At 41.8% G+C, this 141,239-nt stretch overlaps 10 protein-coding genes across 17 annotated transcripts in view; 4 read left to right on the forward strand and 6 right to left on the reverse strand.

Annotated features, from left to right (window-relative positions):
- Positions 1-24,212: 24,212 nt before the first annotated feature.
- On the reverse strand, positions 24,213-26,320 carry LOC130536660 (cyclin-dependent kinase inhibitor 1B-like). The gene is made up of 3 exons (XM_057052763.1): positions 25,596-26,320; positions 25,329-25,446; positions 24,213-24,889 (listed from the first exon to the last, which is right to left on the reverse strand). Exons 1-2 carry the CDS (start codon positions 26,122-26,124, stop codon positions 25,331-25,333), a joined length of 645 nt encoding a protein of 214 aa, XP_056908743.1. The 5' UTR covers positions 26,125-26,320; the 3' UTR covers positions 24,213-24,889; positions 25,329-25,330.
- Positions 26,321-29,402: 3,082 nt separating this feature from the next.
- On the forward strand, positions 29,403-38,941 carry ptdss2 (phosphatidylserine synthase 2). Its single transcript, XM_057052896.1, has 13 exons — positions 29,403-29,670; positions 30,155-30,494; positions 32,398-32,499; positions 33,106-33,188; positions 33,843-33,910; positions 34,049-34,183; positions 34,670-34,720; positions 34,992-35,105; positions 35,453-35,571; positions 35,750-35,864; positions 35,954-36,099; positions 36,223-36,408; positions 36,658-38,941. Exons 2-13 carry the CDS (start codon positions 30,259-30,261, stop codon positions 36,803-36,805), a joined length of 1,503 nt encoding a protein of 500 aa, XP_056908876.1. The 5' UTR covers positions 29,403-29,670; positions 30,155-30,258; the 3' UTR covers positions 36,806-38,941.
- Positions 38,942-39,329: 388 nt separating this feature from the next.
- On the reverse strand, positions 39,330-43,067 carry tmem168b (transmembrane protein 168b). Its single transcript, XM_057052891.1, has 4 exons — positions 41,552-43,067; positions 41,200-41,342; positions 40,843-41,117; positions 39,330-40,752 (listed from the first exon to the last, which is right to left on the reverse strand). Exons 1-4 carry the CDS (start codon positions 42,689-42,691, stop codon positions 40,205-40,207), a joined length of 2,106 nt encoding a protein of 701 aa, XP_056908871.1. The 5' UTR covers positions 42,692-43,067; the 3' UTR covers positions 39,330-40,204.
- A 356-nt stretch (positions 43,068-43,423) lies between these two features.
- Positions 43,424-50,810, reverse strand: bmt2 (base methyltransferase of 25S rRNA 2 homolog). Of its 2 annotated transcripts, XM_057052897.1 has the most exons (6): positions 50,612-50,784; positions 49,584-49,787; positions 46,690-46,831; positions 46,449-46,577; positions 46,189-46,303; positions 43,424-45,903 (listed from the first exon to the last, which is right to left on the reverse strand). In XM_057052897.1, exons 1-6 carry the CDS (start codon positions 50,691-50,693, stop codon positions 45,277-45,279), a joined length of 1,299 nt encoding a protein of 432 aa, XP_056908877.1. In that variant the 5' UTR covers positions 50,694-50,784; the 3' UTR covers positions 43,424-45,276. The 2 variants fall into 2 exon arrangements, with proteins under 2 accessions (XP_056908877.1, XP_056908878.1); XM_057052898.1 differs by lacking the exon at positions 49,584-49,787 and having other exon boundaries at positions 50,612-50,810.
- A 1,622-nt stretch (positions 50,811-52,432) lies between these two features.
- On the reverse strand, positions 52,433-62,631 carry ppp1r3ab (protein phosphatase 1, regulatory subunit 3Ab). 4 transcript variants are annotated; one of them, XM_057052888.1, is made up of 7 exons: positions 62,092-62,631; positions 61,752-61,875; positions 58,341-58,427; positions 56,231-58,234; positions 55,951-56,015; positions 55,757-55,854; positions 52,433-55,484 (listed from the first exon to the last, which is right to left on the reverse strand). In XM_057052888.1, exons 4-7 carry the CDS (start codon positions 57,016-57,018, stop codon positions 52,821-52,823), a joined length of 3,615 nt encoding a protein of 1,204 aa, XP_056908868.1. In that variant the 5' UTR covers positions 57,019-58,234; positions 58,341-58,427; positions 61,752-61,875; positions 62,092-62,631; the 3' UTR covers positions 52,433-52,820. The 4 variants fall into 4 exon arrangements, with proteins under 4 accessions (XP_056908868.1, XP_056908869.1, XP_056908867.1 ...); XM_057052889.1 differs by lacking the exon at positions 58,341-58,427 and having other exon boundaries at positions 56,231-57,032; XM_057052887.1 differs by having other exon boundaries at positions 56,231-58,427.
- Positions 59,909-68,103, forward strand: LOC130536748 (forkhead box protein P2-like). Of its 3 annotated transcripts, XM_057052893.1 has the most exons (16): positions 59,909-60,016; positions 60,401-60,568; positions 61,762-61,866; positions 62,134-62,226; positions 62,627-62,735; positions 63,106-63,277; positions 63,667-63,771; positions 64,336-64,423; positions 64,919-65,029; positions 65,475-65,685; positions 65,751-65,821; positions 66,229-66,330; positions 66,420-66,541; positions 66,943-67,012; positions 67,250-67,335; positions 67,423-68,103. In XM_057052893.1, exons 2-16 carry the CDS (start codon positions 60,413-60,415, stop codon positions 67,544-67,546), a joined length of 1,725 nt encoding a protein of 574 aa, XP_056908873.1. In that variant the 5' UTR covers positions 59,909-60,016; positions 60,401-60,412; the 3' UTR covers positions 67,547-68,103. The 3 variants fall into 3 exon arrangements, with proteins under 3 accessions (XP_056908873.1, XP_056908872.1, XP_056908874.1); XM_057052892.1 differs by having other exon boundaries at positions 59,911-60,568; XM_057052894.1 differs by having other exon boundaries at positions 59,913-60,568; positions 65,505-65,685.
- Positions 68,104-69,629: 1,526 nt separating this feature from the next.
- Positions 69,630-73,314, forward strand: LOC130536752 (uncharacterized). 2 transcript variants are annotated; one of them, XM_057052900.1, is made up of 4 exons: positions 69,630-69,769; positions 70,230-70,319; positions 70,508-70,759; positions 72,014-73,314. In XM_057052900.1, exons 1-4 carry the CDS (start codon positions 69,709-69,711, stop codon positions 72,283-72,285), a joined length of 675 nt encoding a protein of 224 aa, XP_056908880.1. In that variant the 5' UTR covers positions 69,630-69,708; the 3' UTR covers positions 72,286-73,314. The 2 variants fall into 2 exon arrangements, with proteins under 2 accessions (XP_056908880.1, XP_056908881.1); XM_057052901.1 differs by having other exon boundaries at positions 70,514-70,759.
- Positions 73,315-74,817: 1,503 nt separating this feature from the next.
- Positions 74,818-91,569, reverse strand: si:ch211-272n13.3 (ankyrin repeat domain-containing protein 26). Its single transcript, XM_057052885.1, is given in 43 exon segments — positions 74,818-75,962; positions 76,048-76,093; positions 76,184-76,394; positions 76,506-76,720; positions 76,844-76,927; positions 77,056-77,211; positions 77,402-77,495; positions 77,761-77,873; positions 77,965-78,099; positions 78,264-78,326; positions 78,634-78,660; positions 79,299-79,392; positions 79,484-79,659; positions 79,796-79,948; positions 80,030-80,535; positions 80,768-81,230; positions 81,350-81,496; positions 81,624-81,789; positions 81,906-82,119; positions 82,286-82,418; positions 82,502-82,532; positions 82,667-82,831; positions 83,014-83,168; positions 83,789-84,586; positions 84,843-84,913; positions 85,093-85,350; positions 85,718-85,762; positions 85,858-85,995; positions 86,408-86,512; positions 86,753-86,837; positions 87,040-87,113; positions 88,425-88,664; positions 88,991-89,042; positions 89,119-89,182; positions 89,286-89,322; positions 89,802-89,828; positions 89,916-90,076; positions 90,313-90,450; positions 90,540-90,646; positions 90,726-90,899; positions 91,022-91,136; positions 91,301-91,460; positions 91,463-91,569. Coding segments are annotated over 43 exon segments (6,564 nt in total). The 5' UTR covers positions 91,500-91,569; the 3' UTR covers positions 74,818-75,831.
- A 13,903-nt stretch (positions 91,570-105,472) lies between these two features.
- avpr1aa (arginine vasopressin receptor 1Aa) lies at positions 105,473-108,028 on the reverse strand. Its single transcript, XM_057052899.1, has 2 exons — positions 106,912-108,028; positions 105,473-106,613 (listed from the first exon to the last, which is right to left on the reverse strand). The coding sequence occupies exons 1-2, from the start codon at positions 107,861-107,863 to the stop codon at positions 106,330-106,332; spliced, it is 1,236 nt and encodes a 411-aa protein (XP_056908879.1). The 5' UTR covers positions 107,864-108,028; the 3' UTR covers positions 105,473-106,329.
- Positions 108,029-129,000: 20,972 nt separating this feature from the next.
- Positions 129,001-141,239, forward strand: part of ppm1h (protein phosphatase, Mg2+/Mn2+ dependent, 1H) — a 16,580-nt gene continuing 4,341 nt past the window's right edge. Inside the window, exons 1-6 of the mRNA XM_057053122.1 lie at positions 129,001-129,589; positions 133,775-133,940; positions 134,861-135,217; positions 138,504-138,616; positions 138,706-138,790; positions 138,945-139,063. Of these exons, the coding sequence (XP_056909102.1) occupies positions 129,357-129,589; positions 133,775-133,940; positions 134,861-135,217; positions 138,504-138,616; positions 138,706-138,790; positions 138,945-139,063 (1,073 nt within the window). The 5' untranslated portion in view covers positions 129,001-129,356. The remainder of the gene's footprint in view (positions 129,590-133,774; positions 133,941-134,860; positions 135,218-138,503; positions 138,617-138,705; positions 138,791-138,944; positions 139,064-141,239) is intronic.

Genomic DNA, 141,239 nt, shown 5'->3' on the forward strand with positions numbered 1-141,239 from the left:
AAGAATAACCTCAAGACAGCTTTCAGGGAAAGAATAACATCACTTTTAAGGAATTAGACCCCAGGAATACCAGGAAATTGATACAGAAACAAATATTTTTTATCTATTTGTATATTTTTTTAGTTTCTATCTGAGTCTGTTATTTGATATGAATTAGTACCGACTAGTAGACGCAGTGTCTCAATGTTACAGCGCAGGTTACTATATAAAAAAAACATTACAAAATACAAAATACAAAACCTGCTTAAAATGCTTTATAACTGGTTATGAATTTGAATTTTTGAGTACGTTAGTAGAAGCTTAGTTACCATGTTAGTTACACATGTAACTAGCAACCTTCCCATTTGTAATTTTTTCCTATATTTCTCCATAAAACAATTAAAAGATAAAGAAAAGATAATTTACCGATACTCTGCCATTTATGAAGGACACAACAGATAAGCACCAGTGTGTGACAAGTCAGGCCTTCAAACACACACACACCCAGACATATCCCCATGTAGTGACGCCACCCCCCCACCCACCCTAAAGTCGTAACTCTAATTGGAGCCTCATGCCTGTGATTGCTGCATTTACTTTTACAGCCTAAATTCAGTAAATGATTTTTAATGAAAGGGTTAAAAAGGCTGGACCAGTTTAAAACTGACACTTAAGTGGCCTCTTTAAACTAGAACCTCAGTTTACCTGACGCCTGGTCTAAAATCCGTCCCACCAAAACATAATTTAAATTAAAATTCAAAGCCGTTAAAGTATTTATTACCAATGCATTACTCTTTTATTACTGTGGCTGAACCGTGCACTGTTTCTCTGTCACGAAATAATGCTGAGCAACACAAAATCTCCCCCCCGATGCTTCGATATTCCGACTTGAAAGACGTTTGCCACAAACTCGCCTGAAAGAAACAGACTCACTGTTGTGGGGAGGGTGGAACATGAAGCGGACTTGCCCCCGGGGCTGCTCTGTCTGAGGTCAGCTCCACTCAGGCTCCAGTGGTTTACGCTGCGGACAGATGTGGCGTGCTTCATGTGATCGGTGCGACTTTAATTCATAGCTTAGGCATCATGCGGTGGCTAACCATCCTGACTGATGCCAGTCTGGAAGAGGCTCCAAAAGGCCAAATCTCCCTGTTTCATGTGTATGAAAATTACATTCCGGGACACCCCTTGCTGAGCAAACTGGAGATCTAAAGTTAACATACAATAAAATGATTGTGTTTGTCCATACAGCTCTTGTCTAATCCTAAAAGTGCTCCTTTCATTCACTCTTCAACCACTTTCATGCTATCACACGTTTGATGAGTGTCACACGATTGAGTGTGCATGCTTTCCACCCTGAGCGATATTTACTTATGTAATGATCGTGATGATTCATGTACAGGGTGTGAGTGTGTGTGTGTGTGTGGGGGGGGGGGAGTGAGGGGTGAGCTGGGCTGCTGAGGTCATCCTATAATTAGCACCTCCTGACAGGTCAAAGTGGAGGAAGACGGAAGTGTGCAGCCCTATAATCAGCCTGACGCTGGTCAGTAGGTGGATTGGACATATGGAAATGGAAGCTTAGTTACCATGTTAGTTACACATGTAACTACCAACCTTCCCGTTTGTTGCATTAAAGACAGAAAATGTTCATCTACACAGAACTGTGTTCAACTTATTCATTACATATTCAGCATGTATATGACATAGTAACCATATAATAACTTCTTTATGATGCAATCCTGATTTTCCTCTTATTTATTTGAACATTATATTGTCATATATGAAAAAGCATGCATGTTTTTTATTAACAAATGCATGATTTGTTTAGAATGATTTCTGCCATTTGTGGAGCTCTGTCTATACTTTTTCTAACACTCTCTGTGAAACACCAGCACCCACTTCTCCCTGTTCAGTAGAGATGTTATCAGCGCATGTGCAGCTAAAGTGTGTGTGCTGTGACCGCGATTGCTCTCACTCTGTGTGCATGTCTTCGCCCCGGAGGTGCGTGGCAGGCGTTTAATCTACCATTGCATGATATAAATCAGGAGGATGTGTATACAAGGCTAATAGGATTACAAATATAAACTATACTCACATGCAGCTTTATGACCACATATTCAGCAGAAACGACTGTTCTGCATGTAGACAGAGAAGCACAGAGAGCAACATGTGTCAATATTGTGAAGATCAAATAAAGGTCACATGTCTGTTTTTCTACCCGACGTGAAACTTGGAAAACTATATTTCAGCCTTGAGGCACCAAAGTTAACCCATGACAATGTGTCCAGTTTGTGTCCCAAAATAAAGTTTCATTTAATGCAGCAAATCCAAATGATAGGATAATAAAATGTTTTTGTTTGTTTGTTTGTTTTCATTGAAATGCTGTAAACACAGGATGGAATCCCTCACCAACATCAATAGAGGTGAAACTGTGGCAGAATTTATTTTTAAAGCATCTGTAAGCATCTGGTCGTTTTATAGCCATACTCTCGCTCTGAACACACACACATGCACACGCATACACAAGCCTCAATACACACATACACTCACACTTATATGTGCATGCTCACACTTAATACTTCAAATTAAGTGGTAGGAAGTTATATTTTCTCCTATCAAGATGGCTGTATGACTAAGTGCTAACTTACACAAGTGGGACACACACACACACACACACAAACACACAGAGTGAGAATGCTGACACATCCTCTCTCCCACTGTACCAGCTACTGACCGACACAGAAGCCATTTCCTCAACCCTCCCTACACACACCTGCAGAATGACTCCCATTTTCACACACACACAAATATTCGCACACACGCCATTCTCAGCCAGCCAGCCCCACCTCTTCATCAGCAGAGCGACCTTTACCCTCGAGCGCTTGGATACAGACAGACAGAGCCATGTCTGGATGTCTGGATGCTGTGTGATTCACTTGTGAGGCAACAGAAGGAGGAAACAGTGAGCTGATTGTCCTCAGACTTCAGCCATAGTTTGCTTGTGCAGGCTTTGGGCTGAGGGGGATTATAAAGCTGCAGGTGAATGAATTACAGACTTAAGACCAAGAGCACTTTCTGTGAAGTAGCTGATTGTTTGGGCTGAAGAACAGCAAATGTAGACTGGATGGCACACTGCATATATGTGAAATAAGAATATCTTGTTTTTGTCATTTCTGGGGGCTGAATATTTTAATTTGGGAAACTAAAAGAATTTAATCCACTAAATATTTACTCTTGTGCTTCATTTTAAAGTGATACTTTACATGTGCTGTCATGTTTGGGACACACTTACAAAACACACTCACACCCAACAAGTCTGACAGTCATCCTTTATTTTATTAACAGTTACAGATGCTTGACATTTTAATTTGAATGACTTAACAAATTAATGGACAAATGTCTTTTGCTAGTGCAGGATATTAACACAACACCTAAAATGAACAATGAGCTGTGGACACATTAGCATCAAATATAACCAAATGGCCAGACTATTTGCATATCTAAGCATGTCAAAGGCTGCATTCAGCCCCCGTGCTGCACCGAAACATGTTCCGGCAGGCTGCTTCCCAGAGATGAGACAACCCTGCGTATTTGGCATCTGCAGAGGAGGAGGATTTTATATTCCCAGAAATCGGGGAGTAGTAAAAGTGTGCCGCACAAAGTGTATTAACTCTTTCATCTGGGAGGGAAGGAACAGAAGGGATTTGAGACACATACACCCCGAGTTATAACATATACTAATCTCAGTATAATGCACCATAATCTGGGATTTGATGATTTCTAAAGCCGCGGGAGAAAAGCAAACGCGAATCCACAAAACTCAAAGAAACACTTAAGACCGCGATCCTTGCAGAGATATGCAAAAATAATAGGATGGAATGGAACCTGTCATTTACAGGAGGCAAATAAAATCCTGACTCATTTTCCAAGAAAGTTTCTCCTTGGTATAAGAAACCAGCAGCTCCTTGGTTTCATTATCCTTCCAGCACTTTTCAAATGGTTCCTTTTCCAGAACAAGTGGTGCAGTCTACTGTGTGTCTATATACCTGCAGCATCAACACATCACAGGTTGAAGGCTGTGACTATTTTCCTGTGTTGTAGGCTGAACAATCTTTGCCCTACAGATTAGTACTACAGCCACTCTGATACCACCTGGTTCACATATGACTCCATTAAACTCTGCTAACTCTGATACCGGCCATGTGGAACACTAATCTTATTGTGTTTGAAGACAAGCAGTTATTTTGGGGGCATGTCAGATTTGTCTATTTTTCTTTCATGACCTCTGAACTTTTCTGAGAGGAGTGAGTCTAAGCTGTCCTGGCGATAAGGCTGGGCAGGACCGCAGCAGAGGGGGAGTGACAATATAATCTTCTTGGGCTGAAATATCTGGGGATTTTATGGTAAAATATTTGCCTCAGTCTTTATCATTTTCATTTATTTTTTTTTCAATAGGTGGGGGAGACCTTAGGGGACAGGAAGGAATGGTTAGGCACACACGGGAGTCTGCAGGAGCTACTGGTTTACTGAAAGCTACTCATTAGCCCAGTCTTAATCACTTGGCTGGGTTTTCTTGAGAATAAGGCCTTTATGTGTGTATGAATCGGCAAGCTATGGAACAGACTTATGGCTCGATGTCTACCCACCCGTGGTCACCTAAGTGCTGCTATTTAGGGGTCTCCTGTCTGCTTGGGGAGGTTATTACTGTTGGGTTGTGTTCAGAGCTCGGGGGTGCATTGCCGGATAATTGAGGTTCTTGTTGGGCTGGTCACGTTTTACTATGTAGGCTCTAAATTGCAGACCATGATATGTATTTTTTAAATCCAGGACAGGAGATTGTGATTGCATTTATTTGATAGTCCTGTAATTAAGCTGAATTACAGTCCTTAACGGAGTTATAAACCTCTGATCCAGCTGTGCTGGAGCACAGTGCCTCACTTGTTTCCACTGTTTTCTGGGGTCACGACATTATTAATGATCCCTGTCAGTCTCAAAGTGACAGAATTGTTTGATGGATTTACACCTTTTACTAGAAAAAACAGCTCTACTGTGCGTAGAAGCTGCATTTCAAATCCGTCACACATTAATTGTGCCACATTTTAAGTGAAGGGTGCAGTCAGAAGTGGCACCCCCTAAGTTATTGTTGCAGGACATAACAGCCCGAAATGAAAACGTTAACACAGGCTGCAACATTGGATTATTCCATCCAAGTTACTACTACCGGTACTCACTAAATAAACACTTTGGATCACACAAAAACTAGTACAGATAAGGCTTTATTCATTGATTTGACTTTTTTTCCAGTAAATTGCCTGAAATATATATTTATTAAGTCATATTTAATGAAGTATAAGCCTCATTGGCTGTTCTTTAAATATGGAGACTCTCATTTGGATAAATAAGGATCTGAATGCACCATTGAGGCCATGTTAAAAAGGCTCGGACGGTGGTTATTCCGGGCCTTCATGTGTTTATCGAGTGTCAATATGTGTTTGTGTATTCAATGTGTATCTCTGCACACATAGACTGCTTTGGCTCCTGTGTGTGTGTGTCTATTCATGCATCATCACAGAAAGCTTGTGCACTTTACTGGCTTTCTCAAAATAGTTCTGGCCCAGGTGTGATTGTGTGTTTATGCGTGACAGACACTTCTAGAAACAGAGAGAAAACTGGCCTGGCGGCACCGGCTGTCTCAGAGCCAAACCTCCCGCTCAGTGTGTGGTTAGCATCTATTCTTAGTGCATTGGCTTACCGTGTGTGTGTGTGCGTGCGCGGTCGGCTGATGTGTGAAGGGGGTTCTGCTTGTTGATACAAGGGGATGTCTGTCCACCCCAACGTATTAGTCCACTAGTTAAAGTGGGGGCTATAGCAGTGAAAGCTAACCACAGCTAAACTGAGATGTTTACAAATCCAGGCCTAGGGCACATTAGTAAAATATATTTATGGAAAACTGTAGTCATTGTTCAAAACTATGAACGCAACTTACAGAAAGTCTGTGTGTTTGCAGTGTGTGTATCCTCAACTCAAGCAGAAGAAGAGGAAGACAGTGAAGGAAAGCAGACAGCAACTCAGGGCAAATGGCACCAACCGTCACCGCCGCCTTCGTCAAGACGCTGCAATGGTTATGCTCGTCTGTGCTCTTTCTTTTTGCGCCAGTTTTGTCTCAAAATGGGCTTAAGTGGAGTGTTGAGATGCTGCTGTCTTGTAGCAGAGGAAAGAAAATGCACCACTGAAGGAATAAAAAGTGGCTCAAAGTCTCCATGACTATTTTGCAAATGTTGTGAAATCCAACATTGATGCTTCGGCTCTATGTCAGGTACCGCACCGCACAAATGAGACAAATTAATCAGTTCAAGCTGGGCTCATGCGCCCTTTATGCACGTAAATAGACGCATGTCTGATTGAGGTTGTTCTGGATGTTTGAGAAAGTGTTGCAGGCCGCTCGACCCACCATTTCTCCTTTTATGGACCATGTTTGAACTAGAAATTGCACAAGTCTGTGTGTATTCATGTGGGAATAATGGCTGTTGCCTGCAGGGCTTCCCTCCGGTACAAAATGTTCTGGGTCAGGAGAGCTGACACGGCACCATGTCTCTGGACTGTAGTAACCTCAGAACCGCTCCTCTGTGACTCTTTCAGTTTAACTCACACTAGCAGAGGCCTAACCCCTGCAGAGTTAAATAAACACACACACACTCACACTCTCACACATGTAGCAAACTTTCAGCTTTGCCAGCAATTCTGTTATCTTCCTACAACTTTTGCTTACAGACTTTCTTTCCTGTGCAGTCTCTCGGGATATGGAGATACTCTGACCTTTCACCACATTATTATAGCTCCCTATAATGCCTCTGATGGAGGAAGGGAAACACAGTGCTAAGTCTCACTTATTGTACGCTTTGTTTTTAAGAAAAACAGCAGCGTCAATCTCCTTTATCATTATTATACAAAGGCTAAAAGGTTTTGTCGGGGTTGAGCTAAGGTCACCTTTTTGTCCTGAATTTCTTGATTTTTTTCAAATGTAATTTATAGGTTTTAAAATATATGAAAATGAAATATTTATGAGTCCTATCTTAGCACCAACATTACCCTTTTGTGGTTTCAGGTTTCAGCACACATTATTTTTGTAGTCTATCCTGTCTCCAACTGGGCAGAGAGACAAATCCACCCTGATGAAGAAGCTTTAGCTCCACTTTTATAGAATTTTAATGGCTAAACAGCCATGACGCAAACCCCTCCCAATGGCAGGCCATGCACACCTACAAAAAACTGTTGTCATTAAATCTTAATACTATACCAGAAGTTTTCATTTAGCAGAAACAGCGGATGCCTCGTGGGGCTGCAGGGGGGTACAGTAATGACATTATGACAGTAGGAGCTGTTGGAATGTTGAAGGTTGCTCTCATTTCACACATAAAATAATAACAGACTGATGCCAAAGGCCCCTGGGCCGAGCAATAACCTTGCCTCTTCCTCCACTGCCATTTCATTTCAGAATTAATAGCAACTCCTGCGCATTCTTTGGGCTGAGCAACTTTTGTCTAAAGGAAATCAGAAAGCCTCGTGTTCCTTCTTATTGTCTAAACCAGCAGGAAAGCGCTCACTTTCACCACTGGTATGTTTTCAATTCATCTGCAGCTTTCGTACTGGGTGAGAGTGAATGCTGCGTGTAGATGACTTGATAATCATCTGCATTTTTGTAGGGTTGTATGAGAAGGAAAAGAAAAGGGGTTGATTGTTGCGAGAGAGCTGCTGTAAACTTTAAAACTTTGACATATTCCAGACATTTCACATGTGACTTGTCAGCACATGTTGAATTTTGCTGTTTTCAAGACTCGAGAATGCTTCAAAGAGTAAACCCAATCTACTGAAACAATAAATTTACATGATTTTTTTTGTTGTTGTTGTTAATCGGCATCACATATGCAGGTGCAGCTGACAGTCACATGCTTGTTCCATTTGAGTATCATTGGAACAATAGGAACTTAAGTCCCACAGGAATGTTAACATTTAATCAATTCTGTCACTCCTCAGTCAGAACCAAACAGGCTTTATAGCTTCGGGCAGGAGTGCATTGACCTGGCAGTTAATAAAGCAATACAAGCAAATCTGTTAAAGGATACATCATGGTAAATATAACATCCACACATTTATTTATGCTGTGTGAACCTTCCTTCACCACTTCAAATGCCCCCAGTTACCTGCCTAGCTGGCCTGTTTATCGACTTTGTAAAGTAATCCATCATCCGGAAAAAGTCCAATAACAGCAAGCCAGAAGGGGTATTGTGACACCTGCCTCAGCCAATAAATCAATACCCCTCATTTGCTCAAATGGAAAAGTGGTAATCTAGTCAAATAACCTGGTGGAGCTAATCAATAGTTGGGATGAACGGTCTGTGTCAATGTGCGGATTAGGATCTCTCTGTTTTTCGATGGAAAAAGAAACATTTTTTTTCCATAACACTAATTTCTGGGTCATGTTCTCAACATTGACGTTAGCAAACTGCAGCATCATCAGGCGGGGCGCAGGCGTGTACACGTGGTGCTGCCTCGGCCTGCTGTGCAACACCAAACTGCAGTGGAATTTTCATTATTTTTTAAAGACGCTGCTCCTTCTTGGGTGGTCCGTGCCATGTGTTGGCCCACAGTATGCGTAAATATGTGTCTTTCTGAGCGAGCATGTGTTAGGGAGGCCGTGCCTTGTTGCTTGTGCGTTTTGTGAATACGCTTTGCCCATGTGGCAGGGCAGGAGCGGCTTTTCGCCCAAAACTGCACAAGTCATGGATTCCCTTTCCACATAATTAACCATGACTGCAATTTACAAGGGTGATAATCTAAACTGGGCTACAGCCAAGTGGTTAGAGCAGAGCTAAATACAGCTGCTGTGCTGGATGAACAACAGTTGCATGGTCGCAGATATGGAGATTTTCAAGACATTGTCTCAAACATTCAGTTCATCCAGTTAGACTTACAATCATTCAGATTTATTAAGCCTCTTCAATACCTAAATGTGGAGGCTTGGGATTCTTTTGTTAAAAAATGAAGGAATCTGAACAGCAATCTGGCACTCACATGTATATTTTATGATCCATGGTGTGAAATAGCTGAGTGGAATTTCATGAATCCTGCATGTCAGGATATGGCAGGTGGTCAGTGGCTGCGGCACATCTGACAACATCAGGTGATGTTGATAGTTGAAGTGCCTGAAACAGTTCAAAGAAAAAAGTCAAACACAGAATTTACATTATGGAGCTTTATTCATTATATTTTAACAGCTTTGCACGTTTCCGAAGATATAACCCTAAGTATTCTCCAGTTGTAATAGTCTTCTTACAAGGTCTGGTAACTGAATGACTGGAGCTATTGGATGTAAAAGATTCCTGTCCAATTGTTAATTATTATGGTATTAAAATACACCAGCTGACATAATACTGACATAACGACAGGGCTGGTACTGCACCAGGCAAGAAATGTGAGTAAAGGGGTTAATTCTATAAAATTAAAATGTCTTCTTTCTAGGATTTTCTTTAATTGTACATGCACAACACATATATCAGCCTCAGGACTTTTCTTTTGCTTGAATGTGCCTTTTTTTCGGTCCCCCGCTGACATGGACAATAGACTGTACTGAACTCCTGAGCAGCAGCAAAAGCTGGAAACAATGCTCGAGGCGTCGCGTGCCTCAGAAGGAGATTCATGTCTGGACCCTTGCCGAGTGGGAGGTGTCTGGAGTTGCCAATGGAACCAGGTGAAATGCCGGGCATGCCACAGCCTCATCTGGCTTCCTGCAATTGAAAGCCAGCAGGACAATTCCACTTCAAACATCCCAGAATTGTAGAACATATTACAAAGTCAGAAGACAGAATGTACAATAAGATACAAACACATGGTCAATGCAATAAAATGAATAAAATGGGAAAAGGGGGAATCTGGGGGTTGGCATTCTCTGGCCAGCGAGGTGGAATGTTAGACTGGACAGAGAAAAGCCTGCAGTGCCGATTGGAACTGGGCCAGCAGCAGCAGCAGCAGGAGGTGGAGGCACAGACGGTCAAAGTCAAACTGTGTAGGACCTCCAAACAGCAGCAAACTGTGTCGACATCGACAAATAAATTATTCCAAACTGATCTTTTCCCTTGTGTTGCCACATACAATAAAGGGAAAATCAGTCTAACTGGTGTTCTAGTAATGATAATACAACTCAAAAATGAGCCTCTCTCATTTAATTATTTCTTGTTAATGCAGCGATTATGTTGCCAAACAGATGCTGATGTGGACAGCTGCATGTGTGGACACCACACATGCACAGTAAATTCCAGTCCCAGAAATTGGAGGTCTGTGTCTGTCAAAAATCAAATGCTTGGTTTGTTTTACTCAGATGGATATTTGTTTATTTTCCAATCTGTTTATTGACTGAATCTAAACCCACAGGGAAGGCCAGTGGGGTCAGAGGTCAGCTAGCAGCTCTCAAGCTGATATCTGCAGAAAGGTGAAAAGAAAGAGAGAGAGACAGTATGAGAGAAAAAAAACAAGGCCATAGGAGAGGAGACGCAGTTAAAACTTTGTTATCTTTATTGGGATGAGGTGAAAACTGACCCAAAGGTTGTAAAACAGATGTGAGTTAGATAGATGTCCACAAGCACACCCATTAGCTTCAATGCTAAAGAAACTAAAATACAGAAGAAAAATAACACATACAGTAGCTAGAGCCCAGACATCAGCGTGTGTTGACTCCACTCCACCTGCCTAATGGTCTTATGTTTATTCTATTATGTAAATTACTAAAGAAAAAGAAAACAGAAGCCCCACATTTTTCTGACTTGTGGCAAAAACAAATCAATGCTGTCATTAAAACAGTCCAACTCATTTGCACGATGTCCCGAGTTTCATTTCCAGCCAGTGTCAACTTGAGCTCTGCCCACATCATAATAGGTGCTTTGGGACATGTTCAAACCTTCTGTCTCTGCGTCCAGGCGTCCTGTCCTTTGTGTCAAATCTCATTTAATCACTGCTATTGATTGTTCTTAATCACCGCTTTTCTGGTTTCATCTCAATCAGTGAACACTTTTGCAGTTAAAGTGATACGCCCGGCGCCATCTGTTCGCAGTATTAGGCAGATCTAGTTATCAGCCATGTGGCGTCTATTCCCTCAAGATGTGCCGGTACAATGCTGAGATAACGCTGCTTATCCAGTATGAAGATCCTCATCTGCTGCTCTCCTAATGACTTTCTTTCTGAACACTTTAATTACTTGTGTGCATCAGCCTTGCAAATTGGATTTTAAATCTAAATTAGAATTTGCAGATTTTTTTTAAAGAAATAATTTGAAATTTCTCTGCCATAGATAAAAATGCGTTTAGGTTTGGGTTTTTTTTTCTTTGTTTTGTTTTATTCCATTGAACTAGATTAGCCATTTGTGGCGTTTCGTAAGAATTGTTATTTAGATTTTGTTCTTTCGTAGTTGGTGCGTAGTGATAAAACACAAGCATAAGGCACTGGTCAGGAGAGGATCCATACTTATCCCCCAGCATTTAACAACCAGGACAAAACAAACAAACAAATACAGGCTGTTCTGAATCGTCGTCGAGGTTTGGCGCTTAAAGCAAGGACACAGTGCTGATAATGGACGGCCTGTGTCGGACTCAGTGTCCCACCGTTTTACAGCCTTTTACTGTCTGGTAACTCAGTGCCAACAGATGTGTTTACACAACCTTTATTGCTTGTCATTAACGAGCTGTCAGCATGTGTGTGGAAACAATTGAAGGCTTAAGTTGAAGACATGTGCAGGGCTTTGGACCAAATTGTGTTCGTAATCTGATGATTGGACATGGAAAAAGAAAGAGATTGAAAGAATAACGTCAAGTTAAAAGTCTTAGTTTACTTTGAAAATGATGGCATTTGGAGCAATGGTATGAGTTATGGGACATGAGGGAACTTTTACCTGGATTTTATTGCAAACTAATTTTGATATGTAAAATGATATATGTAACAACTCCAAAACATAGTTTTCTGAGTATGTCATCTGAGGCTTTTGTTTTGTTCTTTTTAAAACTCAGACTTTCCCACTATCTCCTGTGTGTTGACCTTCAGGTCAATGACACCAAGGAGCTGTAAAGGTCCCCTCAGCAGTGATGGATATTAAAACTAACTGTATAATCAATTAAGGAAGGTGAAGAAAACACAAGAGATGGAAATAAAGAGTAGTGGAATAGGGCTGACCACACTCAGTTCTCCCTTGAGCTGAGAGTTTTATGGAGTTACATTTTTCCTGAAAGCTTTTGACACAAAAAAAGGAGAACTTGAGAAAAGTGGGTGGTGTAACATAAACTGACCATACAAAGTCACAAGGAACTAAATGTTGACTTAGAAGAAACAGAACCCCAAATGAAGGAAGTGAAAGTTCTTAAAGAAAGGACTTTATGGTGTTGCTGCGATGGCCATCATCTGGTCTTTGTGCATACGATGATTCATTGTGACTAAATCATTCCATCTCCTATAAGGAAGGGTTCCCATCTGACTAACGCTTTCTGTTGCATGACAACTTCATGGCACGCTGAGATGACTCAAGACACGAAAGAGACTCCAAATCTCTGTTTATTTTGTTTTCCCTGCCCAGAGTTTGTTGCTATTTCTGGTTGAGCACAGCCAAAGCTTTACAAAGCTCCACAGCTGCAGGCTGTATTGTGGCGCTGCATTATATTAGAGCATGTCAGTGTGTGTGTGTGTGTGTGTGTGTGTGTGTGTGTGTGTGTGCGTGTGTGTGTGTGTGTGTGTGTGTGTTATGGACAGCTGCCAGTGGATGGACAGAGAGGTGTAGTTGGATATGAATGTTTGCATTGGATCTGTTCCAAAAGTCTCCTTGTTTTTTTTTTCTCAAATGGTGATTAAAATGGAGCAATGTGAGGTAAAGAGAAATAAGTTCAATAAAATAGGCATAGTGTGTTGACGGAGCAAGGAGAATTACAATTACACAATACAAAGGTGGAGTGATACAAGGTGGTTAAGGGTGGTTTGTAGGTGCCTGCCTGCTTGTAAAGGCACAAAAACAGGGATGGTGTTAAAGTAAGCAAGGTGAAGGGGAGAGAGGACAATAGAGACAAAGTGTGGGACATGAAAGATGAAGAAACAGGAAGAGGGAAAGAAAGGAACAATGAAAGGAAGGAAAGAGAGGATGAGAAGGAGAAGAAAGAGGGCCCCCGCAGATAATCCTGGAAATCCATTCAAGTGTAAAGGGAAAAAAAAAAACAATGTAAAATGTAAAGTCACCTGACTCTTGACTCCAAAGGGGACAGCGCTGAAGGTTGGCACACAAGTCAGGATGTGTGTGGTACACTGAGTCCATTCAGAACCCACTTGAACTGTTGTACACTTGGAATCAAATCATCTAACGCATTTACGTCTTTATGTAAGTATTCAGATGTACATGTCTCGCCCCTGTAGCAAGGTGAGAATTCAGACAATGTTTCTTCACACACTCACAACACCTGGCTGACATATGAACGACCTCCTACTCGGTTTACATCCCTCTGTCTCTAAGAACTCCAAAAATGCTGTTGAGTTTGTTGTCTCACTTGTTTATCATTTCTTTTTTCGAAAATGCCCCTCCTCCAAAACCTTCAAATGAACTACAACTTACTGTCACCACAAGAACCTTCCTGTTATGATCGCAGGGGTTTCTTAATGACAGCGGTGAGAAGGAAGGACGTCTTCTGTCAAGTCAAATTAAAAGACAATCAGCATCCCAGCGAATTAAACAGCTCAGAACCCCCTTGGGGGAGGGGTTTACAGTAATGAGAGACAGTTGATGTGGTCGTCTCCCTGAACGAGGAGAAAACTTTCAGTAGGGTCGATTGAATAATCTGTTGTAGGTCTTATAAAGGTTCTGAATTGGATCTAAGTGTATAACAGTGATACATTTGTCCAGGGATAGATTTTAGTGTGTGTATCTGCTATAGGCTGTCAGATCTGTAAAAGAACAATTTTACACCCCTGGTAGAACAAGTTGCATATAGCAGGCAGGGTAAATTGAATCAAAATGAATGTGCTTCCATGCTCCATGAAATCTTTTTGAATGTTTGCTGTTCTTTTTCCCAAGTCCTTTTTTTTGTTATAAATAAGCTAATTTAATCTTTTATCTGGAAATACAAGACCTCTCAGATAAGGAGAGAGTTTTTACAAAGGCATAAGTTTGTAGGTGGATTATCACTTCCTAGCTTTAGTCTCTACTATTGGACAGCTAACATATAAAAACGGACTCTGTGGAACTAAGAACCTGAACTGAACCGCCGTGTACTGGAATGTACACCCTGGTCTACTTCACTTATAGAACTGCTTACATCAAAATTGCCCTTCTTGACCATTCCATTTTATAAACACTTTCAAAAATCAATAGCTGACCCGAGTATCTTTCATTGGTGGTTCTTCATATTCTGCTTCATGTCAGCCCACCCTCAGTGCCAGCGGGCCGACTGTGGTTAAAAGACATCCCTTGTGGCGTCAGAGAGTGGCACATTAACTCCGCATTCACCCATCAAGCTGCACAACGCTGCAATCATAAAGAATTACGATGACAGATGCCGCACATAACCTTGTCTCATACACAAATACACACATGTAGTACCAGACCTGTCACCCCCACTGGAAGCTTTGATGGTGGTGACCACAAAGCAGTGTTTATAGTGTGTAGTTGTCGCCTCTGTGCAAGCAGCTTTAGAGCGGATGGGGTGGGTGTGGTGCCCAGCAACATGACTTCAAACTTTATAAAAGCCAGCCAAGAGCAATTAGTACTGTTTTTTTGCACACGGGCCCTGGTACCCAGCAGTTCCAGGCCTCTTCATGCAGGGTTCTCCTTCTGTCTCTGCTGAAAATGTGGGAAACAAAAAAAGTGTGGGAGGCAGGGAAGCAGCCTTGCTGGCTAATTGGAAGCCACATCTGACTGATGTCGTGCCGTCTGATGTCATCTCCATCCAGATGTTATGTTGTGGGCGGATGAAAGAACCTAATAGACATGATATTTTTTTCCCTCATTTTCAGACACAAGGAGTTTAATTTATGACAGATGGCTTGATGCGGCAACAGAGATATGACTCAGGGCATATCAGTGTCGATTCACAATCTCGGCTCCCTAAACTGTTTATTGTTGTTATTTTTGAAGTTTTCTGTCGGAGATAAACATATCCTCTCATCATGAGCCCCCTATTATTGAACCACTCTGAAGTTCAGGCAGCTCATTTAGCCCATCTGATAAAAAAAAATGGACAAACAAAACTCTGATTTGCTTCAGTCCCTTGCAGTGGCCTTGTTTGCTTACTTTGCCTCCCCCCACCCCACTGTCCCGCATTGCAAGTGTCTCTTGAGGGTGACAGGATCTCGTTTTGAAGGCCGTCCAATCTTAACACTACCCTTCTTTGTCAGAATCAAGGAGGTGAAAATCCTCTCGGGTGCATTAAGAGCAGGGATTTGACCAGTAACTGGGAGTGTCAAAAAAGCCATTCAGCCACCTAAGAGTCCCTCCACAGGACAGCATGTTATCCATTAGTTTACAGGGGCGAATACACAACTCAGCACTACATGTATAACAATGTAGCTGTGTGTGTGTATGTGTGTGTGAGAGAGTGAGTGTGTGTTGAATGGAATCTGAAATACAGACAGATGGATAGAGTTAAACTTTAAATCAAGCAAACAATTGTAATTGTGCATCATTGCACACTAAAGAAGAAGGTATGCCCTCCACGGAGGGTCTTTTTTTTCTATGTGGTCGCACAAATACTCACAAATTGGTGGAAAACATCGAATCCATATGTCAAAAACAGCAAATGCAGATGTTTCCATTGGTGCCACTTGTGAGTAGCGTGACTCAGCGGGTCAGACCTTCACACAGCTCAGTGACCGTCTGTCCGCCATCCGGCCTCCATCCTCGAAACACCACAAGAGAGCAGATCTTCAGGGAGAACGCCGTTTGCCAGCGTGTCAGAGACCCTCTGGATCATGGGCTTTGCCCTTTAATTTGTCGCGCAGCTGAGTCTGACTGCGCAAAGATATTTTTGGAAGCGATGGACACAAAAAGGAAATTACAAAGAAGATGCGGTCCCAGAATTCTGTCATCCCCCGTCTCGACCTACTTCTCGCAGCGGTCACATGGGGGCATACTTGAACTGACAGACTGCTGTTTTGGGCTGCTGTGTTCAACGTGTACGTCTGCTCTCTCTCACAGGCACACGCACACACACTCGCCTTTGAACGCTCAAAATTCATTCACTCTACAAAATCCACACAGCGCACACACACCGCGTCCTGTCTGTTTGGGTACACTTCATCACCACACACACTCACTCCTGCCCATGCACTCACTCAGACGCACACTTCAGAGAGGGCCCCCTTCGCCTTATTGCCCCTCCATTTGGCTGGTGCCATTTGTTCCACACATTTTGTTAGCGGCTGATGGAAAGCTGCTCCAGGCTGGGGGGTGCTGAGGAGGCTTGTCCTGACTTGCTGAAGACTTATAACATAACTTGAGACTCGACGTTTTAACTTTCGTTTCGAGGGATGCTCCTCCGACAAATGACACATTGATGATTCTTCTGTTAGCGGAGGGACATTAAACATATAAAAGTGCTGGCATTAGGACTGTGGGGAATTATGGGCTTAACTAACAGCAGCACAGGACTCAAATTAATGTTGACAACAGTTTTAAAATGTTTGAGTTCACTGTCCTTTTTAAGGCATGGGCATAGAAAACAGGAAAAGGAAGGTTCTTTTTTTATTGTTTGTGAATGCGTATGTGTCTGTCATCTCAACTATAACTCAAACCCAGGGTCCACAGGCTTTCTATTTGTCTTGAGGGATCCTTAGTATTTAAAGACTGAATTGCAGAATTAGTGGGAGCTGAGGATTTTTGTTTTTGAAGTAAAATGAAAAAATAATTTGTATCAAACTCTTTGTGACAAACAAGACCATGCTTAGAAATTGTGGTCTTTGCAACCTCCTCACATGCCCTTAATAAACTGGGTCAATGTGCTTTTATTAATTACTTCCTTAAACTTAAACTCCCACCAAGTACTGTTTGCCTAAGAGGAAACTGTCAATGTTCTGAGAAGTGAGAAAAGCTCTGTGGCTTCTACTGAACTGAAGAAAACAACGAAACTAACGACAAAGGTTTCAGCCTTCCCTTGTCATCTTTCGTGCTTGTCGCTTAAATTAAAGTTTTGTAATTGTGCACGTGGAGGCGCACTCACGACCAAAAAAGCCAACTGATTATACTCACAGTCTGGGTGGACCACACACTATCATGAGCAGATTTGATCTCTTAAAGCTGCATTATAGCTGTCACCTTGCTTGTTTCACCACCCTCTCTGACGTGTTTTTAGATTTATTTGACACGTTAAGGTAATGTAGCTTATATTTATTTCCATGCTGAGGCTCTCTACTCCTGGAACGGCTGACAGTCACCTCAATAACAACTGTCAAACAGCGCTACAGAAGTAGCCAAAAACATACCCACCTTATTATTTATTTCTTCGTCCTATTAAGCGGGGATGAATGTAGCTTGAGAAAGAATATAGAAAGAAAATTTTTTTTTTAAAAACTTTGTCTTTGTAAAGAATGAATTCTGTAATTTTAATTGTCAAAATGGCTTTTTTTTGCTTTCTAATATTTCAGAACAGAGCAACAAACTTTACATTATTTAATGCTGAGAAGAGTCACAAACAAAAAAGTGCCAATAGCTCAATTCCCAAACATTAACCAAATAATTTAAGACGTACTTCTTGCTCATCCTCAGTGACTCGGAGTGGGAATGACACAGCGACCATGAGAATGGCTAAAAAAAATGGGGTGGGGGGTTGAATTTGAGGACGGACAGGAAAGGGGATTGCCCCTGGTGCCTGGAGCAGATGGTGTGCCTCTGTCTCTGTGCATTTTGGTGACATCCACTGGGAATTGGAGAAGTCTTTAAGCATTCCTTTAGAGGTCCGAGACAGATAAGTGAGCTCCGCAGTTTGTCACCATCTGGGCCTGGCCTGCAGCTGACAAGTGTGTGCATGTATGTGTATACTATACAAATTGTCGTTGGGAGGAGCATGCGTGTGTTTCCGTAGCAATAGTTTCTAATTGTGGAGAGAGGTCTTCCCTCGTCCTGACGCTCAGGCCCAGGTGTTCATTCCTCATTGTGGCTTCAGATGCTGGTTTTGGGATTGTTTTTTTGTTTATTTTCTTCTTTTTGTGCTCCATTCACAACTATCATTGTCAACTAATTTGGGCCTTGCAGCTGATTGAACTTAATGATAAATAGCATTTATTGAGAAGGGTATGATGGTATGATGCAAGTTTTTATCTGCACTTGTGGCTGCTCCTTCTGACACGGCTGTGTTTCTTTTGTATGTATTTCATATGTCACTTGTTTTATTTCTTTGTCTTTATTTTTGATACAAGGTCTTTATTTTTGATACAACACATAATCAACAATTCCTTTTCTAAATTTAAATGCTTTTGAATATGCATCCTATGATGAATATGGGCAGGAAATGTTTTACATTTGTTATTGTGATGCACAAAGGGAGTGTGGCCATTTCCCCCTGATCATAAGCTGCCGCCCGGCCACTCGATACACTGATTTCCATATGCACAATGTAGGATGAATGCCCACTGTGTAAGTACAAAACACCAAAACACACAGTGAGACACTTTCCCTTTTCCTTTAGTCCCTTTTACAAAGCCTAGCACCTCATCACCTGCTTCTCTCTCCAGCCCCAATGTACCATTCATGTTTTCATCTATCCATTAACGTCAACGTGTGTATGAGCTGTGTGTACACACACGTGTGTGTCTGTGCAGGACTTCCCTGCTGAGGAGGTTGCACACTGCATATCAGCCCATTGGTTTTGCCCTGTGTGAAGGCTAAAAGATGTTGCTAATCTGCCAACAGAATGCAGCAGGTCAAGCAGCCAGCAGCAGTTGAATTCAACCCCAGGACGACAGCCACAAATTAGAGAGGGCTGACAAGGCCCCACGGCATTTTGGGTATTGTTGTGTGCTGCCAGCAAGACCCCGTCTGAAGGGGCAGCCAAGTAAAGGTGAAGATTAATAGTGGCTCCGTGACCTGGGAGCACAGCTATGTATTTATATCTGCAGCAGATGCAAAGTGCATTTCTGTCAGCTAAACATATACAAGCACATGCACACACACACACATAAACACACACAGACACTCATTCATGTGTCACCAGCATGTGAATGTTTAACTTTAGGACAACCAGAGTTTTGAAAAAGATGTGTTGTATTCTGATATTTCCCTTCTTCTCATCTTTGTTTAAATATCCAAGGATTTAAAAAATAAAAATAAAGCCAGTGTGTTAACGTGGCGCTAGTAAACCAGCACCTGAAAGCACCAAGGATGAGTCTCAAACTTTGACACTCCTCAGTGCTCTTGCTGTCTGATGAATGACGGCCCATTGTTGCATGTTCCATAAAAGATGCCATGGCCGTCCCTTTTCATAGGGCCTGGTGAGCAAATGTGGGGTGTGAATAGCATTAGTCCGAGTCAGTGCCCCCATAGCGGTGTAGCCAGCCCTGAAAACTCAGCCTGCTCGCCCTCCTCCCGAAGTTTTATGGGCCAAGATGATGGAAGGAGAAGAAAACGGCCCTGCCAGTGGAAATGATGGAAAGGAAGCTGTTGGTGTTAGAGATGGATGGATGGATGGATGGTCAGATAAAACACAGACAACAGCCGCTGAACAGAGGGCTCACATCCCCAGCAAGAAGGGACGTGATGGAGAACAGGCTTGGTTCAGAGGGGCTGAAAAGCGTTTAAACAATGGGGGACAGCAGAAGAATGGAGGTGGAGGACTCTGGCTGTCAGGACTGCTGCTGGGATGGAGTTAGATCTCATTTCTCAAGTGTCATCACGCTATCTCTCTCTCCTCCTCTCTCCTCTCTGTCCAATTACTGTCACAATGAGGCAGACCCGATCCTGCGGAGCTACATATGGCCGTCTGGTTGTAAAGTCATTCACTGACCAGTGAAGCTATGCAGTTATTGATAGATACAGCGCGTGAAAAACTCAACGGGCTCCAGAACCAGTCTGTTTTGGATGGAGCTTCTCTCAACATGATTTCCTGCAAATGCTGGCAGGACACCAACTCGATTCCCTCCTCATGCAAACAATTGATTTATCTACTGTCAGAGGATGGGTGTCGCTTTTATTTCACAGGTAATTTAGATGAATCCAAATAAAGATGCTGCACTCGGTCCAGCATCAGCACCAAGTGACTCGCGATGCGTTTTAGGGTCTGCTGAGCATGGTTGCACTAATTTTGAGGCCAGCCAGTGCATCTCTGACTGGCTGTACACAATGAATCAACTGTGGGAATGCAACACATGTATGAGCTTACCAGTGGAGACGTATTGATCATGCACGCTTGGGACCAGCTGCAAGATCAATCAAACTGGAATCATGCAGGAACTGGCAGCTTTGACACTCTACGTGATTGATCAGGTGGATTGTTTGGTGCTGTTTAGCCCAAATGTCACCTGCTGTGTCCTGAAGTGCACTCACATGCAGAAGCTGTTGGCCTTTACTTTGAATGCAATAAACGTGAAAACTGTAAACATTTTAATTTGGAATAAGATATTATAATGATATGCCTGTAATATAGAATTTTTAAAGAAAACGTTTTATTTGATTTTCCTAATTTGGACCTTTCTGTGATGGAATCAGTTAGTTCAAGGGCAGGATCGTGCAAATCTATTGTATTCCTTTGCACTAAAAAGTCAACTTTGCAACATTTAATTGTAAAATGCTCTTCGTTTTGGCTACCTTCCATTTCCTGTGAAGTAAGTCCGTGTTTTCGGGGAGCAGAAGCAGCCGAGGCAGGCCATTAAGCCACTCGCTCCATCACGTTATGAAACATTGTAAAGGATCCGCTTTTCTTCGGGGCAGCGTTAAATCCGATCCCCTTGATGCGTGGGGAGAGGAAAGTGAATTAGAAATCGAGGGTGGGAGGCTGATTAACCCCCCCTCCTCTCTGTTTCAACCGAGACCAAAGTCGAGATGTAAAGAAAAGGAGGAGACAGAGAAAGAAGATATTTGAAAAGCTGCCACGAGTTCGCTGCCACACCGCCTCCTGCGTGGATTGAGCCGCGCTCTTTGTTATCCGCGGGCATGAATACTGAGTGGATGTAAAAGGGAGGAAAAAACCCAGGGAAGAAAAAAGAAAATAGTGGCACATGTCTGCATCTAACAGAAATACATAAACTGGACCTACAAATTGTCTATATGTAATGAACTTTAGGACAGTTTTGTGGGGAGGGGGTGTGTCAGAGCTATGATTTCTTTTTTTTATAGCTGATTCTGTGTTTGAGCTCTATATGTTTTTTTTTCTTTAATATTTGGTAAAAACTTTGACTATGTTGTATCACTGACAGGCACAATGGCACAAATAAAACTACATAACATGGAGTGACAAACAAGACGCCCCCTCCCCCACTACAAGCGCCTTTCAAACACGCACGCCTCTGCCTGCGCAGTTGGAGTGTTGGGGGTGCGGTCGGGTGGCACAGGTGTCCAGCCATCAACACACCCACACACACTGCAAACCCCTCTTTCAATGCGCACTCGGTTTCAATTATGACCACACTGAGGAGGCAAAGACGCACGGACACACGAAGAGAGTTTAAACAAAAAACAACCCAAAAAACAATCAAACTCCGTTTGGTATCATGTCAAATTTGCATGCATGCCTTATTATGTGGAAATCTGATTAAAAGTAACGATAGAATCATTATTTCGTTGATTGATGACGGAATTGTAAATTTAAAAACGCTATCTTTCAATGATATCAATCATTTTGTTTGGAGCTCCTCTTGTCATACACAGACCTGAATTCGGGCCTTCTTTCGTCACACTATAGGTAAAAAGAAGTCTCCTTTAGGGAGGGGGTAAAGGGGGTCAGGGAACTTTAACTCGGTGACAAAGCTTCATTTGCAGGTCAATGCGATGGCACACTCGCCTCTCCTCTCCATCCAGCTCGCCTTTGTTCCCTGTCGCCTGCGCCGGTGCCAGATGGTCATGGAAAATGCTAATTCTTCTTGGCCGATTTTCCTCTTTTCTATATTTAATTGCAGTCTTGGCGAGGCGTCCCGTTAATTGTGTGTGTTGTGAGATGAAAATGTGATTTACGTTTTTTTTCAACGCCAACATTTTATCTCAGTTGCTATTTGCCTGAAGTCTCAAAGCCAGACGCGTCAGACGGCTGCAGCCAAACTATTTGCCAGATCAGGCCCGGAAAGGAACAGCATTTAGAAGGATTAGTGACGCATTTTATCGAGGACAGACAGCATTTTATAGTTGATTCAAGAATTAAGAGACAGAAAAGCTACGCGCAGATGCCATCGTTTTAAGATGGATTTTAGATAGTCCTTTAAATCGATTAAACACTATTTTATTCGGTATGTGACACCTTAAACATTTTGGTTGTTTTTTTTAACGAATAGTCAGAAGATTTAGAAATATAAACGTTGTTTTGTTAAATGAAATTTCATTATCTGCCATTTTAAGAACTCAGTGATGTGTCTGAGTGCTCTGACAACAGCAAAAACAGATTACATGTTTCTGACTATACTGAGACAAATTAAACAGGAGTTAAAGGTCACATGGTGCACCAAAGGGCTCATGTGGCTGTTTCTGTCCATCCTCAGCAGCTGCATGCTTGGTTATATTCCTGGCCTGTTAATGAGGGCTGCATGTTAGCTGTCATCTCTTTCCTTTAAGTCCATCACACATGCAGCATGGCTAAATTAAGCAGTAACTGCAGGGATTTTAACCGCAAGGTCTTTGGACGGTGTGTTTATCCGAAGATTTAATATTTCAAACAGCAGTGCACCAGTTAAATTTAAGGCCTCATCTATGAGCTTTCCAGCAATGGCTCACAGCCAAAACCATTTTGAGTGAACGAATGTAATTTGAAGTTCTATTTATTGGAACAAATTTTATATAGTTGCACAGCTGTGGAGACAAATAAAGGAAGATGACCCCTTTAACTCGAAAGGAAGACTTGAGCCCTTGAATGTGTCCAGTCTCCATCAGAGAAAGGACTTCATTAAAGTAACACATGAACAGCTGTTGTCTTTAACATGTAAACTATTGTGAATTTAAAACTACACTGAATGGCTCCACAGCTCCCCGTGGGCATATGGGCCTTAATTAGCTGGATATAGCCATAGATTAATTATAATATTTTTTTCGCCCATGCGTATCAATAGAGAAGCCAGACAAAGTGTCTTTTGTTCCACGATGCAGGGCATTCTGTGGCTGACTGAATGGGTCTTGGCTATGTCTACATGGATTTGCCATATGGCAACAAAAAGGAAAGAATAGAGCCGGAGAGCGCTTTGTGTTGGAAATCAGAACAAGCCCGTCAGAGATTATAGCTGTATAGAGCTGACAAAGTCACTCTGGCCATCAAAAGTCTCCATTTTCATCAAAACAGTAATGTCAGACAGTCAGAGGAGCTCGGAAGGGTTGGAAAAAAAGCCTGATAGAGACATTATGAAATGCGCATTTGTTTTTTGCGCACTGACGCACAGAGCAGCCGCTTTGACGCAGGCCGCTGCTGCATTTGGCTTCTTTCAATTAAGGGTAAACTTACAACTATGACCTCCTCAATGGATTGTTTCAATGGACGACAATTACAAAGAGTAGTAGTTTTCTTTTTCCAGGTCTGGCAGGTGGCCTCCACGCCCGGTGTATCCACGGTGGAGTAAACAGTGTGTGAGTGGGTCTTTAGAGGGCTTGTTGAGTGCGTGTGAATGTGGGGGTGTCTTCGTGGCTCACAAAGCGGGGATCCAAAGGCAGCTGCTGCTTCTTTAGAGGAGCGAAAGGGCCTTTAAATCCAAGCCTATATCCCGCAGCTGCCATGCTATCCATGGCTGCGGCTGCGCGTCTAAATGCGTCTTTCCCTCCCACCAGGTAAATAAACTGACAAAAAGCTTCAGGAAAATTGCCCTAATGGACATTACCTTCGTCTCCTGTTGAGAGCTTGTAAATAGCAGTGGTTAACAAAGCACTTCTGTTAAATTTAATCTTGTCTTGTCGTATAAAAATAACGTCCATCTTTCGATTCCGCTGACCTCAGAATGCAGAAAAGGCAAACACACACCAACAGACGAGTTTCACGTCTCAGTTTCAAGTTCAGTTTCAGTATCAACGGGGAAAAACGACATAAGGAAAACAAGCACAAAGGCAATTTGAAGGTAATAATTTTATTCCCATCTTTCGCAAGACATAATTATAGGGCACTTGTATAACACACAAAACGGCTCAGAAACACAAAGAAACCTATTTTATTTACGTGTGGGCTACTATGGGGAAGCTACATGATTGCAAAAATATCACAAAACAAAACGGAAACAATAAAATAAAATAAAAAAATATGCCGTCTGGCTAAATTAACAAATACGAAGCAACATAAATAAATTATAAGTTAAAATAGTCTTAAAAATATACATTAAGAGAAAAACAGAACAGAAATAAACATTTATAAGCTATTGTCTCTATAAAGCTGTACACTTTTGGCCAGTGTAGAATTTTATTTTATAAAGTAATTTAGGATTGCACAGATGTTAAAACATTTAACACTGTCGAGTGGCTGGATGCAAAAGCAACAATGAATGCTACATTTGTACTGGTTAGAAGTCATTCGCCGATATTTTTTTCGTTTCTTTCACTCCCCCACCCCCAAACCGTTCAGTCCTGAGAGTCTGCTCCGGTGTTCAGGCTGCGCTCCGCCAAGGCGCACCGAGCCGGCCGGTCGGTCGGGAACCTTCCTCTCCTTTTTACCTCCTCTCCGACATTCAAATATCGGGAGAAACGTCCGCCACGTTGATCTTTAAAACAATGCGCGGGGAAATAGTGCAAATCCACCTAAGAGAGCGAAAAAAAAAGAGCAGGGTGAGTCATCTGAGGCAGGTCCGAAGAAAGACGCGAGTCGGCTTTCTGAGGAAACAGGAGACGGAGCTCCAGCAGCAGGCGTCACCCTTGGCCAGCGCCTTTTCCCGCCACATCGTGACGCACATCCCCCTCCCCCAAACCACTGGAGTTACTACAGCTCGTACTATCACTACGACTACGATTTCACCACCACCATCTCTCCCCACCCCCTCCCAGATAAGGCTGTCTGCGCTCTTTGACTCAGCCTTAATCCTCACAACCGATGTCGTGAAAATAAAAACAGGCACACAAATGGCTATGAATAAACCCTCCTGGCCAAAGCAAAACGTGTAAGGTCTAAGAAGTCGCGATTTATACGAGCCATCAGTCATTAATCAAAGCGTTTTACGCGTTCAAAAATACATTTCAATACCTTCAACGAATCCTCTTCCGCGGTGTTTGTTCCACGGGGATTGAAGACTTGGTGTGATGGCAGGGGCTCATGTCACCGAATTTTCTATCAACGACCTTCTTTCGTTTCACGAAGAAGTCTGTGAAGGGGAAAAATAGTCAGGATACAGACATTCTGGTAAAGGAAGATTACGCACGGATGAGCGTGAGCGCAGGGGCCAGCCTCAGGGCCCCAAACGTCGACAGATTACGCTAAATATTGGACACATTGAAATGAGATTTTATTTACCGGTGATGTGCGCGTTGTCAGTAGATGCTGCCCGTTTGCGTCTGACACACGGAACCAGTTTGTGAGTCGATTTCCCTGAGTTGACTTTGTCCGAGCGGTTCTCCTGATTGACCTGGGTCGGGGAGACAGGGTTGCTGCTCTCGGGCATTGCCAGCCGCTCCTGTACATCCATAAGAGGTGTCTCTGGAGTCTCAGAGTCCGGAGATGGCATTTGTTTGACTGGAGTCGCCGGCACTCTGGTCCTGTCGACCTGTACGGAGTCCATATAAAACACCGGGGTGTTATCCACGGGGACCTCTTCCCATTTGTAATCCCCATCCAGTGGTGTGTTGCTCTCGAAATCAAAGTTCCATCTCTGCTGGTCCCGCTCGGAAATCTCCCGCAGCTTTGACTTCACCTCCCGGCTCAGCTCGTCATGATCAACCGGTCCGAAGAGGTTGCGACAGACACTTGTGCGTTTGTGGAGGGGAAAGGTCCTCCGGGCCACCAGCCTCTCCAGTGCGCTGTTGGATAACTGTACGTTGGACATCTCCAGATTCTTTCCAGTAACCCTCTGCAATGGCCAAATAAGATACTTTGTGGCTCCCTGATGAGCGACCTGATTGCCTTGTTGTTGTTTTGTTGCTGCCTCCGAAGTGTTGCTTCTCTTTCCCTCCTCTCGTCCGTCTCTCTCCTCCCCACTGCTCCGTTTAAATGTACCTTCGCATTGAGTTGTGGAGCATATAACCCACTAACGACTCATCAGTCAGAGAAGCCACTTCGGTCGTCCTTCTCATTGGTTGATCTAAGCCCGACCCTCTACAAAAACACGCACAACCCCCACCCTGATATCCCGCCGGCCCCTTGCGCCCATTTGGCTGTGCGCCGAGCAAAGCGCAGCGTTTTGATTTTTCTCCTGGTGTCAGCCCCTCTGGCAACACCGAACGGGTTCTCCTCACGTCAGAGTCAAACTATCGGATCGCTGTTTACGTTCATGAGCCGCTGGAGGCTCTGCAGCTTTGTTTTACCGGGTTCATAAGCGCCCTTTACGCAGTGTTGTGAGTTCTTCTTTCCGGGACTGTTTGCGTTCTGTTGCACTCACTGTGAGCAATTAAATCACCAAATCGAAACAGATTTTTTTCTAATTATAATATTAAGATGGGTGATGTTGATTTAATCCAATCCTCTTGTTGGACAACTTTCCCTCTAAATACAGATCAGCAGCTCATATCTTGTTTTTCTCCTGGGTTTTACGCTCGCGGAGCACCTTGGATTTACGCACAACGTGTGATCAAACTAAGCATCGGTAAATTATCATTATCATTCGCCCATGAAAAAGGATATACAGTAACGCAATTTCTCTGAGGATAAGAGCAAAGCACTGTTTTGTCAAAAGATGATCCTGCTGTAATCCAGATTAGCCAATCACAACCTTTACTTTTCATACAAAGACTGCCGTGGAGGGGTTTATCTTCAATTCAGACCTCTAAAAAACAAAGTATCAGTGTTTCACTCCATTTACGAAGTGTTTGGTTTCAAGAGTACTAGGGTGATAAATCACAGCAACCATGACACAGATTTGCTCGTGGGGGTTGGAGGGACATCAAACGTGACTGGTGGTTCTGCGTGATCAGACACGCATGTTTATGTGTACATTTCTAAATTTGTGTCGTGAAAGAATAGTATATTTAATAAAAAAAAGATTGATATATTTAATTTAAGTGTGTCTGTAGTCTGTTGCGCTTCTATCAAAACGTATCTATTTTGGAATTATGCATACACAACGACACCCAGTGTTTAAATATTGATACTACAGCAATAACTTTTAAACGACCAGCCGTTGATACTTCATATACGATACTTTTAATAATTCCTATATATCTGTGTATATATTCTTGCTGCTTTTATAAATAGAATTTAGATCATTGCGAATTAAACAGTGAAGCAGTGGGTGGGTCTGGACCACAAGACGCCTCGAACAGCCAGATGCGGGCCAAGGTAGATGCTCTTGCCTTTACACGTTCATTTCACCCCCCGGTCATTTCAGTGTCAAATGTTATATCATATCGTACCATGCGTTTAATACTAAAATCCAATATAGCTGAGGCCAGCTGTCAACTTAATAGTTTTCTGATTTTAAAGTTAGTTGCTGTTAATCTTGACAAGTAAAAACGCTGGCAAAATTAATGTGTGTCCAACGTAATGGTAATTGTATTTTTTTTACAATAAGCGTGTTGTACTGTGGTGGCCCCCTCTAGTGGACAACGATTATACAGTTTATTTTGAATATTAAATGTTAAATCAAAATAAGACAACAGAATTAATTACGTTTATTTAAGGTCACAATGACATTCACTTTAACATCATTACTTTCATTTGTAATCGATGAACATTACATTGGTGAATGGATTAGATTAGGATTAAATGATTCTGAACAGACAAATGTTCAGGGATAAAATGAAGCATTCAAATACCTCGAGGGCAAAATGCATGTTTAAAAAGGGGCTAAGCATAAACAGATCTGATGTTTGACATATCCTTAGTATGCTAGGGTCAAAGATGTCATAACATATATAAATATATGGATAGATAGATCATTTAGCATGAAGCCTGATTTTTCCCATGTGTTTGGAGGGGGACACTCATCCAAACATGGCCACTCACCTGGAAAACAACAATAGAAGCTTTATGATGTTATAGACCTGCTGCAGGCATCACCACATGGTGCCTTAAACAACAGAATAATGGTGTCATTTGATGAAACACACAGGTTGTGACACCTATAAAACTGTTTTGCTTCCTTTGAGATTGAAGGTCTGTCTTTTGACACACCCAGAGCGATTTCCTACATCTGTTATTTGTCAATTCTTCGTCTTTTCCCAGGATTGTTCTTGTTTATCTGCAGGATCACCACACCTTTTGTAATGTTTTTTTTCTTTTTCAATGAGCTCAACAATCCAATTACATTTGCTTTTATTGGAAAACAATTATTTGCAGATAAACCTGAACTGAAAATTACATTTTTTTTCTTCATCTCTGATCTCACAATTGCCGTATGCTGTTGATTTTTAGGACAACCTCATATAAAACTCAGGAATCAAAAGAGTGGTCTTTTTTTAACTGAAGTTTTATGCAGCAAAGCACTGTGTCAGAAACTTTTGCCATGGTTATAATCCTTCCCTTCATAAACAATTTGAGAACAAAGTAAACATGTAGTACATGAAGTGTGCCTATCAGGTTTGTAAAGGAAAGAGATCATGTGAATGCCATGTCAGATTTATGACATTAACGTTTGTTTCAGCTTGATGCCAAATAACTTAAAATAATGCAAGCGAGTTTTTCTTTCCCGTCGCACTACTTTAGATTTTACTTTGAGGGAATAACTTCTGAAAGATCAGTCTTTTAAGGGTTAATAGAGTTATATTGTGAGATATTGGATGCCATTTTTAAAAGACTAAAAGGAAGATATACGTTTCTCTGTTTCTTTAAAAAATATATTAGTTTGTACTGAACGGAAGTGACGACATATCAGCGCGTGTTGTTTTGTTTAATAGAAGAATGAGCAAGCTTTTGAAACTTTTAAATATAACGTTAAAGCATAAAGTGCATTTATGTTGTATGTGCGAGAATTTTAAATTTTGATCAGTTTATCACCTATGAAGGCACAAACAGGAGGTATTCACCAAAACTAGACGTTGCTGTACAAGATCGCCGCTGTATTACTTCCGATAAAAGATTCTTGTTTCAAAATAAAGGTTTCTGGTAGGAAAACCTTAAAAAAAGAGTTTTATTATGAAAGGGTTTAGTAGGATACAGTGATGTTGCTACTGTCAAATGACACTGAACACATTCCGCCGCTACTATGTCTGACGCATGATTGTTCGCTCTGGAGCTGAAACAGAATTACATTATCGATGGCGTGGACTGTTTTTGTGTTGTAACTGTGTTTGTGTCAACCTGCTGATGCTATGTGACCCATGTTGGCGCTAAATTGATTATTGCTAGGACAAGCCTGCTTTTCAGTGGTTGCACTAGTGATGTAGCGTTAGCATGTGCTTGCCTCATCCTTCAGACTTTAATCCTATCAAATTACCTGGTAAGTGTCGTTTTAAATGTAAGGAAACTTTCTCCTGTGCGCGTAAGGACTATTTCAAAGAGATTCCTCAGTGCGGAAAAAACGCTGCCTTGTGTCACGGAGCGATGGTTTGGATAAATGGGAACGTTTTATGTTAAATGTTAATGTTAAGACAAGGTCAAATTGTCAGAAGTAGCCTGCTGCAATTAGCTAACGCATTTAGTCAAAATGTTCGCTCCTCTTATAGATGAGCTAGCGTTAGCATCGCTTTAATTCCTTATTCCATAACCTGACAGAGTGGAATGGAAACAGTTAAAACACCCCTGTGACCACGCGTGTTGAGCAACAACCACGCTGTGTCGTTTTAGAAACCAGGTTTATACTCTTCTACATGTTTTTTTTTTTTTTTAATCGGACTCCACCAACATCAACAGTCCGTGTTTGTCAGGGTTTGTCTCCTTTCTATCGGGGCCACGTTAACGTAAGTTTCCTTCGACCACCGCAGGATGCTGACGGTCACTTGGGTGGGGCTGACGCGGATGACGGTAGACGGGAGCCGAGATAGATAAATCCAGCCGCACAGCACCGACTGACAGCACTCAGGGGTGGATGGCTGGGAAAGCCATGACCAAGCCCGAGTCGAAAAGAAGCAGCGTGGCCGCGATTAACGTCACCGGTAAATGCGCCACCGCCTTTTCCGCCGCCGAGCACGTCAACGACGGCCCAGTCGAGTCCGCGAGTAGCAACATGAGAGCCGGGGTGCTGAAGCAGAGCTCCAGGGAGAACCTGCACAGGAAAAACACGGAGTGCGAGGTCTACGACGACGGAACCAACACTTTCTTCTGGTGAGTGCCTCCCACTTGTGCAGGTACTGATATGTGAGGTGAGATCTACAGCTTTTATCAGAGTGTAAAAAATCTAGTCTGTGTTTTGGATGAGAGACTGGTAATAGATTGCATAATGGGTTTCAAGGACGTCTGAACACAAGCTGATGTGATCTACAAATACTGTAAAATTGTTTGAAATATCCGATTAATTCTACTATATTGTGTAAGATGAATCAAAGTCTTTCTCAACAAAATGCCATTGACTAAACACGTGCTTTTCATTGCATAGTCTATTCATGTGCAGAGTTTGTGCAATGGCATGTTCAATGTAAAGATATCTAAACAGTGCAGGTGACCTTTGTATACCGGTGTGCTAACATGCACATGTTGTAATGCAAGGGCATGAGGTCAGGCTTGAAAAGTGGCATTCTTCTGTGTGATCTGGCTCTGTCGTGACTCTTCAGCCCATTGCTCCAGGAATTGTGGCAGACCTGGCATCAATGGACACCTAAATATACTTGTTTCATTGTACCTCCCAAGTTTCCTGCAGTTTTGTGGGAGTTTCTACAGAACGTCTGCAACTAGTGTTGAGACCAGTTTGTGCTGTGTCTCAAAAAGGGTTAATGGGTAGAAATGTAACTAGGTTGTTGACTGGTAGGGTGATGTGTTGCTAGTATAGCCTTTTGTTTCTGTGAGAATAGAAGAGGATCCACGTTATTAAATGCAAAAATGTGATGGGGTAGCTCATATATTAAGCTAAAGCAGATGATGTAATGATAAATTGGTGTTATCAGGGAAGGATCATGGGATCTAGAACAAATAAAGGTTACTGCCGCCGACTGGACTATGTTACTGTCGGGATTGTTTTTTTCCTAAATTGTCCTGGTCTGAGCTGCTTTAGCCTCACTGTCAACAGTCTATTTCTGTTTGATCTAATTGTTCCTTGGATTGCCTTTAAGTGGGATCTGCCTTACCAGGCCGCTCAGCCCATCTGAGACTCAATGGCGTTCTAAGCTTTCCCTCAGGTGCACCAGGCTGATATTTCCGGTGTGTCATTTCATTCCCACTGGTGTCTTGTTGTTGTCAAGACAGGGAGTTGTGAAACTCTCCTCTAGATCTCCTGCCAAACAGGTTAGAGGAGCTGGAACTGGAAATTCTGTGACTGAGCCGTCAGGTTGGTTCCCGGGCAAGCTGATGCTGATTCAGCTGAGAATGCAATTAGCATACAATGCCAATTATTCCCTAACTTTAATGTTTCAAATGTCCTTACCAGATCCTTAAAAGGCTGTTGTTTTAGCAAATGGAGTAGTGTCACATCTAAAACTTCATTAGAAAAGCTTTGATTTAATGTTGCTATCCCAGTCTCTCACACTAGTGGTGGATCTTTTGGGTCAGGTTTGCCCGTTTTCCTCATTACTTAAAAATGAGTTGTGTGTGTACTGATCCTGCTCTGTTGGGGGGAAGGTTTCAGATTAAATTCAGTAGCTGAATTAGTTATGTTGAAGTAATTCCTTGTGTTTTATATTCAATTCCGGGGACTTTAGAAGACACTCGGTATTATATGCTGGTGAAATTGAAGATTTTTACCACATCTTTGCCTTTTGAAGCAAGATAAAATTCTCTGATATGATCAAGGGTCGCTACAAACTTAGAGCGTGGGCATATCAAAAAGAAGATAACCAAACAGAATCTTTGAGTAATTGATTTTATCCTGCATTTCTGTTTTTGTAATAAAAGCCGCCTTTCAAATGTCTTCCTTCTGTGCGATTTTGTTCATGTGGGATGTCGTACCAACCCATCCTTGGATTAAATCATGGTGTGTTATTGCACTTTCAGATGTTCAAAACTCCAGTGGCTTTTACTACATTTTGGGGTTTTATTAGGTGAATGCTACGATCTTTATGTTGTTCATTCTCTGCAGGCGGGCACACACGTTGACGGTGTTGTTCATTCTGACCTGTGCTCTGGTCTACGTCACGCTGTTGGAAGAGACCCCGCAGGACACAACATATAACACCAAAAGGTCAGTAAGCACTCGTAGGCTGCAGAACTGCAATTGCAAATTTGTTGAATCTCTTCAGGCTCCTAGCTCCATTTTCATTGATCTTATTACACGCAGAACAACGGCATGCCTTTATTTTTTTAGTTTTAGTTCTTACTACTACTTATTACTTCACTTGTCTAGTAAAATGTTGTATAAATGAGGCCAGGGAGTGCTGTGTGCTCATGTTGGTGTTTGTGAGGTACAGTTGGGCAGGTCTTAGCAGGATTTGCTGAAGCTGGCAAAGTCTTCTTCGTCCTGGCGCCAAGTAGAAAGCTTTTAACCTAGCCAGAGGCTTTCTCCACATTACATAGTATCACTATCTGCATCCACAGTGTCTTTACATCACTTACACTGCTGTTCTGAACACTTTTGAATTAGGTGGGAGGGGGGGGGTCTTACTAATTCCTAGTGTCTGAAAATATAGAAATGAAAGCAAAGTAACGTAAATGTTATTGTCGCTGATGTGTTTCCATTGTTTTGATCCATGTTTACTTGCACAGAGATGACAGAAAACACATGGATTTGGACTTTTTTGATGGGTCAACTGAGCTAAAATGACTTCTGTTGATATTTGTGGTTGTGTAGGGGGATTGTGGCAAGCATCCTAGTGTTCCTCTGTTTTGGAGTAACCCAGGCCAAAGATGGACCCTTCACAAGACCACATCCAGGTAAGATCATCAGATTAGGATTTTTAGGTTTCCAAAAGAAAACTAAGAGTACATTACATTACTAATCCTTTAATATGAATTGAAAAGGAAACCTGACAGCATTAATTCTTGTTGAATCGCAACATCAGTTAAACGTTACACGGATAGGAAGTGATTCAAACCTGCTATTGAGGTCACACTGAATGCTGTGGCTCTGTCAGGTGGGGAGGCAAGAATTTGGGCAGTTGTTGCTTTTTCTTCCGACAATTGTGGCTGGGAAACAAGGGGCATTTGTTAGCGTTTGTGTACTGAGTGTGTGTCAACCTCCCTGACCTGCTCAACCAGACAGGTCGGTTGAGTTGCCAGGCACCTTGATGCAGTTCTGTTGGACTGTTTGTTTGAGCAAAAGACCCTGGACTGTGATTCAGCATTATCATCCACGTATCACTTCACGATTGCGTTAACAAGAAGAAGTAAATATAGTTGTAAGCCACTGCGCTAAATAAATGCATGTGACTGAAGTTACACTCTGTTCTGAGCGCCAACACAGCCGTTACTGTGGCACAAGAAAGCGTTCATTTTCTTTGCTGATTGTAGAAATAAATGTTTAACGTGTTTATTTTAAGACATTTTATTTTGACAGTGTCACTAATGCTGACTTTTCTCTCTCGGTAGCTTACTGGAGGTTTTGGCTTTGTGTCAGCGTCGTGTACGAGCTGTTCCTCATCTTTATCCTGTTCCAGGTTAGTGTGCTGATAAAGTCCTTCAATGGCCTGAAGTGCACGATCATGCACGATTCATGAAGACATTGTTTCTGTTCTGTCAAAGTCTCAGTATGTGTGAAGAAGTAAACAAGTGTTGTACACTCTGATCCAATCCAGACGGTGCACGATGGACGACAGTTCATGAAATACATTGACCCCAAGCTCGGGGTCGCCCTCCCAGAGCGTGACTATGGAGGAAACTGCCTCATATACGACCCAGGAAATGCCACCGACCCCTTCCACAATATCTGGGTGGGACAGTTGATCTTTTCCTTTCAGCTGGTTTGATGCTTCTAAGTCAACATATCTGAACTTGCCTTTTTGTCCATTCTTCCCTCTTTCACCCTTCATGCTCTCAGTCTTTATCACTCTTTTCTTTGGATTCCTCACTGCTTCAATGCACACGCTCACATTTTGGAGATTAATTAGGTCTTTAATCAAGTCCTGACATTTTTATTGGACCATTTTTTTTAAAACCTCTGGAACATTTTCTCAAAGTAGTTCACGCGAGAGCACAAATTTAATAAGTTACGGAAACTGTAGAATCGAGGAGCAACAGTGAAGGGACAAGTAGGTCAAGGGTCAGAGCCAGTCATGAGACTGGACTGATTTATTTGAACACATGACTTTTGACTGCAGGAAAAGCAACTGTTGCGTTTTTCCTGGTGAATGTCCAAATCTTTGTAATGAGTTTTTTTGTTTGTTTTTTTGAGTGCAACTTTGTTTTTTCGTCTACAGGATAAGATGGATGGTTTTGTTCCAGCTCATTTCCTCGGGTGGTATATCAAGGTTGGTCTCATTTAAGTATCATTCAAATATGGTTCAACACATCAGTACATATTAACCTGTTTGTAGGTGATTTCTTCACATGTCTCTCTCTCACACACACACACGCACACACACACACACACACACACACACACACACACACACACACACACACACCGAACTGAAACATCTTGAATTGCCTTCACTGGTATTTCGCTGACCTCCACCCTCTGCACTCCCTCTCCACCCACTCACTGTATTTGTTCCATTTTTCTCCTTTTCCCCCTCTCAGACACTGATGATCCGGGATTGGTGGATGTGCATGATAATCAGTGTCATGTTTGAGTTCCTGGAATACAGCCTTGAACACCAGTTACCCAACTTCTCAGAGTGCTGGTGGGATCATGTACGTCCAAAAGTTACTCTTGTGAATAAAGTTATTATGTTCAAATAATCACGTTTCCTCAAAACCAGCAGACTTATTTTAGTGCCATTGCAGCATAGTTGATGTGACGACAGGAGGGTTGGTCAAGGGTGCCCAGTCATGGCCCAGAATAGTTGTGGAAATAGTGAACAATGCTGCACAGCTACTGATAAAGAACAGTGTTGAGCAATGTCTTCCATTTGAGGAAGTCCTGCAATTTTGTCACATCCTGATACTGAGGGTCTATAAGTGCAGGAAGCTGTTTGATTTACGTTGGCAGTTTAGTTTGAGATGTTGGTAAACATGAAAAACCACTCCTCTCCCTCCAGTGGATCATGGATGTGTTGGTATGTAACGGCCTGGGCATCTACTGCGGTATGAAGACCCTGGCCTGGTTGTCAATGAAGCCCTACCAATGGCAGGGACTGTGGAACATTCCTACATACAAGTATGACTAAAACATCTACATAGATTCACCATATACAGTAAAAACAACTATAAAATCTCATTTCTATTTAAAAAGTTAGGCCTGTGTGGTTTTTAATGACATACGTAGGAACCAACATTAGCGTGTAAGATAAACGTCTATTTTCAGTATGACCCGAATCTCTGACGTCTTCCCTCAGGGGGAAGATTAAACGTATAGCATTCCAGTTCACTCCATACAGCTGGGTGAAGTTTGAGTGGAAGCCAGCATCAACTGTCCGCCGCTGGCTCGCCGTCTTAGGGATCATCTTTATGGTAAGAATGAGTGATCACGCTAACCATCCTAATGTGTTTAAAAGGATGCCCAAATAGGAATAGCATTTATTTATTTCCTCTCTTCGCAGTTCCTTCTGGCAGAGCTCAACACCTTCTACCTGAAGTTTGTGCTGTGGATGCCTCCAGAACACTACCTGGTGCTCCTACGGCTCGTCTTTTTCGTGAACGTCGGAGGCGTCGCCATGAGGGAAATCTACGACTTCATGGATGACCCGTGAGTTGTTGTTTGGGATATAAGTTGAACACATCTGCTGGTGGTGGTGGGGGGGCGGGTCACAGAATCAGCATGAGCAGCAGCTGTAGCAAACACAATCACCATTTTTCATCTGTCGCGCAGGAAGTTTTACAAGAAGTTTGGACAACAGGCGTGGCTGGTGGCTGCAATCACAGTGACTGAATTCCTCATCGTGGTCAAGTATGACCCCCACACCATCACGCTGCCAATCCCCTTCTTCATCATGCAGTGCTGGTTTTTAGGACTCATCCTCATCGTCTTCTGGACTGTGTGGCGGTTCTTTTTTCGGTAAGTGTTGATTTGAGGGAGCAGGGTGGGTCAGGGATCAGGACAGCAGAGTTAAGCGTAGGCATGCTACAGCATGTCATTAAGCTTTCATATTTCCCTTCTTGGGGCCTCCACCATCATCCCTCCCTCACCGGAGCGCAACAGTCTTTTTCGTTCTGTGATGGGGTGTTTTAATGGAGGGTTTTTGGTTTTGATTAGCACGTATCATCATATTTTCTTTTGTCAGTAGCGTCTCTGTCTTGTTTTCAGGGACATTACACTACGCTACAAAGAAACCCGCCGGCGTAAACAGGAAGTCCCTGGAGACCGTCCTCTGGGCAACGGCAACACAGTCACCCCTTCTGGGCGGAGCAAGCTGAACGGCAGCTCGGAGACAGTACGTCAGAGGAAGTCCTGAGAGAAGACTGAGTCCTAACTGGTTTGTTGGCAGCAGAGTGTAAGGGTTAATGGGGAAAATAGAAAGACTGAAGAATAATTGTGAGGGTCAGGACACACGTGTACATGGATCTGTGCCTACATGAATGGAATGAGTCATGAAAGAGGATTTTCACATGTGTTGTCTTAGGACTGCTGCAGGGAGTTAACGGGAGTTATAAGACTGGTGTTTAAAAAAAGAATAGAAGCTCAAACCATTGAGATGTATTCTGGTGGGGAAAATAAGTGGCCAGGGTTCAAAACATGACAATTGATTGACAGCTTGTGACAAAGCGAAATGAGAATCAGACGTTGTGGCTATCATAATGCTCGGGCCTTCATCCTTCAGTCACTCACACCGTTATGAAGCAGTGATACATTTTCAGCAGAATCTTGGGATTTTGGCCACATTATTGCCATGCAGCAGTTTAAAACGGATCTTAAGTTATTGGACACATCGGTGCTGGGTTAGTTGAAATGTCCACATCTTTGGCCATTCAGCGCTATGCATGTTTGAGGTTTTAGGGGCTACTGGTCAGGATGGTCTAAAGGTCCTCATCCATCCTTTTCATGCTGTATGAGAGATATTATCTGATTTTTGTGTGTACTTCAGGCTTCTTACAAGAACTTTGAGGATTCTTTGTCAGTCTGACAGATCCTTCTAGGTTTGTTCTTGAAAGAACTGAATCTATGTTCAACATATAAAAGATGTACTATATTCTAGGTATTGAACTACTGATAATGGAGATGAGATAATGAGAGCAGAGTATTGTTTTCAAGGGTGTATAAAAAGGTTCTTTTTGTAAAATGGGGAAAATTTGCAGCTTTGAGGTGAACACATCCATGACAATCACTGTTCCAGGAAGCTGTGCTCCCTGTATGAAGACATACATACTCACATACCACAGTGATCATGACCATGTTTCTGTCAGAGGAGTTCAATGTAAATACATCTGGGCTCAAGTGGCGTTTCATCAGGTAACAGCGACTACATCAAGTTAGGATTCCTTTCTTTGCCAAAATTTTTTTGTATTTAATTTCTTTTGCATTTAAACTGATTGGCTTAAAGTGGAAACACTGGCTCTTGAGGGGAAACTGTACTGGAAGTTCAGTGTTTCATTTGGGGGAAAAAGCACCAAACTTCTTCTGCACATGCAACAAACCAAAGCTTGATTCTGATTAAAGCCAGAGACGCCACCTAAAGTCTTCTGAGCTTCAAACACAGCCTTTTTTGTCTCATGGAAATTCCATTTCATTTCAATTTAAGTATGTATCCAAAGCCATGGGGACTGTTGCTCCATTGAAACCAAATAAGTTTGGAAATTAAGGAAAACTGTTATTAAGGAGGAATTAAATGAGGGAAACCTGTCTTTGGTCATTGTTGGGTAGAAGGTTGTATTTTCATTGTTTTGTTGTCAACACAAACCACTAATTAGATAATCAAGTCATTATTTTGGCAGGAAAAAAAGGTTCTGGACGTCAAGTGTCCATTAGTATTAGGTTTTGATCTATTAGGTCGTCAGAGAAGCAAGTGTGAATCATTTTTTTAAATATTTTGGTGGTTAATGTTGCAGGTTAGAAGGTATCTGTGGCTCTGTCTCCAGAATTTTCTGTTGCAGTCTTGGCCGATGTGTCTGTCGTGAATCTCTTGTGAATGTATAATCTGCCGCTCAGGAGGACGGCTGCTCAGAAACTGAGCTCAGTTCATGTCTCTGCTAACACTAAATGTTACTCACTGATAGACCGATGCCTTCAAGGGCATCTTTGAAATTGAAATCCCCAAAAATTAAATGGAAATGTCAAAGTCGGCACACTGCTTAAGTAATTAAAGAAACAAACTGTTCCTTTAAATATTTTGAGCGTTGTGTACCTATGCAATTACTTTAAATTAAAATTTAGTGGGTCTTGTATGTTTCTCCATGAATGTCTTAAGATGTGGGACAGGGATCCATTCAGGAACTAAACTATTTTTGGGGGGGGGAGAGGATTAGTCTGTGAATCCCCTTTTTCGATGTAATGTCAATTGTTGCCACATGAGGGCGACAATGTTCTCAGTGTCTTAAAACGATTTACATCTTGCTATAAAAGCCATTTTCCACCTGGATGGTGTAAATGTGAACGTGTGAAAAATCATTCAAAATGAAATGCTGCTGTACCATACAATTTTATAAATATTTCATTAAAATAAAGAGAAAGCCTGAATAAAATAAGATTTTCATATCCTAAAGAAAGAAGTAGCAAAAAGGGAATGCAGTCATAAAGCATCCCATCTTGCACCAACAAAAGGGTTTCATTGTGTTCATTACATAAGACCAATATAGAAATAAAGATTCCAGTGTTCAGGCCAACTGTATCCAATTTACTAAGTCAATTAAATTTTAGTGTAGCAGAAACACATTTCTGTCCTTTCATACTTTTGCTATTTAGTTTAAAAAACAACTATAAGTTGTTATATTAAAACTAGGAAACATGTGAGGCAGATTGTTTGTTAGATGAGGCACAACAGATTGATGATTAAAGTCTCCCTTTATTGCATAGTTTCACCAGTCATCACAGAGCCCTCTGGACTGCCATCCAGTTCCAGGAGGACATGTTCAATTTGATTGTTGGGGTTTATTAAAAAGGTGAATATGACATTTATAAAACCTCTGCCGGTGCATTTTCAGTTTAGGTTAATGACAAAGTTTCTGGACTTGTTGAAGCAGCAGGAGTGAATAAAATAATATAAAAAACAGGTTCAAGCGATATGTTCTGGAGTGTAAACATTTTAGAAAAGTAAAGGGTGGTGGGTAGTTGTAGCTCAGTCTGTTGGGGACAGGGCTCAGAAGCAAAAGCTCCTGGTTCAAGCCCCAGTGTGGACAAACCATGGAATGTGCCCTGGCCCAACCAGAACATGCCCCATCCACAACCAAGCCCAGAGAAGGTGCCCCAGAGCACCACACCCAGCCCCCACCAACACATCCCCAAAAGGGACAGAACAGTCAGGAAAACAGTTGCATAAAGCTCCTGATGCCCAAGATCCTTGTGTGAATGTATCTTATGGTCTCTTTGGTCTAAAACCTTAGTAATTTGCAGTGAATAAAAGGCACAAGTTGATTATTCAACTCAATGTGATCATGTGCAAAACTTTGTTTTTGTGCTCATTTTTTATCAATATAGATGTCTAAAGAGGACACCAAACTCTTTAAATCAAAGCTTTTACAAATATTGAAAAATCCTCCATTCATATAAAACATTAGAAAACCAACTTTCAGTAACTCATTGATCACATTTCCCCCCCAGTAACTAACGATATCAATCTGAGGCCTTACAATCCAACAGCTGCCTATTTTCAGAGTCGAAAGATGAGTTTCTGAAATGAAAACAGCCCTTATCCCCGTTTCTACGATCTAACCAGTTTGAAGCCTTGGCCGGTGTCCAGTACTGCTGGTGGAAACCAGTTGAGTTTGACTCTTCTAAAGAATCGCAGGCACGCATTGCAGAGCCACAGCTCGTCCGAACTGCCGCACTCCAGCGCCAACTGTATCACCGGGTAGGTGATCCGAGGGAAGTACATCCTCCAGTGGTCAGTGAGATCACTTCCTGTTGGAAGGTGCAGCGTGTAGTCGCTCCAGTGCTTGGAGACGCCGTAGACTGCAGAAACCGCCCTGCCCCTCTCACACCACTGGATGGCACTGTTGGGGTTGCAGTTGTACTCCACCCACTGAGCAGTGAAGTCTCCGAGCTGTGGGGGGTCCTGATTCTCCATGTCCGTCACTTTGGCAAATGTCGCTCCCTGCACAGCTACATACAGGCCTCCTGCCTTCTTTACACCGTTCACCCACGGCAACGAGTTTTCACAGTCGAGCACCACGATCAGGCGCGAGCAGATGCTGCTGTTCTTTTCCTTCCACCACCCCAAGATTTGGTCAAGACGAAGAGTGTCGCCTCCTGATGATGAAGAGCCAAACAGGTGTGATTTCTGTCATCACCATTAGTTACAATATTTAGGTTTTATCCAAGGTCGGATACTCGTCTTACCTGCGAGCGCCCATTCACCGGAACGGTGAGTGTGGCCGCTGAAGAAGATCACGTAGGTGTCGTGGCGAGGCCCGTCTTTTGTCCGAAACTCCAGGAATGATTTGATCTTGGCCTGCAGAGCCTCCAGGGTCACCCCACTGGTGGAGTAGTCGCAGCCAAAAGCCTCGATAATGTGGTAGGCGAAGAAGCGCTGCACATTGTTCAGCATTCCCGTAGAGCGTCTGTTCAGCTCCTGCACCTGGTCCGGAGGCAGCAGCATGGGTTGTCCATCAGGGCTAAAAGTCAGAGAGGACAGGTTAATCTATGTAAGGTGTCCCTCGCGTCCTTTAGTTTAATATCAGATGTGGTGGACACTACCTGCAGTAGTTGGTGGGAATAACAACTGCATAACCCACACTGGTTCCTCCCAGAGTGCTCCCGAGCTCATAGAATAGTCCGTGGAATAAAGACTCCAGAGGCAGGATGAGTAGAAAGACACTCATAAAGACGCTGCTGGAGGACTGAAGAATACGCATGTGAGAGGTGACAATCACACGTGTACGTGGGAGTGATTCTCTAACGTGTTATTTGTTCAAACTTAAATATTTATTTAATTGAGCCCTACTTGGATTTCAGGCACATATGGTTGTCATCTTTAACTTCATTAAAATCTATCGTGGTGGCCTGTGACCTTCAGTGGATGTATTCAAGGTGAACGGTGTGTTCTTACCTGCCAACAGAGAGCAGCTACAGCAACGGTTGACAGCAGTGTGAATTTTACCAGGCGTTCAGAGATGAGGCAGAAATGCCGCATCCCCTTTGAGGCCATTATCTTGTCCAGTCTGCTGTGCACGGACAGCTGCAAGGAGCACACTCTCTGGCACTCGCTAAGTTTGGAGTGAAAGCCCCACACCGAGATGACAAACACCATATGGCAGATGGCCCAGAAGAGCGTGCACACCACAAAACCTGGAACCATTATGAGCAACTGCTGCTCCTTGTCCGTGAGCTTGTGGGCAGCTAGTACGACGAAGGTCACCTGCACCGCAAGCAGGGGCAGAAGGGACAGGCGGCGCCAGAGACCCCGCCACAGGAGAAATGGCTGCCAGCGCTCGGTTACGGAGAGTCCACTGAAGTAGACATCCAACAGGGGGTCGCAGATGAGCTGGCTGAAAAAGCAGGCCAGGGCAAACGGGTTGGTGATGATGTTCAGGGATGGGAAGAACAGCACCGCCGTGATGACAGCGAAGCAGACCAGGTTGTGGAGAGCCAGGAAAGCCTTCATCCGGAGGGCAACGATGAGGGTGGCCAGCGCCACCACCAACACCATCACGCTCAGGGATTTCTGGATCGGCAGGACTGTGCTGGCGGTGGCAAAACCCACCAGTTCCAGACGCTCGGCCGTGGTGAGGAAAGCCGGGCGGTACCTGGTGCATCCAAACAGGCGGTCGAGCAGAGCCCAGAGCGTCCTCAGGACCACACTGGACAACAGCAGATAGTTCGATGCACGCTCCTTTACGTCGCCCTCCAGCGCAGGACTGTTGAGGAAACACAGAAGCCCGAGCATAAATCCGAACCACGGGTGTAGAAGTCTGAGGCTGAGCCTCTCCATGTTGAAGTAGTAATACACCAGACATGCTACTCCAAAGAAAATCAGGGCCAGAACGAAAATGACCAGAAGGACCGTCTCCGCTGTCTTCTCCCAACGAACATAAAGCCCCAAACAGAGAGCGACCAGCAAGTTGAGACCGGACAGGTAGCCCAACCACCGGACAGAAGACCACCCGCTCACTTCGTCATTGACCTCCTCCAGTCGGGTCATTGCCGCATGCAGGCAGTGGCTGACACAGTAGCGTAGAAAACGACACATGTTGTACGGATGACTTGGTCGATACTCAAAATTTAGAAAAAAACGGAAAACTTTAACCAGTTACAGTCTGCTTGTCCCCCGTTTAGATGATAAAAATTCTAATAACAAAACTTCTGAAAGTTTAGCTAGCTAACCTGTTGAAAGCGGTTAGCTTTAGCTACTAGCGATGCCTAACTGCTACGGATCACCGAGATTAACCTATACATCCTTACGACGATGGTGTTTAGTTCATTAGAAGTCCCGTTGGATTAAAAAAAACAACGGCCGCGCCATGACGTTGTCAGTCCAATGTCGCACGGAGACATTTCCCCTTTATAAAACTTAAGAAATGTGTTTGCTGTCTGTTGACAGAAGCCATGTTTAGCGATTGAAACTACGGAAACCGCAGCAGGACAAACTTGATTTTACTGGCGTTCCATTGACTCAAAATAGCAAACATTTAGCAACTGAAACAAACCAATGTATTATTATCATTTTAATATAATAAACGTACGTGTCAGCAACTTTTTAATGTTGTACTTGATTTAAAAAGGTGCGACAAATGTCACCCATACGTCCTATAAGTGTTCTTTTATACTGACTGTTATTCCTGTTAATGGCCATGAAAAGCTCTTTTACCAAACATCATTCGTGTAATCAAATCTGTGTTATGCATAACGTGTGGTGTATGTTTCAGATAAATTATGCCCATTCTGGTGGTTTTCAAGCACTCAAAAAAGAGACACAGACACCTTTGGCTTACATTCATTTATAAAAGAGAAATACAACCATACTAGAAGCACACATTGTTCTGCATTGTTGATAATGACAATGAACCGTCTCATGCAAATGAATCAAAAGAAACACTGGAAGACAGACAAATAAATCAGAAAACACTCTTCTTGTCAGTATGAATATGTAGAGCACTGTGAAAGGTTGTTTTACTTTGTTGAAATTTAGGGTAAAATCAGCAGAGGAACGTGTATTAGGTGGGACATGATATCAGAAGAGTAACACCACATTGCATTACGTTAACACTGGAGAAGCTCATCGATCAGCCATCACTGTGGCTCGAGGAGACCCGGACAGTTGGATGTGAAAATGTTTGGTATCTTTTTGTTAAATTGAGGATGAGAACTAAATTTATTCCAGGTGAATGATAGTACATTTGAAAAGAAAGGCACCTAAGACTCACTGGTACCTTAAACAGGCCCATCGTATCAGTTGTAAACCTGTCGTCATACTAAAATATTGTGTGACACCCTTTGGGTGCCACTGATTTTCAAAAAAATAAAAAATAAACACAAAAAAAACCAGCACTCATTCCTTCATGCACACAAACAGTCCCAAACACACATTTAGCCTATTCACAGACAGGCAAAAACAACACAAACACTTTATCTTTTAGTGTTTTAGGTTCAAATCTCCCCCTTAGAACACATCTTCTGATCTGGTCTCTTCTGCTATTGCTAAACTATATGGTTTTTTTCCCCACCGTTTCAGAAGCTCATTATGACGAAACAGTAAATTAGTGCAAATTTCTTCTGTTGAGGTGCTTATTATTTTTTTGTTTTGTTGGAAATGTGAGAAACATGGATCTGAAGGCAGGTCACTTGTGTTGTTTTCCACATATCAAAGTTGAAAAAATGCCGTACCATTAATTTACTGTGGATTACTGATGAGCAGTGTTGTACTTTTTCTCAGGTTGAGGACGCAAGTGTAATCTCAGATAATCCTATTGTAATATGTAAGAACAGGAAAAAGAGGGGGGGATCAAACCTTGTTTACTTGTACCTTGTTAAAAAAAAAAAATCAACAGTGAAAGTTTCACATTAGTAAACTGAGCAATCCTACTGTATGGTTCAGAAATAGTCTAAAATGCCACAAATACCACTTTCTCGTAAAAAGATACACATCATTCAGGGGTTGCCAAGCTAAAATGGCAGTGCCACAATGAATGCTGGACAACACCAATGTCTCGACTGTTGAGAATACATATCGCAAAACTTTTTTTTTTGTTTTTGTCTTGGAATACTTAATGCACATCAAGAATTTTCAGAAAAACCTAGCTGCATGACTGTTAGGAGCAAGCATATCCAGTCCGCTCCTTCCATCCAAGTCCCTCCAGTGCAATCAAATGCCTCCATCACACTGCTTGTTTTACTGTCTAAGTATTTTTTAAACTAAGCAGCCTGTAATACTAGCTTATTTAAACAGAGAGTGAGTACAGAATGTAAAGCTGGCTTTTGCTGTTAAGAGCTGATTGGAAGATTGGCAGGGAGGGGGGTCAAGGGAGTTCAGATTTCTTACAGGCATTCACTTTCCAACTCTTAAAAAACCCATATATTTATGAAAATATATCAATCTTTGTCTGTGCTGCATGTCTCCTCATTTGTATACATGTGTATGTGTATGTATGTGCGTGTGTGTGTGTGTGCGCACTCTCAGAGGGGCATGGTTGTATGGAGAAAATAATCTGTAAACTTCTCTTTCACACTGTGCAAACTGCATTTTGAGGACAGGGAGGACAAGAGAGAAGAATGCAGCAGGTTAAATTTGGCAGCACAGCAGTTGAGGGGGAGGTGACAGTTAGGCAGAGAGAAGCTCTAGCTCTGAAGCAGGATCGGGTCTTCCAGCTCATGGAAGCCAGGCACCGAGCTGCCCTGGCTCTCCCCAGAATCAGAATCATTGTCAGGCAGCTCCGTGAAGCCCCAAGCCAACTGGTCATCCTCAAACTCAGAACGAACCTGCAAGGGCACATCAGCGCACTCTTCCTCCTCATTGGAGTTGAAGTCCTGTGGGATATAGAGCATCTCAGGGTAGTTGCGTGACACCAGGTCACTGGTGGTGGCCAGACACACCTTGCGGAAGGCGATGAGATGCATGTGAGAATACTTGACGTATTTGTAGCGCTTAAAGCCCAGCGACTCCACTGCCACCCTCCAGCTACGCATCATTAAGGCGTGGCGGTTCTGGTGGGAAGAGTCGGGCGTGATGATGAGCAGCAGGCCGTGCAGCTCCAGCAGCTCATGGGCCTTCTTACAACAGATCCAGCGCTGGTATGGTGAGGGAAAGTAGGACAGGAGCAGGGAGAAGACCACCACATGGAAAAGCTGGGCGGGCAGGGAGTCGATGGGGTTGTGCAGCTGGCGCAGGAAGGCCTCCACTGCATCGCCTGCAAGCTGAAGCGGCTGCTGAAGCTGAAGGTTGAGGAAGTCACACTTGTAAACACTCTGAAAATTAAAAGAAAAGAAAATAGCCAAACACTTAGCTGTTTTCACACATTGGGGCACTCTGTTCATTCCTAAGTCCAAGACTGCGGTGTTCTAGTTGCAGATTACAAAGTATGTTTCACTTTGCTTTCTGCTGAATTTGTTTAACCACAAAACAGACACTTCCGTGTGAGTCGTTTCGTTTCACGTTCTCTGCTCTGCTCTGTAACGGCAGCATCGAGCCGACAGACAGGAAAAGCCTGTAAATTTTAATCACGTCAACAAGGACTTGACTCGCACTCATACCTCAACTGCAGGCACAATGTCAATGCCAACTGTAAGGAACTCGTCAAACTTCAGGAAAGGGTTGAAGCAGCTCCCCACATCGAGAAGGCGAATTTTGCCCAGCTGCGAGAGCGAGCTACAACAGAAACATGAAGGAAGGACACATGTCAGTGGCTTACTCACCAAACTACATCTCTCTGTCTTACAACATCCACCATGTTTTAGTTAATACATCCACTGTCCTTGGCAATCGATAACAGCTGGAAACAGCTCAGGCTTACCTGCGGATGGCGCTGTATGGCAGTGGAGTCGCAGGTAGCGCTGTCACACCCATTGCCAGATTGGCACTTTTCTCATCCTTTTCTAACATTCTCTTCATCCCACCATCCAAAAAGTATTCCTGGCACACGCTGTATATAAAAACATGACTGTGAAACTGACATTCAAATGCTATAAAAGCAGTTTTAGGTGAGTCATATTATACCATCAGGTGAGAGCACTAAAAGACAGGACGATTTGTACCTGCGGCACCATTCGATGCGGCCTTCTCCTTCATATTTTTTTGTCCAATGGTTGTCAGCAAGGTTCTTCATGGCCAGGGCATATTCACTCAGTGTCTGTTCATCCTCGCAGTGCTCACGCCAGATCTTGTCAAAGTCACCCACTATATGGGGAGGAAACCAACATTAAAATGATCATTTTGAAGAGTTTAGTGCTTATTCCACTATAATCATGTTTTACTCTTGATTTTCACAGGTCTCTGTTGGCACAAAAGTAGAACTGTCTCTATAATTCCTCCTCTCACAGTTCATTTTGCCAGAAAAAAATCCTTTTGCCACATTTGTCAGACATTTACAGCCTGTAGCGTGGGCCAACACAGCAATGTTCGATCCCATGACCGCAAGAGGAAAACATCCGTTTTTTTCTTTAAAAAAACACAACAAATGGCAGCAGTACACATGACCACATCTTAAATGCCAAACCTACAAGATCATACTTTACTTATTAGCTCCTCATGAGATGCTGCTCCAGCCACCACAAAGGGCTCGCTGTCCTTTTTGGTATGGTTTCTGACTTCAGCGTGATCCAACATTGTTTAAAATGTAACAAGATATTGTTTAAAGTAGAACATCTATAAATGTTTTACACTTTTACATGAAGCAGACCTAGATTTGAGTCCAGATATTATAAAACATCACAATATTAAATATTCTACTTCCAAAAATCACATTAATCTACAGGTTTTAACTCGTTCAACTCACTGTTGAGCTTTTGCCTATTTGTTCAAGCCAGTAAAGCAAATGTGAGAATGTTGCATATTTTTTAATTCCAGTTTTGTCAAAATTTCCCAGTCAGCAATTTTAACCTCACCCTTCCTGTTTTATATTTTCAGAACTTCAATCCCTCCATTACTGCTGTGAAATGAAATGTTTTTGTTTTTACTGTTCTGACAGTTAAGATGTTGAAAGGCCTGAAAGTCTGACATTTAGACATCAGATGTCAGTGAGTCTTGTGGAAGGGTTTTTCCAAACTTCCCATTTCATATAATGCAAATACCCACATTGACACAGCAGAGAGCATCTGAATAAGTCTTGTATGCATCAATAGTCTACCAAATAGTCTTCAGGGTTTTAAGTTTTATTAAGTGCTTTTGTTTGTGTTTGTTTAAACATGAAAAAATAAGTGGAGCATTGAGAGCATAAAATGTGGAGAGTTTAAATGCGGTCTTGATATTTTTGCTTGGAGCCACGCGCTGACCTTTAACTGAGGGAGATAAACCTTTAACTTGTTTTAAACTTTTTTTTTAAAACTTACTGTGTCCTTGAGCACCTCTTCATCCACCTCACATGTGTGGCATTTGAAGAAGCTGATTAAAGAGCACCATTAAGATGCAACAGACAACTTGCCTACAAATTGAATGTTCATCTCTCTGTCTAAGCCATCTCCAAAGGGGTTTCAGAGAATTTGGCAGTACATCCACCCAGCTTCAGAAGCCCAGACAACATGTAACCACATTCCAGGACCTCCCCATCCAGTGGCTTCACCTCCAAGACCATCTGAGACCAGCCACCCAGACAGCTGCTGCAACAATCGGTTTACATATCCACAGAATTTCTGCACAATCTGTCAGAAACCATCTCAGGGAATCTACTATGCTTGCTGGTGTCGGCTTGACGCACTTTCACATGACACATCACATTTGATGGCTTCTGGGACTATGCAGGTGTTCTCTTCATGGAGGAATCCCGGTCTTCACTTTACTAGGCAGATAGCAGTTGCGTGGGTGAGCAGTTTGCTGATGTCAGCATTGTGGATCAAGTGGCCCGTGGTGACCGTGGGGTTATGGTATGGGCAGGCACATGTTAAGGCCAATGAAAACAAGTGTATTTTATTGATGGCCTTTTGAACTCACAACGATACCATGGCGAGACGCTGAGACCCACTGTTGTGCTGTTCATCACCTCATGTTGCAGCATAATAATGCTGCAAGGGAGTTGAAAATGTCCCAGTTCTTGCGTGGCCAGCATGCTCACCAGACATGTCACCCGCTGGGCATGTTTGAGATGCTCTCTTTCGACAGCGTGTTCCAGTTCTTCCCATTTGTACCAATACACAGCAAATTTGCACAGCCATCCAAAAGGAGTGGACCATGGCTCCAAAGGCCACAACTGGATCAAGGAACTCTATAGGAAAGACCTGTGTTGCACTGTGTGAGGCAAATGGTGGCCAGACTTCCCCACCCCCACAGCATATAGGAAAACTGCACATTTTAAAGTGGCCATTAATTGGGGGCAGCTTAAGGATCACCTGTGCAATAATCATGCTGTCTGATCAGCGTCTTGATATGCTATTCCACTTAGATGGATGAATCATCTCTGCAAAGGAGAAGTGCTCACTATCTGAATCTCGAAAGATTTCTGAACAATATTTAAGAGAAAGAGGCTTAATGTGCACATAGAACAGTCTTAGATCTTCGAGTTCTGCTCGTGAAAAATGGAAGCAAAAACAAAAGTTGCGTTTATATTTTTGTTCATCGTAGCAACAAAGAGATGACTGCATTCCAAGAGATCCACTGTTGTCTTTGCTGTGAGGTCACGCTCGTTTTAGTAATCGATACTAAGTTTGTACACTAGCGTTTTATAAATACCCTTATTATTTTAAGTATGTTATGTGATTCATAGGTCGCTTTATGGCCCTGCTTGCCAAAACAAATTAGCGGATAACTGTTTCAGTCTACCTCAAAAGCTAGTTCGTCAACACGAACAATGTTATTGCCAACACGGATAATGTCATCTCCTCTGGAGACACTCGAAATGCAAAAACAGCAATTCTTGATTTGGAATTTTACAGCTATTAAGTGTTAGCCACAAGGCTGCAGGTTCAGCAGATCGCAGGGGCCCAATGAAGCCGCTTACCCTCTTTATATTTCCTGCGCAGTTTTCTGTGAAGGTTTTTGACGACTCCTGACAGTTTCTCCTGCTCCCTCTTACACGGTGCTTCATCCGGGATCGGGAGGTAAAAAAACTCCGGGTGGCTTTCCGCTTCTCCTGTCTCGACATTGTCCCTGAGGTCCATAGTACCACCGATGCTACCTTCGCCAGTAGCTTCCCTGAACCCAGCTGCAAACAGACCGGCGAACCGGTGCACCGGACAACAACGAGGAATCTGATTGGTTCACCTTTACACACGTGCTGTAGAACTGACAATCCCTTGTCCAATCACGAGTCTCAGATGCCTACCTTATGGCTGCGTACGTGCCGTGGTGCGTTTGGGGACACTTTGTAAATCCCAAACATCGGTAACGAAAACACACGTCGTTAAAAAAATAAAAAAGTACTTCCAGATATCCCAATACTGTTGTTTAACGAAATAAGCTTTCCTGGACAAAGTAATTATATTCAAAATCTTTAAAAGACTTAATAAATGTGTACCCAGATCACGTATTTGAGTTTATTATTTGCGATTTTATGGTGTGCCTGTACTTGTCTAGCTTGCAAACAATTGTTTACAAACTTTATACGTATCTTCATTGCTTATCAGTCATATCTTCCATGATGCAGTTTTTCAGTTTATTAAGACAGAAGTAATTTTTGATAAGTAAGTCAGTATTGAAATAACCCACAATCATCTACAAAAACCTATGTCCACAATTATTCTACAAGCATTAGGCACAGATACTTTATTATCTAGTCTGCAGGAAAGATAAAATAAGGAACACGGACCAAAACAAAACAGATTAGCTAGTTAAAGTATCCCTATCCCATTAACTTTTATTTTAGTATCATTTTCAACTTGGGTACTTGATGCAAAATAATTTCTTAATGGCCCACCTTGATGTATAAAACTGATCATGCAGTTATTCAACAAGCAAAGAAAAGTGCATACTAGTTTCCCATTCCACCATCATAGTATGACCTGTTTGTAAGCCCTGTGGCAGACGTACCTGTGATGGGCATGTCAGTGGATCCCCTGGGTTCAGTGTGGCAGAGGGATGGGCCTCCGTTCTGTTCATGTTTCCGTTGCATCCCATGTATGTACAGTTAGGAGTTTCAAGGCCACATCAGATCCGTTCATAGCATGCCATGTTCATCGAGACACTTCTGAACAGTGTTTGTGGTGTTGTGGATCACATTATACTGCTAGGGGAGGGGCAGTGACATTGGGAGTGGCTTTAGTACACAGGAGTAGACTCTTGTTTGGGAGGGTGCTGTGTCAAAGTAACGTCCACGTGAATTCCAGGAGGCAAAGTTTCCCAGCATAACACCGTAGTTAACAAGCTGATCATTGTTATTTACTTCACATATCGGTAAACAATAAAGCTGCTGCTTATATAATCATCAAAGTTATTTTGGACAACACTGTCTTTTACCATGTTCCATTCAAATGAACTTTGCAGGTGTTTATGTTCAAAGTAGCAGATTAGTAAATTTCCTCAAACTGCCTTCTATGTATAAAGACTGCTGGGTTAAAAACATACAAATAGACGGCCTCTTTATATGGACTTAAAATAACTTGATCTTCACAGTTTTAGTAATATATTTATATTGAACTGCTGAATGTTATTAACTTCACAGTTGTAGTAATCAGAGGTGCTCTTGAACATTATAGTTTTCTACATGTGACTATTTGCACAAAATGTTTCTGTTCCACTGTAAATGTGGAATGTGTGTTTTAAGTTAGTGTTTATTAAATAAACCTGGAGACGTGTCTGTACTCTTTTCATGTAGAAAGCCATTACTGCTGTGAAATATGACCTTTTTTAAACCTTTGTTCATATGCCCTGATTATGTTGTAATTTCAAGAACCAAAATGCTCTCAACAAAACTCTCTCCTCCTTGCAGCTTACATAAGGAAAGATTTTTAGCTATTTCCTGTCTTATTGTCTTTAATACTTGTGATTTAATGAAACTCAATGCATTGTTCAATGTTAAGAAACAGGGATGTGTGTAGCTTTAGATGGGTTGTCAAAATATTGTGTTCATGTGGTTGCAGAAATCCCCAGACACATACGCACGACTGCAGCTGCTTTCCTTCCAAACACTGCAGCTAAAAAGTCAAAGGTCAGAGGGAGGACTGCGCTGGATTACATGAAAGGCAGCATGCTGAAACGCATGTGAGCTTAACTCAAGATTTTCCCATCGGGCTAAACTCATCTTAGAAAGAAGTGTGAAGCTATAAAAGATTACTGTTGGAGATTTTGACTCTTACTTCTAAAAAGCTCTTCTCAGAGTGAAACAACTCTGCTCTAAAAGCTCTTGGTCACTTTAAACCCAAATGTTTTTTTAGACTGAAAATTTGTGATAACAAGATACTGGATTTGATCAGAATGCAGACTGAGGCTTAGAAAAAAACATTTCAACACACCAGAAACCCAAATAAAAGCCTAAGATATCAGGTCAGATTCCATTTTGGTTTTCTTTTTGCATTCTTGAGGAGTTTGAGGTTCCGACCACAAATGTGTAACTCCGATGGCATTCTTGTTCTCTTCTACACAATAGTGAATATTATTATCTATCAATCTATTTAACTCTATTAACACAGCCAGAGCATACCATTAAGATTTGAGCCAAGCCTCACATGACATGTTACTCAAAAATCCCGATCCAAATTAAAGGAGCATTTACACTGTGGCTTTATTCAATTATAAAAGCAATTATTTTTGGGGTACCATTAATATATAATAGCAAATTAGATGATATGATAAATCTAGTCTCACTCTAAATCATCTATTGTAAGTTAGAATAATAAGAACAAAACACTGCAATTTTTGGGGGGGAGGGGCATGCTCAAGTCATTAAGTATGATTTATTAATTCCAGAAAAATGTACCTTACAGGGACAGAATTATCTGTAGAGGACGTCCATATGCATAGCAAACTGGTTTACATCTAAAGCACATACAGTATAAACTTTCTGTAGATGTGAATGGTGGTGGTCCACAACTGAAGGAATTTGTCCATACATTCAATCAACATCGTCCCAAGGGGATTATACAAAAGTATCTCAATATGCTGTTAGATATTTTGAATCGATACCCTTTCTCACTTTTTATTGTAATGTATATTAATAGTGAAGACCCTATTGAATTATCTTTGCATGAAGCAAACTGTCAGAATCTTATTTGCTCTATGTTAAAGACCACAATAATTTAATTCACCCTAATCTGTTGTTTTTCGCCGGCTGCCTGTCACTTTGACAACACAGCCATATTATAGATAGTATATAGAGGCCAAAACAGGCAAGAAAATCATAATAGAAGGCCAGAAATACAAATGAAACTAACATGGTGGCATATAGCAAAGTTTTTGAAAGATTTTCACAGTTTAAAGTGTCCCACCTTGCAACATTTGTGCTGACAAGGCTTTGTTCACTCGTTTCTGGCAGAGCAGCAGGTTTGGTTTGGATTTCTGCCGTCCCTTCACCACTGTCCTGATGCCAACCCAGCGGCGGTTCTTCATCCGCAGACTCACTGATGGACGGCATCGGCGTGGACAGCAGTTTCCCTCTGTTCGGGCTTTTGGCCACATTAGAACCTGCATCCCTGTTCTTGTCTTTCTGGACCTGTGCTCCACTGTGTACGGCCCTCAGACAGTGCATGTACAGCTCCACCTCATCGCCAGAGTCCGACTCAGACGAAGTGTCGTCCGGGCTGAGTCGGTCGCCCTCGGGCCATTGGCACGGCCATTCCTCTGCAGCAGCGTGCTCGGGCTCGTCTCCCTCGGCCTTTGATAGGTCATGCGTGATATTCGTGTTGTTATGAAAAGCTTCCTCTTTGTCGAGTAGCGTCTCATTTGCCATGTTTGCACTTTGCTCCTCTTCAGTATTTTCTTTGTCACATTCTTGCTTGTGCTGCACATCGCTCTCTGGAGCATAAGAACAATCCTCGCCCTTGTTGTCTGTTATGTTTAACCTTGCGTCTGAGCACCTCTCTCCATTTTCCTGTTCATTTACTGCCATGCTCTCTGGTTCCGATGTTAAATCCAGCAGAACTTCCCCCCTGCCACCTGGATTCGTCTCATGTACATTTTCATCCATTTCTTGGGCTTTATGGTCATCACTATTGTTCCACTGTATCATAAACTCCTCCTCTATGACTGCATCTTCTTCTTGTTCCAAAACATTTTTTCTTTCAATATTGACCTGAAATGTTTCTGCAGTGTGATTTTCTTTCTCCGACCCCATCTCATCTTGTTCATCTTTTGTCTTTTTTGCAGATTCTATGGTTCTTTTTTCCTCCTGTGATGTGTTCGGGCTTTCGAGGGATCCTTTCTCAACTCCCCCCCCCTGTTTATTTGCCCATGCTTCTCCCAATTTCCCATCTCCCGTCTCTTGTATCTCCTGTAAAGTATCTTGTATAATCTTGTCTTTGCCTTCCTCCTCTGCAGCTGTGATCACCTCAATCAAATTATTGTCCATTGTCTCCATTTCCAACTCTGTTGAATCTTTATTTTCTGATAGCAACACGGTCTCTGAATCCTCTATCTGTTCCCTACGGTCTTCATCTGATACTTCAGTATCTCCTATTGTAAAACTCAGCTCCTCATCTGTTGATACAATGTTCTCATTAGTGTCTTCAGAGTTTACGATGTCATTATCCTGCTTAACTAATGCGTCACCAGGCATTGGCCTACATACCCACATCGTCTCTGCCTTTTCTTCCTGAGCTTTTCCATGAAAGGTCAGACTTTTATGCCCACCTGAACCGCTATCTCGCTCTAAACACTCCGGCGCTCTCTCTGGAGTTTGCAGGGATATTTCTAAACTGTGTAAGAGTTGTTCTTCACTTTGTCCTTGTGTTTCACATGTGCTACTTTTCACTTGGCAGGGACGCTCTAGCCGTGGATCCTGCGCTGTCCCAGCTGTACTTTGCTCTTGAAGGTCATTGGTTACATCTCGTTCCTGGGCTTCTCCCCAGAGATTCAAACCCTCAGCGAATAATTCTGGAGCGGAGAAATTGGGGTTTAAACTGTTTGGAGTCGGTGGGTGGACTACTTTGTCTCCCAGAACTGTTTTTAGAACGTCAAATTTATTGCTGCCCTGGTCTGAAAGTATTTCTGGAACCTTCAGAGATTCAACATTTTGTACAACACGACTTTCTTCCACCATGGCGCGCTTTTCTCCCTCTTCATTCGTGGAACTCTTCAGTGATTTGTGTGAGCTGTCTTCAGTTTTTGTCACCATAATTTTGTCCTTGTTATCCCCATCATGTGCTGGCTTGGTGCTGCGAGTGTTTTTCCCATCAGCGAGAGGGAAGATTTGAATTAAATTAGTTGTAGTCGGGGAGGGATTTCCCCAATCGCGCACAGTCGGTCTTTCACTTCCCGCTGTGCAAAAGACCTGCTGATACAGGGGAGCCACCACTGTCCCAAATCTGGAACCGTTTTCACTGCTCGATGCAGGAATAATACGGTCAGCTGGTTTGGCTCCAATGTCGTTCTGGCACTCTGCAGGAGTATAATCATTTGGCGGTGAGGGGTTGTCTCTGATATCTGCATCACCCTCACCTCCTCTGGCCACGTGGTCGAAGCTCTCAGACTTCTGTGGCTCAGTGTTGCATGTTTCATGTGGCTGTGAGACATCATTGATAACAAGAGCGGGCATTTTGCACATTTTAAGAGAAGCTTGTGATTTACTGCTACCGGTAATCTCAGGCACCTCTGATGGTGTTTCCTCTCCGGGCATTTGGGTCTGTGGTGTTGGTTCATCCCTTTGCAGCTCATTTGCTCCACCGTCCCTTTGAGTAAAGATTCGTTTCACACGGGCCATCCGTGCAGCCTGTCTTTGAGTTCTTTGGATGCGGTTGTGTTGATTTTCCCTCTGTTCATTGGAAGACAAAGAACTTTACTAACATTGTATCAAAGCACAGAATGGAATATTCCACTGAAAGTGCAAAGAAGGGGCCGAGTTTCCTTCAGCTGTCGTTATAATGTTATGGGGTTGCTGTAAGCATTGGTCACGTGGGCGCTGCGATTTGATCCTCTTGTCACACATGGGTACTTTGTGTTCCCTTTCAGTATATAAAATTCACAAATCTTAAAAACCTAGTGGTAAACACTATATAAAAATAAATAAATTAAAAAAACCCTCACCAATAGTTCCTGTTCTTTTTCATGTGTTGTTCCTGGCTGATCATCGGAGCCTTTCTTTGTTTTGACAGCAGATTTTCTCCCTTCGACTCTTAACACATCTGAAGAAAAGGGACATTTATAGGTAGTATTCACACTTACAGATGTTTGTGACCATCAGATGGATTTTGCAATAAGCAAAAAGAGAAAGAAATCACCCTGTGACATGTTTTCTTTACAAGAATCTTCAGCTGAAACGATTTCCGCAGCCGAAAAGGTTTGACTGTGAATGAAGTTGGATTTAATAAATATATTAGCAATTACAGACCGATTTTATTTATCATTAAAATTCTAACAATGGGTTGGGTTAACTTTTTGAAAACTTCTGATCATATTCAGCCTAACACCTTGACTGATATGATGTGACAACTTAAGACAACCTTAATCTTTAAAGTGCCTTTTATAAAAACTGTGGAACACTTTACTGTATAATCTCACCCAGCAGTCTTCAGGCAGCTCTTCTTGTTAGCATTTTCCCACTGTGGTTTGTCCAAACTCCTCACCCTCTTCTGACAGACCAGCACGTAGTTCTTGCTGTTATTGTTAGCCCAGAAAGTCCCCGCAGGAGTTTCATAGCGCAGACAAAAGTCAACTCTGGCTCCTTGCTCTCCAAACGGAGGCACTAAAGTGAGCTTGAATGAGAAACAGTCTGTGAGATTGTCGCTCGAACCTGGAATGTGCTCTGCTAGAAGGTCAAAGTGGCTAGACCAGGAGTCCAAAGTGGTTCGGATATAGACTGCTTTGCTGAAACAGATGTTGAGGACACGGATAACTCCTTTTAGTATTGTGGTTCCTGGGATTAATTCAATGGTCTCCAGGTCCACTTTCTGTGCCTGAACCTTATTAGACAACTCCTCTGCAGATAAGGGAAGACAGAAATTAAGAGGAAATAGGAAATAGTCATCTTCATCTGTCCCACTGCTCTCAGAACAATCGCACCCTGGTAATTTAGGTACATCCCAAGAGTCAAACTCCTTCACCTGCACCAAACTCTGACCCTTGGCATCTGCAAAGGACACTCTCCTGGAGCCACATGGAGGTGGTTCGGGTTCCGAGTCTTCGTCGCACACCGAGCTTCTTCTTCGTGGCAGTGGAGATGATTTGGGCCTTATTCCGATCACAAACTCGCCGTCATCGTCGTCTACGTCCAGGTCCAGCGTGCTGAGTCCTGGCACTCCAAGGAGGCTGTAGGCCCCGGAGGATCCTGACTGTCCCACAAACTCCATCGGGTCCCTCTAGTCTGTGGGAAATGAGCTGCAGTGCTTGTGGAGTCTGACATTCAATGTGCTCTGACTTAACAGACGGGGTCGAGTTACAGATGACTTTGTTGCTAGGGCCAACACTATAAATAGGCCAGATGGGACTCAAACTATGTACAGTAGTCTAAACTCAGGGGGAGAAAATATCACCAAGTCGTCACTTTGAGGCAGTTAATTATACCCATTTTATTCATGACGATATTTCAGTGCAAATCTACATCAGACTTGAGGATACTGATAGTATGGTGCCCACTTTTATATAGATTTGATCAATATCAATGAACATGATGCTTCTTTCGCCACTTCATCTTAAAAAACACCGGAAGTCTTATCAGTCTGTGACTGTGTTAACAAAGGAAATGCCATCCAAAATGACTTCCTTGGCAGCAAGTGAAAAACCCAAAAAGGCAAAACCCAGGACAAACATCTTATTTTATAACTTATCTTAATAAAATGACTGGCTAGTTTCCGGTGACCTTTGACCTCCAGCGGTGGCAGTGTGCTGTTAAAAATATGTATTTTATCTGTGTCATATTTATCCAGATTTATTTCCAGATATCAGTCTTATATAGTTTTAAGTCATGCTTTGTGTTTGTATGGTTTTGTTTGCTTTTTATCTGAGTGCTGTGACGGGGAGGCATGTCCGGCCTGAGCTGCAACCAAAGCAGGCTGTTATCTTAGCAAATAAAGTATTTTACCGGTGAGTAAAGGTGCTGTGTGTTAACCGAAGAATGATGCCCCCACCCTTCTGAAGTAGGATTGCTTTGAGATATATAAAAGCATGTCATGGTTGTCTGGATTTGTGGCACGTCCCGATCGAGGAGAGAATCCTGGATACATCTCAGTGTAATGCAAATGATTGGATGTTACGGTAACAAATAGATAGACAGCATATCTTTAGTATACTTACACCATAAAAGAAGAAAAAAAGGAAAACTGCAGAAAAAGGGAGCAGAGGTGCAACAATGGAAGGAGCTGTAGGTACCACCGACGGCGTCCTGGCTGACCCAGATAACAGGATGTTCTCCTCAGAGGACCCCCAGCTCCTATCAAGGCGCTCACTCACCTACATTGCCCTGATTGCCAAAGTCATCCTGTCCTCTCCCTCCAAGAAACTCAACCTGGCGTCCATCTACAGCGCGATGGAGGAGCGGTTCCCCTACCTCAGGGCCAGGGGTCCGGGCTGGAAGAACAGTGTTAGGCACAATCTGTCTGTCAATGACTGCTTCGTGAAGGTGGACCGCTGTGAGGACGGTCGAGGACACTACTGGGGCGTCCACCAGGCTCACCTGAAGGAGTTCCAGCAGGGCAACTTCAGGCATTACAGGAGGATCAGGGACAGGAGGGAAAGATATCCTGGGAATACTGGTCGGGATCTGGTGTGGATGAAGAGTCATTGTTTACATTTAAGACGGTTCTATGAGAGCAGATCCTTCCCGTGTGTGGGATCACATTGCCCTCTGCAGGAACCACAAGGACACCAGCTGAGTCCTTCTTGGACACAGCCGTGCTGTCAGCCTCAGTGGGTCAGTGTGTGCTGGATGCCGTCCCCCGGCTGGATGAACCAATCAGAGAATCTGCCGGCATCATATTGCAGCACTGCAGGTGGAAGTCAGCACTCAAGTCAACCCGTGACCTCCGGGCCGCACTGCTGGGATGTTAATGATGTCATACTCACAACTGGGAGAGAGTCATATGACAGCAGGGTCATAATACCAGAAATATATTCTGGACTTCCTGTCTGCTGGTGCGTGCCCCAGATTCAGAAGAACTGACATTTTCTGCCTCACTTTTAATCAGTTAAATTCTAATGATAGGGGTTCTATAAATTACTCCCCAATGTGTACAAAAGAAATCTAAATTGATACCTGTCTTGCAATTTAATCTGAAGGGCAGGTAAATACTAATCCAGTAGGTGGCAGAAAGTTACCTCAGTATCAATCTCTACAATTCAGTTATGAATTTAATCTGTCTTGCTTCATATTTGTCTGAAGTGAACGTAATTGTGTCTTTTGTAAGCTTCATTCATGTTTTCCTTCCTTTTATCCCATATCCCTTTTTCCTATGTGTAATAAATCAATCACAAAAAATATCACACCGTCATTGCATTGAATTTTTACATATATTACTGTCTTGTTATTATTTGTGTTGTCATGTCAAATGATGACTGAGCAACCAGGCTTTTGGTCACATACAGCACTGAAAAACCAAGATTTGACTAAATAAATGATGACAAAAAGTCTGTGATAAGGTGTATGATAAAGGTTCTATAAGGTGAAGTAAAACAGCAGAAGAGAATAAAGATCCTAAAGCAGTGAAATAAAGTTTGGTGTCTCTTCACTGCTCTGTCAACCTTTAACACTCTCTCTTCACTTATCAGCCAAAATTAAAACACTTATTTGTTTTCAGCAGATGTGCTGATTTAGTGTTCAAATAAAAGCGCAGACATTACTGTAAATAGCTCTTTGATAACAGTTTGACAGTTGTGTGGCTGCAGAGTTCTTTTTGTTGTTGGAGCAGTTGCAAATCTAAATAAAGTCGAGGACATTTATCAAAGGCAGACCTTTATTTTAGTCATGAAAGTAAATAGATTATGCTTATTTTTGAATCACCATGTCTGGGCATGTTTTTATTTTCTTTTTTAAACATCTTTATCATCGAAAACACAGGACCTTGCTGTTTCAAAATGCTAAAAAACAAACAAACAACAATTGCGTGTTTACATCAATGTAGAAGGGAAATGTACTAAATTAAATGCTCGTTAAAAGGTGTAATTACAGAGCAGTTCCTGTTTTTGACATCAATCCATTGCTGTCACTGGCTAATTTATGGAGTGATGCTTTGACTCCTCCCTCTCAGGTAGACTCACAACTCTTCTCACTTCTCTCCCTTCACTACAAACTGCACAGGCTTGGTGACAACAACTGCCTGGCTGCTCTGAATCCAGCCATTCACCATCTTAAAGGTAGGTTGCTTTTAATCTGACCGCAAAAGAAATCAAAGTAAAACACTAAAAGTTAGATACTGGCTAGTTGTCTGGATCTGATATGCTCTCGGCACTATTTATGTTGTTATGCTACCAGGTGTGCTGATTTACAGCAAGTTAAATATTGACTCTGCAGCTTTGATAGCACCAGATGTGTGCTCGCTAACTTAAGGTTTATGTGTTGTAAAATAATCATGTTGAAATACTTTGCTGTTGTCACAGGTTTAGTTGGATTCCTTTGAAGGAAAATACATTTTTCATTTTATTTCTGCAAACATATTCATGAGAACTGACAATTTTTGCTACAGCCATGAGCAGTGTCTCCATTTTTAAAGCCTTACAGCTTTTTTACTGTATTTTAAGTCTTGATCTAGGATGCCAGAATCTCCTCTCAGTCCCACAACAGCCCGTCAAACCCCAGCCCGCAGCCTCCTCACTCACACAGACGGCGGTACCGGAGAGAAAGCAGCTAATGGGGACTCCTGCAGTGGAGTGACTGGCGAAACCTGGCAAAGTTGCCACCAAAAGCAGGTATTTTTATCCTCCTAACTTCATTTCGCACTGTTCAGCCTTCTCCACGTCATATGTGGGAAACAAACAGAACAGATCCAGTGAGCTCCACACTGGGCATCTGCCAGGGCACCAGACCCTAAAGCCTGCAGCTCTGTTGACAGTGGCAGGAATTTATTACGAGACACGTTGGGAGTTGACACGTAGAACTCTGTTTGTCCTTCATTATTAGTTTGCGAGTCAGAGCCAGGGAGGAATAATTGTCTACAGACCGAGGCCAAACACATGCAAGTGGAAGGCAAATAAGCATGGAACAACATAATTACATGCTTGTCTGTTCTGATTCCATCCTTGGGAATCTTAATCTGGGGGATCATTGAAAGAGCGGAGATAATGAACATCTCAGCCACGTTTCCTTCAGCACATTCCCTCATCTTGTCAGTTTGCCTTTCTTTAAATCCTCAACTACTTCTTCAAGGTGTTCAAATGTGATTGGGCAGAATTTTAATCATATTACAGCCAATAGTGAGACAATCACATGTAAAAGGGTTTGATAGCAATAGATAATATAGTTTTAAAAATGTGTATATGTGTCAAAGCCAAAAAAAGTCGATGTACCCTAGTAAAGATACAAAAAGTTATGTGTGTTTTATTGTCCATTCTTTTTAAAAAGAAAATATGAGCATATAATCTCTTAAATTTGCTTTAGGCAAACAATGAACAGTTTTCTGTTGAAATACTGAGCACTGATCCACACCAAAAGAAATGAATATGCAGAAGTGCTCTTAGTAGTAAAAGTTAAACTGATGGATTTACACATAAAATTTTAATCCTAGCATATTTCCATGTTCTAACTGGTGGTTTTGACAGGGCAGCTGCAGCTCTAAAAGCAGGCATCTGCTCCACACAAGCATGAATGCAGATCAGTTATTATTCTGTGAGTGTTTGGCTTTATTAACATGCATACACTTCCATTCAGGATCACAACAAGCATGTAATTGTGTTGCTAATTAATTGCTCTGCCATCTCATTTAGGGTCAGTGACACGATCCAGCGTGCTGATGTTCACAAAGGGTTGACGCCGCTGTTTTGTAATTGGATTGGAAAGATTCTCCATTGGATGTTATTACTATTTCACCTCTGACACATTGCGGCACAGAGCCCGCTGGACCGGGCGGCGGCGCTTTCATATTTTATCTCTCACGTTTCCGAAGGTGTTCCAGGCGATGATGTCCACCCAGCAGATGCAGCACCTTCTCTTCCCCAACCAGCTGCAGGTGCTGATCCAGCAGAAGCAGCAAGCCCTCCTGCTGCAGCAGGTACGTAAACTATAACGAGTAATAAACCAAATAATTAGACAATTACGGCTGTGCCAAAAATGAAAAGGGAGAGGATCGCATCCAATATAGCAATCATATTTTGTTTGATACTTTCTACATTAATTTTTGTAGTCAAATTCAATTTGATGGACAATTACAGACAAAAGGACATATTGATGTGAGAGCGAGAGCACTGTGGGACAGTCTGTGGCTTAATTTACTTACATTAAATATGTGGCATCAAGAGGGTGATTTATCCTTTTCCAGCAACATCTGAAGGAGTTTTACAAGAAGCAACAACAACAGATTCACAACAACATACGACTGCTTCAGCAACAGTCCAACAAGAGAACGGAGGAGGTAAGAACTTCTCTCTCTATGTTGTGTTTCATTTATTTAACATTTGGTCATTAGTGTTTAAAATCGATGATTTGCAACATGGTCATGTTGCCGTTGTCGCTTTTAATACCAGAAACTGATTTCTGGTATCAGGATATTTGCTGATGTTGGCAAGGAGTCTGAGAATAGAGTCAAAAATAAAGGAAATATATTTAAATTTAAATCCTGATCAAACAGGAATGTCTGAAGCAGAGAGAACAGGTTTATGTACATGTATCCGGCATCTGGGATCAACATTTTCAAGCACGTGTCAGAGATGTTTTTTGTTGAAAACATGCTGGGAGGATTACATTAATTTCAGCTCATTGATCAATTCCATTCAATTCATGGTTTATGTTTGACTTTTTTTCGTATCTGTTAGTCGTCTTCGCAGCAGCTGATTTTCCAGCAGCTCCTCCAGCTCCATCAGCAGCAACAGCAGCTCCTCCGGGTGCAGAGACCCGTCCTGCCGCCTCTGGCTCTCTCTCCAGGTCACTTCTCCTCACCTCTGACACCAAGTGGCACATTTCCAGACAGCATTTGAAAGCAGCACAACACACATGCGCGATCATCCTGATTTCACCTGAAATTAAATGATTTCGCTTTTTTTAAACAATAGGATTAATAACATCACAATGATACAATGCAGAGAAACAACGATAATGAATGGAAATAGTTGGGGTTTTGGTGAATTTAGGTTCCGGACTAAAAAAAAAAAGATGATGAAAGAAGCTAAGTAATAGAAGCACTTCTCTTTAATGTGAAGAGAACAGACTAACAATTATTTCATGTGAAATCAAACATTTACTCTTAGAAATGTATAATTAACTCTGCGTGTGCTTGTGTGTGTTTAACATCCAGGTGGCCTCAGCCCTTTAAAGGTGCAACAGCTTTGGAAAGAGCTCACAAGTGGGTCAACACAGGCCAAAACCTGCACGGACGACCAGGCCTCTGGCGCCAACGATGCAGAGTCAGCAGAGGTGACGGGGGGACAAAGCGGTGGGCAGCTGACACCTTCACACGGGGCAGAATGGTACGATCTGTCTGATCGGGCTGGAAACACGCCACTGTTGTGTGTGTGTGTGTGTGTAAACATCAAAGAGGTGTCATTTGTTCTTCCTCCTCTCAAGATGCTGTGAGAAACTGTTTGTTTTGCAGATGAGACTTCACTTTTAATTCCCCTCGGGTGTGTTATATTGTGTTTTGTTTGTCTGGAAAGGAAAAAAAAAAGAAGTTTATACAGCTACATGTCCCAAATCAGAAGTAAACGGTTTGCCATTTATTTTCCAGCTCTCTTTCCCACCTTTCTGTCACATTCTGCCACTCGAGAAGATGCTCACGTTTCTGTGGCTGTTCTGTTCTCCCGTCATCCTCCTGCAGCTTCAAAATCACCCCCGTCTCCCTCTTTTCCTGCTCATTTAGTGTCGTCAAACCAGAACATACCGCCGCTCACGCTCTCTACAGCCACGGCACGTGTAACTGGCCAGGATGTGAGATGATATGTGAAACTTTCAACCACTTCATCAAGTAGGTTGTTTTTGTTTTTTCTAATTTATTATCTTTTGCTCTGGAATAAAGGACATTTTCTGTAGAATAATTGGCTAATCCGGACTGGAAAGATATGGAATGTTGCAGTATTTGGAAATATGAGTTAAAATTTATGCGCTTAACTTGGTTAACTTGGTCAAATGGTTACTCAAACAGGACCAAATTACTGTTTATGATGCTGCATCGGTATTTAAGGAATTCATGTTTTCATTTTGTCTTTAAAAAACACTTGGGAATTAGAAGTGAGGAGACCAGAGATGTTCACACAAGGACTAAACCACCATCTGAGCAAAATGTTTTAAATTTAAGAAACTCTTTAAAAAGAGTGTAATCTATTATATTAATGTGCACGTTCTGTAGGAGTTCGTTAAAATAGCTTCTGGGTGATTTAAAGCCTTTGTCAACGTTTTTGAGAATTTTTACTCTGATTCTTGGCTCTCGTGTAAATAAACTACTGCAAAGTTGAGTTGATGTGTTGTGTGTGTGTGTGTGTGGTGTGTGTGTGTGTGTGTGTGTGTGTGTGTGTGTGTGTGTGTGTTTCAGGCACATCATCACTGATCACACTCTGGATGACAAAAGTACAGCTCAGTGCAGAGTACAGATGCAGGTGGTTCAGCAGCTTGAGCTTCAGGTGAAACTACATTTGACGTTTCTTCTTCTACACACTTGTGTTGTGGGCTAATGTAGCTATTATAGTTTTAATAATCACAGGAGAATCAAGTTGTAATGCAGCTTCAAATAAATCAAGAAATCAGCCATTTGTGGTAGGATAATAAATGATAAAACGATACAAAGCTTCTAATGGAGGCACAGAAAGTATAATAATAGATTCGCTCTGCATGAGAATGCCTCAAAAACATAATATCTGTATCTGATTGGTGCGTCTTTAATTTAAATTGCAGCTCGAAAGTGTAAACTGCTGATTGGATTTTTTTGAGCGGCATCCTTCCAGATTTATTTTAAATCAATTCATATAAAAGACCAAAAAAAGAAACCCGGTGGCCGTTGTCAGTGGTTGCTTTGCTCTGTACAGGTGATCTTTTTTTGAGTCTTCTAACCAGAAACAGTTTCCAGTTTCAGCGATTTGACTCTGATCACCAGTGCTTCATCCTCTTTCCTGTTACAGCTCTGCAAAGAACGCGAGCGTCTGCGGGCGATGACAACTCACCTGCGTCTGCCGTCCTCGGAAGCTCAGTCACCCGGACCTGATCCGTCAGCCGACCCCGGAGCTCCTCAGGTAGAGCCTGCGGAGGAGCATCATTGATGAGAAATGAGCCGTAAACGCATGCTTGTGGTAGAGGATGAAGCTATCACGTCTGGCTGCACTTTATCCGGATGAAATCACTGTATCCTAGTCAGAAAGCCGAAAAATATGTTTTTGTGAGATGAAGGTGACGGCAGAAAAGTTGAGCACAGCTCTTAAATGTCTTTTCTTTGCCTCCTGCTGCAGCATCCGGCTACTATTGTCTCATACAGATGCGCTGATGCAGAGGGGAAGATAATCATTTGTTAATCTTCCAAATATCACAGCCTAATCACAACACTCACCCAACAATTTCACCCTATAATTAACAATAATTGGCTCCTTCTTCTTGAGATATTAGTGGAATCACCTCATAAGAGCCGAGTCAAATTGCTTTGTTCCACTGTGTTAAAAAACATCATCTCCATTTTCCTCCCAGTCCCACTTGTTTCTTTGTTCACTCCGTCAGCTTCATTTAGGCGCCGCCATCGACCTGTCCTCGATGAGCCCATCGGACCTGCCGACCCCTCAGAGTCCCGTGTGCGTCACATCTTGCTCTCAGAGTAGCGGTGAAAGCTCACCTTCCCAGACATCGTGCAGCGGCGCCATAAGACGTTGCCATAACCCTCTGATCTACTCGCTGTCATCAGGTACGAAGACACAGTGAACTGGACTCCAGGACCAAACGTATCTAATGGATCATGTTTTGTTTCAGAGAATGAGTACGAGCTGTACAAGAACAATGACATCAGACCACCTTTCACATACGCAACCTTGATAAGACAGGTAGTTTTACTTTCTGAACAGCTACACTTTCCATTTTTACATGTTTTTGGTCTTTCTTGGTGTTGAAAAGCTCCGAGAATGCGTACAACACTTTATATGTCCAAAAAATACGGCAAAAAAATGCAAAAATTATTCAGATTTGCCAGAATTATTGTCTCATGTAAAGAACATTTACTATTTTGAATCAGCAGGTCAAACATGTTAAATATATAGACAACTTGATCATTGAATCATCAATTATCAAACTGTGGGATGTCACAATGTCCAAAACCAAATTCTTATTGGACAAAAATCCAGTTAGAGAACTGAGATATCTATTATTTTTAAATGTCACCCTATCCAATAATAATAATAATAATAATAATAATAATAATAATAATAATAATTGCTTTGATCCCTGCATTAAGGCCATTATGGAAACATCTGACAGGCAGCTGACGCTCAATGAGATCTACAACTGGTTCACGCGGACGTTCGCTTACTTCAGACGGAACGCTGCCACTTGGAAGGTATCAAACATCTGTATGATTAACTCTGTGATCCCAGTCTGTGTTGTGAGGGATCCATTCAGCCCCCACTCTGATTGTCTCTGCATCAGAACGCGGTCCGTCACAACCTGAGCCTGCACAAGTGTTTCGTGCGCGTGGAGAACGTGAAAGGCGCGGTGTGGACGGTGGACGAGGTGGAGTACCAGAGGAGGAGATCCCAGAGGATCACAGGGTACAGAGCGTGAGCTTTTACTGGGATCTGCATCGGTGTTTCTGGGTATTTCCGAAATAGTTCATGACTGATAATTAAGGGTCAAGCTGACCAGAGACTAAAAAAGGATCAAATCCAAAGATTAATCCCAAACATCCCTCGTTTCCTGTCGCAGAAACACGGCAGTTTGTTGTTTTTAGGTCTCAGATCATGAAGTTCAGATATGATCCGATCAATAACGTGTGATCACCTTCGGTTCTTTCCGTGTCTCTCAGTGAAATGAATTATTCGTGGTCATAACTGACCTTGCCTCAGACTATTGTTTCAACCTTGCTGTTCTGAAATTTAGCCTGAAATATTTAAGTTGATGGCTATGAAACCAGCTGCGCCTCTTTTGATATTCTTCGTTTTTGCTCCTGCAGGAGCGCAACTATCATGAAAACCGTGTCCTCCAGTCTGGATTTTGGAAGCATTCTGCACGCCAGCCTTCAGGTGAGGCCTGGAGCGTTGCGGTTTGAACTGGTGCACGCTCGGTGATTTTAGAGGATGATTCCCTGTGGTTTTTTGCTTTGATATTCTTGACTGTAACAGACGCGATATAAATAAAGCAGAATAGAATTTTACTGACCTGTTGTGAGGTTGGTCAGGCATCATCTGTTATTTGACCGGATTTTACGGAGGATGCAACCAGATTCCGATTATGGTCCGTTTTTCTTCCCGATGGTTCAGATGGACGCATCCGTGCCAGGATACAAGGACAACATCAGCAGGATGCCGATAAAAGAGACTAAAGAAGCAAGCAGATACATTCAGCAGTAAGTGGTTTCAACTCCACAATTCAGTTAAAAAAAAATCCTGATGGATTGTGATTAAAAATCTGGCTTCTGTGTCACCTCTCATAGGTCGTTGTTCCCTAAAGAAGCATCGCAGAATGACCAAGAAGCCCTGATGTCCGCCGTTAAACCAGCTGCTCTGCAGGGAGCCATGCTGGAAAATGAAGAACAGAATTTGTTTGATCTTGACTAAAAAGAAAAATAGATGCAGAACAAAAGTCTGCAGGACAAACAGTGTCTGCAGACCTTGGGATAAGGCTCCTCAGAGGTGGAACCACTGCTTTAATTTAGTTAGAGCCACATAAAGACTCCAGATTAGTGAAAATACATAAATGTTATGATGTGACGTAGCGTATAAAGAGACATAAACTTATAAAACACATTTGCGTAAATGGAAAAGCTGCTTTTTTGTATATCGGTAATAGTCAGGAGATGTATCATTTGTCCTCTATATACATCAATATTCTAGTGTTTAACACTCATCAGTCTCATATTCTCACTTTTACAAGTACAGTTGTATCATCAGTGGGAGGATTTGTGGTTCCCAGAGTGGAATTTATGTGTTTATACAGTCTTTGTGCTGCAGTAATGATTGGTGATGGTTCAACATTTCACTTTGCAAGTATTTACAGTGGTTGTTGTGTATACTGTATACAATAAAATTAAAATCTTCACTCTGAAGTTGCTTTCAATGATTGTCCAACATGTTTGATGGCGGTGAAATAAAAATCAAATATTTGTCAAACAGTACAGCTTTTTTTTTTATTGCCAATTCAAAAAACTAAAAAAAAAGTACTTTTGTATTAAATGTACATTAGATGCCAAAGAAGAGATCTGGAGTACAACACAACGAATCTACTGCGTTTTTTGTTGGTGACTTTGTTTCGATGGTGATGCACTTCAGGTCTCATCTGATCTTATTTATGAAGCATATTAAAGCAGCCGGGTTGAACAAAGGCCGCACAATTAAAAAGTAAAACTGCATAAATTCTTCAGTGATTGAAAGGAAAAAGACACCCATGAGTCCAGTTTGACTCCGCCGTGATGCATTTTATTTATATGTGTGCTTAATTTAAAAGAAAGCCACTTCGTCATGGTGCCACCCGCCTGATGGAGACTTCACAGCCAAACCCACAACAAAGGCCTCTCATCTCTCAGCTCCCTGATTTGACTAATGTCAGTAATTGTCTCAGCTGATAACATGTTAGCTTGACGCATGCTGTTGCCTCTCAGGTCTTCCTTTGATTCGCTGTCAGCCAATTAGATGACACCTTCTTCTGATTGCCACGCCGCTCGGCACGTTTACCGACTGAAAGTTTGCGCGACGCCCCCGCAACTTCAACAATTTCATTTATACACCGCTTTGATGTGGCATACACTGCGCTGGCTGCGAGGCAGACGAGTCAACATGTTTTTCCACGCCACACTTTTGACAACACTTAGTCAACAGCCCCCCCAGTAGGGTCTGGGCTGCGTGCATCTCTAGATTAACACGTAATCATAAAGCTGTCACCTAGACGTCCCTCTCCATGACATCTTGGTCTCCAGCGTACAACAATGAAGTGCATTTTTTTATATATAGTTCTGTCAAACTCTAATGAACTTGGGAAAAAAAAATAAAATGGGTAACTGGTTTGGGGGTGAAAAAAAGATGAGTTGGGACTACACAAATGTACGTTACCCTGGTCATTACACATGATGGGCTTGGTGGGAGATTTGGACCCAAGGAAAAAGCCTTTTCCCCAACTTCCTCTAGCCCATTACTGAGACAGGAAGTAGGCGGGCTGTGGCGATATCTCGCAGTTCACTCAAGGCTGGTTGCAGCAGGGTGCTACGGAGGCTCAACCCCCTGTCCTCAATGAGTGAATTTGAGGATAGCGTCTGTGCGACGTTGATAAAAATCCCATTTTAACTCAGAAGCGAAGCTCGTCACCTTCAGACTCGGGCAGTGAAGGAATGTGTGGTAAAGGCTCGAGCTGAAGGCCCAGGTGGGAATTATTGTTAAGTGTAGAGAATGAAAACCAGAATAGAAGTCAGTGTGCAGGTCCAGACTGAAGGAGAGGGAGAGAAGGGAGAGGGTTCACCTGACACTCTCGTGGGACATGTGTCTCTATTGTGTTAGGGGGCTAAAATCAGCACAGAAGGAAATCTAGAGCCAAATTCCGATGTGTTCCGAGGCGCTGCAGAGGGATCTGTTAGAGAAATTAGTGAACAACAACACCCACACGGAACAGAGCTCACCTCCTCCTGTTTGGTGAGTCGGGGTAGACTGTTTGTCAGGCTCAGAGAGGACAGAAGCAGGAACAGAGGGTCATGGCTGATCATGGGGACTTCGGGAAGTCGTGAGCATCGGACATGTTACCTGAAGAAGATTTACCTCCTGAGAGGAGAGAGGAGCAAAGACAAGTGAGCACAGGCAAGTAATGGGGTTAACCTCTAGCTTTGGTCAAGGCTCTTTAACAAATGTGCTAAAATCACATTTAGGGTGGGCAATGTTAACCTGTTTGTTATAAATGAAATAGTTGCGGGCTGAACAGTTAAAAGTCAAACACACACACGCGCGCACATGGATTTGTATCTTTGAAAGGACTTGCATGCACCTAATTTATTCCCCGGCCTCTTACCCCAACACTAACTCTAACTCAGCCCATGAACACAATTTTAATCTAAACCCTAAAACAAACCTCTGTAGTTGTAAAAAGCAAGAAAATGTCCTCAATTTTTGAGTAAACTCTGTATATCGCTCCTAATTCAGCAGAACACAGGGGCACACCTGTGCACACATGAATGCACAATATGTATGCCTTTTTGGAAGGAATGTACATTACGATTTGATGGATATCAGCTAAGAGGACTATGTTTGGATGCCTCTCAAGGCGGTGCGCCTCTAAAATCAACACAGGAAGCCCCTCCATCACACGACCACGTTAGTGGAGGAAATGCCCTCCCTGATGACTCCATTAACAGTAAGTGGAAATTTTGAGACCACTCGCAGTGAACAATACACCTCTGATGACTTGCTGAGCCCATAATTGTGTCGCAAACATTTCAGGCTTATGTAGAAAAAAAAATGTATTGATGGGTTGGCTGAGCCCAAGAGTCCCTAATCTCAGACTTCCATCTAAACTGGAATCTTCACTGTGTTCGTTTCTTGGTCCAGCCCAGCCTCTGCCTGCTGCAGCTCCTGCAGGAGGGGAGGCTTCACCAGATGCCGTAACATTTAAGAAACCTCTACAGGAGCAGCAAAAGTCCACCTGCGGCCTCACAGCACCCGACAATGAAGTCCCTCCTCCGTATCCAGGCCTGGAACAACAGCAGGGGTCACGCCCGGTGGTCCACAGCAGGAAGAGCAGGAGCAGCAGGAGCAAAGTGGCAGCATCACAGCAACCTGCTGCCTCAGCTGCCGGTGGGAACAGCAATGTCACTCCTGAAATCATTTAAGTCATTTATAAATGCATTTTTGCATTTTAGCTGTAAAATGCTGCATGGAGACAAAGTGCATCCACCTGAACAGATAAAGGTCCTGCTCATGGTTTCATCCTGTTAAAGGGGACGTTTTCCTGCCGCTCTAGCATTCAGAAAAGTGCATTTCGTCCAATTGTTGGCGAGAAAACGACCTGAACCGTAATGAACACATTTCAATTAACTTTTCAGGAAATGTGGCGAATGGAATGAAGAACAGAGGAAGAGATTTTGCTGATGTTCTGGATTCTAGAGGGACTTAGACCTTTGATCTTCCAAAGCCAAGAAGCGTTGATCAGAAAGCTACCTACATATACTCTGGGTGTCGAATCTGGGGGGAAATGACCTGCTTTGCAGAGATCTGCGCTCTCCTGGTGCTTTGGTTTCTACTCAACGAGGAAATTCAAATATTTAGAGGATAATTCTTACCATGAAAGACATTTTTTTTAATTAGGAACTGAGCTGTAAAGTTTTCCCCTGACAACTTTCAAACGGCTGCACTTTCTTCCACTTTTATCAAAGCAATGAGACCAGCTCCTTGTTTACCATTGTGTTCATGTGGTGATCTCTACGAGGGTCCACATTAAATCAATAGGGTTCCCCTTTTTCCATCTATGCAGACATATATATTTCTATAGATATTAGCATAAGTTGTGCGGGGGGTGTATAATTGGAACGACTAAGCAGGGAAATGCAGAACCCCTCTCCCCGGGGAATTCTGCCATCTTCTTTTCATTTACCTCCATGAGTAAACAGGATAAAAGCTCCATTTGCATGAGCTGGCACAGGATCCGGTCCTCGCCAGGATGAAAACCGTCGCGAGCCTGAACACAACGGTTGGGATCACCAGAGATGCACGGGAACACACTGGCGGGGTTAACGTATGCAATTTCATCCTCACCTAATTTGAGCAGTGCAGCAATTATCGTGTGACAGCGTCTCCCTGGTTGTTGTTCATCACCGCCAGCCTCTGTCCTTCTTTATTTTCCCCGGAGGCCTGAGCGAATCTCTGTGATTAAGTAAACACAATCACACTTGATCACTGCAGCAGATTTGCTTCTCTTTCATGTGGCGCCTGGCATAACAAACAAACATGCAAGAGATTAATTTAGGGTTAATAGAGTCGTTAATCTCGGTGGCTGATGGAATGTGACAGGCTTGTTTGTTGCTAAATCTTTTTTTTTTTTCCCCTCCTCAGACTGTTGCTTACAGCTGCTGTTGGCGTGTCTCTCCTGTCAGGGCTCTGTGCTCCTCCTGGGGCTGGGGGAGGCCTGCTCCTCCTGTCTCCATGCTCTCTGCTCGCCCTGCTGTCACGCCTGCGCCGTGTGCTGCTCAGCCCTGCAGGAGGCGCCTGTGGAGGAGCTCAGCTGCCACGCCCACTGCCACAGGGTGCTGTTTGGGTCGTGCTGTGAGCCCATTGAATGCCTGGAGTTTTGTCTGGAGTGCTGCGAGATCTGCCATCGCGGTTAGGAGCAGTTTGAGAAACAGTGAGATTTGCCGCCCCCTGGTGGTCAAACCCAATGCCAAAAAACTCTGAAATCTAAGTCTTAAGTGGTGTATACTTGGGAGAAATCTGAACACAGCTGCCTCTGTCAAGTCTTTTTTTCTTTGTTTGACCACTTTAGCGTCAGAGGACAGCATTCCTTGGTTTGCTCCTCCTCGGGCTTTCATGCAGCGCTCCGTTAAACGTTCTCTCACAGCGTTCGGAGACATTTCTTTAAAATGTGTATTTGTTCAATTTGTGTTTTAAATAGGCAAAGGATACTTTACTTTATCAGTCAACCAATATCAAATCAGTTCCAACAGTCATGTCGTCTGATAATAGTTAAATATAAATTATATATAAGCTAATGATGCATTTATCTCCTGCTTAAGAATAATGGAAAATATATTCAGGGCCTTTAGAAATATACAGAAACAAGCTGATTTCAATCTCTTTGGGTCCACTAACAGCCAAATCAGACTCTGCTGTGTAGATGTTGGTGTGTATTTAATGACAGCGGCCCAGACGACCCTGAACAAGAAGGTCCTGCTTCTTCACTCTGATTTCTACGGCTTCTCATGTTACCAGACTGGAGGTTTGACTTCTGCCTGTTCGGCTCTTTGCCGCTGAGAAACAGGTCGACAAAAACCTTGTCAACTCTCTCTTGAATCTTTTTTTTTTTTTTTTTTTAACATTTGTTGTATAAAGCACTTAGAACATGAAAGGAGGCTGATTTTCTCCTGATCTTGAAAAGATGGAAGCGGGTCCTTTCAAAGCCGTCCTGTGAGATGACAGCGGTGAGGCAGAGTAAACAGCCAAAAATAAAACAAAGCGGCTGTAAAGACGATGCTGTCAATCTGTCCACGCAAGCCGAGAGGCTCATTTAAATCACGCCGCCACCGGTACAATGAATTTAGGTTCCTTATTTGTCCGTGACGCTCACGTTCTGTCAGTGGCAAGAGATGTCGGTGTCTCGTTTAGACAAACACACACCAATAAATAAACACTCAAGGTTGTTCCACTTGTCCCCCTCAATTTGTTCTAGCCTTTAACCATAGCCGGTGTTTACCTGCACCAACGAACATCTGATAGAGTGCGAGAGAATTCAGATACATACAAACACACACACCCCCATTATTTATGGCCAATAAACACATGTAAAGAGAAGAAAAATGCAGATTTTCCTTTATTTGGCGAACAATTAAACACAAATGAATCTCTAAGCGCTGCCAAAAAAGTAATTTCTCTTCAACTAGACAGGTTTTAATCCCTACACAAGAATTCTGTAAGCAATTTTGACTTTGGTCTTTAACTTCCACTTCCAGCACGTGACTGCTGATTTTGTTAAAAAAATCTACAGATGTGATTCCAAACTGGTCTATTGATGGCGTTTTCAGAATGGAGCCGTCCTCGACAAGGATTGGGAAGGCAGACACAGATGGATTCAAAGACATTTAGGTTGTGACACAAATATGTCATAAAATGTGTAAATTGATATTTTTCTGACTGATAGGGCTGTGTTGTTGTTCGGTTTTATTGAGGCAAAGGTCCAAGTTTTGGAGAAATGATTGAAGTTTGGAGACCTTGTTTTTTATTGTTATTATTTTACAGTTGTGGCGCCAGCAGCCTGAGATAAAAAAGACCGGCCAAGGAGAACGAACTGGTGTGGACTGGATTGTTTTACACCGAGCTGCTTTTCAAAAACAACCATTTCTACACTCTCTTTTCCCGCGACGTGTCTATTTGTATTCTTGCCCGCCTCCAATGCTTTATGACAATGCTGGTAACCTCCTCAATCAAACCCAGGTCTACTTGTAGCGTTATGAAGTGCCGTCAATTGAAGAAAAGGGGGAATAATAACACTTAATAGTCAGACTGTCAGATGTGCCCATCAGCTGTACAGGAAACAAAAATAAATGTAACTGGATTTGAATATCTAACATTTGAGGCTGACGCAGAGAGGACGGATCAAAGAGAAGAGAGACACACCAGAGGGGGGCAATCATAAACACATCGTCTCATTTTAATACGCGAGGGGAAGGCTTGGAAAGCAGCGCGCGCCATCAAGTTTCACGGGTTTGGAAGTGTGTGTGTGTGTGTGTGTGTGTGTGTGTGTGTGTGTGTGTGTGTGTGTGTGTGTGTGTGTGTGTGTGTGTGTGGTGGGTTAAAGCGAACTACATCAAAACACAGTTAATGAGCATTGGGTTAAAAATGGCTGTGGATGAAATGTTTAATGAAAGGTGCAGTTTTATAGTTGGAAGTGAGATGCCAGGGAGATTTCTTCCAAGGCGTCCACCAATTCCACCATTTCAGCGTGAAAATGGCTCAGTAATCTCAAAATTACCGTTACAGGTATAAAAAGATCCTTAATTAAATTGAAGTAACATCATATTTCCAGGGGGATTCTCTGTGAATTGTAATTATCGCCACAGGTCAAAGGTCACCGGGTTTGAGAAGAATTACCGCAAACAATCTCGACAGCGGATTACGTCGCTGTTAAAATTTGAAAAAGACAAAACTTGTGTAAACTACAAAGGGATTTTATTTCAAAGGACACATCATATTTCACAAAAATAACACCGTCAGTCTCTAGACATCGCGTCAGTCCGCTCACTAAAAACTGGACCACGATTGCCATACTGGATTTGATTGGAGTGTAAACATATATGTGTATATACACACACACACACACACATATATATATATATTACCATTAATGTGTTTAGCTCCTGAAACTCAGGTTTCAGTGGTCAGATTACAGCTTGCTTCATTTTATGTTGCGTTAGTGTTTGATATTGTTTAACACTTTTTTAGACAGGCTATAGATTAAAAGCATGTATAAATAATAATTTACCATTTCATCTACGAAGCAGCTCATAAAACCTTGAATTTTGTTTCTCATGACACATAATTATTAAGTCATGTTGTTGCTTTTTTTAAAAAAAAATTCATTATTGTCTCTTAAATTGTACTCATGGAATACATTTTTCTTGCATTGATTGTCTTACAGTACTTAAATATATACATTAGCTGTGAACTAAACACCAGCCGAAGCAAAGGTGAAAACGAAAACCATAATCCCCATTATTTTTTAAATGGCCAGAGAAGAATCCAGCTCGTCTTATTCAAGTATATTCTGATGGTAGAAAATAGCAAAAATCCTCCACGAAGATGCCGGACGTAAAGAGACAAGTACAGCTATTGCACCACCTGACTGCAAGTACCTCAATGTAATACCTGCTTGGAATTAAAATTAAATACTTGTAGATTTAAATTCCTCAGCAATGAGGAGAAACATAATATCGTGTCAATAAAGAAATAAACCTTTAGCTCATCCCTTCTGCTCCTGAGTGCTTAAGTGTATCCTGTACACTTTGTTTCATAAGCAAGTCAGTTTAAAGTACAAATTTAAAATGTAATTTTTTTTCCTGGTACAAACCTTTTACCCCTCTTTCTTGTGATTGTCAGCATATTTTGATTTGATGACTTGTTTATGGCTGAAATACAATGTTTGACTTGAAGTTGCTGCGTCTTCAGATCATATTATTCTTCTTCAGTACCTCCAAATACTGCTGTGTTGCCATGCTGACGGGGTGGAGGTCTGTCCTCGAGACGGAGCCCACCGGGGACAGCCGGGTTGAGGCGCTCTCCAGCTCTGCTGTGGCTGAGGACCAAAGACCGACGACCACCGTCACCTCATACACATTCTGTAATCTTAAATATTACTACTGTGGCTTCAGTGCACTCACCATTTTTTATTTCATTTGATATACTCCTTTCCAGCTCATTCTGCATCTGGAAAAAAACAGAACGGCTGAGACATTTTTCTGGGAATTAATTGGGAGCAGCTGGAGAGGTCCTGTTGATGGTGGACCCCGTACGAACCTTAGAGATATAATCGCCAACCCTGCTGCTCTGGCGCTCCGTTACAGGGCTGAGGAGGGGAAGGCCCAGGGAAACGCCTCTGCCGAGTTGCCCCTTTGTGTCTCCGTAACGTAAAGATCCCAAAGAATCCAGGTCCAGGATACCAGAGGCGAAGCTCTTGTTGCGCTCATTCAGCAGTGTAGCATTGGATTCTTTGAGCTGATAAGTGGCTCTGCGGGGGAAAAGAGGCAGCTCTTATCATCGTTATATGTGGTAATGATCATAATCACACTGAGAACATCCTGACTATTGATCAGTCGACAGCAGAAAATTCTGATCTCACCTCTCTAGTTTGTCAGTCAGAGATTTGTGGAGCTGCAGCTCATCTGTGTACAGCTTTTGGTATCTCTCTAGCTCCGTGCGCGTGGAGCGATGGGAGTCACGGGCCCGCCTCAGCTCACCCTCCAACTCATCAATCCTCTGCTCCAGCTGGAAGCGCAGGTTGGCCTCTTTGTTGGCTTTCTTCTGTTCCAGGACTTCTTGTGATGCAGCCTGGGACTGACAACCAAGCAGGATTTCCTCCACATGTGCCTAACTCGCCATTTCATTCTGTTTTAAATTATCTTAAAACATGTACAGTTTCCCCCCCCGACCAAACAAACTCTAAGGTAAAGCTCCTACCTGCAGGAAGAGGTTGACCTGATCTAGTTTCTCCTGTAACTCCTGGCGGGCCCTCTCCTCAGCATCACGGCAGAACAGCTCCACCTTCATTCATTAATGCAGCAGAACGTCAGTTAGTAAGTAAATAAGTTAAGTTGTTCTAAACATCGCAACTGTCAATTCAATTCAATTTGTTTAAAAATAAGTTCAGAAAACACTTAAATGTTCTGTACCTCCTCATCTAACTGCTTCTTTCTCATCTCCAGCTGGTCTTTTTTGGAGCTTGTGCTTTTCACAGATGCCAGTTGATCTTTAAGCTCCTCGTTAACTTTTTCCAACTGTCTGCGAAGGGACACTTCCTGTTCCAGCTGAAGCTGCATCCTGTCCACCTGGGAAGATCAGAATCATAGAGGAAACATCTTTGAAATGAATCTTTGCCCTGCTGTCCTCCTTCCAACCTGGAGGTCTGAAAGCGACTTAAGAGGCTGCTACATTCTAAAAACAAACATAAATTAAAAATAAATTGTAGAAAGTGCAGGTTTACTTCAAAGCAGAGATTCTAACGGATCTAACAGAAACCTTATTGCTGACTGGTCCAGAAGAGCCAAATCCAATCCCACTTCTGTCCTGATCCTTCAGTTTCTTCTTTGCAGTTTTTAATAAAGTACGCAATCTGGAACAAAATGCATGATTCAGGAAAATACATTGTTTAAATAAAAAACAAAACAACAACAACAACACACTCAGCGCATCACACTCTTAAACAAATGTATTTTCAATTATACAAACACACAAAAAGATACCTTTACGCCAAATACAAACCAAGCAGCACTACAGGGCTGTGAGCTAGGAAGCGCTGGCCTCTACTGGAATCTACCCGTGTCTAAATGGAAGCACTGGCAGCTGTGAGGAAGCCTGAGGTGGAATTTACAAGTCACCTGTACATTTCTTTTTGAAGCTCTGTGTTCCTCTTCAGCTCGAGATCCAGCCGGATGTCAATGGCTTTTCTCTGCTCTTCTAACTGGATGGCTTTATTCTTTTCCGCTTCCATCTAAAACATGGAGGAATTTCAAAGAACAGTTCAGGAAAAATGGCTGGTTAAGTCCTCGAGACAAATGTCTGCTCATTCTGTAATAAATCACCTGGTTGCTCAACTCTCCTTTTTGCTTTTCCAGCTCTGCCAGTCGCAGTCCCAACTGAGTGCGGCTCTTCAGCTCCTGCTCCCACAACACCTGAGTGTCCTTGGCTGTGTGAGACTGTGTGCTTTGCTTCTGGACCTATGAAAGACAAACAAGCACATTAAAATGCCCGTGGCCGGCATCAGACTGGCAGAATACCAAATGAGAAGCATCAGTCAAGACACACGAATGATGATGAATTAAAGACTTTCATGAACAAAAAGACAAAAAAAAGAAGAGAATACCAGTTCAAATACTAGTACCTCTTTACTGAGCTGGTCTTCGAAAGTCAGCTTTGCAACCAGGTCCTCTAGATGATTTCTGACCTTCAAAAATAAATACACCGTGTCAATCAGCGAAATGTGTATTTGTTATCGTTGCATTTTGGCAAAAAGTGAATTTTATGCCAGAGGGAGTAGCATGCATCATGCAGCTTGAGCTGAAAGTAGGCAGAGTCCTTTTCACCAAAAAACTATTTCACCCATTGAAAAAAAAAGCCCAAACCAACACAAAGCTCTAGAATATTTCATATACTATTAGTAGAGGACCGGAAATTATCGATGGAGATCAAAGATTGGATTTATGTTCTGTTTAAAGAACTGAACAGAAAATAGACAAACAGCCAATACCAACCCCTTCTTCACTCGAGCCATCAGACAGCTGGAAAAATATTGGATAACTTAAGATATGACAGTGATTTCATGATGTAAAACGGATGTGATAACGCTTTCAAGTGTAATGCTGTGAAGACATGTTCCCCATATTCAGTGTGTAGATATTTGATGAGATCGTGTGACAAAACAATTTGAAACAACAAGAGGACCGCGAATAATAAAAAGAATATGCAAGCACTATAGAAAACTAGTGCCTAACACCACCACTACGCTTCATTGCACTCCAACTTCCACAGACACTTGTTTTTTCTTTGTTCTATATAATGTTGTAATGTGACACGTTGCTGCCCCACAGTGGCCGAAGTTACAAACTGCAGATGAAATTGAATTTGTGGCCAGTAATCAGCGAAATGTCTGTTTAGTTCATATGTTTGAATGAATTGTTTTTTGAGGGACTATGACATAGTGGGTTGAAAGGGTAATAAACTATAAAATAACATTATAATCCCATATTTCATTATAAAACACCTTGGTGTGTGCTTTAGAGATGAATGAATGAATGAATGAAAAAGTAGTGAATTTAATTTGGTGAATGGAGATAACTGCAACTACCATTAAATTGGTGCCCTACAAAAACCGAAAACCTTTGATATATTGTGACCCACCTCAGAATATAATACATACCAGAGCAGCTTCATGGGTTCCTTTCTGTAGTGTATTGATTTCTTTGGACTGCTTATTTGCAGTAGCTTCCAGCCTAGCGTTCTCTATTTCCAGCCTAATGATACATACATTTAAATTCATTATCACAGGGCATGGTCCAACATGTGACATCTTTGAATGTGTGTACAATGTGTGTTTGAGCAGACCGCTGCATATCTTGTTCCAGCTGTTTGATGGTTGTTTCATAAGCCGCTGAGGTGGACAGTGACGCTTGAAGTTTCTGAACAGCAGAACTCAGCTCCTTCTCTCTTTCATCCAGGCTGCAGGTCAGAGTCTGGATACGCCTTTCAGCCTGTGTGTACTGTTCTTCACTTTCCTCCAGCTGTGGGACAGATATGAAACAATTATCTCGACAGGAGTGTTAGGAGTCCAGTCAACCCAGAGTTGTGCTTTCTTTGATGAACTTGATGTAAAGGTTTCCAGGTCATTTACATGGCTGGACCTGACACATGGAATACCTTTCTTTTCAGCCTGTCCAAATCCTTAAATAGTCGAGCCTTCTCTTCTTCCAGGTCATTCCGATAGCGTGTGTTGACTTCCAGTGAAGCTTCACTCATTGAGAGCTTCTTGAGTGAATCAGCGAGCTCCTGCTGTGCCTCCCTTAAACAAGCCTGTATCCAGAGAGAATACAGTTTGGTTGGATGGTAAGGAAATCCTGAACTGTAAAGGTATTCACTGGATCCTAATCTGACCTTCATTTCATTCTTTTCTTCCTGCATCTTGTGGATATGACCTTGAAGATCAGCAGCCTTGGAGTCAAGCTCCTTATTTCTCTCCTTTATTAGTTCGACCCTCTCCTCATAATCAGACTGCAGCTTGGACAAGATATCTTTTAAATGTCCCTGAGCATCAGTCACAGCACGTTCCTTAGCAAGGCCTTTGTTTTGAGCCTCCTCCAGCTGTTGCCGTAGTAACATAACCTCACTCTGGGCTTGGGTGAGTCGCTCCTGTGTGGCTTCGTGGCGTGCTCTGTCCCGGCTAAACTGCTCCCTTTCGGCATGCAGAGTCTTTTCGAGTTCCAGGCCACGTGTGAGGGCCTGGTCTTTCTCCCGCTGTAAGACCTCCTGCAGAAGACCTTTGTCTTTCAGCTGCTGTGACACTCGATGAACTTCATTCTCCAAGTTGTTTGCCTGAGCCTCTGCCTTGATCAGTTTCTGAGACAAGTTGTTGTTTTCCTCACGCAGAATGGAAACTTCACCTGTTAAAGTAATTCACCAGGAGTGACAGCTATGATCCAAAGAAATACTTTACAAATACATTAGCTAAATATCTGATACTTTCATCAGAGACATTGTCAAACAATCAGTGTATTTTAGTACCACATGGTGAAATGGTGATATTTTTTTTTTAGATAAAAATATTTTTTTAAGTCAAAGAACTAGTTCCTTGATGTTTAACAATCCTCAATCCACAGTCCTAGTAAAACTTACCTGTGAGTTTGCCTTTGAGATGTTGGTGTTCCTCTTTCTCCCGAAGCAGAGTGCTCTCCCTTTCAGACTTGGCTACATGAGAACGTTCAGCCTCCTTCTCTGCTCCAGATAAACGGTTACGGATGGACTCCAGCTCGGTCTCCAGCTTTTCACGAGTGTGTCGCTCATTTTCTAGCCGTGTTCTTGTTTCAGTTAGCTCAGACCTCAAAGTGGTCACCTCGTTATTGCTGCTGGAGACGGTGTTTTTCAGGGACTCGCTGTTGAGTTTGAGATCTCGCCGAGCATCTTCCAACTGGCCCTTCAGAGTCCTGTTCTCCTCCAACAGAGTGCCCTCTCTGAGACTGCTGTGAGCATGTGAGTGTTCAAGGTCTCTTTTTGAAGTGGTCAACTGCTCCTGTAAGGTAGCGATCTGCAGGAGCATTTCTCTCTCCCTGCTGCTGGCCTCAGTGAGCCGAGTCAAAGCCTGTGGAGACCATGGAAACAGTTCAGTGAAGACAGCCACTGTCTGCAGTGGACATGATGCAAGTGATGTTTCAAGTGCCAACCAAACTAGCATGTTCTGAAATGAGAGACAATAATTACCTCATTGCTTTTGCTAATATTCTGCTTGTTCTCCTCTTCGGTCTCTTGCTGCTTACGGAGACAGTTGTTGAAGAGATTCTCCTGCTGAATGCGAGCACTGCGTTCCTGAGCCAGCAGTTTCTGTATGTCATTGTAGTCTTCTTCAAGCTAGTATATCACAGGAATTCATTAATACTCAAACACATATAAAATAATATATGCTCTAAAGTACTGCAATATTCAAAAAGACCAACAATCTAATGAAAACAGGATGTGCTTAATTACCAAGACCAACCTGTTTTAAGTTGTTGCCCAACTTTGAGTTTTCCAGCTCCAGATTTCTGAGGGTGAACTCTACTTTCTCTCTCTCCTGGACTTCAAACTGCTGTTGTTCCTCCATGACTCTCAGCTTTTCTCTGGTGGCATTGGAGTGATCTTCATGTTCCCGTTTCAGCTGCAATCTTTACCAAGTTTCAGACAAATTTCTTAATCATTCAGTAAATACAACATAGAAATCACTAATCACTAAGGAAGGGACATTCGAAAGTCTTTAAGAGGAGATAAAAGTGGTTCTCACTTGAGGTTTCGGACTTCGGCTTGCAATTCCAGCTGGTTGAGTTCCAAACCAGTCCTATCACATTTGACTTCCTCCAGAGAGCTCTTCAACTCTGCCTTCTCCATTTCAAGGTAACTCACCTTGTTGGCCAGATTAGCACTGCGATATTTTTCCTTCTGAATGGAACGGTTATATTTGTAGATAATATTTTGCAGCTCGATGATGATATTTGAATCTGTAAAGATGCAAACAAGATGATGGTATGTCCATGGTGATATGTGCAACATGGGCTCCATAGTGGATTACTTTTTTCCTAAATTTTATAAATAAATGTATCGAGATACAAAAGTTTTAAAAGAAACAATGAAATGAATCATTTTGAAAACCAGAAGAGCCAGTACCCAAAGTGGAGTTAAGCTTCTGAATGAAGAGGGCTGTTCGTTCTGACAGTGGCGACTCCATGTCATCTGTGGAGGAGTCTGACGAATGACTGAGATCAGCAAAGTCTTCTGCCATCTCAACATGCTCAGGGTTCTACAAATGACAAGAAAATGCAGCCCTCACATTCATCATAATGCTTCTCTACTGGAAGACGTCTAACAGAGCGATTATTGTACCTCATGTGTCTCCCCTCCATTAGCTGACAACCTGGGCACAAAAAAGAGGTCGGATGAATTCACCAACAGTGCTTATTAACTGTGCAGCGTTTCCGGGAAAATTTGGGATGACTCAATGTTAAATTTGAGGAGCTATTGAGAGAAATGTGAAAATATTCGATATACCTTCCTTCCTCATCAGATGTGCCATCTAAACTGCCATCATCATACAGTGAAAGAGGATCTTCAATGTGGGGGTTTTGCTGAGGGGCTCTGTGATGAGGAGTCACTGGGGACAGCTGTGCTTGCTTCTCCTCTTTGGTGCCAGTTTTGGGCTGCTGCCCTGGTACCCTGGAGAGAAATAAACCTGCTTGTTGTTCCCCTATGACATTCACAATAAATAAAACATTTTGGGGGTTCGATGCAGGCTTGCGGTCACTTACAGCTTATTAAAAAAAACACACACACACAAAAGTGGGTCCTGCCATTTACCCCTAATGTATTCTTCCAAAATTGATATAGCACCATCTTACCTCTTGGTGGGAGTCGGCTGCTGTTTGGATTGACTTGACAAGCATTCTAACAAGGCCTCGGGTTTTGCTTGTTCCTCCTCAGCCAATGATGCAGAGTCCCAGGAATTACTGCAGTTTTGCTTCTCTACTGAACTATCTGTTTTTTCTTTGCCAACCTGAAAACAAAAAGATAAAATAGTATAGAAGGTAAATATTTGTGGATCAGCCCTTTACTATTGAGGCCTACTACTTAAGTATAGTGTTTATCTCTAGGGTGTTTCGTGATAATTTGGCCTCTCTGGAGGTAAATTCTTAACTTTAACAGGTCAAAGTGCCATGAGATGTGACATAAAACCGAGAGACTGATTTAAAATTTCTCCAATTAACTGAACAGATATTTTAATTTATCCAACTGAGATATTAGTATTTAAAATATTTGTGTGTGCATTGCATTGGTATAACATGCAGTAAAGATAAAGCAAGAGAAAAAGAGAACTTTCAAAATTAAGGAGAAACCGAACAAACTTCACAACACACTACCAAGAACAAACGCGGCAGACATCAAACAGAGAAGGAGTCAAAATCAAAAACATGACATTTCTATAAGTTGGGTGAGCATTGACCATGAAGTTGGTTATACTTTTATAGCCAAACCAATCAATGTGCAGATTGGTGCTAATCTCAGCACAAGACCAAAAATAAAAAGGAAACAAACATTTAACAGAAATAGGATGAAGAGATGGAGGGAGTAAACCAGTAAAAAAATGCAGAGACAATCTACACAACCATCTTCTACCTCTTTCTGGAGACGGGGCTTTTCTTTCTCCCGATCTCGGAAGGCAGCCTTCAGCTTCCCTACCTCGTGTTTAAACCTTTGCACATCCTCTTGCAGCTCTTCATCAGAAATCCTTGAGACTGATGTTGGATTTCTATTGAGCAAAGGTGGAAGGGACCTGGTGTATTCCTCAAGATCATCTTGTAATTTATTTTCTTGGCTCCTCATGGTTTTATCCGTGTTTGCAATGTTGTTATTCCAGTTACCATCAGTTCCAGTTAACAAGAAGGGTGTTTTCGTAGCCCCTGGTGCTCCAGGTCTGCTCTCATCCTTCTGTTGTCTGGTGTAGTTTGATGAAGGGGACCTACGATCTTCCTCAGTTACTTGATCTGGGTCTTGATGCCAGGTGTTCATTCTTGCTGGCCGGTCAGGGCCAACAGGTTTTGACTCACTTTGCGTAGATGTGGAAACATGGTCTGTACTCCCAGCTTTGACTTCTACATCCTCATCACTAAATTCTTCTCCCGAAGAAGCTGATTCAGCTGCAGTCTTTTCTTCTACATTATGAGGTTGAAGCAACTCTTCAAACTTCTCATTTAAATGGTCTGCGACCATTCTCAGGCTGGGTTTTACTTCGCTGTTTTCTACTTCTACCCAGAGGTTCTCACAGTGTTTCTCTAATGGCATGTTGTCGTGTTCTTCAGCTTTAAGCTCATCTTTAAAAACATTGCTGTTTTGACCTGTGTCAGATTCCACAGGGCCAGCTGGGAATGGCTGACTCAGACCTAATTCACATGTGTGTACTGCACTTTTATTGTCCTTTGATTCCATAAATGGGAGGAACAAAAAACAGACAAAACACAAATGCAAAAAATGATGTTTTAAAAAGTAGGAAAATGTAAATATTTAAGAATATAACCATTTCAAAACTACATTTACATATCTTTAATAAACTGTTCAAATGTCCCAAAGATTATTGGAGCAAACATGATAAAATCTTCAAATCCTGCAATGATTTACATGAGGAAACAATGAAGTTATAATTTCTTTGTACAGAAGGCATAAAACATCTCACCCTTTGTTGCTCTTTATCAGATGCTACATTTTTTTGACCATGTATTGGTGATGATAATTGCTCGGGGGATCCTAAAAACACAAAACAACATAGCAGAATTAAGCACATCTGTGCTCTCAGATTAAGATTGGCTTTTACCAGCTAAAACAAAAGTCACATGCAGATGTCAAAAAGTATGTTAAAACAAAGATTGTGTCAAAACACATATTTAAAAAAATGCAGTTTAATAAAACGGCAAAAAGAACCTGACCTTTGACAGTTTCTTTCTTCTGAAGTACCATCTTCCTTGCTGAAGGTTGGGGACAGGGAATAGGTGGTGGTGATTTGCTTGACTCTCTGGCTACAATACTCCTCTGTGGCAGCACTGGAGCATCGGAGCAATCATCTTCAACTTGCTCTTTAACAGATGACCTAGAACAATTTTGCTCCTCAAGTCCAGGAGAAACCATTCTTTGCCCAGGTGAGTTTCTCTGACTGGAGGCACTGTCCGAATCCCAGTCTGATTCATCTGTGTTATAATCACAAGACACGCAGTTTTGACACTAACAATAGTTGAATGTAAATTCTACCTCAATAAAAAACAATGCACGGGAAAGACAAAAAGGCTAATAAAGAAAATATACTGTGTATACTGTAGTTTTACAACTAAAAACTAAGCCATTCATGCATATGTAGCCCGTTAGTGTTACTAACCTGCTCCATGAGCTTCAAAAGGTTTGATGGCAGAAAAATAACAATAAATAATAAAGTTAATGTCATGCACAATCAAGACTAGAGCAATACCAGCTATAGCTACACCAGCTATTTTACTGTTGAATATTACAGTAAAACCATGGAGGTTAGGTGAGTGGGTAGGTGCAATATTTTGAGCTTACCATCAAAATCATCGACCCCACTCAGACCGAGTTCTTCCATTAGGTCTGTCGAATTGAAAAAGTATTAAACTAAAACTATTCCCCTTTAAATAGATTCTGAAAATGTAAACAGAAACCTCACTAAAAGTTCATGTGTTTACCTAATTTTCGATCTTTGTCACCTTCAAGCTTGCCCAAAACACTTGTTAGGCCAAATTTTGGCTTCTCTCGCTGTACCTCCGGCAGGTCCTCATCAAGATCGACCTGTTGGCTTTCACCATCATTGTTCTTGTTTCCAACTGCGGAGGACAAGGCATTAGTGTCCTGCTTGAGGTATCTTTAACCAAATAATCTGATGAAGCTGGATGGAAATGGCATGGCAAAAAGCATCCCCATGCAAATGAGCTCATGACTTAACTAGCAAGAAATTACATGGTGAGGTATCAGACACTTTCTTCCCTGATGGAGGTTTTAGTGTGACATACGGCAATTCAGCACTAGCCAGGCGAACAGGTGCAAACTGAACTATTCAAGGCAAAATCAGAAACAATGCAACCATGTCGCAAACATTAGGGTTGAAGTGTAGCAGGCAGAATGACGAGTATGTCACATGCATTATTCCGAGGTGAGCGTAAAGCGATGTTCGGGACTAAGGACTGGTGGTTAATATGATTAATTTGCAGCTCCATAGACCTATAAGTCAAGTCATACCCTCGCCCTGGCTGCCTCTGGGCATGCCTATTCTCCTCCAAGGCTCTAGCATTGCCATCCTATTGACTCCTTCCCCTCTTAAAAAGGAGGGAACATAAAACATGTCTACAGAAGAAATTGGACACACTGTTGAAAAGGCAGTTCTGATTGAAAGACCAGGCCAAAACATTCTGTCCCATACCTAAAATAAAAACTGACAATATAAATCACCATTGCATTCCCAAAAAAACAGCAAAAGTAAATAAAAAATATTTTTCATTTCTGAAGAACTACATGAACAAATAAGTTCAGCTTTTGTCCCAAGGCAAAACTTGTAAATATCAATAGATATAAATGTGCATCCACCTTCTTTAATCTCTTCTTCATCCGAGGATATTTCATCTCCATCATGATTGTCTTCTTCTGACATTTCCAAGTGTTCTTTGCAGGACTAAAGAAGAAAAAGTGATCAGTCAAAAGGCTTGTGGAAAATATCTTCACCTCATAGCACTTTACAACTGTGTCTACAGGGTGTCTCTATAATTATTCACACGAGAAGGACCAGGAATCTGATGGAGGTGTTCTTACAAAAGCCACGCTAGACAGCTGAAATTCAACTACAACTAAAAGTACCTGACGTTCTTCTCTTTTACCTGTGTGATAGGCCCTTCCGAGATTCTGACTTCTTCACTTGTCTCCACTACACTCTTTGCCTCATCAGGTGAGTCTAGATCAACATCATCAATGTCAGTCTGAAGTAACAACTCATCAGCGCAGTTCCTTCTGGAATCACAGTTCTCAACAGCAGTGACATCATCAGTGGTGGGTTGTCCCCTGAGGTCACCAGACGACATTTCTGTTCTGCTGAAAGCGGCATTTCCACTTTCTGGGTGAATATGTGAATTTAGTCTAGATTCAACATTGAGCTGATTCCCTGCACTCAGGCATCTATTGTGAGCGTTATCAGAACCATCTCCTACATCAAACTCTTTGACTGTAGTCCTACCAAGACTGTCATGCAGTTTCTGGGGTGTGTGATCACAATCCCCACTTGAACCATCATCTACTTCGACAGCAGCTGCCTCCTCTAATCCCGTGGCTTTGGCATATGCAGAGGTATATGGGCTATTCAGAACATCCCCTTTCACTGCTGATGTGCAACTGTCAGCTTTATCAACCAAATGACCGTCATCAATTTGATCATTCCCCAATTCTGTTATTTGTTTTTTTGATAACCGACCATGTGAATCTACGTCAAGGTTATGTCGAATCTGTTTTTTAGTTTCATCCTCTTTATCAGGTACTGGTGACAGCGAAGGGGATGGGTCATCCGATACTCTGCCGATACTGATTAACGAGGCTTCTTCACAACAGTCCAGCAAATGCTGCTGCTCCCCAGGATTATTTGGAGAACATCCCAATAAAGAGTCTTGTGAGGATCTGTGTGTCCATTTGTGTGATCCAGCATCATCTTTGACATCGGGGGAGCCATTATTTTCCACACCTCGCTCCTTCGTCCGATCAGCAGGTTCTGCATCAGGGCCAAATCCAACTTTTTGACCGTCTCCGTCATCACTGCTGTCCGTCCACACTGTATCACCCCTGATTTGGTTTTTGCTCCTTGGACTACCATTATCCATTTCAGTTACTTTGTTTATGTCATCTTCTTCAACCTCAGAAGATGCGGGAGATCTGGAAAGTTTTCCGATTAAATTCCTGTGTGAAACTTGGCTTTGCTCTGTGGACCATGGATTTTCCTTTCCGAGGCTTTCCTCTTCATCGGACAACTTAGATTCTACTCTGACCGCTGAAAAAACATAATCATGCTCCACATCAAATGTCACTGGTATGGCATAACTCGCCCCAGCTATTTGCTGCGTTCTGGTTTTCAGATCATCTACAGAATTTTCATCCCCACTAACACCAGATCTACTTTCTCCGTTGTCATAAACGTGAATGTCGGGTATTTTTTCACCAGTAACACAAGCTTTTTCAACATCTTCAAAAGAAGCAGCACGGGCCTGAATAGAGACCACACCTTTATCATCGTCCTCAGATTCACTCAATTCTTCATCTTCTTCATCATTCTCTTCCTCCTCTTCCTCGTCATTTTCATCGTCCTCCTCTTCGTCTTCATCGCCATCGTCTTCATCTTCGTCATCTTCATCCTGCTCCTCTCTTTCTTCATCTTCATCATCAGAGTCCTCACCTTCTGGGCTTTCTTCTTGAGATTCTGATCTGTCTTTACTATGCAGGGGCTTTTCTGTTGTACTTGTTGCTTTTTATTTTATTTTGGAAAGACAAAAAGATACGTGTCAGAGAAATGTGAATTTATTTACCTTTTTGCAGTTTGAAGGGGAGATAGGGGTCAACTGCGGCACTTTAGATGGGAGGAAGGATGGGGAGGGATCTACTGGGTGCTCCTTAGGGAGAAATATGGTGTTCTGGACATTATTTTCATGGTATGGGTCAGTTTTTGTATCCTTTACAGTTCTGTCGGGCAGTGCAGGAACTAGAGGCAGGCAAGGAAAAGTGTTAACTACAAAAACAACGGATTATGATGGGGCTCTAAACAGGTGAATGAAGGTAAAATATTTTCGATACCTTCTTTCATTTTGGATGCCAACATTTTCATCAAGTTTGCCTTTTGTGGTTTCTGAGAGACACAAAATAAAATGCAAGGTCAAAGGTCAAACTAGGGTGACAGTATGATTAACAACAGCAGCACAAACCGCTTCAGTTAAAAGGGAATCGTCTTCTGACGAAGGCCAGTCGTCACAAACACTTTCCATATCTCTGCAAAGAGAAGAAAATCATTTAACCTGCTATTTCCTATCTTTTTAAAACAGGCACACTGTCAAAGAAAATGACATAACTAAAGAAAGATATAAACACTTACCGACTTTGAGACTCAGACTGAGAATTGTCTTCACTATCTGAAACAAAGTAGAAAAACTTGCTCCAATTATCTAATTATGTAAATGTTAGTGAACAGAAAAGGTCCACATGTCCTATATGTCTCTGCATTACGAGGACGTTATCTAGCATGGATTCATTGCCTCCTGCTGAGGAAGCTGTCTGTGCCCAGACACACAGACCTTCTGCAACCTTCTTTCATGCTGTCTCTGCGGGTTGTTGCAAAGACTGTCAACACCAGCTGGGTAACTACAGCTGATAATCCACTGAACTGTCCTGTCCTGGAACTGTTAAACAGGCCAACTTAAATCTAAATACAGATCCAAGTTTGATTCATTTTTAAAATGCTGCTCAAGCACAAGTGTCAAAAACAAAATGTTGTTTTTGTATTGCAAATAATTTGATTTTTTTCCCCTTAGTTGCATATGAACTAACTTGACACATGAATGAAGAAAATGACCACTACTGATATCTTATAGTATTTAACTGCATATACTACCTCCCCGAGCTTCATTTTCTCCGGGCTCTATGTCCAGGTAAGAAAATGTGAGAGGAATAAACAATCAAAATCACAATTTTAAACACTATCATATCAAAAACATGGCATACATACCATATTTACTAGTGGCTGGTCCCCCCAAACAGACAGCTGCTCCAGCATTTTGGGAAGGGCTACCTAATGGCGAGGGTTTCTTCTCTTTGCTCAGACCTGGAAGTGATGGTGACTGTCCATTGTTCTTCTTGATACTGTGCTCATTGATCAAGAGGGAACACCTACAAAAAAGCCACTCTCATTATTCAACACAGAAAATGACAGACAGTCATACAGAAAGAAAAAAGAAAAGCATAGAAGAAACAGTTCTGGATGGTTAAAAGAACAAATCAAAGAACAAATATCTGGGTTTGATTTTTAGAATTAATTCGTTAGGAACTGTGGTCATCTACATTTTACAAAGCCATAAATTACAGCTCCAGGAACACAATATTAAAACAAACGCAGCACAACTTACGGGTGATACCCATTCATCACTGCATAGTCATCAGCTGACCATCCTTTTGTATCTTTTAGAGTGACTTCTGCATTAAATTGCAGCAGCAGTCGCAGCATACCAACTAGTCCATTGCCAGCAGCTATCATTAAAGGAGATCTAAGGGTAAAAAAACAACCAAAGAAAAAACTTACTAAGAGTGACAAACACAGAAATTGATGACAAATATGTCATTGTTCTGATCTGACCTCTGATCTTTGTCCACAATGTTCACGTCAGCACCCTCCCTGAGGAGAAACTCAGCCATCTCAATGTGATCCTCGCGGACAGCCAAGGTCAACGGTGTGAATCCATCCTAAAAGTTGAATTGCAATTTGTCCTGAGATAGACAGAATAGCACAATGCTACTTGTCTGGCTGAGTAAGGAAAGTCACCTTATTTTGTGCATCAATGTCAGCATCATGCTCAAGCAGCAAGACAGCAGTTGAAATGGAAGGGATGTTTGCTGCTAAATGGAGGGCTGTGTTGTCATCGACGTCCACTAGATTGGGGTCAGCATGATTTTCCAGCAGTATCCTTACACAGCGCTCATGCTGACACTGCACTGCCTGACATTGGACAGAAATACGGTGAGTGCTACTGAAACAACTACTGAGAAGCTTCAACAAATCACTGAGCAGAATTATTCTGTAATAGACTGACTCCATCCCTACAGTATATCTAGGATTACCTTCATTAAAGCGGATCTGTTTTGATTGTCACACAGGTTAAGCCTTGCTTTTCTCTCAAGGAGAAAATGCACCACCTCAACGTGTCCGCTGGCACAGGCAATATGAAGTGCAGTTCTGAAAGATTAAGAATTATTTGTTACAATATATCCATGCATTTAGGCAATATGACTACATTTTGAGGTGTTTGAGAGACATTAATAGTGTATTGGCTATGGGTGTTTCCTCACAAAACATCAGAAAGGGGTTACTAAACCATGCAAGGATTTATCTTCACTCACCTGTTCTCTTTGTCCAGTTGATTGATATCATGTTTTTCAGCAAGTTCCTTCAACTTTCCCACATCACCACCCGCAGCAGCTTTGTGAACTTTTCCAAGATCCTTGTCTTTTAGCTCGTATCCTCCAGAAAGGACACTGCCGCTGTCAGGGGTCCCAGAGAGCCGCTTTTTTTCTTTGTGAGGCTGAAAAACTTCTTCATCGTGCACGATGGTGAAGCTTTGCGTTACTAATGTCACTATGCGTCAATCATCTGTTTCAGCGCGACTAGCGACGGCTGCTCCTTTCCTGCAAAATAAGTGGTGCAAAGCGGATTATAACACTATAAACTGCGGTGTAGGTAGACACCAAAAACTTCCATTAATGCTATTCGCCATGACAACCTTATACCTTCTAAGTAAAATCTACTAGGCTGGGCTGGACTAGATTAAAATTAAAGGTAACTACAATACTAATCTGGGATCGACAAAGATTTTGATAAATAAGGTTCAACACTGTGATGAATACCCTAAAGTCCCAATACTCCCGAGCCCTAGCTAGCGTAGTCATAGCTTCTGTTACCATGGTAACTACCGGGACAGCTGGCATGCTAAGTTAGCATCTGGTGCTGGATTTCATACGGCCCTAGCAAGCTTGTTAAAACTATGCTAAGAATGACGATTACCTGTTGCCCTGGCATTATCTTACAGCTGCCTCTGCACTGCAGTCAAAGTCTCCACTTAAGAGAAGCAAACAACCAGGTTTAAAATGTATTCTCACGCAGCAGAGACAACTATTTAGACCGTCGCTGCCATAAAACGTGGATATCCGTCATTTAAGGAGCTACGCCTTACTGGGATTATCACAATTTGGATTAGGAAACGCTAAAAATGAAAAGGAAACAAGGATGAACCAAAACCAGGTTACTAAGAGTAAGAAATGGCCAAATGCAGAGGATGCGCAAAAAATCTATATACTCACTTGTATCATAGTGCGCATTGATTGTATTAATTTAAACGTCAACGGAATCACATTATCAATGACTGAGACGTCGCCTCTTCTTCTTATATTGATTAATGGCGGATGGAAAACCTCGGCCTACCGCCACCTTCTGAAGTGGAGAGTGAAGCGTCTTCTTCTTGTTCTCGGCTGTTGACCTCGAAGATTTTGGGCTACTGCCACCTTCAGGTCCTCTTCCTCAACTATTTATCCTCAAAACCCTTTTACTACTCCAGTAGTGATCGGAAATTTACGAACTTCTTTCTTCCCACTTGAACTGTGCACATATCTGTACTCATCCGCATCCATCACCCCCAGTTTCTTCAATCTTTCTTCACTTTGGTCTGTACATTGCCTGCATAAAAGAACGTATTCTATTGATTCCCATCCTGACAAAACTCGCATATTCCAGTTGTATGTTACCCCACATTGTGCTATGGAATGTTTAAGTTACTGTGACGGATTTTTAATCTTGTTATTAAAACTTAGTGTCCTTTTGCTTTGTTTTGATAAGGACTGTGCCAAATATGGTTTTGGAACATTACTGCCACCTACTGTCCTGGAGTTGGTACATTCCACGTTGGACTGCACAACTCAATTATTTCATATAAGTGTTATACACAGTAAAACCTCTCATACACACTCTGCGTCTTCTTCTACATTTATTCTCCCCGTTTCCCCAATTGGTCTCATTATTGTATAGTTTTGTCCTTTATGAAATTTGAGATAATGTTGAGACGTTGAATCAATTATGTTTTGGGAGGGTTGATAGTTGTTTTGATGATCGGGGCTCTGATACGCAGCGCTCAGGGACCTGTGGCAAGACCCGAGAAGCTTCTGTAAGTGATTTTGGTATTCTATTCTAAATTATAATCACGTGTTTTATGCTATCATACATTTCATATTTGGACATTTAAAAAAAAAAAAGTTACAATGCAACAATGAGCTGGGACTATTCAACCGTGTGAACACAGAAAACAAAATTGGTGTTTGGTTTTATTTTACTGTCTAGTTATCTAGAAAATACATTTAACTCAAAAACCCTAGAATATTTGCATATGACTCTTATCCCGTAAGTTTCCTGTTAACATATGTTTATATAGGTTTCTAATATATGCAACGAGCAAACATCTCTTTGCCACCAGATGGCACTGTTGACTGCAGGATAATTGGATTTATTTCAAGATCAAATTTCTTCAAATAATTCTGAAAGCATTTATTTAAGTGAAGCTTTATTCACTCCGGCTGCACTGTGCAACAGACTAGTCTGTGATCAGCCAGCTGGGTTTGGTTATATAACAAAGAACCTGAAATGGCACAATAAAAAAATACATCTTGGGGAGGAGAGGTCAAGATCTTACGCCATTCTTCTTTTCCTGGCAGTTTTTTTATCTGCTGCTTTGTAACATAGTGCTTACTTTTCTGCCCCAGTTCATATGCAAGTTATAGATACATTGTATTTCTCAAAGAGCCTTATTCACATATAAAAAAACAAACAAACCCAAAAAAAACTCATATTACAAAATGAACCATAACAAACAAACAATCTATCACAGTTCACTTTTAATTGTTCAAAACGTCTCACCTTGCTGCACAAAGAGTTCAGGAAAATGGACTTAATGAGACTTAAAAAAAAAAAAAAAAGCACCTGATTCATATTATTATCACCACATGTAGCAAAAATAATCATTTTTAGCATGCACATCTAAAGCTTAACCAGGTCCTCCTTAAGACCTTAACACGCAGAACTAAACCTGAAGGTTCAGGACTTTCTAAAGACACAATTGTTGCGACGCCATTAAAGCAGTGACACATGTAACGATGACAAGGGCTACTTGTGCAGGTCATGTGCGGTTGGTTCTTCATGCTTGCTTTCAGAGGCCAGATAAAACAATCTATGCAAGTTTTAGCTGTATAATATTGCTATGTTTGTACAAAAACAAACCACAAGGGTTTTCGTTTGGTTGGCATCACGGCAACGGACACGTGCTTCCTGTCAAAACACTGCTGCACTGATGGAAATACTCAGGCGTTTCTTCACGTGAAGCCAGTCAAAACCAGGTTGATTGACAGGTCACAAATGGTGTCTGTTACAGAGGCTGTGAAAAGGTTTTCTGTGGCAGGTTGGTACAAACTCTGGTGCCAGAGGAACATCAAAATTTAGTTCAACATTTGAGCTCAATGGAAACAATGTAAACTCTGAGCATCTTAACCAGAGCCTTAAGTGAAACCTTTTTTTTTTTACCTACCTGTAAATGGTAGATTATTTATCTGTCAAATGTGAAATACAATCCTTTATGTCTTCGCTTTTATGCATGTTGTACATCACTGTATTTGTTAATCTTTATGAGATCTTTCCTTTTATTCCTGCACATGAACATGCATTAAAATGATTATTTTTCTGGGGCCATAGAGTGGCCAAGTAACAATCTCTTTTTAATTAAAATTGTTGCTTTGCAACCCATAGCTGTTCTATATTAACAAAAAAATTCTTAATATACACATGAGTGACGCAGTGTCATTAAATATACATGTTGGAATGCAGTGTTCTGGTCATTAGTAACATCCATTGCAGGGGTGAGTGGCAACATTACATTAACCTTAAGTTATCTGAGGCAATAAAACAGGAAATCAATGGCCATCGCCTCCTCTTTGTAATCAGAGAGCTGATCATTTTAGAAAACGTCTGTGTGATGAATTGTAAACAGCAACTTTAGAGTACCCTCATTTTTAGCCACAAATGTTTCAGGAAGGGACTGCTGAAATATCCTCTTCCACATATTGTCCCTATTGGTCTCCTTTTGACCCCGAGAATGCATGGAAGGATGTATGCGTGCTTGTCTTATCAATGTGTGGCACAGCTACATCTGAAGGACACTTTGTCCACAGAAAAAGCAGGCATGAGTAAGGGAAAATGTTCAGCTATGTTTATGTCAAGGTGGGAAAGTTTACTAGGAGTTATTCATTGAGGCTTGTCTAAATCAGGATTCTACAGATTCCCAAGAAGAAGCAAAACAGCCAAAGAAATAACTTTTTTCCAGAATTAAAATGAGTATGGCAGGCTGACTTCCTGAAAACACAACAAAACACTAAACTTTACTCAACAGTTCAGCAGTATCAACTGTTGAACCATCCGTGGATCCATTAAGCGAAGCCACAAACGTGTTTATGTTTTCCCTTCCGTAAAGGACATTGGGGACCCACCATGCTGCTGTAAATGCACAGGAAATCCCTCCAAAATCTGGGGACTTCACAAAATGAGAGACAGTGGGTGAAACATCTGGAAGGGATTTGCCTGTTTCTCATCATTAAGTTGGTTTCGAACTTTGGAAAACGCTGAACCACCACTGAAGTCACCTCAGCTGGGACTCAAAAAGGAAAGAGCGAGTTGGTGCACACACAGTTACTCGGTACAATAGTCAGACCTGATGTGGAGTGATTTATCGGCATCCACGAGACCACAGTGTGAGGGCGGAGGAGTAGCGGGGTCTCCCAGCGATTTTAGAAAAAAAAACGCTCAAAACAAAACACTGTTTTCAGACTAAAGTCTAAAAAACAACTTAACAGCGCTTGTAAATCATACAAAAAGGATCCAGAATAAATTGTGAAATTGTGAAATAAGCCCTTTTGCAACAGATGAATTACTTCACAGTTCTTGGGAGTTGTTTGATTTTTTTTTTTTTTTACCAGAAATACTTTCTTGGTGTGTTCATATGTCTGGAAGAAGTCTAAATTGATCTTGCTGGAACATTGCGTTGGATGACTGCCACACAGAGGTGGATTCTGCCCGAGACAATGGTCAGCAATTTGTACTGTAAATATGACACATCCTGCTTTTGCCATCACAATACAAGGTATCACTGTGTGATTGGCTTACATCGCCTCACTGCTGGTGCGACAACAACCACAGTGACATTCTTGTAATCAGTGTAGGCTCCTACATCGTGCGCCACAATGCTCTTTTAAGTTTCCCCAAGAGCGGGATGTCATTTTGCAAACGGCCTTCTTGGTTTTCAAAGCAATATCCGGGATGATGAATGGAAGCAAACAATGCTGGCAGCTAAAACTTTCCAGCTTTCTAACAGAAAAAAAAAGCAGCCAGATGTTTCCATATGTTAAGCAGTGTGTTGGAGAAGTAATTTGTCCAGTCAGTTTTTTCCTCACATTCTCTCACTGGAGGTTAGCTTCCCTGTTTGACGGGTTAAGAACATACAAGATTATAATAGTAGCACCTTTGGTATTATAGAAATATTGGAAACCTCTCAAGAAAGCTGTTACTTTTGGATACCTTAATGTCAAGATTCTGTTGTGACTGCATCAGCATATATAATATTATGAATATATTACAGTGCATAGGACTCTCAGGAGACTGGTAATGTTGAATAATGAGCTATGCTTCAGTAACAAGGCTTCAAACACTTCACACGCAACTGCATGCTTGCTTGATGTACAGTATATTGATAGAATGTCCCCCCATTAAGTGTGACTTCATAGTATAACAACGCAAACAATGTAGCCAAGCATTAGATCTGATGTTTCCCCTGATGAAACCTACCAGCAATTGGTACCTTAATGCATTGTAATCTAAATTCCATTAACATCATATCAGTGACATTTTAATGAAGGTGTTTGTTGTGGGAAAAGCCACAACAGATGCTTTCTATTGTCCTGTCATTTCCTGTCACATGTTTTAGTGATGGGTTGGTGTAATTTGTAGGGTTATCCCAGTCTTTTCAACAACCCTGGAAAAAGAAATAGTTTTACACTGGCATATTGACAGGTCATCTGGTCATCTCAGTTTTCTTTTTCCAAATGTTACCTTGTCTTCAAATGCTTTTGTGAACTCCCACATTGCAACAAAGCTTTGTAAGATGTAACAAAAATGAAACCTCCCTCACCTTGTGAAATATTTCTGAAAGAAAAAAAGACAACAAAGACAAAATCTACAGAATCTGTCTGAAGATATACTGCTATCTTATCACATAATTTGCTTATCTGGGTTCATGTCATGGGTGCTGCAGTGTCAGCAAAGAAGCCCAGACCACATCCTTTCCCCAGACGCTTCCACCAGCCCCTCCATAAGGACGCTGAGGCTTTCCCAAGCCTGATGGTAAATGTAATCTCTCACGCATGCCCTCGGACTGTGATGGGGGTCTCCTTTCACCCAGACTTGACCAAAACACCCCCATAGCAGGATGTCCAGGAAGATATATCTAACTCAGCTTTTGCACAAGCTTTGGCCCGGCGACAGCAACGAGAAGGGAAAAATGTCTCTCTCTTTTTTTGTTTTTGAATCAACACAAACTGGCAGTTTAAACGATCTCAATCCAAGGATCTGTGGACATGGATGACCCTGCTGCAAAGATAAAATGCTTTCTGAAGCAACTGACAGAACGGCCGATTCACGGATGGTTAGAAAAACACTCCTAAGTCACTGGAGAGCTCCTGGAGTTCAGTTAACCTACATCCACACATAATTAAAGGGATACTGCATTTGTCTTCATCTGAGTGGTTAGGAATGGTCAAAAATGGACAAGAGGGTCAGAAGAGAGAATGCTGTCCCAGACATCCATGAGCATCTGGAAAAGATAAAGGCTTCAGCAGTTGAGAAAGCGGAGACTCTGTGTGAAAGCGTTGTTGATGAAGTTCTTCATTAGTCAGAGCTTTAGCAAAACAAAGGAAGTGAAAATCCACTAATTTTCACCCAAAGGTGACTCTAAGTCTAAGGTCATTAAAAAATCTTCTTTAGTTCGAAGAGACCTTAAAAGAGCCTTCAGCCTGCAGAATAAATGATTGCTTTTGGTGAATGTGGCCGCATTCTTCTCTGCATCGGGTCTGAAAGGTAGAGAGAATGCAACAAATTAACCTGGGGATGATCTGATTCATGATTGTCTGTAAATAGATTTGGAAGCTTCAGACAAATGATTCAGTAAAGCGGTCGATAGGCCTTTCACCTCTTAAAATGCAGGCAGAAGGATGACATCACTCTGATCTTTATGGACTCAACAATGGGCCATCACCATTTCACTCATCCTTTAAGGTTTCAATGTGATAGATGCAAATTTCAGATGTGTGTAATCCATTAATGACATTAAGAAATCTGGGATGGTTGGTGTAAATGTAAACTTTTCCTGCTCGGCCATTAACTAATGGTTTTGACAGAGCTGTTTACATAGTGTAAACACTGAAATACTGTATCAGCCAAAGGGGTTGATTGTGACCATGTGTGATGAAAAACGTACAATTTTGATAGACACTAAATTATATAAGGCCCAAAGGTTTCTGCACGCTTTATCTCACACTGTAAATTAGAGAGTTATATCATAATCTTGGCAGGATGTTTTCACCGCAGCTGTGAATGACAATGGGGCTTGTTATTTTGTGCCTGAAGGTCCTGCATTCCAAATACAGTAATGATCTTTGTCAACCCATGGGTTACCTTAGTTTTCTGAACCTTCTCAATGACATCCATGTGTTTTAGAGTTGTGCAACGCACGGACGAAGCCCAGGATTTGCACGAGTCGCACAAATTCATAAAAAATGTCTCATGGAGCTTCGCTATTCAGTGCAGAATCACAAAAGAGCCCAGTTGAAATCCCACTGTGACCATATTACAGAGATCCACTGCTCATTCCCTAATCCCTCAAAAGTAGTGACAGATATACTGCCTAGAGATTTATTGGGTGGTAGATGTTAAGAATGTTTCAGGTCACTTATCTATGAGGGTCATAAGGTACTTAGGTAAATTTCAACAAAGAGGATGACCCACATGCATTTCCTACCACGTGTGATCTGCCATCACTTTGTCTTTTTACCTTTCTCTGGCAAACAGTACTTATAAAACCACTTAATTTTGATTGACTGTGAAGAAAAGCCCTGAATGTAACCTTGGATGAGGACAAGGAGCCCAAATGTTTTCTTACTTTTAGTCCTGTTATCGTCCTTTTTTCTGACAGCACAGCTGCCGCCGCTTTGCCGCAGCTCGTCCTGAATGATTCTTGACCTCAACAGAAAAGAATTAGGGATTAAGGGTGGAAAGGATGATTTGCCAAGCTGGTGTCCATTTTATCATCTTGAGCATGTTTCCACTTAGTTCATTTTTGTGGCAGTCACATGCTTGAGCTGGATCACAGATGTGTAAGCTTTCATTCAGCATTTCCACTTTTCAGTGAATAAAATAAGGGAAAAGTGCCGCGAACCTCACTCCTTTGTCATAAATACAGTCACATATCTTTAGTTTCTGAAAAGTTTTCATATTTTTTCAATTCCAGGGGGCACAGATTGTGTGCCGTAAGATCAAAGGCTACATTTCAATGTGGTTCAGGCTCAGGTCATTATCTGCACATTGTTACTGCCCCCCCCCCCCCCCCCCCCCCCTTTCCGGTCTTTATCAAATGACTACTAAAGCCCAAAAATAATTCTTAAAAAGAGAGAATAGAATAAACAAATTAGTTTGGAACAAGCTAAAGTCCGCAGTATCCTCCAGGACTTCAGTTCTCCCTCTGCAAAATGCTCAAGATTGACATTTTCTACTCAAACAGCCAGAGATCCCCCACACTTGAAAATTATTACCTTTCTTGGTGCCCATCCTTGAGCAGACTCAGAAGACTCTTTGGAGGCCAGTGTTGCTCCTCTCCAATCCCCCACTGTCCTCTACTCGCGTTGGGCCAGTCCAGAGTCAGAATGATGAAGATGATGGAGATGAATGCAGTTTGTGTAGCCATGTGTTCACTTGTGTATGAGTAAATGTGTGTGCTCTTGTACATCCTAGTGGGTCATTTTTGGGAACTGAAGACTTTTATTTATTTTCCTCACTACTTTAAAGGGATGTGTAAAGGTTTAGGGTTGGTTTCTTGGGTTAAGGTTGGGGTTAGGCATTTCATTTTGATGGTTAGTGTAAGGGGCAGTGCATGGAAGTCATCGCAAAGCCTAAACAACAAGGGTGTTTGTGCGTTATTGTGCCTTTTGTGTATCAAATTACTCAATACTAATAAAGTTAGGACATTTTTGGGTAGTGAAGACATTTTGTGTGCTCCTTGCAACTTGAAAGGACTGTTTGAGGATTAATGGGGATTTAAGGTGTGTCTGTATTTCTGTTTCTCAATGATCATTTGCTGATATTTTTTCTCTACGGTATATTGTTCGTTCTACATACATATAATACTTTGATCTACAATGTTTCAAAAATGTTAAAATAAAGTCTCATCAAACTGCCATGACTGATGAAACTATAGAGGATTGAGAAGGTGATATATATATAAAATGTCGCTGCTGATCCAGATTACAGTATGACTCTTTTAGTTATTAGCCAGTAAATGTAAACCCACCATGGAGACAATATATGGTTTTCTAAAAATGACACTTGCACAGAGAGGAAATGAGGACTTTGTGGGAGCCCCTATCCATACAAATGCTCTTTCACCAGACTGCAGGGGAGATTATTTTAATTTACACCAGGGGATACAGGAGCCATTGAGCTCCCAGGTACATTCCACATGTGGCTTGGTTAGATTCTGCACGGTTCAACTGAGGGTGCAAGTTGGTCCTCACATCCCATTTTGCCTTAATGTTTAATGATTTCAGCTTCAGGCATGCCTTTGATAAGAGTACCTGTATGACATGATGAAATAATGAACAAGGAACTATATATTATTTGCATAATATTAGTTAGATGTCTCTTGAGGCAAGCTTTCTCATTGAGATTCAAGGTGAATTATTGGGGCTGCTATAGACCTTCCTGAAATGGATGTCACAGTTATTGGGTAATCAAGATTGGCATAGTGGCGCTGACAAGCTACTTAATAATAATAGCCGGAGGGGACATAAGAAGTCCAGAGCTAGTTTATGTTCAGGGTTAGTAGTTGTTTTTACTCTTCATTTAGTAATTGTGCTTCCCTAAAATCCAGATGTTAAAAAGCTTGAGAGGATTTTGCTGCCGTGACTAACTAAGGAAGTGGGTCTTAGTGAACATTTCATTGATATGTGTCTAACCTGAACGGCAAAAAGAAACAAAGTATGTCGCTAAATGCATCTCTACTGATTTACTTTCTCTCGTTATGGGTTACAGGCCCTGTTAATGCAGAAAAATACAACCAAGAAAATTCTGCCATGTTGAAATGAGGACTTTCTTAAATACTTTGGGCTTATAATAGAGAGGACAACATGCCTGCTTTCACCTTGAGCCAGCAAATCACTAAATCCACCGCTGGCATGTGGAGCACGTGCGAGAGACACACCAAAAGGTCTTGCTGCCATAACTCTTGTTCTTGAAGCATAGAGAACTCCAGACCCTGTCATTCACTGAAGAGATCGCTTATCCTTATTGACTGTGACCGACGTAAGGTACAGGACGTGGACACTGAGGTTGTGTGTTAATAATGTTTTTACAGTGTGTGTAATGTTTATGGCCTGACTGTATGCAACACCAGTAAATTTCAGAGCTTCATAATGGATTTTCTCTGATCTTTAAGAAGATTAAAGCTCAGACTAGATCCTAATTTGTGAATAAAGGTTTTGGTAAAGAAAATAAATGGTGCAAGAAACAAACTGATACAATGCACGGTCGTGTTGAAGATGATATTCAGCCACATCACCCTGTTAATCGGGCCCAGGAAACATTCAGATCAACACATCATCTTCCCTGCCAACAGATTGTTAAAAAAAAGGCCTTTCACATTTACAGGCTGTCACTTTTTCTGTGTGGATGTGATCAGTGACAACGTTCACAGTGACATTTCATTAGTCTTTCATGTAACCAATTACCTGCTGTTGGTTTCCAGGAAACAACCCCCGCTTTAAAGACATCACACGCTACGCATATTTTAGTAGCTGTGGTGTGTGTTTGTGCATTCCGCCTCGGCCTGTGGGTCGTACCTTATATAAGAATGTTTAAACATTTAAAACGTTTAGAATAACATGCCAATCGCAGTGAAAATAATTGCGGCAACAGCAACAGGTTTATAATTAGTCTTATGTTAATACATGAGGTGTAGTGTGTGTCTCTGTGAGGTCAGAGACACAAAAGAAGGGGTTCTAACATATCGAGAAGCCTTCCATCTCTATTGCTTGGATCTTTCTTTGATTTCCACCTGGTTTTGACATTTGCAGAGCAAACGTACAGTCTGCTTATAACCTTCATGAGATGCCATGCTATGATCCTGCACATCAAACACTGCTGGAGGAATAATGACTTTCAAATAACCTTTCTTTTTTGAGAAGAGACCAAAAAAAATCTGCATAACATATGCTGTGAGCATAATACAAGAAAAGAAAAGAAAAGTAAAAAGTAGTAAAAAAAAAAAAAAAACCTTTCAAGAGAAATGAGTCTTATATGCTCTTTTGTGCAATTGTTGTTTTCTGTGTAAACCTGTCATAGCCAAAAATAGAAAGGTTAAGATAGCGCACGAGCTGTGGACGGCTGAGAGGAGAAGGTTATGAGGCCCATTCAGCACGAGGAGGACGATGAAGCCAGAGAGGGGATTGCGAGCATGAATCATAATGAATAATGAACATAAATCTCAGACTTTAGCTCTTAGTCACTGTTGAGAAATGATTCAGAATCAATAGAAAGCTGCAAAACAGATGCACAGCTTGGTTTGGGGATAGTCAGAGTAGCTGATCACATGTGATCAGTGACAGTTTAATGCCAAATTTGACTTAGCATTTTAATCAGTGGAGTACTTGCAAATTGTCTGATTACAACTGTTAGTGGTTTATACAATTGGAAAATGGAATTATTGCCAACTCACACAAAGCCAGTTTTTGTAATAATGCTTCTAATCCTCTCATAATCAAAAATTGAGGCAAGAACAGTTTGGAGTAAACAAAACGAGATCTCATATACAGCAGTCTTTTTTATTTTTATTTTTAAAGTATTATTTACTATTTTCTTCACAAGGTCACATGTAAGGTAAGGGGTTTTGTAAAGTTGTTTACTTGAGATGAGTGACCTTTTGAGGGCCATTAAACTTTACAACAGTAAGGAAACGTCTGTCCTATATTGTTTTCTGACTGTAGACCAGAGTCTTTTAACACTTTCCTGCATTTGTGTGAAACCCTAATAATAACAACACTGGCTGGAGTTATGGCAAAACATTTTTGAAAAATTCAAACCTCATTTTTCAAACCCTGCCACAACGGTGACTTTGCAAACATTACTTTTATTGTTAATTTTTCGATATTTTGTTGGATCGTCGATGAAAGCTCAAGATATCAAGTGGAGGAAAGCCAGCTGTGGATACGGTATCCAGAGAGCAGGACTCATTTCCTGTCAGGGAAAGATGGTGGAAGTTGTTTAATCACCAAAAAAGGATATGGGACTCTTAGCATTAGTCTCACACAAGGCTTTATAAAACTCTTTTAATAGCAGTCCAACAATGGCGTGTCTTCTAATCTGCATCCTGGAAAACAGGGGCTAAGAAACAACAAAAGTGGCACTTGTTATGTTCATAGCACACCGACGTGTGTCTGAATGTTAATTAATGTGTGTTTAATTTTTATTTAATGTTCAAAGTACTTTCATTTAAAATATTTCTGTCTTTTTGCCATTTTACACACTTTCAGAGACAGATGGATCAAATTTGACAAGTGTTATTTATTTTTACTTTATGGTTTTCAATTTGATTGCATATTTGAATAAATTATATGTCTTTCATGCAAATATAAAATATTCCAATCATTCATTACTAAACCAGCACTCATATAAAGGAAAAGGTCATATGTAGTTTGTATAATACTGCATATGTTACTACGTATAAACCTCTTATATGAGTGCTGGACCGCAGACAGTAATATTTGAGACACTAAAAGAACAAAGAACAGCCATTAACCCAAATCGACCCAGCTCTCAGTTTACACGCTAAACCAGTGTAATAAAGTTTTTATTTGTTTTTGGTTTTAGTGTTCCGACCAATTTTAAGTAACTCCATCTGGAAGGACAGCTGAGGGAAAATAAAAGAAATATGAGGCATTTGCTTTTGATTTAATTCATTTTAGACACAGAAATGCTCTGGCTCGAAATAATGACTATGTTTAGATCGCAACAAAGTCTATGCTGATCATTTTGATTTCATAATCATTTAAATAATCTGCTTTGTAACTGTTGAGGCTGGACTGAGATCTTGTTTAGGTTCTTTGGGGAACCTCAGTCTCTCCTGGAGTATTTGTTTTGTCTACACACTGACTGACAGCCGTATCCAGACTGTGTTCCTGTGGCTGGCCTGAAAGGCTGGTGCTAATGGTTGGTACGTCTAATAAGATACATGGCTGGTGATTAACTAGGAATCTGAAATATGTGCCATGGAGCTAAACTGGTGCTCCTTCCTGAGTTATTTCCTGCACAGATGCCGACGCTGATGGAAGTGAAGATTACCTGATTCTTAAAGTCGCCTTTTGAAACACTAGAATCACCATCTCATCTTTCATAATCGTCTCTGCCATTATCGACTTGAATCCACTCCCATGTACGTCGATGAGATAGAACCACGAAGCTCAAAATGGTGGAACGCTTAGAGCCAAAGGATCAAATGCTTCTTCTTAAAATGACAGAGGTATTTACAATCATCCTGCTTTTGTTTTACTCTTTTCAAACCATTTATGAATCACAGAATAATGCAAATAGCAAATAATTTGCTAAACTGTAATTATTTATAAGTTGATTTTCATTAGTTTATATAAAAATTAGGGGAAAAAATGAATAATGACACAATTAAATGATATTTACATTAGATGTTATATTGCACTATTGAAAACATTCCAGAGGTCAGATCATGGTTTTTAAAAATGACTTTGTCACCATGAAATAATATAACTCCTTTCTACCAAAATGTGTTTTAGCCATGATAACTCTTGTTAGAAGATACTGTTCTTGTTTTTCTGAACTAGGGTTCAGGGAAATAACAACAACAAGCAGGTGATCCGGTTTAAATATGAAAATCTGACAATTAATACGTTTGTAAATTACAATTTGCTTTGCCGCAAAAAAAACTATTTTGGCCATTTCTACCTGATATATTTTCCATTTAGGTGGAATCTGTGACCTGGAGAATTTGGCATGTTGTAGCATAAGGGCTTACATTGGCATTGGAAAGTCAGCTGCCTCCAACAGTAACACAGGGTCCAGTGGCACAATAATAAAATTTAAACCTAATATCTAATATCTTTGCTGTGCTTGGGGAAAAACAGGAGACAAAGCCAGACTTGTATTCAGTGCAACACTCTGTATATTTCATAATGTGTTTATAGGACATTTAGGCTTTTTTTTTTGTTTTGTTTTAATTTTGCATAAGGCACAATGAACAAACAATTCACATTCAAATTATTTACATATATTACTCCCATAATTAAATGTCTTTTATGTACAAATATACGCCAGATAGTGTCTTGATATTATATAGCATGAACAACACAATATTTCACAGTGAGTATGCAGATAAATGTTTTTGTGTCTGGAGCCCCCCCCCCCCCCCACCACACCACCACCAATACACACATTTACCCCCAGTAGAAAGGGGAAAGGAAAGAATTAGGAAGTGTGTTGTCGTATAGAGCGTGGAATGTGTGAGCCCTCCCCACCATTTTCCTCACGGGAGGGGGGTCGTCTCTGTTCATCAAATCACTGATGCCTGCTGACATTCACATCTTCGAATGTGTGAGTGTTAAACCCAAAGCGCTACAGGGGTTTTTTCTTGTTTTGTTTTTTTTGACACCCCACACACTGACATATTCTTTGAAGGAAATCAATCACGATCAATAGCGGAGCGTTGAAGATGGTTGCACACCCAAAGGATGCTTAGTGGCACCACAGGGCAGCATTATACGAGCACAAGCGCCATTAACAAGAGATAAAAGTTCAAATGTGTCGAGGCAAATGGCTGTCAAACAGAGTCTTTGCTTTTCTCTTATACAAATGATGACAGTTTTTAAACCCTTCTGTATTTCCAGTATTTTTCAGTAAAACTCTTATAATTGCTACTAAAATGTGTACCTTGATAACATTCCAAGTGTTCTGTTAGGTTTTTTTCCCTTCAAATTGCACTCTTGCTCTGGTTTCCACTTTACTCAACCTCATTGGAGGACTTTGGAGAATTGTCCAGTTCTCTCCAATTGCCAGAGCTGGCTGTCGGACTCCGATTGGTCATTTTGGACAGCAGCGTGGTTCTGCGGAGGCTGCTGTCAGAATCCTCCTTTTTGAAGTCAGTGTTCATTTTCACACAGCAGGGCAGGCAGTGCACGAAATCCTGCAGGAGGTGACCGCTGAAGATCATGTATATCCAAGGGTTGCAGCAGCTGTTGAGACTGGCAAGCAGCGCAGAGAGAGTCACCGCTGTGTTCTCCGAATCTACAGAACCCAGAGGATATAGAAAATTTAGAAAACATCTGGTGCTGACATGGCAATTTAAGCCAGATCTTGTAATAATACAATGAGATATAAATACAAACGCACCTGCAGGCACACAGCAAATTATACTGACCAAGCTACTCTTATTACATTAACATTTATTTGAAACCTCCTTCTATCCCACAAATGTTTGCCATTATAATCCTTGTCTCCCATACTTGTGCGTAAAAGCTGCGCGCACAAGGATCCTTTACGCACGTAGTTGGCACGACTGCGTTTTGTCTTTTTGAGTACTCACCAGCCCACTGGAAATTTTCATCCCACACAGACCACATCTGTACGGTGAAAAAAGGCGCCCAGCAAACGATGTACGCCAGAACTATCACAAAAGTCATTTTAACAGTCCTCAGCTTGGCTCTTGATATAGTTGTGATGCTGCTGACGGAATTCTTTCCTATGAGTCCGTTTTTGGTAGCGGCGCCGGTCGTTCCTTTCCGTTTCTTGAATTTGATGTTTTTCCATATGCTGTGACAAATGAACCCGTAACACATCATGAGCATAGTCACAGGCACCAGGAAGATGCCCACGGTGATCCAGGTGATATACGCCTTGGCCCCCCACGGTTCGATGAAGTGCGCCCAGCAGTCGTAAACCTCCGAGCCCTTCTCGATCTCGCTCAGGGAGAAGATGAAATATTGCGGGGTGCTGAGCGCCAGGCTGCACATCCAGGTGGAGATGATCATGATATAGGAGCGCTGGCTGGACTGCTGGAGAGTTTTCAGCGGGTGACAGATGGCGATGTAACGGTCGAGGGTCATCATTACCATCATGTAGGTGGACGCGAACATTCCCATCACTTGGAGGTGTTTAACTATTCTGCAGAGAAAGTCCGAACCGTAGAAACGGAACGTGATCTCCCAGCAGAGCTGCGGGAGCACCTGGAAGAAGGCGACCACCAGGTCAGCCAGGCTGAGGTGCTTGATGAAAAGGTGCATCCGTGATATCTTCTTCTTGGTGTTGTGCATGGCCAGCAAGACGCTCACGTTCCCAATCACAGCGACCACGAAGGTGATGCTCAGGACCATTATCTCGATTTGGGCAACCTCCTCGTTTCGCGCAAACGGATCCGATCCGTTGGAATTGAGGAGTTCGGTGCTGTTTCCCGACGTCCCCATGTTCAATTCAATGGGCCTGGAAACCCGAGAGCCGTTCACTCCGTTCAGGAGCAGAGCATAATCGGGAGTGTGCATGGCACTGCCCCTCTGTGCGCCCTCGCTGATATGTGCCAGAGGGGCTTCTCCGATCCCTATATGGAGCCGATGTTCACACTGAGCGCCACGCTTCTTTCTGACTGGTGCCTGCTGACGGGGCTTTTAAACTCGAATCAAGTTACAGACATGCTATATGGAAGGGCCATACACTGTAAAAAATTAAACAAAAAAATGTTTTCAGTGATTTGTCAGAAGTCACGCACAGACATTTTCTCTTTACGCGCACGCCAGGAAACGATTTCTTTTCTTGGTGATGTCCTACGGTTCTGTCTTGCTTTGATATGATGTATATATTGTTTTTATATTTTCTTGGCCTCTAACATTTTTTGCAGCACCATTCTCTGTTATCAACATCCCTTCCACATCCCAGCCTGAATGTGTTGACCAACACACTGGAATGTTGCTTGTAGCCCTCTAAGTAAATGCTTCTTGGCAGTAATGGACTGTTTACATTATTTTCTGAAGGTTGTTTTAACAGTCACCAGACTTCATGTACTCTGTGTCACATTTCCCATTTGATAAGTCACAATTCAGCTCCAAAAAACATGTGATTAATGATATAATAGCAGGAGCAACGAGGTTTTTGGAAGAATTTCCAGTTGACAAACAAAAGAAAGGACATATCCACAGTTCATTATACTTTTTTCCCTTTGGGCTTATTTCAAAACTCCCACATTTCTATTACTAATTATTCTCACTGGCAAGGTACCAGGTGACACAAAGAGCATGAAGGTTTAACAAAAAGCAATGCTGTCTCGGTGTACAATAAGTGCAAAAATTACTGGAGCCTAAGGTTAAGAAAGCAGCAATGTAGGAAAAACTGAGTAAGCTGACAGCTCTGAGTCTTGCTTCCCCTGGGTAATAAAAGCTATAATTATCTCCCCTAAACCATTGTTAGCAAAACCGATGTCTTTTAAAAAGCTGACATGAAAACTACCTGCAATAATGATTGATTAAGATTATTTTTATAGTGGCGTTTTGGCCCACTGAGGGTTTCTTTTGTCACATTTCCTTCGACAACAAGTCGTTCTAAAACCTCTTACAAGAAAGACTGTTTAAGATTTGTGTGTGCTTATATAGATTATTACTATGTTTTAGTAATTCTTCATAACTCTTTTGCAGAGGGTCACATAAATGACTTGAGGTCAGTGCTGAGACCACCAGTGATTTCCTAAATCTCAGGAGGTTAATCTTTAGGTGACGACAAGTTTATTACACTTTCCATTACAAAAGCACATGATTGAACTGGCTGTGAGGATCTGGCAGCTATTACACTCATTTGATCCATGTGCTGATAAAGAGGATAGTTATCTTTATTGCTTTCACATTGAACTCTCCGTCCAGATCTTCTTCTTCTTCTTTTTTTTTGTCTCTCATTTCCGATGGCCATCTGAGCAGACTGAGCAGAAACCGGAGCTCAATTTTTAAAATTTCCTGCTCTTGCAGGTTTCTAATGCCGTGGGCTTCAGTTGACCAGCGACAATCCGTGAAACTGTGTTACTTGGCTGATTTATACACCTTTAACTCAGAAGCAGTCCTATCTTGTCCTGGGGGGTTTTGTCAGGGGCAGCAGAATAGGTATCTCCGCATGCTAGAACGAACAACGTTAAGCCTAATCACTTCGTATGTCTCCTTGAAGATGCTGTCCTGACAGGTTTTCCCCATGCTGTCATCACAGCTTCAGGCTAGGATTGTCTGCTTAGCATCAGAACATGGAGTCTACTTGGATGGTGCGGATGTTGGATGTGGCCCCCAGGAATCACGGGAACACATGCTGTTCTACTAAATCTGTGAGGGTTCTCAAATGGAGCCGATTACGCGTCATCAACCCTTCTAATTATAAAGATTTCACAGGTGATTTTTGTTTTCTTTCTGGCTAGGGATGATTTATAGGCTATAAAAGTCATTATCACGACGTTATTTCAGTTAACGCCTTTGAAGACATTTAGCTCTGACGTTTATTTTAAGACCAACATTTATTCCAGCCATATAATGCAATTTTCTGCTCACCACCACTCATTTCTAATCAGGTTTAAGGGTTGGCGCGGGGTGGAGTGCAGGAGTCTCCCCTAGCAATCACCAGATGAAAGCCAGCGACACTCTGGACACTTCACGAGTCCAATGGAAAAGGAAAAATGTTTAAGCTCCAAACCACCTGTTGTGCATGTTTCTGTCCTGTAGGAGGAGAACCCAGAGAAAAAACAAGTGAGAACATCTAATCTCCACAAGGCCCAGGCTGGACTCAAACCCAGAACCATATTACGGTGGGGCAATGGCACTCACCCCTGCATTCATCTCGTTACATCTTCAAATTTCAGCTCGGCAGTTGCATGCTTGCCATTCTCCATCTGCTTTGTGTTATGTCTTTCATGTCCATCTGCTTCTCTTTATGATATTTCTGTCAACAGTCAGAGTAAAAAAAGGTACATTCTTATGGAAAACGACTTTTGATATTTTACGTTGAATTAATTCATACGATTATGATTTGGTAAGAGTCCTCCCCAAATATGGGAGCTCCATGGAGGCCACCTAAAATATATTTGTTATGTAAGGTCGATAGTTTACATGTTCTCCGTTACCGCTGGGACTGAATCCCATCCAGTGCTGTGGTACATCATTCATACAGGTTTATAATCATAAAAATATGTTCCAAAGACACATTGGTTATGTAACTTTGACATATGAACAAACTATGAGTGCTGCATGTACCTTTAAAACAATGTGGTGCAATGGTAAATGTTAAAAAGATGACGTCCAGATGCAGCTCAACCAACCAACAAAGCTACTTTTTACACAGAACTCTGGGAAATTTACCAACTCAGCAGAAGACTGTATTAATAATTTGGCCTATTTTAACAAAGTAATATTTCAAATTAGCACTGCTGAAGGAGGAATGTTCCACCAAAAAAGCAAACCCTCCGCTAAAATGATCCCTTTGGCTCCATACAGTAGGAAGGGGAATTGCAGGTTTCTATACTGTTCCCTGTAGGTCACATTTATGCTGAATTCATAAGTGTCCAGCTGCAAGCTATGGTGATCTGGCAGAGTTTAGCTTTAGTCTCTTTGTTTCTACATACGTTCATGTTTCCTACCATAATATTGATTCTGGAAGAAACATATCTCGAAATGATGCAGTATTACACTCGCTAGAGCCTCATGAATATGCTGTGACGTTTATGTATCTAAGGACGTGAGTGTTTCAGATTAAATGGCAGGTCACACACAAGAAGATCTGTCAATATAAGGATACCAAATCTACAAAACACAAGGGAATTCGAGCCAACACTAAGCACAGGTCATGGCCCGAGATGATTAAAGACAGGGACAAATGTAAGAGCACTACAGAAAACAGGATGAAAGGAAGTGAAAGGCAGCTTACCAACGTGACAGGAGACAATTATGGAGGTGACATAGACATTGACATAATTAGGTAAGGTAAAGGGACTGAGCAGCACAAAGGGAGGGATAATAGGAGTGAGGAGGCAAGAGACAAATAACCACTCAAAAGTGTATAGAAAAGTGAGTATAAATGCCACTGTGGGTCTCTCTTTCTGTGAAAACCACAACTGTTGCCAGAGAAACTGAACCTTAAACTGCATTTAATGATGCTGGTATTCTGAGAGGCATTGTGAAACACGGGATCAAACTTACAGAAGAGAAAGAATTATGATCTGCTAGTAGTTTGGGTCTGTTATTATTTCAAACACATTCTGGTACAAGGCTAATAAAGAAAAGAAAAAACAAGCCAAATCTCTGATTGGATTGTAATAAATGCAAAATGATCTTGTTCTGATTTCACAAGCAAGATAAGATTAGATGACACCTTTCACAACATCAAATCTGCTTAGATAAGATTCAACAAATTATAAATGATAACATTCTGTTTTAGAACATTCTATTACATATTTTTCATCATGAAAAAACAGTTTTCCTTTAAAAACATTTGAATAAATAGAAAGGACATGATTTCTTTTTTTTTAAAAACAACCCTGTGACGCCTATTGCTTCATAAATTCTATGAACCAATTGAAAATTCAAGAATTTTTTTTCAACTGGACACAGAGTTTAGCTGTGCACTTGTCCTCCATAATAGCTGTTCAGTTCTGACGGCCATGATCCGCTCCTATCCAAGATCTCCAGTCCATTAGTATCATATTAGCTAGTCTTTCTTAATGCATCATTTCATGCAGATATATTTTCTTTATAAGAAAATGGAGCAGAACTGGTGCAGTAAGCATGACACTGAAACTCAAATCTATGCCCATTCAGAAGTATATTTATAGCCATACCCTGCCTCTGTTGATTTAATTCTATCATGAGAAAGAATCACAAAAGAGTAAATTGCCACCCAAAAACATTGCATTTAAAGACAAGAAAATTAGACCGAACATCTAAGAGAAAGCTGCAGGAAACAACAGGGTTTTCAGGCCTGATTTGAAAGAGCTGGCAGTCTTGGCAAACCTTCAGTGTTCAGGAAATTGGTTTCACAGGTGAGGAGCTCAATAAGCAAATGCTGCTGTCCTATTTTTGGTGCAGGAGAGGGGAAGGACAAAAAGGGGAGAAGAACATACACATACATCATACATGTACAGCAAATTCTAAGACAATTCCTCATGTGTCACACCAACCATGCTGCTTTAACCAATTAAATGTGATTATTTATTTATTGATTGTGTGTATTTATTGATCTATTGTGGATGTGCTAGTATAGCCTTGATTGTTGTGGTCTGGTCATCATGGATGTAGTCACTGGTCCAAGAGCCGTGACAATGGTGATCAGTGAATTTACTTATTGATCTCCAATGCATCTTTTAAGAAGGAGATAGGCCGTGACATTTATGATGACCTCATCAGTATTTGCTGTGAACGGCAGTGAAGGTTAGAGAGACACCATCTGCTGTGGTTCTGCCCCCAGGGAGCTCAAATAAACACCTCAGTGCCATGGAGACACAGTCAAGTGCCCAGTGACACCAACACTTTAGATGAAAAAAGGAATTTACAAAGGGATTTATATAAAGGTTTGCATTTTATAATCAGGTCATAATGCACACAACACATAGTAATATCACACCCATCACCATTAGACGAGTGAGTCCTTTGGTGTCCATGGAAACGAGTCGCCCTTTTCACAGAATTAAGCAGAAAATACATGTTATTTGTTTCAAACAAGATAAGGATTCCAGCTCACTGCTTTTGGCATCTGTGCATAGTCCTTGGGTGGCCGATCACAATAAAACTCTCCTCTTATTATTTGCGGTGACATCCGTGCCAAACTATAAAGACTAATCCCTGCATAAACCTTTGCAGTGATGCTTTCTGTCTGTGTCTACGTAGCTTTCATCGAGTCAGATCCCATCGACAGATTTGATTTGAGGCCAAAAGGTTGAGAAAGGAAATGGAACTTCATCAATCACGCCTCATCAATCTTTTTATTGCACCACTGAATCTTCTCCTGAACTGTTTGGGTTGTTTCGGAAACAGGAAGTGTTTCGGCTGTAGGTAAGAGTACGCTGCGGATAAGATGTCACACTCGGTGACAGACGGCCGGTTACTGCAGGTGTGAGATAACAGAGTCTCATCAGTGATTGTCAGGTATTTATTTTCCTTTTAAATTCCACGAAAGAAGTATAAGCATGAGGAAATGAGCACTATCATTTCCAAGCCCGAGAGTGTGTTGAGACTACACCTACCGCCTCCCTGCAATGTTTGCACAATGTCAAAATCTGTTACAAGAGCACCCGCCGGTAAAAAGATTAAGTCATTAAACCTTATTTGTATTTAAAATAATGACACTTAAGCAATTTAGATGAACACTAAGTGTGATATGTGACACTTGGCCCTCTTTCAATACTAATAATTTTTATCTTCTTCACTTTATGATGCATTTCTGTTATAGATTCCTTCTGTTTCTTCCCTGGAAACTATTTGCCTTTAAAGGTTGAGACATTTTTGATGTACAAACACTTATGTCATGCAAAAATGAAGGAAAAGTAAAAGATCTTCATTCATTCAGCTTTGAATAGTATCACCTAATCCCTGTTCCCAACTGGGTCGATTTGCACGTCTCTGTGAGGCGTGTTAAAAAAAAACACATGCAAGAAATAGTGTGTGTGAGAGGCTGTGAGAGCTATCTGGAGCGGGACCAAATAGCATGATGATTCCAGCACAAACAGAAAAAATATATATTTATGTTGAGACGGATAGAGTGGAAAGACCGAAGGGTGCGTGTGTGAGTTTTTGGACAAGACATGATGGGTCTGTGTGCGTGTGCATCCTGCAGGCAGAGTTTATGGGAAACTCACATGACATGATTCATTATATATATGAGATTAGATAGCGATGTTCTCACCCCGTGATCTGTGACCCCCTGCAACATCCAGGAACGGGCGCTTTATGCAACTTGAGCGATGACTGTAGATTTAGTCACAGAAAAAGGTCTTCATGGGTGAAGTTTTTACACTTAAAAATAGATTATATTAAAGGAGCACTTCTAACCCCCCGTCTTTGTTTACATTGCCACACACACACATGCCCACACACACATATGCAAGAGGGGAAAGATGAACAGAATATTGGACTGAAATAAGTTAATGGTTTATTTGCACGCTTTACCCTGGAGTATTCTTTATTTGCTGGGTTAATGTCTGCAAGAGCATCAAAGGATTTAAAAAAATGAGAATCTAAAAGCAACGCTGTCTCAGTGAGAACCTGAGAACTCTGGACCATGCAGGCCATCTGATAAGCCTGCAAATGAATGCTGCCATGGAGGGAAGAAAAACAAGAAAGTGTAACAGCACCAAAACATCATGAATTGTCAGCTGTCACCATCAAATACAGCGTCATGATTATGTTGCACAGATGTTGGTGCTGTTTTCATTCTGCCTTCATGCATCATGTCATTTACTGTGAATGAAAAAGGAAACGTGGCGTTCCAAAGGGAAACATGTATTTAAAAAGAAAAGAAAATATTGACCAGTTTCTCTAACGATCAATTTGAATGCAATGAAAAGTTGTTATCGAATCGTCTGGTCCCTGTTTCGAGAGGTACAGGGCGGACAAAAATAGCCTTATCTGCTCTCAGGGTCTAACTGATAACGAGCACTTCAATTTGCCCTTTTGCCCCATTAAAGATCTCCTTCTGTTCTGATTGAATATATATATATTTGCTGCATCCTAAAGGGATGAGTCTTAACTTATGCGCTATAGATTTTATTTTGGCTCCTGTGCGACACATCTCTGACATTATTAAATTAAAAACCCATGAAACTTCAGCCAGATACACATTTAGACTATTATTTTGGGCCATTCTAGTGTTCATCGCAGTGTCACATCTAATCGTAGGACAATTTGGTAAATATTTTTAGTTAAAGAAAAATGACAAGCATGTCACATAAAAGATGTAAAAGACAGGTAACGGTTGTAATTAGATATTGTAAATGAAATACTGTGTACTCTTGATGTGTCTAGATGATAGTAAATCCATTTGTCTGAGGCTGTGTGTGGAAGATGTTAATTAGAAGGCAGGATGAGGATGTGGTTTGGTGGGTTTCCTGCCTTTCACCCAGTTAGGCAAAGTCCGATTTATTTATGCTAGATATCAGTATGTCTGGCCAAGGTGCCCACAGGTCTGGACTGCCCCACGATGCCCCATGTTTTCCTCAGTCTGGAATGTAGATTTGTAAAGTGTGCAGACTGAAGTAAACTTGTCTCTACTAAATTAATCCCTCGAAATAATTGTAAATAAGGTCTAATTGATTCCAATATCTGAGAAGGGGTGATAGCTGTCAGACTGTGCTTAACAAAACAAACCAGATGTTATATCGTCTCTGACCACAAGGGCATTCTGACGTTTGTTTTCTCCCACTGACAGAAGTAGAAGATATAATTTTACACTTCAGAGACACTTTTTGGTATTGTTTTGTCCACATTCATTCAATGAAATTCAGTTTTGCCCTTTTCTTCTCGATACAATGCTCAGTGACGACCATAAAACGGGGATGTTAATTTTATATTCGTACTGCTGAAATTTAAGGAGAATGGAGATTTAATTTGGTAAAAAGAGGTTTCATTCTAGTATTGGGTCAATCATAATGGAAAAACACAAGGAACAGGCAGTTTGCTATCGTGCTGGAACTGTTCTCAGTCAAGTCTTCCCTTTAGGGTTGTCTTTCCCAATTTTGGAATGTTGTTGTTGAGCTGAATGAAGATGTGGCAAAAAAAGAAGCAAAGCACGGACTGTTAGTCCTTTCCTCTATTTTTCCCAGTATTTGAGGAAGACAAAAACATGGTGAGTGTGGTTGTTCGTCTACCACTACCAGTAGGGATCAAGTGATGCTTTTAGAGGCTCAGCTGATAATCATAGTTTAAAAGACAAACTCTGACTACCTCCTTCTCTGCATCCTTTGATGATTTAATTGTGTCCTGGGCCATCCTCAGTCTTTAATGACACCTCATAATACCATGGCTCTCCTGCCTGTAAACAGAACAATAATAGACCTCTCCTTATGTAACAGCTCCTGATTTACATGCCCGCAGTGACTGTCCTTTCTGATGAGAATGACCTGGATGACCTGGGAAACTGCTCAGGATTCAGCCCTCACAGTGTCCTCCAACCATGGTGATCCTCTGGAAAGACATGATGACTGTTGAGTCCACATTATCTATCTATAGACATGTAGCAGACTAAAAATAAGGGCATTACTTTGCCACCATGACCACACGTGCTAATGTGGCAGAAACCTGCTGCATTGCATGAAAAGACGAAGGTGGCTTTTGGTCTTTGAGCGTCCTTTATCTCCCTTTGGATTCAGGTATTTGCCATACAAAACCTCTACCAGCTTTAGCCTTGGTGCTGATTTAAGATGTCTCACACAGCCTTGGCTCAGCGTACTGTTACTGCTCCGTCTCACGCTACACAGCTCGACCACCAAGAAGCAGGCGAAGGATATATGGCACCAGCGTTCAAGCCGTCCCTTTGTAGTTTCCACAGATTAGATCTACAGCGGTGCCCGAGGTTTCCATGTGTCTCTCCCTCCGTCTCTTAACGCGGTCGCTGGATTATAATTCCTTCCAAAAATGAGTCCTGCCGGGAGAATATGATTTAACGTGAGCCGTTTAAGCCCCTTTAAACTGAACGCTGGTAAATTAATAAAAACATACATAATGAAAACTGATCAGAGCCAAGTATAGTGCTGCAAGATTTTAAGGCCTTGATGTTTTATGGGTGCTTATTTTGAAAAAAGAGACATCAGAAATGGAAAATATTTTCATTTATGCATTTTTAAAATACGAAACAACTAATAATCTAGATCTTTAGTCTGGTGTCTAATCCAAGTTAATACTTGAGAAATTACATAGACTCATGCATTTTCTCACTGTGCATCTTATGATATATACAGTAGTTTGCATGTTTTTTTTTAGTTTTTGAAATATTATCTTGGATTATGATAATTTGTCAGGTGAATAAGTCTGCCGGGCTGTCTACCTTCTTCTGATTTATCTGTCAGCGGTTATAGAGTATCAGAATGATGAGCCATGTTCTATAAAATGACCTCCTAGGAGGGAGCCAATAGATTTTCCACGGAAATGATTACAGAATAATTGGTCAGCAGAGAGCTATACGATGCACGTCTGTTGTTGGAAGTCATCTATAACTGAACGCAATCATTACCAGTATGAAATGGACTGGATCAACTCCCCAAGTGTATTCACTGAAGAATCCCTGCTGCCCATCCCTATAGTGCTATCCTATCTGCTTTTTCTTTCAATACTACTGGAAGAAATTTCTATTTTTTTGCAAGTATTTTTCCTGAATGTATAAGGGAATTAAGATAAATAAAGTGCAGATGATAAAATACATCTCCGCAAAGTCTATTTATACACAAGCAAAAGGTTATGATGTCACTTTAGAGGTAATAAACAGTGGAATGTAGCTTGGCAAACAATTTGGCAGGTCTATTCCAAGAATGCATTCCAACAGGTGAAACTAGTTCAGTGGTTTAATGGAAATATGAAGAGTATAACTGTATTTACTTCACAAAGTAAACAGAAATAATAAGCTCTGACCACTTGGGTGATTATTCTCATGTCAGCACAGGCAGCTTGGATGATGGGTTGCCTGTTGGGCGTGGGATGAAAGGATGGACTCCATTAGGAGGCCACAGTGAGCGTGACACACCAGGTCAGAACATGACAGACTTTTTTTATTTACATTCATGCTTTTATGCCTTGGATGGTATGTAGGCATGACTCTCATCTCAGCTCATCTGCTTTTTTCCTATTATCAGTGTTCAGTTAAATTGTGACCCTAAAATGTGACCTCTAAGAGTCATTGTGGCCTCTCGTGTGCAGCACGCAGGGATGGAAAAGTCCTGCTCAATTCTCAGGTGCTCAGCAATGATAGATGCTCGTGCTAACTGACCTTCACCACCAACCTAAACATCCACCGCAGGAAAAATAACATGCAGAGGCGGCGTTACATAAGGAGAAAGAGAGACGTCCGTTGCACATTTTGACCGGAGAAATTCTGCAGGAATAAATACATATATGGGGGCTATTTTTCAAAGCGATGGTTGTTTTGCTAAAACCAAGCTAATAAGCTATAATGTAAACTACAGCAACCTTTCAGCTAATCATTCGTTTTAATAGTAGCAGTTCTGTTCTGACAGCTGCTCTGACTCACAACTACATTAATCTAAAATTCACAGCGTGACAAATGTGTACACGTGGACACTAATGAGGACAAAAGAGAATTAACAGAATGGGCAAATGAGCTTAATCAGTGACAGTCTTGGGTAGACTGTTCTCATTACTGCCTCTATTACAGTATCACTCTACACCGCGTCCATGCATGCACACACAGCAGGGCAATATGACAAGACACTTTTGGACCGGAGACACGTACTTAATCCATCTTAAATCAGATTTAATTGAAGCCCGGGAGCAGGAGGACATTTCCACCTCATCGGGCACAGTGATAACTGAATGTGTACAGAATGACCCGAGCATCACCTCGCTGACATGTAATCTCAGCCTGCTAGATCGTCCCCAGAGTGGGTTTTTTACAGTTTGATGTAGGATTTGTTAACACTCAGGTAACGCCGCAACATCTCGATTTCATATCCTGAATCCTCAAAATGCACTGTCATAAATGACAGCAAATATTGATCCTTCTTCTGTGGTATATGGCGGCACTCGCACCTCCAACAGGTCTTCGTGTCTGATATTGGCTAAGACAGGTATAGTCAACAATATTTTGCGAAAAAGAGCAAAATCTAATGGAAAATTCTGCATCAAGCCGTCATAAGACGTTCTTATTAAAACATTATATAATCATTACTTTCTGTGTATTCGTGGTGTTTGCTGATTTAATAACAGTTTTGGTCTCTAAAAAGATTACACGGGCTTATAATTCATACAGATGGCATAATTAAGCAGGTTATAATGAAATAATTGGTACATTAAAATGTTTAAATCCACAAATTAAAGATTTGCTCAATCGGTTAAAATTTTTAGTCTCTTTATGACGTGTTTTTGGCTGTATGAGGAGAAAAAAGCAGGGTAACAGCAGACCACATATATTTCATTCCCAAAGGCACACACCTCATTTGTTCCCTGTCAAAGCCCCCCCCCCCCCCCCCCTTCCCCCCATAAAAGACACTAGAATCATTGTTTATTGTATAATGTGGTGCGAAAAAGCTGCATTTCTTCATAGGAATCTTTTTCAATGTTCAATAGAAGTCTTCCACTCCAAATAGAAGTGTTCTGGCTCGGAAAAGAACCGCAGCAACACGTTCCTGAATTATAGCAGCGTCGTTTTAAAACGCTTTTGTCTCCGATAGGAGGATGTTCTCCACATCACTTTTTCACGTACTTTGCGCCATTCTTCTTTCAGAGCTCAATGCCCAGAGTTAAAACAGAAACATATTGCTGATTTTGTTGAGACTTGAATGTCCTCACAGCTGAACTACTCTGTGTAGGTGTGGTTCTAAAGCAGCTGGAACAGCACCACTGGAGCTTTGGCTACGTGAGGCGGTAGGTGGACGGCGATTTGGCTCAAACGGCGCTGGAATGGTAAATGTCCTCACCAGGATCTCTCTTCAGGATGACCTGTTGGCACCAAACTGCTGAATTTCTGAATCTACTGAATGCAGCCAGACACATTTTCAAACATGATGCAGCCAAGAGAGAAACAAGTTAAATAATTTTCTCTCAACTGGATGTTACACATCTGTTAAAGCTCATACATTCTCATTTTCTTCACAAATATGTGTTTTGCGTAAAGTTATCGTGTTACTTGAGCCAAAGTAATAAGCCTCTGTTATATTAGACAAGAGAGATGGAACATTTGGACTTAGAGTTGTAATTATTCTGTCAGTTCTTAAGAAATTCATGTAGATAGCCTCAAATCCTCCTCTACAGTTTTCATAATGTGGCTAAGAGTGACTAAAACTGTTCCCAGGGCACCTTTAATATTTTGCAAATTGAAAACTGGTTAATGGATTGCATTGGTTTATTTCTTGTGAACAGAAATTTGGTTATCTAATCACTGCTCATGGCAACCACACAATATTGAAGTCCCTGTACTCAAGATGAAATCATTTTCTTGATATTTCTCTTCTTTGTGTGGTGGAATGATGCATGTGAAGCGTCTGATTTGTGCGCTGGAACAGTATTAAGGTCTGAGTGTTGCCTGCAAAATATTCAGCGTTATAACACTTGTGAAGTGAAAGGTCACAGCATGAATGTCACTTATTTACTCACGCTTGGTAAGTATTCATGGGTTTGATTATTCTTTTTTACATTTCAACAGCTAACGTAACATTATTACGTATTCACTGATGTGGGCCAGGACTGTATTCACAGATTTATGATGAAAGGTGTGCGTCAGCCACAGTGAAAATGTTTTGCAGGTTTCATTGATGCCCTGTAAATTGCCCCTTAGAGATCAAAGCTTTTCGGCACCGTTGGCATCGGTTGATTGTTTTAAGAATCTATTTTTCCAAGAACGAAGTTCCTAAATTGAACTGAACCGCCTGCAGCAAAACACTTCTGCGGCGTTTATTTCAACATCCAGCAGCGTTTCCCACCAGCACCAACATGTAAAGCCCAGGTGCTTAAAGTGTTATTCATGCCTTTTTATTTCATTTTTCTTTCGCTCAGACAGCCTCAAACCCTGATTAGTGTTGGCAGAGCTGAGGATTCGGCGTTCGTGCTTGTGTCTGTGGAATCTTAGTTCGAGACTTGATCACAGTATCCAAGGCAGAATGAATAGGGAAAAACAGGTTGATCACAGATTAACTGCTAAACTCAAGTAGTTAAGTTAAGGTTCTCCTTCTCAGCCCAGCTGTCACAAACATTAATATTAGCTAGCGTTATGACAGAGGCCGTGGGCTATGTAATCAGTGATTTGAATAAAAATGAGCTTACTGATTTATTCCAGTCTGTTTTAGTTGGTGGCAGATAATTAGCTAAGGAAGCAGACGTGAATAATCCTTCTCTTGTTTTATGTGTCAATTGTTTGAGGTGCTAAACTTGAGCACCAGCAACCTGTGGAACTGATCCCAGGCAGCTAAAATCAGGCTTCACTGCATGATACAAATCCGAATCTGTGGTCTGTACATGAGGGATTTCATCATATTCCTCAAATAATTTGGAAAAGATTCATGGAAAATTTGATTTTCCCTTCCAGATGTTCCCTGCAATATAGCTTGCAAACACTTTGATGTCAAGACAAACCAACTTTAGTGTATTGAATATCTCCATGTTTTACACATCTCAATGTATTTTTAACACTATTTTCATCATGTGCAACACTGTACAGGTAGTTTGGTTAGTTAGTTAAGAGTAATAAATTATCATTAGTTATTTCATTAGCACAGCTGCATTTTCCATCCAGCTTAACTGAGCCAATATGACAAAATAGTTACCAAATAGATAAACAAGCACAGTTAGAGAAGTAATTCTGTCTCTTTTTACCCTAATGAGCTCTTGGCTGAGATAATCCTGTTTGCTTAAAACTGAGAGTAACAGTGGTGGAAAAGGCCCAGTGGCAGTTTTTCAAAGTGTGCTGTGGGAAAGGGTTCTTTTTCCGCCAGACAGACCGGATATTTATCTTTTCACAACACGTCTGGGTACATATGGAGAGGTGGGAAAAGAGAGTGGGATGGGGCCAGGGCTTCAGGGAATCATGGGATTTTTACTGTGTACTCTTTAGCAGTGTGTTTGTGGAGTCACGTTGTGATAGATTTAGGCCAAGGAATATACAACATATATAGGCGGCGTGCAGTATATGCTATGAGTGGTGTGTAAACATGGTCCATAACTAGATTACTCCAGATTACATTTTTAATAAAGGAGTGGATTCGCTTATCATTTGCAATTTGGAGATATTTGTGTTCATTAGCAGACCAGGCTGTTTAACGGTGGGTTGTGAGCGTCTATTATGATGATCATGGATAAAGACAGAAGTGAAAGCTGAGGCAACACGTACGATGAGCTTTTCCTCTGCTGTCTGTTGGCCTGGAGGCAGGAGGGGAAACTGGTGGTCTCATCCTGGCTGAGTGAGGCAGCGTCTGATCCAGGTTTACTGAAGCAATTGAAGGATTTCGGCTGTTGTGTCTGTTTGTAGCCTTTTTATCGCGTAAATTTCACACTGACTATAGGATGAAGAGGGCTAGAGGAAAAATAGGGCGCCAAAACTTTTAAAGGATAACATTAATGCTTGTGCTCACAGCGTTGCCACTCTAGTGCAGTGAAAACTGATTGGATCAATTATAAAAAGTGGAAGGACGGCAAAAACGGTCTCTTTTGTTTCGTTACCACTAGCTGTTATCACGCCGCATCCATTTTAATGAAGGTCAAACCAGACCAAAGGAGAAAAGAAAGCTGTAAAAGTAAGCTTTAATGACAACAAATGGGATACCAACAAAAGCCCGGGAGTGTGCTGATGCAATTGTGCTACGGACATTCCCAGAACCAAAGAAATAAGGTATCATTAATACTTGATAAGTTTGCTGGGTTGGATAAATGATTGATTGTTCTCAAATCGCTTTGGGGCATTTTATAATGAACACTCTCGTTACGTGTGAGAAACAAAGTGTTCAACAAGACCATGTTCCAAGAATGCAGTACTGGGACAGTAAGGTGAAATGCATATAAATGTAAAGAAGACCTTGCACACACGAAGTACATGGAATGTATGTATTTCTAAAGGTTGAATGGTTAGAAAATACCATAACACAGACTGAAAGGTGCACCAGTTATAATATATTAATACTTATATATCATATAGATCGTCAAAGGAAGCATTTTGCATTAAATATTGATGTATCTAACAGCGTTTAATCACGAGCGCTGATGAGATTTAAACCATTAAATCCAGGCACTCGTCTGAGCAGAGAAGGTTTGGACCCATTTTAAATCACATTTTAAAGAGACACTTGTCTAAATATTGCTTATTGGATTTTAGTGATGTATCTTAGAATCGTTCCACGTGAGAAGGATATTGCCTTTTTGAAATAGGACATTAGACAATGATTATTGCAATATTGAAATGTGCCCTCCTATTATCCACCTTTGCGGATGCACAACCTTCTTTGATTACACCTTTAAAAAGTACATTGGCAATCAAATGACGTGACTTGTTTTCCGAACTTCATTAGATTAAAATTTCAATCTGAGGAAATAGAAATTGGACGAGTGCAGCGACACAGGTGAAAAGATGTTTCTCTGAGCTGTTGCTTTTTTCCGGTCCGGTTGCAATTATCTCGGACTGAAGTGCAGCTCGATTTACTAGATTTATATTCTGTGTAATCACTTAAATCAGTGTTAACAGACACACATAAAGGTGCAAAGAAACCCTGTATGTCAACACAATGATCCACTTTAATTATGATACTTTATTGCCACGCTCCTCTGCCACTCTCCCTCTTTCTTCAGTTTCCTGTTGGTAAAAGTCATTTTTAATTTTCACCAGGAGCACGGTCACCTGGTGACACAAAAACCTTATTAAATCTTTGGTAACCTGGCTGTCCTGGGGTCTGTCTGCAGCACCTTTCACTGACCTATTTTAAAACTGGCCAAACATCGGCCTTTCCTGCCTGTGTTTTCTGTGTCAACACTGGTTGCTATAATGCAATTAGAAGAGGCATGAATGGGAACAGTGAATAAACACGAAGCAGAAATGTTCTTTGGCTGTTATAGTGCCCGACTCCCTTAGTATAAGTGAATCTTTGCAAACACAACATGTTAAATAGAACATGTTCTTTAAATGTCTGATTAAAGCATAGGAAATAGATGTGGGAACAGAAATTTGATTAACTCATCATCTAAAAGTTTAAATTTGATTCTGGCATATGTCTGTGGAAATATGGGGTGGACGGTGTATTAAAGGCTGATGAAATGTAATTTGTAGCCCACATGTATGTGCATACCAGATGTATCTTGCTTTCCACTTGCAGATGTTTATTCTAGCCTTGTAGGAGGTTGGTCCTCTTTCGTGAAGTGGACGGCAATAACAAAGGAAAATTATCAGAGTTTTTGGCAGCCACAAACTTAAACATTTGATGCACATGATGGAACTGGAATTTTACTTCATCACCACCTATAAATCTTGATTTCTGACTCCAATAAACACTAACAACTGCTCTGGAAACTGCTTGATATTCTCTACCTTACTTTAAATCATGATAGCCTATGAATTGGATCAAGACCACATGTTAACATACTGCTGATCAATTTTACACCTTATCTCAGAATGGTACCTAGAGAAAACACATGCTGATATAAGAATCAGAACCAATCAGAATCAGAATGGTTTGTTATGATCAAACAGTCGTAACAACACAACGCTATGCAGCAATCTGTAGGAATGTAGTTTTGATTTACAGGTCATTTGAAATGACGAAGATCATGAGCAGAGTATACTGTAGTTGCAGTCAAATATTCTATGTGCAAAGGGGACCTCTGCTGGCCATTAAATGCACATGCAATTTTAGATTATGTGACGTAATGCGGCCTATTTTTTCCGGCCTTATATTTCACGTGTCAGTTTGAAAAGCAATTAAACAAAGACATTCGTGAACATTATCTATCTTGTAGATCTATTTTGAAACGCAGTGATACTAATACTCTTGTTCAAAATAGTATGAAATGTACACGTTCCTCAAATATACTGGGAAATAAATACCCTATATGTTAGAATATTATCACTCAGGTCACATGTAGCAAATATTTTTGTGTTATGCATTAAGAGAATGATCCAAATGATCCATATTTATTTGTTTCACCTATTTATAAACAGGCACATTCGCGGTTACCTGACTGTAGAGACCGGGGGCCTCATTCCATTGTTTTGGTCATGATGTGCTGCAGGTATTCTTATTTTCCGATAAATATGTCTTCAATTCGTATTTGAATCATAATCGGAAGATTATTGGATGATAAAGGGTAGAGATGCTGCAGGCATTATCTGCACCGCTATATGTAACAGAAAAAGCTCAACAGTATTGACACGTATAACGAATGTTTTAATGTCTTCTTTGACCTACATTTACACTCATATTTTATAGTGAGAGATCAAGAAAATGATCGTGTTGAATTATAGGAACGAGTTCTTTGCCATTGGTCTTTCTCCGGACTAAAGCAGACTTTCTCTTCTGACTCTAAGTCAGTTAACTTATACAGTTATAATGATTTCTTCCTCCCTGCAGCTCCTCTCTTTGAGCTCCAGCAGTTCTTTATGCTTCTGTAGAACCTACTAAATCCAACTAAATCATTGTTCTCCAGCAGAAGTAACTGCATAGTTCTGCGGTAAAACGGGATTTTGGTCCATTAGCTCCCAATAGTTTATATTAATGCTTTACATTTCGTGAGGAAACACAATTACTGGAGATGACAAAGTAACTGGAAGGTTTCTAGATGTCAAATATAGCTTCTAGAGAAACATGGGTCCTGTCTTGAATGTATAGTCATGCTTTCCTGTCTAGGCGAGTGTTAAACCTTAAACAAAATAACCCTGATCTGTCCTTGTGTATCTCTGTCTTCATGATTGTCCCTCACCCTGACCTTCCCAAACTGGGTTCTGCCTGGGGTTTCTGCCTTCTAAAAGAAAGTGTTTTATTCATTGCTGTTGCTTGAAGGGGAGTGTGAGTCTTTTTATGTTCATAAAAAAAATTATTAAACTGGGACTACGAAGCCCACCAACAACCAGTAGCATACAGAAATTATATTCTTCAAAATAAATGCAGCTCAGTTTGATTGTTGTTTTTAGGGGTTTTATTTCCTGGTAAATGCTGGTTCACAGAAGCGTAAGTCTTCTGAATTCCAAACAGCTGCACTGAACCAATGCAAAAAAGGTCTTTGACTTAGGTAGCATGAGTGGACTTTAGTCTGTGGGTTGGATACAAAATTTGAAAGAGCTAGATATGAAAAGGAAAGCTTGGAAGGATTTTCATGTCAATGAATGTCCTCCGTCATCAAGGTCGAAGAGAATTCTGGCTTGAAAACAATTTAACTGGACTCCTTTAGATATTCACCAAAGTGTCACCACTTATCTGGAATGCTGTCCTTATTGTTCGCTGGGGGTGATTTACAGTATTAAAGGGGTGTGTTGATGATGACAAGGATGATCCACAGCCTTTTGATAATACAGACGACCACCAACGTCCACAGAGGACAGCATTCAGGAAAACAGCACAGTATACAAAACTCTGGGGTTCCCACCAGGTAATTCAGAACTGAGGAAGCCTCTTGGATAAGAGGTGAAACATATTCCAAAAACTAAAGGAAGTCCAGCTGAATTTTCAAAAGGTTTTTTTTTTAACTAGATGTAGTTATAAAGGTAAAATTTGCCATATGGTACAAATGAAAGGCGAGGAAAATACCATTAACATGAGATAAGACCGACAAACTGGATTTTGATCTAAACGTACAGTATATTTAAGGGTTGTATATGGAAGATTGTTTTATACTGATGAATCATTGACATCATCTAATATTATCCTCAGTCAGCGCGTGTAGGCAGCAGTGTTCCTCGATGAGTCAATGGAGACATCTATTGGATACCAAGCCCACTGCTCCCACACACAATATCTTCTTGCTATCTTGATCCTGCCACAATCCTGCTTCCTGTTTGAAAATAATAAAGCCAGAATATATGAAGTCTATACTATAACTATAAAACTATAACTAAAACTATAAAAAGAGTTCCCATTTGCTGTTGGTGCAGTTTGAGTAGACACTACCCATGACTTCAGGGTAAAGTGTATCCCTTAGGTTTGCGTCATGGCTAACCTCTGACCCTCTATAGTCGAGCACGAAGGTTAAAGTTGACTTAAAAAGCAAAAATAGAGCAAAAAATGTCCATCCTCCACTTATTTATTTATTTTACCATCTAATCCAAGCCTATTTATTCACATTCTGCTCGTAGGCAGGGTGCCTCTGTAATTAGGTCAGTGGAGCTCTTTCCTGGCAGACTCGTGAATTATTGATTGCAGATTTTTGGCATATTCCCTGTGGCGATGCTGTGTGTGAGTGATCTCCTTGATCCTGAATCACAGATGGAAGAAAAATGCGTAAACTTGCAGTTTAGGATGTTTTATACTGCTCATTTTAAGTTACACTTATTTCTAATGTGTAATATAAATTATTTAACATTTAGAATTAAATACTGTACATTTTTGTGGCACTTGAGAGTTGGGGGAGAAGATCTGCCCGCATCAATATAAACTTGGAAGCATCACCTAATTAAATGCTAGCCTTGAAACCTTGAATCTGGAAAAAAGGAAGAGACAAAAAAGCATCGAGAAATGGACGGATACAATAAAAACATAAAACTCGGTGTAATCGTCATGTTTTCTTTTACCAGGTCCAGAGTGCACCAATAACACCTGATTGCACTGAGTGTTTCTATGTGTTTATCAGAGGGGGCAATAAATGTAAACATGAACTCATGGATGTAATGGACCAGCAACACCAATGTTATTCTATGATAAACGCTCAGCTGATAATAAGCATGGACAGTAAAGATATGCATGGAACCTTGGATCTAGTGTTATGAACTTAAATTTTATGAGGGTTCTAAAAGATTTTAAGGGATATATATATACACACATACATACTCTACTACTACTCATGACCGCACAAGAACAGGCCCTGAGCACCAGAGCAATAGAGGCCAGGGTCTACCATACCAGACAAGACCTCAGGTGTAGGCTGTGTGCAGATGCCCCTACATGGAGTGGCATAACCAGGTGGCTGGCATAGTGTATAGGAACATCTGCACTGAGTATGGACTGGAGGTCCCAGGGTCCAGGTGGGAGACACCAAGATCCTGTGGGACTTCCAGATCCAGACTGACAAGATGGTGGTGGCCAATCAGCCTGACATAGTGGTGATAGATAAACACCAGAAGACAGTGGTGGTGATAGATGTAGCAATCTCAAAGTGATAGCAACATCAGGAAGAAAGAACACGAGAAGCTGGAGAAATACCAGGGGCTGAAGGAGGAGATAGAGAGAAGGTGGGGCGTGAAGGCAACAGTGGTCCCAGTAGTGATTGGGACACTATGGGAAGTAACCCCAAAGCTGAGTAGATGGCTCCAACAGATACCAGGAACCACATCAGAGATCTCTGTGCAGAAGAGTCCAGTCCTAGGAACAGCTAAGATCCTGCAGAGAATCCTCAGAGGACTCAGGTCTGAAGGAAGAAGTCACCACCCAGGAGGGTACAAATGAGCAGTACTAGCTAAATTTATAGGAAAATGAACAATTATGTTTTATGTATCTGTTTTTTAGTCAGGAATATTTGTAAAGTTCTCCAGTTGTCCTTTATGTATTTATTGGTGTGGTCAAGAAGATGATGGATGTGGTTAGTTGATGACCTGTTGCTCCTGCAGGAGATTCTGGGTTTGGTGAATCAGCCTCGTGACCATGTTCTCCAATCACCAGTGACTGTACATGATATTAAGCAGCTGTGGATATTAATATTTCATGTAACATTGCAAGTCAATAAACGACTCAGAGTGTCATTGCACACTGAATTTGAATTTTCTTTTTTTGGCTCAGTGTGTGTGTGTGTCTGTCGGGAGGAATGCTCCGGTACACATGACAGGCCCACATCACGCACGCGTTCCTCTGAATAAAAAGCATATTTCCGCGCATGACACGCCGCCTAATGACGGCACCTCGGTACCCTGGAGGCGGTCGCTGCTCGGCGATCAGGCACCTTTGACCTCCAGCCTTGTAAGCTGCTCAGGGAGCTCCAGCGAGACCGACTCCACCAGCAGCAACCGGTTTGTCACATGACCAGCGTGCAGCCCTCAGCGTGTCTCTATTTCCGTGTTCATCGAGCTGAATGAGGATTCACGTCCGACCGATCTGCTTCACACACCGGCAAACTGCGTCTCGGTGCGGGGCCCCTGTCGGTGGACGCCGAGCTCACACACACGCATCGCCGGGACCCACGCAGGATCATGCTCACACGGGTGAAGTCGGCGGTGGCTAATTTTATGGGAGGCATGATGGCCGGGGGCTCCAACGGTGATCACTCCGGGGGCTCGGATCTACCGCTGAAATACCCGTACAGCAGACCGGAGTTCCTGGGATTGTCCCCGGACGAGGTGGAGTGCTCGGCGGATCACGCGTCGAGACCGATCGTCATCGTGAAGGAGACCAAGCGGCTGCCGTGGGCCACCGGCTACGCAGAGTGAGTAACCTGCCTGCGTCCATCTTTTCTTGCACGTCGCATCCTTTGGGAGGTGGGTTTTCCTGGACCACCGCATGAGCGGGTAAACAATAGCACCAGCTGTTGTTGTTACTGTTGTTGGTGGCCCCTGTGTTTATGCAGAGGATGGGTGCACAGTGTCTGACATAAATAAAGCCCCTCTGAAGATACGGCTGCTAGAATTGGCCCTTTCAAGCCCATAGATGGGGAAAAGGTGTGTATCTCTAATTTTAGAGGTAGGTGGTTGTAGGACTATGGGTCCTTTCACTTCAGGCAGAATTTGCACAGAGGCTGATTAAGCACACATGTAAATTTTCCAGAATAAAATGGTGGTTTTATGGTGTTGTTTCTCTTTTTTTATTTTTATTTTTATCCTGTACTTGCATAACACATCATCTCTGGTTCATTTGGTTTTTCCTTTCAGTGGGACTCACATTTTGGCTGCAAAAGCTTCAAATAAAATTACTGCACATCTTCCATAAACTGTGCTCTTATAATGTGAGTAATTCTGCAGAGAACATTTCAGAAAATAACCTTATAACTGTATAAGTTGTGGCTTTATGTTCATATTATTTGACAACAGAAAGAGAGACAAGGAATTACTTATTCTCCTGTAGTCCAAATATTTGGGAGGTCTGCAGGCAAGCTTAAAATGACACAGCTGTTTTAAGTTTAAAATTCACTTTATTTTCATGAACTTTGGAATCCATGTTGTTGATAGCCTGATATGGAAGTTTGCCACTATTACTACAAATACTGTGTGCATAGCTGTGCACGCATCATGTTTCTACGACCTCTGTGTTGCAGAAATTAAGTTTACGTGTGCAAATGTGTCAGTGTCCTTTAGCCAAATCGTTGACAGGTCTGTTTAGTCTGCGTCCCTGAGGCAATTCGCTGGAGTTTCCAAGAAAATACATGAGCAGAGTAAGACGGCGAGGCTGCCGACATCTTCAGACTGCTCCTTTTATTCTGTCCGGTCACCAGAAATTCACCCACTTTGAATAATGTAGAGACAAATTGAGAAGCTAGATTTTGCTAGATGTCATTTGCAATTAAAAGAGCTGTAATTTAAAGTCCGAGTGGTTTATGTTGAATTTAAGGTCCTTCTGGAAAGATTCACTTCAGCCACCCAGCAATGGTTCCTTCTGCTACTCTACCACGAGGTTGCTTCAACTCAAGAAACGAATGCATAATAATTAGCCTCCTTAAGTCCCAACTCTGCCGCCAAATGTTGCATAACCTCTTTATAATTCTAGCCTGATCTCTATTTATGGTTTTTTTATTTTCATGCAACAGTTTAAGTCATTATTTCTTGCTGGCTGATAACTCAGCACAGTTTATTTAGAGGCATAAAAGCTGACTTTTCAGCCAGATCACATGCACATCACGCGGAGAGAGAGAGAGAGAGAGATGGAGAGAGAGAGTTTCTCTGTGAATATGTGAGATCTTGACATTGCATCAGCATTATCTTCGGAGATGAGCCATACCAGGGATTTGTCAACAGCTGGCTGACCAGCAGGATTCACTGTAGTTTAATCTCACCCCTGCTTGAGAAAACGAGAGTCAACATATCAGGAGGGTCAGAGAGCAGTTAATCTTCGAGGGGAAATGTAAACATATCCAGAGATTTGCTAGCCTGCTGTCTCTGAGAGCTGCAAAATCGCCTTTAATGCCAGACAACCCTGTATTGGGAGGCAAATATGATATAATGTAGATAAAACATGCTAAAACAGGGTTGACATTTCTCTCCCGCTGTCATTCTCCAGGTTGCGATATCTCGGGTTTATCTCGGGAGGAAGCCGGGTTCTGCTTCAGACTTGCCTCTTCTGATTGGCAGCACTGACCTTCAGGTCCAGTGAGCCCCGTCATTGGAAAGGATCACTGAATACTGCTTGCTCCAACTCCTGAACAGTCCCCTTTTCCTTCAGTGCACCAACAGTCCTCGGCTTTATCAGCACAGTCAGGATGTATCCTGGGACTTCCTTTTCGTGCATGCAAAGACAACTAAAAGGAAAACAGTGTCGGTCATGTGGGCAGTCAGCCGGCTGACTGAAGCAGCCTTTTTGAAATAATTAAATTTGATGAAACTTGATTTGTTTAGCGTAACGTTGCTATGATCTCGTGGTGATGCAGAGGAACCCAAGTCTGACCCCGAGCAGGCGCCTGTGGTCAGAAAGATCTCCTTTTTATTTTTTTTTAGGAACAAACTTTGCTCAGCACCAGGCTCATGGTGGGAGGGGATGCTCAAACAGAAAGGGAGTGTATAGTATAACTAATTTCAATGCTTTAGCATTTGACTAACATGTGGATATTAACCTATCCATATAAGGCATGTGTGGAATACTATACAATTATGTTATTTTTTATCTTGGCCATGAGCAGTAAACTTATAAACATGGGGTTTGATACTCTGTGGTCTTAAGTGCAATTATAACTTATTGGTTGAATGAGCTCTATATGTAGTCAGAGGGTGATTAAGAACAGTTAGAATCACTGCAGAAACGAGGGCGATGACATCATCCTTCAGCATCTCTCCAGAGATGAAACAAATTGAAATCTTTTTTTTTTTTTAAAAATGGCCTCACCATTGTTGTTTGCCTGCTCTACGTCGCTGGTCCCTTCCTTAGATTGCTTGTTGGCTCTGTTGCTCTGAGCAGCAGACGCAAGCAGCGTCAGCGGTATCAAATGGTATAACTGCTACTTTGTCCACATCGTCCACCAAACTGCCTGGACTGGATGAAGAATAGAAGAAAAGTTTAGTTTAGTGGTATAAACCATATTCCTCCCCACCTAATTTCATGATCAGTATAATTTCCTGTTTTTGCAAGATTTTACAGAGCTGTTGACCCGACTCATGGTCTGAGTGGCCACGTGTGCACGTAGCAGAGGTCTGCAAGGCTTCGATGGTCCATCAGAAAGAGATTGAAGCTGCAGCAGCGGAGAGGAGGGAGACTCACGAATGTTTCAGCCTTCCTCGTCAGTCAGAACTTTTCTTACACGTTAGAAAGGTGGAATCGCAGCACACTGCGCACGTGCCAATGCTGCAACGAGAACTAAACAGAAGTTGTCGTCACAGTCCAGATTTATGCACAGTAGAACATGTGTGAGCGCAGTTCAGAGGAGCTGTTAACATCCCAGTTTTGAAACTCAGATCTGCAAATAGTCAAAATCTTTATGTAGCAACTAAATTTAATTGAGCTAATTTTTGATTATATTACTTTCTTATTGACAGAATTTATTTGGAGAAGCATGTTTCACTTAGCTGCAGTTCCATTTATAGAAGCAATAGAAACCAAATCTTGGCGTTCTTTCTTTTTTTTTTTAGATGCTTTCAGCTGAATCAACTTGTTGTAACACGTTCCAGCAAGTGATCCCGTGTTGTTGCATCAGATATAACACAGGAAAGATTTTGAAGAAAACAAAACCAAAACATTTCAACATTTACTGTAACTAAGACTGTTGGTTTTACTGCTTTTGTTTCTTTCTTAGTAAAGCTTAGATTGACGTTAGCGTGACCGTTACTCAGCGCAGCGATTTAACCTGACCTGACAGGCCCGCTCTCAGACACAGCTCCTGCCTCGGGCCGTGGACGGGTTCTATCTCGCATCAGAGACCAGAGGCCCGAACACGCAACTCGACAGGGTCAAACGAATGCTACTTCCTGTGGTGCTGCTGTCTGTGGCCTCTTTTCTAAGCAGTTATTACGACGCGCTTTTGTGTTTGCATAATATTGCTTATTGACTGCTGCTGCATGGGCTTATTCATTGGACCTAATCACCATTTAAAAACCGTGGCTAATACAATTAATGCTTCTGGGACAACTGGAGTTTTAAATAGCCATTTATTCCAAAAACTGGAATGAAATGGATTATAGTTACACTAATTACTCCAAGTGTTTCCATTTTCAATTTCAAGAGGGAGCGCGTTTGAAAAATGTAATGATGCGATAATGAAATATAATGGGGAAAAAATGGTTATTTTCCAATATAATTGACAGGATTAGAGGTTTAATTTAAATTTCAGTTAACAGGAGCGTATTTTCATGGCCAAAATTGGTCCACAGATATGCACGCCGGACGCCAGGAATACTTTTATTGCTGCTTTAATGTCCCTCTGACCAGAATTTTGATTCGATCTCATCTGTGATGTCTCATCTCTGTCCACCAGGGCGATCAATGCTGGGAAAAGTGCGTTAAATGAGGATCAGGCCCGCTGTGAGGTGCTGGTGATCAAAAGGAAGCCTGGAGGGAATCCCACGTCCAGCCAGATTCCCATGACCCGCCGGAGGTCGTCTCTGCCTAACGGAGAGGGGGTTGACCCCCCCAGTTGCTCGGTCAGTGAAACGACTTTATTTAACCTATGTGGCAGCGTCGCTTGTGCACGGTGACAGCCTGATGCTTCTAATGGCTGTATGTGACTATCGCCGGTGCAACTGTTTCTGTGTGATGATACTCACATGTCCACCTGAAGCCAAGGGCACTCTCGTGCACGCGCCTCATGACTCACCACCGCAGTGATGCTGCGATAGGGAGCCATTTTCCTGCTCTTTGCTTGCTTCACTGAGGCAGGCGCTGCCTGTAAGAAAAAAATAAAGATGGAGTCATCGTGTGTGATCAAAGCTCAGCAGGTGCGGCGCTCTCCGCGGCGTTGAATTCGGTAAATCGGTAAACAAATGTGGCCTTTAAACCTCGGCGGCGGCACGTGGCCTTTGAAGGCAGCCGAGACAAAAGTGTGCCATGAACGGTGGCGCTCACACGTCTACCGGGTGCGAGGTGACGCTTTCAAGGCTACACCGACGTGCTGATCACAGACTGCACATTAGCCCTTCAAAAGTGTCGGTAAACATCACAAATGCGGCTTTGGAGCATTTGTTCTCTCACAAACCAGCGAGATGTCCTGCAGCTCCGGCGCTGTCTGGGGGACAACAGCTCTGACCCCAATGATGTAATGTGTTACAAACTGTGTTATATAATGTTTATGTAGATACACAGCAGAAGGGGGGGAAGTGCTGATTCTGAAAAGACTGTTTGAAAGGAGCCGCTGCTACATCAGTGATTCCCAGCCATTGTTGCTGAGCTTTCTGTGTCACACAGCCACGGAGGGAAAGCACTGCTTGAATTACCCTACAGCCGCGCTGTGGCAATGATGCAGAAATTGTTACGTGCAAATGAACAGTCGTTCGTGCGGAGGTGGCGGATAAATACAAAGACTCTCCCTATCTTGTCTGTCTGGTTTTATATTTTCCCTGCACAGGACAGGACAGAAGACCTGATGTTGAACTACTGGGCGTTGTTTGACGGCCACGCTGGCTCCGGGGCTGCCGTCATGGCTTCGCACCTCCTGCATCATCACGTTGCCCTACACCTTCAGGAGGTGTTGGAGATCCTCTGCACTCCCAACCTGCTGGCTCCCACGTGTCTGGGAGAGGAGCCCATCAATCACCACCTCACCCCGACGTCCCAGCGTGCACTCACCAGGGCGGCATCGCTGCGGGGTGCAGCAGGGGCACCCTGCTCTCCCGGCAGCCCGCCCACGCGCTTCTTTACCGAGAAGAAGGTTTCCCAGGAGAGCCTGGTGATCGGAGCCATTGAGAATGCTTTCAAGGACATGGTAAGAAACGTGGTGAAGCCGAGGAGCCTGAAATTATCCGTGATTATCATTCACTTTTCTGAACTTATTGAATTTTCTTTTTAAATGGCCCCAGTGTCAGATATTGCGCATAAAGCATCTCTTCACCACCATTTTGCACAAAATATTAAAGTTGAGATGAATTTGATGTGCGGCGCTGGATGACAGTTCGGTACCAAGTCTTGGATTTACGTAACGAGCTGTTTACTGTAACACATCGACTCGTCAATAACTAAATCGATAGTTATCTGAGCCAAATGCACTTCTGTTTCCTGTTTAATGTAGGACGAAACGTCCTTTGGTTTGAAAGGAGTAACTGGATGAAGTAATATTCCACTTAATGAGAGAGCTGTGGGGGCGGTGTGCTTTTAACTTTGGTACTGACAGCTTTTTTCTGGAATATATCAAACACCAAAGCTCTGGGGTGTCAAGTAGGACTCCACCTCTCTGCTCTGTTGCAAATCCAGTATCGAAAATAGCCGATGTACAGCCAACACACTTTTTACATGCAAAACACATGCTTAATTATTAATCTATCGTAGAAGCAGAGCAGGTGGTCCACTCTTGTGTCGGTGGATGGATCAATACCAGAGCCAATACAAATAGTGGAGGTCTCTCTGACACACTGTCGGGCAAAAGAAGTCAAAGATCAATATTGTGAGCAATTGAGTTTAATTTTCCAGGTAATGCACACCCGATACCACCTATTGTAGGAAAATAATTTACTAATTTGTTGTATATTAAATACAATGCCTTTTTTCCCGATTAGCCTCACTGATAAGTGGTTTTCTCACAGCACACAGCCATTTAGTTCCAACCCAGTTGTTTTTCTACAGTTTGATTTGATTTGACCACATTTCGTCCTCCAAGATGATGGCCCCCCCACTAGGTTTTAATAAATCAGTTCTTAGCCATATTTGAGTAGTTTCAACAATCTGACCCCTCTGAAACTGAGTCACATCTTCTCCATGACCGCAGGATGTGTTTGATATGGTCATTAAAGAAATGAGGTGCTACTTCCTGGATCAGTTGGGGTTAAAGAACTTGTTGCCAGCTAAACCATAATCATTTATACAGCAATTAGTTAATGGGAGACTCTAACCTATTTGGTCATTAAACCCCACGTGGTGACTTTTTTTGGTCAGCTTCTCATCACATTCTGGCATTTGGCTCGTCTGATCAGTATCAGTTAAATGGTCAAATTAAGTTAAATGGATCCATTTTTTTAAATTCAAATTGATACAATGCATTTTAAATTTAACTCACTTTAAGTAGTTTAAAAAATGTGAAGGTTTTAATATGAAACGCTTTCCTAATTCATTCGGGTCTCCATATCGCCGCTAGAGGGAGGTGTTGTATTAAATATCCGAACAACTGGCCCGTAAAAGAAGACATATTGGCTTGGAATGCTTACCTCAGAAAAATAAATGGTATTTTTTAATGAATGAATTAAGAGTTTTCTCTTACAAGGTTGTACTAGGTGCTACGAAGTGGTACTGAAATATCATTAATAATTATATTTTTGTCTCTGTAAAACCAGTCGGTACATTTTCTAACTTCACAAAATATTTTATTTTGCCAGTTTTTCCACTGTCTTTCCTTCCTTTCCTCGTTGGAGGAAAACCACATTGATTCTTGTTCCCAGGCAGCAGCAAACATGTCTGACCCTGCTTGCCTGACTCTCCTCTCACAGGCCCCCTAGTGCTTTTCCAACTCTGATTTTGCACATTCGCTCCCCCGTCTCATCTGCTTTTCCTAAAGGGAATGGAAGAGATCTACTTAATTAAACCTTAAAGAATTACAAAACTGTCTCTTGATGGTCCAATTTTTAAGGAGAGGTTTAAATTTCTTTATATTTTAAAAGTGACCTTCGTAAAGGACAAATGGTGAATCTTGCTCTGACAATTCAATATATGGATGAATAAAATGACCATTTTTAAAAACGTGTTAAATAATTGGGTTTCCAATACTGGCCAAATTAACAAGCATCTGAGAATAAAATGAATCAATTCACCATTTAAGAAAATTAGCTGATAAATATAAAAAAGTATGTGTATACTTACCTTCCACTCTATATTCATACAATCCAAGAACACGTTGACCTGCAAGCGTATTCCTCCTCTCTGACTCTCTTTAGCTGCTGTTTTTCCTTTAGTTCAGCTGTTGTGGAGGTGCAGAGGAGAAAGGTGTAGATGTTTATGCAGACATTTTCATTATTCAAGACTGCCTGCAGCAAGACACATTTGATACAGTGAGGGTGAATATGGATGATTCACTGTAGATTCATAATTCATTCAGGGTGAAGGACACATTTTGTTCACCCTCCAACGAGTGTGTGAGTGAGCGTGCACTCGCTACAAAGCCCAAGTTTGAACCAGCAGTGTGAGGACGTTTTAGTGTGTTGTTGCTGAGTGCTTTTTGTGCTCAGGGTACAGGTCGGGCCATGTTGGTTCAATGTCACGGTGCCACAGATGCATCTGCCTGACGTGAGCTCATAGAGTCAGAAGTTCAAGAACATGCGTATTTGTGCTTTTACAGATAATTGAAGATGCAGAACAAGAAATAAATAGACGGGCATACGAGCCTGTGATCGCGTTTGTGTTTTTTATGGTATGCATACAGTCCAGTGCTGAAATCGTGACCAGATTGAGGCGGTTAGCGGAGGAACAGAAGGTAAAGAAGGGGCAACATATGTAAAAACATGTCAGTGATGGTCTCGCTGCAAACGTGTTCACCGACACTGTTCGTCCTGCTCAATCTGTTAATGGTGAAAATGGGATGTGAAGGAGACCCTGCAGGGCTGATCCGCTTCCTCGGGACAGCTTCCTGCTTTTGAATTTAAGGCTCCGCACGCAGCCTCTAAGGCCGGCCCGATAAAGGATTAAAGGGTCAAAGGATCTGAGAGGAGCTCAGTTCAACTTTCCTTTCACGTTTTGATTAATTTACTGAAAGGTTAATTATTCTCTGAATAAATGGGTTGATTCCTTTTTTTCAGACCGCTTTTTGGTTTAATTAGCGGCAAATGAATCTGGGCTAATAAGCCGGTGTAATATCCAGCAGTCACTCTCTGCCTTTGCTCCAATCCGTTCTGTCTCTCCTCCTTGTTATTACTGATTGATATGACTGTTGACACCTAAATGAATGTTTCTATTTTTGATATTACTTTGACAGCAGCTTTGATGGCAGGCTATGACTTATCAGTGTCTCTTCTGAGGACCCTGCTATTGCGTAATAGAGGATGTGAAGGAAATGTGTTTTTTGTGCTCAGGATATGCAAATAGAAAAGGAGAAGGGAGTCTACAACATCTCAGGAGGCTGCACTGCCCTGGCGGTCGTCTGCTTGCTTGGGAAGCTCTACGTTGCAAACGCAGGGGACAGCAGGTGAGCCGTCATTCTGAGGAAGAGGAAGAGGAAGAGGAGGAGACTTGGCTAAAGTAAGCATTTCTGTTTTGTCTGTTCCTTATTCTCAGAGCTATCATTATCCGGGCGGGGGAGGTCATCCCCGTGTCAGCAGAGTTCACGCCGGAGTCTGAGAGACAGCGCCTGCAGTTCCTGGTAAGACCGAACCTCTCGCAGCTGACACATATTAGTCCAGCTGACCTCCCCTCCCACAGAGACCCCTCGCACTCCTCTTTCATACACTGCACGTCGCGATGTTTTCCTGTCATGCTGGGACACAAACCCTTCTCTTTTTTTCTCTGCATTAAAGGCTTACATGCAGCCCCAGTTGTTAGGAAATGAGTTTACTCATCTAGAATTCCCAAGGAGAGTCCAGAGGAAGGAGGTGGGGAAGAGGATGCTGTACCGCGACTTCACCATGTCTGGATGGTGGGTTAAACATATTCATTGAGATTTTAGACCCCTTCTGAGCTGATTTCCGTTTCTCATCTGGAGTTATGCTTGAATATTTCACTCTAAAGCTTTGAATTTTTTGTCATATATATTTCTCCTAATCCTCTTTTTTTTAGTGTTTATAAGCCAGCAGAGGTAAAATGTCCTTCTTCAGTCATAAGTGATTTCATTTGATATGCATACAGTAATTTTTGCCTTTTTACCCATTAATTACCCAGTAATTTAAAAGCTTCAGGAAACTGACATGGAATCTTTTGCTTTGGTATGTGAAGAACGTGAGAAGAAAAATCTAGGCAGGGGGAAGTCTCAGCTTTCATATTTTAGAGCGAGAAATTGCAGAAGATGGTGTAGAAAATAAATAAAAGTGAGAGTGCCGATAGACAGACATGAAAGAGTAAAAAGGAAGGTGGAGAGGCACCCATGGGGTCAGGTACTGAATGTGAAACAATGGCAATGCAGTACCAGCACCCCAGCATTAAATATAGGAGAAGCCACGTAAAAGAAGTGCAGTATTGGTCCTGTTTTACGCCACATTTTGATGCGTTGCCAGATGAGGCCGAGCTCATTTCAACAAATGTGTCGGATACAAATGACAAATGACGTGCAGGCTGGATGCGTTTCTCTGTCTCAAGCATCGAACAAAAAGAAAAATGCCCATTTAATATACTTTGACATCAGCACTGATTAATTCTGCAGTCAAATCACTTTGTCATTTGATATAATGTAATGAAGACAAAGGAGCTTTTAAAGCCGCCACTTCCTGTTGGACTGTAGTAATTGCATCCGTCATGTCTGTTTCTTTGTGTTGCCTGCAGATGATTAAGGGCAGCACCTGAGTGCAGCGTTCTGTAGTGTCCCCGCAGATGTAGGTCAGTTAGCCACTGTTCCACATTAGGCCCCGAACATTCACTCTGCCTCGGCAGGGCAGAACTACTGTGATGTATTTTTAATCTGGTTCCACCATAACCCAGTTCTGCCTCTCTCAGCCAGGCTATGTCTGGGTCTTAAATGAGTAGCTAGTCAGGGTGCTTGCTGATGGCTCCGATGCCAGCCTTCTGCTTCGTCTGCAGGTGCAGCTCCGTTCCGTGGATACGCTGCCTCTTTTTTATGCCTCCATTGGGGTGCATTCTTTACGTTTAGCAATCGTGCTCTTATGTGTATTTGAGTGGTAGTTGTGTGGGTGTAAACTGCGTTACTTTCAAAGGCAGCCACGATCAAGGCCACCTCTGCAGCCCACCTCTTTCTGTGCTGCCTCCCCGTTCGCTTCATCTTCCTGAAGCAAATCTGTGTAAGCTTCACTGTCCGGGCTAGTGGAGGTTTTTCTGACACGTCCAGAACCGTTGGACATCAAACCAGTGTCCGACGCGATGCAGCCGCAGCCAGCGGGTAGGAAGGTAGTGTCCTCGGACCGGACTGAACGAGCTTCGCTTAGTGCAAGAAGCGAGTCGACCGGGGGAATAAATGAAGAGAGAAAGAGAGTAAGAGGTGATGAAGAAATCTGAGGAGAAGGTGTGGAGGCTACATACTGTAGGAGGGCCAGGATGAATAGTAACTGAGCTTCCCGCCTCTGTACTCCTGCTTTTAATGACAGTGAATATGATTGGAGGGAGACTGACACAGGCCTTCATCAATTCATTACTCACGTCTCCCCGCTGGCATTATGCCTGCCTCTGTCAACGAAGAGCCATTCAAGGTTGGCCAAATAGTTGATTTGAGCTCTTCTCTATCCCCCCCAATTTGCCTGACTCATCTGGTGCTGACACAGGCGCGCCACAGTGTCACCTCCAAGTCTGCCCCAGGGTGTGTGTGTGTGTGTCTGCTGACTGGGAGGCTGTGCGTAAGAAGTCACTTCAATACTCTCTCCCCTCATCCCTCCTTTCATTCTCTTCCATCCAAACACCCCCCTGAATGCCAAAGCAGCATCGGTCAAACACTGCAGCCCTTGTTTACCTCATTTCTCTCCTCTGAATTCAATCTCAGTCTTTAATTTTATGCTTATTTATGTGGCATCTGTAACGGTACATTGTCACCAAACACTTTACAGAGCCTAATTCGTCCACTAAAGGCCACAGAGCCAAAGGGAAAATTCCATTTTAACAGGAAACTTCCCCTGAGTAGAACCCATGACTGTCAAAAAGAGTGATAACGTGTG

The sequence above is a fragment of the Takifugu flavidus genome, chromosome 13 (genome assembly GCF_003711565.1).
Source record: "Takifugu flavidus isolate HTHZ2018 chromosome 13, ASM371156v2, whole genome shotgun sequence".
Lineage (NCBI taxonomy): Eukaryota > Metazoa > Chordata > Actinopteri > Tetraodontiformes > Tetraodontidae > Takifugu > Takifugu flavidus.

What these genes read in the sequence shown, in the direction of transcription:
- LOC130536660 (XM_057052763.1), bottom strand. Translation starts at nt 26,124, where the DNA reads ATGTCCAACGTACAGTTATCCAACAGCGCACTGGAGAGGCTGGTGGCC. An exon ending in TGACAACGCGCACATCACCG is followed by an intron (nt 25,447 to 25,595) that starts GTAAATAAAATC and finishes TCCCCTTCACAG; the next exon opens with ACTTCTTCGTGAAACGAAAG.
- ptdss2 (XM_057052896.1), top strand. Translation starts at nt 30,259, where the DNA reads ATGGCTGGGAAAGCCATGACCAAGCCCGAGTCGAAAAGAAGCAGCGTG. An exon ending in CTTCACAAGACCACATCCAG is followed by an intron (nt 33,189 to 33,842) that starts GTAAGATCATCA and finishes CTCTCTCGGTAG; the next exon opens with CTTACTGGAGGTTTTGGCTT. An exon ending in TACGACTTCATGGATGACCC is followed by an intron (nt 36,100 to 36,222) that starts GTGAGTTGTTGT and finishes TCTGTCGCGCAG; the next exon opens with GAAGTTTTACAAGAAGTTTG.
- tmem168b (XM_057052891.1), bottom strand. Translation starts at nt 42,691, where the DNA reads ATGTGTCGTTTTCTACGCTACTGTGTCAGCCACTGCCTGCATGCGGCA. An exon ending in TAGCTGCTCTCTGTTGGCAG is followed by an intron (nt 41,343 to 41,551) that starts GTAAGAACACAC and finishes CGTATTCTTCAG; the next exon opens with TCCTCCAGCAGCGTCTTTAT. An exon ending in ATTCCCACCAACTACTGCAG is followed by an intron (nt 41,118 to 41,199) that starts GTAGTGTCCACC and finishes TCTGACTTTTAG; the next exon opens with CCCTGATGGACAACCCATGC.
- bmt2 (XM_057052897.1), bottom strand. Translation starts at nt 50,693, where the DNA reads ATGCAACGGAAACATGAACAGAACGGAGGCCCATCCCTCTGCCACACT. An exon ending in CACTGACATGCCCATCACAG is followed by an intron (nt 49,788 to 50,611) that starts GTACGTCTGCCA and finishes GTCTGTTTGCAG; the next exon opens with CTGGGTTCAGGGAAGCTACT. An exon ending in CGCATCGAATGGTGCCGCAG is followed by an intron (nt 46,578 to 46,689) that starts GTACAAATCGTC and finishes TTTTATATACAG; the next exon opens with CGTGTGCCAGGAATACTTTT.
- ppp1r3ab (XM_057052889.1), bottom strand. Translation starts at nt 57,018, where the DNA reads ATGGAGTTTGTGGGACAGTCAGGATCCTCCGGGGCCTACAGCCTCCTT. An exon ending in TAAAGAAAACATGTCACAGG is followed by an intron (nt 55,855 to 55,950) that starts GTGATTTCTTTC and finishes CCTTTTCTTCAG; the next exon opens with ATGTGTTAAGAGTCGAAGGG. An exon ending in AAAAAGAACAGGAACTATTG is followed by an intron (nt 55,485 to 55,756) that starts GTGAGGGTTTTT and finishes TCCAATGAACAG; the next exon opens with AGGGAAAATCAACACAACCG.
- LOC130536748 (XM_057052893.1), top strand. Translation starts at nt 60,413, where the DNA reads ATGCCAGAATCTCCTCTCAGTCCCACAACAGCCCGTCAAACCCCAGCC. An exon ending in AAAGTTGCCACCAAAAGCAG is followed by an intron (nt 60,569 to 61,761) that starts GTATTTTTATCC and finishes ACGTTTCCGAAG; the next exon opens with GTGTTCCAGGCGATGATGTC. An exon ending in AAGCCCTCCTGCTGCAGCAG is followed by an intron (nt 61,867 to 62,133) that starts GTACGTAAACTA and finishes ATCCTTTTCCAG; the next exon opens with CAACATCTGAAGGAGTTTTA.
- LOC130536752 (XM_057052900.1), top strand. Translation starts at nt 69,709, where the DNA reads ATGTTACCTGAAGAAGATTTACCTCCTGAGAGGAGAGAGGAGCAAAGA. An exon ending in CCCTGATGACTCCATTAACA is followed by an intron (nt 70,320 to 70,507) that starts GTAAGTGGAAAT and finishes GTTCGTTTCTTG; the next exon opens with GTCCAGCCCAGCCTCTGCCT. An exon ending in ACCTGCTGCCTCAGCTGCCG is followed by an intron (nt 70,760 to 72,013) that starts GTGGGAACAGCA and finishes TCCCCTCCTCAG; the next exon opens with ACTGTTGCTTACAGCTGCTG.
- avpr1aa (XM_057052899.1), bottom strand. Translation starts at nt 107,863, where the DNA reads ATGCACACTCCCGATTATGCTCTGCTCCTGAACGGAGTGAACGGCTCT. An exon ending in TGAAAATTTCCAGTGGGCTG is followed by an intron (nt 106,614 to 106,911) that starts GTGAGTACTCAA and finishes TGGGTTCTGTAG; the next exon opens with ATTCGGAGAACACAGCGGTG.